Below are 115,226 nucleotides of genomic sequence, written 5' to 3' on the forward strand. Positions count from 1 at the left end.
TGTCCCATGGTGGGGGAAAGGTTTGGCCCCACGTTTATGTACGAGCACACACATGATGACCAGTCCTGCTTACACTTTTCCCCAGCGACACATTGGCCTACTTGAGCTGGGAAGTACAACATAACCCTCTGTTGTAAGACTCCCTAGGTGACATTGAGAGGTCGACATTCTCTTCTTCACCAAATTGGCCCCTCTGAATTTTTGGGAAGCCCATTCAGGAAGCCAGAAATGCTCTTCCCTGCCTCGGAAACTCCAGGCTCAGATGTCACTTCTTTGATGTTTCACAACTCCCTAGGTCATCTGCTGCTACCTTTGTATATTCCCTGGACCTGTGTTATGGCCTTTAGTACATTGTCTCTTATTTATTCCCCCTCCAGGCAAGAGTGGAGCCATGTTTGATTTATCTCCATGACAGCAGCACCCAATATGGGCCTGGCACAGTGTAGGTGTCATAAATATTCCATGAGTTGCAGATAATTGAATTTCCTCATGGCCTGGAACTGTCTGTGGTGCCATCTCCTTTTCCCTAGATTTGGGCAGGTCACTCCAGGCCAGGATTTTCCTTCTTCCTTCTTCTCTCAAGGATTATCGCAGTTTGTGGTCTTTTTAAGTAAAGCAGAATGTCCTCTTCTCATCTGTCCACCTGTTGCTTGTGTTCTCTTTCTCCCTCCATTCTAGTCTCTGCCGTCTTCCCATGCATGAAGAGCAAAGGAATGTGGAATCAGTCAGATCTGGGTTCAAGTCTGGGGTCCACCCTCCCTTTACTAGCTGTGTGATCTTAGGCAAGTGTCCTATGCTCTCTGAACCTCAGTTTCCACACCTGTAAAATGAGATCAATGGTAAAACTTCTGTTATAAGGCTCCTGCAAGAGCCCTCTGCAAACAGCACTCTTGGTTGCTTCTTCTGTTCACTGGTTTTCTCTCCTTGAGTTTCCTTTTCTGGGTAGGCCTCGCTGGCTCCTCTCTGCTCCAGCGTCTATCTTAGTTTCTTCTCTAAGGCTTCCCGTTGGTTTATTCTTGCTTCTGCCTCCCTCTCCCTGTTTAATTCTCTGTGTCTAATTCTTGTCTGCTCTGTGTCTTTTGGTCCCTTTCCCAACTCAGCGTGGAGCTCATCAGCGCTCACAAGAGAGGAGACTATGAGCCCAGGAACTCTAAGCTCAGCTCTACCTCCTCCAGCCCCAGGGCAGCTTCAAGGTGTTCCAGTCTCAGCATGAAGCCAGCTGGGAGTGGAGGCAGGGCACAGGGAGGGCCTACATACTCCTTGAACTCCTACGCTCTGTTCAGTGTCACTGCCCAGTGGTCAGACCCATCTGCCCACGGCTTTCCCTACTTCAGCAGTTTATTCTCTATGCAACTGGTTGGGGCTATTAAAAAAACCCCAGAGATCAAAACTTATTACTTCTTTTTTTTTTTTTGAGATGGAGTCTCACTCTGTTGCCCAGGCTAGAGCACAGTGGCACGATCTTGGCTCACTGCAATCTCTACCTCTGAGGTTCAAGAGATTCCCTTGCCTCAGCCTCCTGAGTAGCTGGGATTACAGGCACGTGCCACCATGCCCAGCTAATTTTTGTATTTTTAGTAGAGATGGGGTTTCACCATGTTGGTCAGGCTGGCCTCAAACTCCTGACTTTGTGATCCACCCGCCGTGGCCTCCCAAAGTGCTGGGATTACAGGCATGAGCCACCGCACCTGGCCCAGAACTTATGACTCCTTATTACTCCTTTGCTCAATGACTCTACTTCAGTGGGCTCACATTACTCTCAGAGTTGAATCTCAGGCCCCTTCCTTGCTCATAGTTTCTGGCCTGATCTACAGACCATGCCAACTTGTCCAGCTGTATCTGGCTCCCTTCTGCCCCTGACTCACTCCATGCCAGCTGCCCTGGCTTCCTTGCAGCTGCTTGTACCCACCAGCCCCTGCCTTTGCACAGGCTGTCCCCTCTGACTGCCCTGTTCCTCCCCACTGATTTGCATGAGGTTGGCTTCTTTTCATACTTCTGGTTTCAGTTCAGATGTCACCATGTCACTTCTTCAGCAAAGCCCTCTTGGACCACCTGATCTAAAGGAGATGCCCCTTCCCGAGCTTCTTTATCATTATGCTCCCTCGTTTCCTTTAGCGTGCATATCTTAGACAGTAATGGTATATTTATGTACATGTTTGCTGTTGAGCTTTCCCGCTAGAATGTAAGCTTCATGAAGGCTAGGAACATTTCCCTTTCATTCATTCATCCATTCAATATTTATTGAGCATGAATTACATGCTAGAGACTGGGTGGGGTGGCTCATGCCTGTAATCCCAGCACTTTGGGAGGCCAAGGCAGGTGGATCACCTGAGGTCAGGAGTTCGAGACTAGCCTGACCAACATGGTGAAACCCCATCTCTACTAAAAATACAAAGATTGGTCTGGCGTGGTGGTGTGTGCCTGTAGTCCCAGCTACTCAGGAGGCTGAGGCAGGAGAATTGCTTGAACCCAGAGGTGGAGGTAGTTAACCAAGATTGTGCCACTACACTCCAGCCTGGTGAAAGAGCAAGACTCAATATCAAAAAAAAAAAAAAAAAAAAGAAAAGAAAAAAGTAAGCTTCGTGAAGGCTAGGATCATTTATTTCTCTTTCATTCTTTTGTCCATTCAATATTTATTGAGCATCAGTTACTTACCAGCAGCTGGACGAGGTGGCTCACACCTATAATTCCAGCACTTTGGGAGGCCGAGGAGGGCAGATCACCCGAGGTCAGGAGTTTGAGACCAGTCTGGCCAACATGGTGAAAATACTAAAAAGACAAAAATTAGCCAGGCGTGGTGGAGGGTGCCTGTAATCCCAGCTACTTGGGAGGCTGAGGCAGGAGAATTGTTTGAATTTGGGAGGCAGAGTTTGCAGTCAGCCAACACCATGCCATGGCACTCCAGCCTGGGCAACAAGAGTGAGTTGTTGAATAAATGAATAGATCCCAATAAATATTTGTTGAAGGAATAGGTGTCCGGATGGGAGGCAGGTCTCAGCCCCTATTCAGTTCAAACCAAACAACCTTGTTTCAGATCTTGGTGCTGTTAAATACTGTTGCATAACAGTATTTATGCAATATAATTGTTGCAGATCTAATATGTGATGATTAAATAAGTTCATGTGGGTAAAACACACAGAAGGTACCTGGTCTTACATAGTAATGAGCAACGAGTTTGCAGATCATAGTAAAAGGGATTGTTCTGGGTAGAGACCCAAATATATTTAACCTGTGTAGCCAGAGGTTAGAGTAGGACCAGGGAGGGTTAGTGAGGGAGGTAGACTTGGACGTCATGAAAACAAAAAACTTTCTAAAAACAGGCGTTTCCAAAGCCCCAGTAACCGCTCTTGGCAGGTGATGAGCACCGTGTTCTTGGAGATGTGTAAAACACGCATTTGAAGGCACCAGGGTAGAACGCATTCAGGCATCGGTTGGGACAGAGCCTGGGTGTCCCTGGGTCACCGTCCCTGAGAGCGCTGTACGGGAGCTAGACGTGGGCCATTAGCGTGCTCGCCTGGCAGTGTTGGTGCCTGGTCGGTGGAGAGGTCCGTGGGCGTCCAGGCCCAGCCGCTGGGCCTCCTGGCGGGGAGGATGCGGGGAGCGGGGGAGGGGCGCGCCGGGGCCAGCGGGCGGCCGGCCGGACCCGCTGCAGCACCCGCCGCGGCCAGCAGGGAGCGCCGCGAGACCGCCGAACCCGCGACCGGGCCTGACGTCAGCGCCCCGCTTGCTCTGGCTCCCGCTCTGGACTCGGCTCCAGTCCCGCTCCGCGCCGCGCCGCTCCGCTCCGCTCCGGCTCCGGCTCCGGCTCGCCTCGGGCTCGGCTCGGGCTCCGGCGGCGGCGCCCCCCGCGCCGGGCCCCGGAACGGGCGGCGGCGCTCCAACCATGGCCCATGCCCAGGCGCTGGTGCTGGCGCTCACCTTCCAGCTCTGCGCGCCAGAGACCGAGACTCCGGCAGGTAAGCGCGCGGCGGCCGGACCGAGCCTGCCCCGCCGAGCCTCGGGGCCCGTGGCGTAGCTCGGAAGAAAGTGTGAATGTTGGGTGACCAGGCGTTAGGAGCGTGCTCCCTGTGTGCGTCCGAGCGTAGGATGGGCGGTTGTGTGCCCGGGGTGTTGGGTGACTGCGAATGTGTGTGTCTGTGAGTTCTGTGCGCAAGAAAAGGTGCGGTGTCTGCGAGTATGTTGGGGTGAATGTTGTGTGCATCGAGGCATTGGTGTGCGCTGAGTGTCTTGTGGGTCTGCCAGTGTGTAGTGTTTGTGCGGCCAAGTGGGTTGAGTGTGCATTTGAGTTTGGTTGTGTTGCGGGAGTTGTATCTGCTCATGTGTTGCATTTGTTTGCATTTTGCATGCCGTGGCTGGAGCGCTGTATGTGTCTGAGAATGCGTTATGTGTTTGTGTTATGCATGTGGCCGGGGGTGCTCTCTGGATCCCGCCCGAGTGTGGATCCGGGAACGCGTGTGTGGCGTGTGTGCTTGTGAGATCCGTGTACATGTGTGAAGGCGTGGGAACGGGTCCGGAACGTGTGTGTCCGTGCGCAGTGTACGTGTGGAGAGTGTCGGGTTTGGGCGTGTGCCGCCGGGGGCCGCGTGGGTCCGAGTGAATGCCAAGTGTGCCGGGAATGCGTGTGTGGGAGCGAGTCTGGAGAGGATGTGAGGGTGAGCGAGTGTGTCCGTGTGCTGGCTGCGCGTCCAGGAATGTTGCGAGTGTGGAGCGCGCCTGGGCCGCGGCTGCGAGTGTGCCCGGGGCCCGGGGCCGCCCGAGGGGGCGGTGGCAGGACGTGTGTGCGCGCGTGTGCGTGTGCGCGTGTGTGGCGCGCTGGGCCCGAACAAGTTGTCTCGGCGGCGCCCCCTGGGCTGCCCGGGTCGGGCCGGGCCCGAGGCTCGGGGGAGGACGGGGCCCCGCGGCCGCCGCCTCGGGCATGTCGGACTGTTAGTTGTTTCGCAAGTTCCGCGCGGCGCTGGCGGGCGGCTGATCCGAGGCGGCGCCGTGGCTGCGGGGCGCCGGGGCTGGCGGGGGCCCGGCGAGGGGCCGGCGGGCGGGGAGGGCCGGGCAGGCGGGCGCTCCTGCGGTGGTCCGGCCGCTGCTGCGCCCGGGGCTGCTGGGCGGGGGCTCTCAGCGGGCGGGGCTGCGACGTCGGGGCGCGGGCAGGGCCTGGGTCGCCGCGGAGGGACAGCGCCCCCTCCCGTGGCGTGCAGGACGCGCGGGAGACGCCGGGGCCTCCCGGGACACTCCCTCGGTGGAGCCCGCAACTTTGTGCGGCCACCCGGCCGGCCTGGACCGCCAGGTGTGTGCGTAAGCGTGAGTGTGGGTGTGAGCGTGTGGCTCCGCGTTTGTCTGCTGTGTGGTCGCGTTCTCCGGTGTGTTTCGGGGTCTGGTGTTTTCTGGTGTGCGTGCGCGTGTGTGTTCGCGCAGCTGCATGTGTGTATACGGAGCTTGTGTTTGTGTGTCCCTGTGTGTGTCGGAGTGTGGACGGTGTGTCGGTGTGTGTGCTCGTGTCCCACATCCCACCCTGACGCCTGGGATCCCAGACCGCGGCCCCTTCCCGCGGAGTTTCGGGGCCCTGCTCCCGGTGACCTCCCCGTCCCCGCCACCGGCGGGGCTGCTCTGCGGGCTCCGGGTATCCAGGAGACGCCCGGGGCGGGATCTGAGCCGAGCCACGTGCCAGAGCAGAGCCGCGTCTCTCGGTCGCCAGGCCCAGACAACTGACCTCCCCGGGATCGCGGTCTTGGCCCTGCCGCTGGCTCTGTAGTCTCAGGCTGGAACTCCCCTGGCTCCCGCGTTCGCGCCGGCCGCTGGGCAGCTCTTGGGCCTCACCCTGCACCTCCGGGGCCATGGGACACAGCTTCACCTTTGACCTCCCTGTGCCCAAAAGGATGCCTAAGGCGACCTCCCTCACCATCCTCCCCAACTTCTCTCCCAGGTCCTGCAGCAACTTTGCCTCCCCCTCCCTCCCTGAGATCAAACCCACCCGGTGCTCCCCACCCCGACACCTACCACCTTCACTTTGATTTCGAGAACACTCACATGTCTCAAGTCCTGCTAGCAGGAGGACTGTCAGGAACTGAGGTTTGGGAGTGAGGCCTAGAGCAGGTTACTCCTATTCTTGATGCCTCAGTTTCCTCTTCTGCCTCATAGCCATCATAATAATGGTGTATGGCACTGTTAGTGGATATCAAGTACCTTGTAAAGTAAGGCTCTGTCTGTGAGTGCCAGGAAACAAAAAGTGGATTTGAGAGTTGTTATAAAGCCCAGAGGCTGTGATTTAAAGCTGGGGGCCGGGCTCACACTGTAATCCCAGTACTTTGGGATGCCAAGGCGGGCGGATCACGGTGTCAGAAGTTCCAGACCAGCCTGACCAACATGGGAAAACCCTGTTTCTACTAAAAATACAAAAACTATCTGGGTGTGGTGGCGCATGACTGTAATCCCAGCTACTTAGGAGGCTGAGGCAGAATTACTTGAACCTGGGAGACGGAGGTTGCAGTGAGCCGAGATCATGTACTCCGGCCTGATTGATCCATCTCAATCAATCAATCAATCAATAAAGCTGGGGGAGCCAGGTTCAAGTTCTGCCTCTGCCACTTGCTGTCCATGTGACCTTGGGCAAATCACTTCTAAAGTTCCTGGCCCCCTTTGTTACTCTTAGAGATGAACTCAGAAGCCGGAGTAGAATAGTTGAGATAGCCCATTGTCCCCAGTCTGGATAGAGTCAGCTCGACTCCCTGAATGCCTCCTGAGCTTCTGGGTAGGGGTGGTGTGTGACGTCTTCTCAGCCTTGCAAACCTGGTATTTATTTATTCTGCTGTGTTCTTGCTCATTTTGTCCTTTTGGTCGCTGGAGTTGTGGATGGCAGGAATGAGGGAGCGGCTGCCCAGTGGTTTCAGGTTGGGCAATAAAGGCTTGTCTGGGCATCGCTCCCGTTTCCCTGGGGCTGGGGGAGGGGAGTCAGCAGGAAGTAGTGACAGTGGCTGGGGTGGGGATGCTGAGCTCCTGGACAGCCTGCTGCCCAGCTCTGGTGTCAGAAAAAACCCAGGGCATTTGCCAGGTGCAGTGGCTTATGCCTGTAATCCCAGGACTTTGGGAGCCTGAAGCAGGTGGATTACGTGGTCAGGAGTTCGAGACCAGTCTGGCCAAGATGGTGAAACCCTGTCTGTACTAAAAATACAAAATTAGGCGGGTGCGGTGGCGGGCGCCTGTAATCCCAGCTACTTGGGAGGCTGAGGCAGGAGAATCGCTTGAACCCTGGAGGCAGAGGTTTCAGTGAGCCATGATTGTGCCACCACACTCTAGCCTGAGCAACAGAGTGAGATTCTGTCTCTAAAAAACAAAACAAAACAAAACAAAAAATCCAGAGCAAGCGTTGTGCTTGATGGAGACAGGCAACCGTCTCATCAACTAAGCTGGGCATGCGGGGTGGCCTTTCCATGTAGGGCTGGGCTGGCCCTTCCCCATCCCCAGCAGCTGGCAGGGCCCACTCAATCCCTAGTCTCAGCCTTTTGTGATGGTCCGTGTCCAGAGTTGCAGGGGGTGCCTTGTGTCCCTTTCCTCCCTCTCCCTCCTTTTCTCTTCCTAGTCACCCTCCTGCATCCTGAAACATCCTGCCTGCTCTCTCAGAGGCTCTTGCCTCTGTCTTCTTCTGTCCCTCCTCAGCTATCTTTCACCTGCAGGCAGGCTCCAGCCTCTTCCCTCCTTCCCTCAAGGTGCTAGGGATCTTCTTAAAGCACATGTTTTAACTCAAAGTGTTTAAAATCCTTTGAAGGCTCCTTATTGTCTTCAGGGTAAGTCCTTATCCTGTCGCCCGGTTGATTGCTCTAGCTCCTGCCTGCTTGTCCAGCCGCATCTTGTTTTGCGTCACTTTCTCTTGCAGCCTATGATCCGGCCAGCCTGACCATCTCACCAAAGCCCTAAATGCCCATGGCCTGCCATCTCCTGTCTGGGCCTTTGGGCAAGCTATGCTTTCTCCACAGAACTTTCTAACTCCAGCTCTTTGCTGGTGAACTCCTGCAACCTGATCAGCTCTCAGCTCTAAGCATCACCCACTCCCTAAAGCCTTCCTTGGTGATTCCCTGTCCTAGCCTAGGAAGTAGGGAGTGGGGGCTGACCTGATTTTTACACAGCATTGTAATTATTGTAATTACAGTTTATTAGTGCTGTCTCCCTTACCAAACTGAAAGCTGAGGACGAAGACAGTTTTTAGTTCACCTCTGAATCCTTAGTGCCAGATACAAGGCCTGGCCCACTGGGTCTGAATAAATATATGAGGCATGAAAGAAGGAAGTTTAGGGGGTCAAGTTCAGAGGTGGAGATGCCAGATGGGGGCGCACTGATTCCACTGAAGGCAGAGATTGAAGAACTAGGTTTTCCCCCAGGAATCTGGAAAATTCTGCTGGGGGATGATGTTATGTTGTGAAAAGGCCATGTTGAGAGTGTCATCTGGGAGCTTTGAGCTGGGGAGGTTAAGTCCCTGGCAAGGGACGAAGGGAGCGGGCCTCCAGCCTGCCAGCCCCTCCCCCAGCCTCTGGCCCCACCTCTGGCAGCTGGCAGGGCCTATCCAGCCTCCAGTCTCAGCCTTTTGTGATGGGGCCTGGCAGTTGGTGAGGCATTGAGTCTCAACGATCTGTGTGAGTGGCTGGGGAGGAGGAGGGGGGAGGGAACCAGGAGGGCCCTGTATTAGGAGGGGGAGGGAAGCTTCTTGGCAGACCCTCCCTCAGTCCTCAGTCCTAGATATTGGGGTGGGCAGTTGGGGTCACAGCCTGTGTTTTGACCACTTGTGCGCCGGAGGGAAGGGAGGAGAACTGTGGCCCATGATGGCCCTTGCAGATGGCATTGGGGGAGGCTGGCTGAGGTATGTGCAGATGTGACCCCAGCATCTGGGCAGAATGGGTGGTGTGTAGGGATTGTAACTAGGGGCATGGACACATGTGTGACCTGTTAGGGTGTCTAGCCATCTGGGTATTGTGGTGGAGCAGGATCTAAGTTTGGAGTGGGGAGGTGACCAGCTGCTTTGACCCCGGGAGCCTGGTGCTAAGGGTGTCTGGCTGTCCAAGTATCACATTCCTGGGGTTGCGTGCAGAGCTGTTTGGATGGGTGGTGTCTTGGTATCTAGGTGTGGATGTCCCAGTACCAGCGTGTGGGAGGATCAGGGTGTGCAGACAGAGGCTGTCCCAGCATCTCTGGGTCTGGAGGTGGGCATATCCACATGTCTGGGAGTCCTCAGGTTAGTGGGTGTTCAAGTGGGGAGTGTCTCTATGTTGTGTCCAGGTATGGGGCTGGCCAGGTGCCTGGGTGTCTGGTGTATAGGGGTCCCCAAATGCCTGGGTAACTGAGGGTGGGGTATCTGTGTATGCAGCAACAGGGACCCAGTCATTGAATACACGTGTTAGTGAGTCTGGGTGTGAGGTGCCATCTTTTTTTTTCTTGCTTTCTTTTTGAGATGAAGTCTCCCTCTGTCACCCAGGCTGGAATGCAATGGCACGATCTCAGCTCACTGCAACCTCTGCATCCTGGGTGCAAGCAATTCTCCTGCCTCATTCTCCTGAGCAGCTGGGATTACAGGCATGTGCCACCATGCCTAGCTAACTTTTGTATTTTTAGTGGAGACAAGGTTTCACCATACTGTCCAGGCTGGTCTTGAACTCCTGACCTCAGGTGATCCACCTGCGTCCACCTCCCAAAGTGCTGAGATTACAGCCTGAGCCACTGTGCCCGGTCTCATGTGTCTATTTGTATGTTTAGATGGAGGTGCCCTTGTGTCCTATGGGGGTGTCCATATATCCAGGATGTGTCCACCAGGGGTGTGGACATGTTGGGTGGGAGTATTCCCAACTCAACCTCTGTTTGCCCCTTCCCTGGGACTTGCCTCCTGATTGCTCTTCCAACTCCAAAGCCAGAAGCCTTAGAGGGGCCCCTGATAGTTCTGTTTTTCCGTGGTCAGCCTAGAGCTGCATTATTTAATAGAACTTTCTGTGGTGATGGAGATTGTTCTCTACCTGCATTCTCCAATACAGTTCTCCAATACAGTGGCTACTGAGTCACGTATGGCTATTACATTTATTTTTTTATTTTTGAGAGACGGACTCTCTCTCTGTTGCCAGGCTGGAGTGCAGTGGTGCGATCTTGGCTCACTGCAACCTCCATCTGCTGGGTTCAAGTGATTCTTGTGCCTCAGCCTCCCATGTAGCTGGGATTACAGTCATACTCCACTACACCCAGCTAATTTTTGTACTTTTATTAGAAATGTGGTTTTACCCTGTTGGCCAGGATGGTCTCAATCTCCTGACCTTGTGATCTGCCCACCTCGGCCTCCCGAAGTGTTGGGATTACAGGAGTGAGCCACCGTGCCTGGCCAGATAGTACATTTAAATTAATTAAAACAAAAATTTCATCCGTCACTTGCACTAGTCAGATTTCAAGTCCTCAAGAGTCACATGTTGCTAGAGGCTACCATTGTACTGGTCATTGCAGGCTGAGAACATTTCCATCCTCTCAGAAAGTTCTATGGACAGTGCTGGTTCGGAGGCATGAGGAGGCTGGCAGCACCTTCCCTGAGGCCTGGGCATCTCTGGGAGGGGAACTGGTCTGGATGAACCATGACTCAGTGGCTATTGAAAAAGGTTTGCTCAATCCAGGCCCCTTCTCTGCAGCCTCATTAGTTCTTGCCTGGACTCTTGTGGTGGCCTTCTTGGCTTCTACTCTTCCTGCCATCGGGCTCTTGGTTTCTCATGCTGCGACTGCACCTCTGGCTGGAATAAGCTTCTAAGGCAGACATAGGATGCTGCCTCTCTTTTGTCCCAAGCTGAAGTCTCCCCAGAACTCAGGGGACAAAACCCAAACCCTAACATAGCAGATGAGGCCCTGCACGACCGCCCTTTCTTTCTGCAGGAGCTTCACATGATGCCTTTCTTCCCTGACCCACTCCTGCCTATCCACCGTCTGCTCCAGATCACCAGGCAAATGGCTGGTCCTGGAGCCTGCCCTACCTTTGCACATGCTGTGCACCTCCCTGCTTCTCACCTTGCAGTGGGGGTGGGGAGTCTACCTTCTTGTTCAGCCTTCACAGTTCAGCTCCTTTGTCACTGATGCTGCGAAGCCTTCCCAGCCCTCTCCTGGTGCATTTGGTCGAATTTCTCCCATAGTGCACGTCTCACAATGCACTGCTGTTTTCCGTCTCCTTTTTCCAGTAGGCTGGGAGCCCCTGGGGGCTGAGCTGTGTCTTTGTCATCTGTGGTCCCCAGGGCCTGTACATGGCAGATGCCCACTAAGTGGCTGAATCTTGATGCCTCTGGGTGCACAGGGAAGGCTTGGAGGGGTGAAGGCAGGAGCTCGGGCTCTGCAGCACAGTTCTGGTGGGCTGGTTATACCTCCTCATCTGACTCTGGGTGGGGGCTGCCATTGCCTGCGTAATGACTGTGAGAGGACCCCTGACGGGGACAGCTCAGAAGATGCTGCTTCCAGATGATGCAGAAGGTGTCGCAGATTCCCAGGGTACAACCCACAGGAACTTGTGACTACTCAGAAGGGACTAGGGGAAAGGGGGCTTGGAGGGCCGCTGAGGTTTGGAAGTTTGAGGGCAGAAGCTCGGGAGAAACATTGAGATGAGGCTGTTGGGCAGGGGTGGTGATGAGGATATTTGGCAGGGCACGATTAAAGCTGGGGCTGGGGGACATCTGGGTGATAGAAGATAACTGGTGGGAAATATATATCTGGGAAATGGGACAACTGACAGCTCAGGGACAGGTGGTACTGGGGCAACAGCTGAGGGTTGGGGGACAGGTGGGTGATGGAGAGAACAGGGAGATGTGGGACAGCTGGAGATAAGAGGTGACAAAGGGGAAGTATCAGAAACCTATCTGGATAGGTCAGGCGAGCCTCAGCTGAGAGACTGTGGAATGCATTGCTCAGAATGTGTATGTATGTGTGTTTACAGGAGTGTACACGTGGACTTGGGGGTGTGCATTGTGTCAATATATGTTTGTCTAGCGAGTGGTGGTTAAGAGCATGGGTTCAGGACCCAGACCATCTGGGTTCTAATCCTGGGCCCACCACTTCAAGCTGTGTGATACTTTGGCAAGTTACTGACCTCTCTGGGCCCTTAGTGTTCTCATTTGTGAAATGGGGATAATAAGAGAACACATGCGTGGGTTTGTCATGAGGGTGTGTTTTATGGTTATGGTTCGGTAGGTTAGAGCAGGTCCTGCACATCGTAAGCGCTGTGTAAGTGTTCACTCACTGTTATGATGTGTGTATGTGCATGTGTGCGGGCATCCTGTGTGCTCGGAAAGGTTTGTTCTTGGCTTCCGATGAAGTCCAGGCCTGGGAGGGAGTAATAGTGGTGGGGGTGGGGGAGATGGGTGGGGAGTCACTAGCTAGGTTGACTGAGTCTGGCTCTTCTCTGACTCCTAACCTCTTGTTCATTCTACTTCCTGCCCCCGCTGTCCCAGGGCCTAATCCAATAGGTCTTTCTCTCTCTCTCTCCTCTGTCCTGCCCTGGGCTAGGGGCCAGGGGCTGTACTTTAATTGTCTGAAAGCTTTACCAGCGGAATTTGAATTCATTGTTTGCCTGCCAGCATGCTGGGGCCCTGCTCAGTTATAAATACCTGGACAATGTGCTCAGTTCTAGATGGCCTGTCCTATCGGTGGCAGTGGCTTCATCCTGTGCCCTTGGAGAGTCACTGGGGTGGAAGATGTTGGAGGGAGGGGGAAAGCCAGATGGGGTGAGCCTGGCAGAGCTGTAGGCGGAGGGTTTTCCAGGAGCCTGAACTCCCCTCTCCTCCAGTGCGTCACAGGGCGGCATCGTGACACTCCCAGCAACACCGTTGCAGTGTGCCAGGCCCTAGACTATTCTGGATGTGTGCTATCTGGGGTTCCTGGGTCCAGCCTCCTGGCGCTGCACTGTGTCTCAGCCTTCTGCCTCACTGGGGTTGCTGCATTGCATTGAGGGTGTGGGTTCTGAGTTTCTGCATGCTCTGACTCTGCATTGTCCCATGGACCATGTCTCCATCCCGAAGTGGTCCTGCCACGTGTGTGTCTTTGCTGCTCTCGTATACTGTGTCACTCTGTTGGACGTCAGTGTTGCATTGAGAAGGTGGATTCATCTGGGTTTCTGGGTGGAGCCCCTCACACGGCAGCACTATCTGAGATTAACACATGGTTTTCTGTGGCCACATTGCATGTTTGTATCATAGAGCATTTATATTCTACACCTCTGCGCCTTACTGGGCAGTCTACATTGCGTTGGCCATGTGGACTTTTGTGGGGTTTGGGCATAGCTCCTCACATTGCAGCACTGCACTGTGCCAACAGATGGCATGCTACCACAACATTGCATCTTGGCATCACGCGGCATCTCTGTACTGCACTGCACTATTGCATGGACGTCAGTATTGCATCCAGACTGTGAACTTCCCTGAGTTTCTCGGTACGACCCCGTGCATTCCATGGTTGCATTGTGCTAACACAGTGCCCTTCGCCCCACATAGCACTTCTGTCCCACTGCTTCACTACACTGCATCTACGCCGTGTGGCCCAGCCCCTGCACTGCCCCACTGCTGCTGAAACACTGCCCCACTGCTGCTGAAACACTGCCCCCGTGGTGTCCTGGACTTTCATAGACCTACCACCGTGGTATCTGTAGCCTGGTGTCCTTTTCCAGTTTTTTGCTGGCAGCCCTAGGTGGACACCATCTTTGCATTGAGTGTCCTCACTGCCCCACATTGCATACGACTCAGGGAGTCTGTACCTACAGTACAGCTTTCTTGGGCTTCAGGACTGGCTTGGGTATGCAAAGGCAGCACCACTGCACAGTATCTGACATTGCATTTGTGCACTGCCCAAGGCCTCTACCCCGCATGAACCTGTTCACTGCTGGGTTGTGTGCACTCTACTGGATTGCAGGACCCAAAGCCCTTGCACAGCATCTTTTTTTTTTTTTTGAGATGGAGTCTCACTCTGTTGCCCAGGCTAGAGTGGAATGGCGCCATCTCGCCTCACTGCAACCTCCACCTCCCAGGTTCAAGTGGTTCTCCTGCCTCAGCCTCCTGAGTAGCTGGGATTACAGGCATGCGCCACCACACCTGGCTAATTTTTGTATTTTTATTAGCGATGGGGTTTCACCATGTAGGCCAGGCTGGTCTCAAATTCCTGACCTCATGATCTGCCTGCCTCGGCCTCTCAAACTGCTGGGATTATAGGTGTGTGCCACCACACCCGGCTCCACACAACATGTTAATTGCACTCCTTTTTTTTTTTTTTTTTTGAGACGGGGTTTCGCTGTTGTTACCCAGACTGGAGTGCAATGGCAAGATCTCGGCTCACCGCAACCTCCGCCTCCTGGGTTCAAGCAATTCTCCTGCCTCAGCCTTCCGAGTAGCTGGGACTACAGGCGCGCACCACCATGCCCAGCTAATTTTCGTATTTTTAGTGGAGATGGGGTTTCACCTTGTTGACCAGGTTGGTCTCAATCTCTTGACTTTGTGATCCACCCTCGGCCTCCCAAAGTGCTGGGATTATAGGCGTGAGCCACCACGCCCGGCCTAAATTGCACTCCCATTTTTGTACCACCACACCCGGCTCCACACAACATGTTAATTGCACTCCATTTTTGTGCCACTTCCTACCCCTGCCTTGAGTCTGCGCCTTCTCTGTTCCTCAGGACTGTTTATTGAGCTTGTATTCCAGACTGGGTGGCCACACCCAGAGTTTCTTCTGCACTCACCACATCCTTTTCATCTCTGTGTGTCTGTGTTGTTCTGTGTGTCTGTGCTGCATGCCTACACACAGCCCACACCCTTCCATGAGAATGCGTGAAGCTTGAACTCGTAAGCCTTCAACTTACCATGTTGGCATTCCTCCCTACCTATCATGTAGCACTGGATGCCAGCCCAGCGTACCACTAAATGCACTCCAGTGGCACGCTGTGACTTTTGTAGCTCTGGGTCATGCCCATGATGGATGTGGCACCTCCATGCTGCATCAAGGCCCTGGCCAGTTCTGCCATGCTGTACCAGAGTCTGTGGTGAGGACTGTGCACACTTGTATGCTCTGCTGCCTGCATTGTGTAAATGTATTCTGCCTCTACACCATGAAGCTGCCGCACTGCACCCTTGGCACACTGCACTGTGGCACAGCAGAGCCGTCTCTCTCCATGGGCCTTCATGAAGTATAGATCTTCGCACTGCCCGGGTTTGTGCACAGCCTGTGCCCCTCTACTCTGCACTACATCTTCATATGATGCAGGGCGTCTGCAGTGCAGATCTGTGAACTCTTTGCCCACTGCACCTGTGCACAGCATAGCCCTCCATTCGGCCCTTTGCCTCTGTCTGGCATCCAGCCCTGGCCTGTGCTTTCCACTCATACTGCCAGTATGGCAGCTCCACTGCTAACTCTGGGATTTGCAGCACATATTAATCAGGAGATGGGGAGTGGGCCTGGTGTAAGATGCCCTGCTGCACGTGGTTTCCTTCCATTCTCAGTGGAGATGGCAAGATGTTAGCATTGTCAGGGTGTGTGTTGGCTCCTGTGGGTGGTACTAGCTCAACTTTCCCTGTGGCGCAGCCCTGGGTGATCTTTCTGGTTGCAGCCATGGCGACTCTTGGGTGACTAGAAAATGGGCAGACTGCTCCCAGCCCTGACTACCATTAATTACTCATCAGTTCATCAGGGCTCTTTGGGCAGCTCTGGGAGCCTGGGCCTAGGTCTAAATGAGTTTACTTGGGCAAGGAGAGTAGCAAGGTGAGCTGGGCCAGGCCTCTGGGCTGGATTCATGGTCCTAGAGCTGAGTGTGGTTGGTCAGGGTCAGACTAGCTCGGATCACGAGGTCAGTAAGTCCAGGCACTTTTGGCCATACACAGGGCTTGGGATGGGATGGGGTTCAAATGCAGAGAGATGGTCCTTGACCTCAGGCAGGGAGGAGGTAGGGGTTAGACAGGCCTGAGATGGAGCTGTAGTTGGGGTAGAGAACCGAGGATGGGGCTGGGTTAGGCACGAATGTCAGGAGTGAGACCAGTGTTGGTTCCAGGCCTGGGATGGGCTGCTGAGAATAGGAGTGTAACCTTGGATGATGAAATAGTCCAGTGTTGTTGTTGGGATTATATTTGAGTTCCCCCACCCACAGCTGGGGCCTGTACCTGGGCTTGGGTGAGATCCCAGCCCCTAGATTTGCCATCTGTTAGGAGAAGTTTTGCTTCTCCTGGGACCACTCTTGGGAATTGGATGTTCTGTTGACAAACCAAAGGGCACAAAAGTCTCATTGCAAACAGGCTCTGTTGCTAGGGGTCTTCAGGAAATGCTGGTTGCAGCTGCATTGGGCATGGAGTGCTTTCCCTGTCTGGTGTGAGGAAAGTCTGGTGGGCAGTGCTTGTGGTGTTCACACTCACACACCCACATATATGCACGACTCCCATCTACCCAACTGCACACGCCCACCTCCCCCTTAGGTGCAAGCTTACCACTAAATATGCCCTTGTACCTTTGCTTGTCGACACATCTTTATACCCATGGCTTCACAGCACCTGCCTGGGAGACCTCCCCTTCCTGACCCTCATGCACCTCTGCCCTCAGATGGCTTTTGCTCACATACACACTCATGCAACCACAATCTTGCCATCTGACCCTAGAGCTCCCCATTCTCATTTTATAGGTGAGGAGGCAAGGGTTCAGAGAGGGCAAGTCACCTGCCCAAGGTCACAAAGGGACTTAGAGGCTCAGGGGGAATAAGATCCAGGTCTCCTGCCTCCCATTTGAATTATTGAAACTCAGTACTAGGCTGTCCTGTCATCTCCTAGCCATGAGTGCACGTGTGCACACACATGCACACACACGCACACATGCACACACACACCTGCATGTGGAAACACGTACATGGAGGCGTGGAGCCCCTCCCACACTCCTCCAGAGGCAGCTCTGCCCCTTAGACCACCCCATCCTGAGCCCAGCCGGATGTGGCTAAACCATCCCCCTGCCTTCCCAAATTGTGGCTGACGGTTGCTTAGGCAACCGCCCGCCAGATTGGGGAGATTAGCTGAGGAATGTAGCCGGGCCAGTTTGAGCTGAGGCTGGGGGAGCCCTTGGGGGTCTTGGGTTGAATTAGTTCACCCTCTCAGGGAGGCCTCTGTAGAGATGGGGTGCCCAAGGCCAGGCATTCTCCCTGTTCCCAGCCTAACTGAGGCCGTGTCCCCAGGCTCGGCCCAGGCTGCAGAAGGGAGTATGTGTGAACACTGAGCGTAGGGCTCTGGGCACGTGTGTGCTGTGTGCTGTGCACCTCTGAGTGTGATTGGAGGGTGTGCTGTTTGCATCTTGGAAGGAGACTTGAGGCCCCTGTTCTCACCAGTTTCTGACATCTGACTCTGGACCCCTTGGTGGCGTGGTCCCGAGCTCCCTCCGCATCCTGCAGTGCTCTCTGGAGACACCACCTGCCTATTCATGGCTTATAGGATATATCATGTATCTCATCTGAATTCAGGCACTTTCCTACTCAGACACCTACTATGGCTCCTCAATTCAAAATGAGGCCCAGCTCCTCACCCTGATGTTTAGGGCCCTCCATGATTTGGCCTCAATCTCCCCTCCCTCCCGTCATGTCTCCCATGGCTTCAGCCAATCTGGGCTCCTCCCTGTGTCCTGGACAAACTGTGTTTATTCACCGCCTTCTTTTGCTCCCCCGGGCCCTTTGCCACAAATACCTTCCACCCATCTCTACCCATTCTTCTGGGCTCTGCTTAGATGCCAGCTCTTCCAGGAAGCCTTTCCCCTCCACCTGGCCCCCTCCCCTGGGCCCCCTCTTGTGGCCCTGACCCTTCTTTGATTCCCTCATTCCCTCCCCCTCCCCCTCACTGGGACTAGGAGGTCCCTGAGGGCAGGGAGGAGTCTTCATCATCCTTGTACCTTTATCAGTGCCAGCCTGGAACCTGCTTTGTACTGGCAGGGAACAAATCCCCTGTGAATGAAGCTGAATTCACACTCGTGGCCAGCAGAAGAGCAGGCCTTGTTTTGTTTGTGCCCAGTCTCCTGGAATAAAGACAGGGGGTGTAAGTCTGAGCTTCTTCATGTTGTAGCTGTATGGCCTTGGGTAAGCAACTGTATGTCTCTGAGCCTGTTTTCATCTGTAAATTAGGAATAGTAATAGTACCTAATAAACTAACAAGACAAAAATAGTACTGCCTACCTTCTGAGTTGCTGCGAGGACTCACCGCAGCATGGTAGTCATGGTGGTCGTTCACAGTCTCTCGCAAAGGTATTGCTACGTATATGTGCGTGTCTGTGCCCATGTCTGTGTTAGTGGAGTCCAGAAGGATTTCTTGCTACCATTCTTGCTCTGAACTCAAAGTCAGATTTAGTGGCCTCCAGCAGGAGTTGGGTCTAGCAGGATCTGGGCCTCGGCTTTGGGGCTTCTGGCTCCTAGCCGACCGGTCCATCTCAGGGGACCAGGGGAAGAGGTGAGGGTGGGGTTCTCCCTGGGGAGCCTGGTCCCAGAGATGTTACCCACTACGGGCTAGAACTGGGCGGTCCAGACATAGGTCTGGAGGTGGACATGGGTCAGGGAGAGTGAGTCATTCTGGTTAAGGAATCACTCTGAGGCCGGATGTACTGGCTCACACCTGTAATCCCAACACTTTGGGAGGCCCAGGTGGGCAAATCACTTGAGGCCAGGAGTTTGAGACCAGCCTGGTCGATATGGTGACACCCCATCTCTACTAAAAATACAAAAATGAGCCGGGTATGGTGGTTTATGCTTATATTCCCAGCTACTTGGGAGGCTGAGGCACAGAAATAGCTTGAACCTGGGAGGTGGAGGTTGCAGCGAGCAGAGATCATGCCACTGCGCTCCAGCCTGGGTGACAGAACAAGACTCTATCCCCTCAGAAAAAGGAATCACTCTGGATGGGGTCAGTCAGCCCATCCAGAGTGACTCCTTGGAGTTCACCCTGGCTGGTCAGTTGTAGGGCTCATTTGGGAGGTCAGGGGTCATTCTGGCTGGGGTGGGCAGGTCTGGGGTCAGTCAGTCACTCTGGTTGTCATTCTGGCTGAAGTGAGATAGTCTGGGGGTCATCTGTATGAGGCTGGGGCCACTCTCAACAGGGACAGTCAGCTGGAAGCCAGGCTGGCTGAAGTCAGTCTATTTGGGGGTCATCAACTTGGGTCAGTCCGTCTTGGGATCATATGGCATCAGTCTATCTGGGGGCTCCTGTGACTGAGGTCAGGTGGTCTGGGTGTTATTCTGACCAGGTTAGTCAGTCTGGGAGTCGTGGCAGGTCATGTGGCTCAGAATGAACAAGAGGAAGCCAAGGAGCTGGCACTCCCAGGCTCTCCCCAGGGCCATGGGTGAGGCATCACGGGCAGCTGCCTTGTTACTTGTGAAGGAAAACCCCAGCCAGGGCCTTAGATCCTGGGCTTCCCTTTCTGGCAACCCCTCTACCTCAAGGAGGCCTTGGCTGAGATCCTCAGGGCAGGCACAGCTCATATTAAAGTCAGCTATCCTTCAGGAACTCCTCCCTGACCACCCCTACTTGCCATGTTCTCTCTCTGTGCGGCACTGTGGGTCTTTTCCTAGGGGGAAGCTGAGGTCCTCCCGGAACAGATGGGGTTAAAACCCACCTCCCTCAGGCCATAGGGCATGATGCTGACCAGGGCTTTTCAAACAAAGAGCCAAAGAGCTCAGCCACGGTTCTGCCGCAGCTCTGGAAAGAGTCTTCTGTTACTTCATCCCATCTGCTTGGTGCCATCCTCACGCCCGCGTCTCACCATTTCAGGAGAAGACAGGGAGCCCCCAGAAGTGAGGAGCCCCTTTGTGCCTGGCTCTTCTGGGTGTGTTTTCTTTTTTGAGACAGAGTTGAGCTCTGTCACTTAGGCTGGAGTGCAGTGGTGTCATCTCAGCTCACTGCAACCTCCACCTCCCAGGTTCAAGTGATTCTCCTGCCTCAGCCTCCCAAGTAGCTGGGACTACAGGCACGCACCACCACGCCCAGCTAGTTCTTGTATTTTTAGTAGAGATGGGGTTTCCCCATGTTGGCCAGGCTGGTCTCAAACTCCTGACCTCAGGCGATCCACCCACCTCGGCCTCCCAAAGTACTGAGATGACAGGCGTGAGCCACCTCGCCTGGCCTGGGTGTGTTTTTCATGTGCTGCTCACATCGTCCGCATCACAACCTAGAGGAGTTGCAGCTGCAGAGGACACAGCAGAGCCTCCTAAAAGTGAAGTCACTTGCTGCGTGTGAAGATGCCCAGCAGTGTGGCTGTCACGTGGCACTTGCTCCCCAGGTACTGCTGTTTGGGAAAAGCTCCCTCAAACGGTGTTTTTCCTCTGCCCTCACACCAAGACAACAGCAGTCATCAACACAGGGTGACCAAATGTGTGGAGGTTTCTCCCACCACCAAACAAGCAATTAATTCTGTAGCAGACACCAGCTGGGTGTGCTCCAATTCAGTTCCAGCACAAGGGTCAGATCCCACGGGTTGAGGGTTCCGTCCCCATGACTGCCTCCTCCTCCAGACACCAGTCGCAAGTCGGGGCTTCCAGAACTTCTGACCGACCAGCTGCAAGTTGGGGTTCCCATGACCCCCTCTTTGGGTTTGATTAATTTGCTGAAGCGGCTCACAGAACTCAGGGAAATACATTAACTGGTTTATTATAAAGGATATTGTTAGGATACAGATGAAGAGATGCATAGGGTGAGGTATGGGGAAGGGATGTGGAGCTTCCATGCCTTCCCTGGGCCCATCACCCTCCACGAAGCTCCATGTGTTCAGCTGTCTGGAAGCTCTCCGAACCCTGGCCTTTTGGGTATTTACCGAGGCTTCCTTACGTAAGCATGACTGACAACTGTGTAGAAGTGTGAGTGGACAAAAAGCACCTGATCTAAACCCAGCAAGGCCTGTCTGCCTAGACTTTTCTTGGCCTCTCTGTGGCATTCCTTCCTCCAGGGTATGGGGCAGGACCCTCTCTGGAATGACGCATGATCAGATTAGAGCTCTGCCTTGGACAGGTGAAAGGAGGACAGGAGTAGGTCAGAGAGAGAGAAATTGTGTTTCCTGAGGCCTGCTTCTGAGGCCTAAAGTGTCCCACATTATAAGAGAAGACTGTATAAAGGGTTTTACATACATAAACAAATATGTATTCATAGTGCAAGAGTAATTGCAGATTTTGCCATTCTTTAAAAAAAAACTGCAATTACTTTTGCACCAACCAATTATGTAAATATCACAACTATCTATACCTCTCCCACTTTTTTTTTTTTTTTGAGACAGAGTCTTGCTCTGTCACCCAGGCTGCAGTGCAATGGCCGTTATCAGCTTACTGCAACCTCCACCTCCTGGTTCAAGCAATTCTCCTGCCTCAGCCTCTCAAGTAGCTGGATTACAGGTGTGTGCCACCATGCCTGGCTAATTTTTTAATTTTTAAACAGAGACGGGGTTTCACCATGCTGGTCAGGCTGGTCTCAAACCCCTGACCTTGTGATCCACCCGCCTCAGCCTCCGAAAATGCTGGGATAACAGGCGTGAGCTTCTTCTTGAGATTGGGAAGCAGCTCAGGTCTGCTCCTTCTGATATCGAAACCTTTTTTGGTGGGAAGCCTGGACTTCATCATCTGACCCACATGGGTTCAAATCCCCTCCGTTCCTTACGTAGGCTTGCATGGTACGTGTAAGAGCTGCTGTTTCCTGAGTGCTTCCATATGCTAGGCATGCTAAGTGGGCCACTGCCTCAAATCCTCCACAAGCCTATGTGCAGATGGGGAAACAGAGGCCTAGAGAGAGAAGCCACCTGTCCCTGGTCACAAGGGTTGGCAAATTGTGGTCAAGATTCGATCCCAAGTCTGTGAGGCCAAAGCCCACTCATTGATCCACCACATGGTGCTGTGGACAAATCCTTTCACCCCTCAGAGCCGCAGCCACCTCATCTGTCAAATTGGGAGGAGTACCAGTGGCTGGCAGGCACCCAGGACAGGGTCTGGCGTGGTTTGCACTTTCTTGGGCATTTTCCTGGGTTTCTGATGCCTCAGGCTTCTGGTGGGGCTCCAGACACTACGGTTTGGGAGTGAGTGCCAGGGACCAGCTTGCAGTTCCTTTCAGAACTGATGGTGTTCTTGGGTTTATTAGGTAACCAGCTCAGGGCTCTGATGAGCTCACTAAGATGTATGGACCTCATTATCAACCAAAGGATTCACATCTATTTCAATCCTCACTTCCTCCCCGCTTTCTCATTTAAACTGTTGGGACTGGTTGCAAATCATGGGAATTTGCTTTGTCTAGTCATACATGAGCCTAGTCCACACATGACTGTGCTTTTGCATGTCACAGTCCTGCAGGCAGAGACCTAACTTGGCCGACTTTGGGCAATGACTGAATCCTGTCGACATCTGTCAAGTAGGAAAAATAGTGGTGCCTGACTCAGAATGTGTGGCCTCAACGAGGCTCTGTACTTACACCATTTAGCATCGTGCCCAGCTTGAGCTGATTGGTGGCAATTATTGTTATTTTTAAAGGAGATCTTGTTGGGCTGGATTATGGAACACGTGGTCCTGCCAGGCCCAGGGCCTACTGTCTGCCCTCCCTGGGAAGATAGAAGGGCGGGTGACAGAACACTGAGTAACAATCAGGAGATCTCATTTCAAACCCCACCTCCATCACCAGTGAGCTGTGTGACCCTAATGAACTCACTCAGCCTTTTGAGGCCTCAGTTTCCTTATTCACAAAATGGAGATAGGAGGGTCTCTGATGGATGGTTGAGCCAGTGGTAGGGGGAGTACTGGGAAGTACTGGGGGCGTAGGCAGTGTAGGGACATCTTGGTATTGGGAGGGGACAGTGAGGGAGAGGGTGGAGGAGGGAGAATTTTGCCAGAGGGAGGGAGCAGTGTGGGGGAGGGCCTGAAGAGAGGGAGGAGGGCAGGTGGGCCTGGGTAGAAGGAGGGAGAGTGGGGGCTACCCTCCAGGAGTCCTCCTGGCCAGCAGCCCTGCCTTAGCCTGGACTAACCACACCCTGCTCTCACAGCTGGCTGCACCTTCGAGGAGACAAGTGACCCAGCAGTGCCCTGCGAGTACAGCCAGGCCCAGTACGATGACTTCCAGTGGGAGCAAGTGCGAATCCACCCTGGCACCCGGGCCCCCGCAGACCTGCCCCACGGTAAGTCCACTTTCCATCGCCATGACCCCTTCTTCTCCTTCCAGAGACACTTCTACCAACCTGTTGTGTGACCTTGGGCACATTACTTAACCTCTCTGGGCCCCACCTGCATTTGCATCTGTAATGATGTATGTACATGACACCGAACCTGGCTTTCTCTGGACACTGTCTAATTGTGCATGTAGGTAGATTTGTGTGTAAAATGAGTGCAGATTCAAGCCATGAAACGCCCTCATCGTTGTGAGTTAAAACTCACTTCCAATTATTCCCCTTGCTGCCTAGCTCAGGATCCAGCCCACCCCCACTCTCAGTTCTTCCTAAATCCTCCATCTTTGGGAGGCTCTCTTCAGACTCTTTTCTCCCACAGAGCCCTTGAATCCTAGTCTCCCCAGGACTAGAAGATACTGAAAGAGCAGTAACATTGGGACTAGATGTATATAAAACCCTCCTTCCTCTGTCCTCTTCCTCCTGGAAGTCCCACATCCTTCTTGACTTCTACCTTGCTCTTGCTATTTCAAGATGGGACATGTTTGTCATCCTGAGCCCTGGCCCGGGAGGCAGGAGACTAATAATATGGATTCTAATATTGATTTCCTGCTTTCATCATGGCCCCTAGAGCATTCTTTTCAGAGTCATGAAGACCTGGGCTCAAACCCTGGCTCCATCACTTTACTAGCAGTGCGACCTTGGGCAAGTCACTTAATGTCTCTGAACCTCCATTGTCTTCACTGTAAAATGAGGCAAATAAGACTCCATTTCAGAGGGTCACGAGATGCTGCGTGTCAAGTACAGAGCACAGGGGGGCATGCAGGGGCTCAGTTATTTGGTTGCTATTTTTGAGGGTCTTTGAGGGGACCTGATCATTAGTACCCCTCTTTTTTTTTTGACAGAGTTTCGCTCTTGTTATCCAGGCTGGAGTGCAATGGCGCGATCTCGGCTCACCGCTACCTCCGCCTCCTGGGTTCAGGCAATTCTCCTGCCTCAGCCTCCTGAGTAGCTGGGACTACAGGCACGCGCCACCATGCCTAGCTAATTTTTTGTATTTTTAGTAGAGACGAGGTTTCACCATGTTGACCAGTATGGTCTCGATCTCTTGACCTCGTGATCCACCCGCCTCGGCCTCCCAAAGTGCTGGGATTACAGGCTTGAGCCACCGTGCCCGGCCTAGTACCCCTCTTTACTGGATACAGAATCAACTGTGAATTTAAAAAGAGTGAGACAAATAAAGGCCAAACTGTCAACTTTATTACTAATAAGGCCTGTGTCAGAGGACATAGATAGTATGGGAATCAAATGGGCTTTCTGAGTGAATCTCCAGATTCCACAGCTTGAAGCCCCTCCCTTTGCCCCATCATGCTACTGCCCAGGGTCTTTACTGCCCAGCTCACAGCATGGCTGAGATTGTATCTGTTGTCAGGGAGGGACAGGAAAGATTCTCAGTGGCAGGGCCAGGATTCGAAGCCACCAGGAGAGATGCCCTTCATGGCCTGGTACAGGTGCCCTCGCAGACTCCCACCACTTGCCCTGCCTCCCCTTCCGTGCATTCACTCACACTGTTCCCTTTCTGGGCACTTATCTCTGCCTCTGCAGGTATTAGTAGGTATCACAGTTTGACTTGTCTGAAAATGATCTGTAAAGGTACCCACCACGGTAGGGACCTCTTGCAGGCCTCTCTGTAGTCCCAGGGCCCAGCCTTAGTCTGATACATGGCACACAGGTACAAGACAGCTGATTGGAATTCCTCTTATCACCTCTTACAGTGCTGACCACCCTGAGTGCTCTCTGCCTCTCTTGTACTGTGCAAGCAGAGACATACCCAGTGAGAAAGGGGACAGGGGAATTTAGCAATTAGTGTGAGCCTTGGGCTAGGTTTCGAGGATGTGGTGGTGATCCAGATGGACACAGTCTTTGTCTTCCTGGTTCTCATGTTCTAGGGAAGGGAGCTGGGGGTGGAGGGAGAAGAAAGGAAGGAAATTCACACTCAGAGATGGGGAGCATGAGAGAAGAGAAGGCAGAGCGACAGGGACAAAGGGAGTAAATGAAAGAGAAGGGGAGGGATGCAGTGAGTGAAGGGAGAGGCAGAGGGAGCAGGAGGAGGAGGAAGGAACAAAGTGTCAGATTGGAAGGGGGAGAAAGATGTGCACAGCTGCTTGCAGGGAGAGGAGAGAGAAGTAGCATGAGTGGGCCAAGAAGGAATGTGTTGGGGGTTGGGAAGTGCCCCTTCCTGAGTGGGGATGGGGACTTGAGTTTAGCTTACTACTGCCCTTCGGGGACTGATCCAGGAGCCGCCTCCATAGGCTTCCAGCTTACAGAGATGAATGAGATCCCTTCCAGCAGAGTCCTTGGGGAGTCTTCTTGGAGCCAGGATCTGAACAAGCTTATGCTGGCTGGCAGCCAAGCCTGGGAGGAGGCAGGGCTGGGTGGTTTCAGGTGCCCTTTGGGAAGCCCAAACCCCCAGCCAGGTCGTGAGCCAGCCTAGTCCACTTTGATTCCCCCAGTACCCAGACTGGATCTCTGGGGAAGAGACAGGCTGCCTTTCTCTAGGTTGGAAGTCAAGGGGATTTGTATCCCAGGAATTTAGACTCAGGGATTGGGGCTGGAAAGGAAATTGGAATCCTTTCATTCAATCTCTGTTCTACATATTCATTCAGCTTGGGTCTTGAGAACTCACAGGGTGGTGGGAGATGGACAGCACTTTCGTAATGACCCAGGGGCCAGGAGAGAAGCCCATGGTGGGATGTGGAGCAAGGGCTTTGGAAGAGGTGGCCTTTGAGGGTTTGTCATGTGCCAGGCTCTTGACTCCAGAGATGAATGACCTAGTCCTGCCTCCAGGGATGACTCAGAACATGGGGAAAGCTGTGCTTACACCAGGCATGGGCTTTGTGACCAATAGATTGTAAGGAGCCATAAACTTTTTTTTTTTTTTTTTTTGAGACAATCTCACTCTGTCTCCCAGGCTAGAGTGTAGTGGTGTGATCTTGGCTCACTGCAACCTCTGCCTTCTGGGTTCAAGCTATTCTCCTGTCTCAGGCTCCCGAATAGCTGGGACTACAGGTGCATGCCACCACGCCCTGCTAATTTTTGTTTTTTAGTAGAGACGGGATTTCACCATATTGGTCAGGCTGGTCTCGAACTCTTGACCTCAGGTGATCCACCTGCCTTGGCCTCCCAAAGTGCTGGAATTACAGGCATGAGCCACTGTGCCTGGCCTTTAAATTGTTTTGACAAAGTCAGGTTTGTGTGGTTTTTACTGCTCCACATCTCCTGTGGGAAACAGATGCTAGGAAGTGAAGGGACTCACCCAGGGAGGTAGAGCTGGGGCCAGAACTCAGAACCCCTGACTCCTGGTGGGTCCTGATGCCTGGAGTCCTCCTCAGTGACCCCCTGGCCCTGGCTCTCCTCTACAGTCTCCTCACCTCCGGCCTCTTTCTCCTCTCTTTTCAGGCTCCTACTTGATGGTCAACACTTCCCAGCATGCCCCAGGCCAGCGAGCCCATGTCATCTTCCAGAGCCTGAGCGAGAATGACACCCACTGTGTGCAGTTCAGCTACTTCCTGTATAGCCGGGACGGGCACAGCCCGGGCACCCTGGGTGTCTATGTTCGCGTTAATGGGGGCCCCCTGGGCAGTGCCGTCTGGAATATGACTGGATCCCACGGCCGTCAGTGGCACCAGGCTGAACTGGCTGTCAGCACTTTCTGGCCCAATGAATATCAGGTGGGCTGGGTTCAGTCTGTGGTCAGCTGTGCCTAGCTGTGCCTGGGGATGGGGCAGATGGATGTCAGCTTGAGGTTGAAGTAGGTGAGTGGGTGAAGTTAGAATTCAGCATCAGAGGCAACCTGTGGTCAAGGCCAGGGGTCAGTTTGGGGCCAGTCTGGTTCAGCATCTGAGGTCATTGTTCATAGGAGTAGTCCCTAGCCCCAGTCAAGGGTAAGTTGGAACAGTGCTGACCTGGAAACCCTGTCTGGCTGCTTGCCCTTAACTGTCCAGGATTGGGATGGAAACTGGCTTCCACCTTGTTCACTGTGGACGTTGACACCCCACCCCCAACTAGCTGGCTTGGTAGGGAGGGTCAGTGTGAGCAGGGCTGACTTCTGCTGGTTGAGGAAGAGGAGGCTGGGGCCAAGCTGAAAGTGGGCACCTCCCCAGGCAGGACTGGAGGGATATCAGTGTGATAGGGGCCCTCCCGCCTCCCCCAGGTGCTGTTTGAGGCCCTCATCTCCCCAGACCGCAGGGGCTACATGGGCCTAGATGACATCCTGCTTCTCAGCTACCCCTGCGGTGAGTCCCAGACCACTGGGGGCGCAGGGGTGAGGGGTGCGGGCGGCCGCAGCTCCTGCCTGCAGGGAGCGCAGGGTCAGCTCACACCGCGGCTCTAACCCCGCAGCAAAGGCCCCGCACTTCTCCCGCCTGGGCGACGTGGAGGTAAACGCGGGCCAAAACGCGTCGTTCCAGTGCATGGCGGCGGGCAGAGCGGCCGAGGCCGAACGCTTCCTCCTGCAGGTGAGCAGGAGCGGGTACCTTGGCTGTGGGGGTGGTGATGGCTGTTTCTGGCCCTGACTCCCCGCAGGATGCTGAGTCCCTGCTTCGTACTCCAGCACCACGCACAGCGTCCCTGCCCTCCCCTAGCTCCGCTCTGCACTCTCTTGGGTCCTCCATTCCCCCAGGTCAGAGCACGGCCCCAGGAACCTATGTCTGCGCTGTGTAGTAAGGACGGCTAAATGGGGCCCGGGTCAGAGCGAGATCGGGACCCCTCGCTCCGAGGCACCCCTGACCTCTCACCCTCTTCCCCGCAGCGGCAGAGCGGGGCGCTGGTGCCTGCGACGGGCGTGCGGCACATCAGCCACCGGCGCTTCCTGGCCACTTTCCCGCTGGTCGCCGTGAGCCGCGCCGAGCAGGACCTGTACCGCTGTGTGTCCCAGGCGCCACGCGGCGCTGGCGTCTCCAACTTCGCGGAGCTCATCGTCAAGGGTCAGCGCGCCAACGCAGTGGAGCGCCCGGACCTCTACCCTCGAGGGGCGGGGCCGGCGGTGGGGGCGGGCTCTGCCCGGGGGCGTGGTCATGGGGCCTGCAGTGTGTCGTGGGGGCGCTATCTGAAGGTGGGCCTGCGGTGCGGGCAGTGGCCCAGCCGGGCTGAGGTCTGATCCAGGGGTCGGGGCTGGCGTCAAGGGGGATGGACAGGGTCAAGGTGAGAGCCTGGAGAGAGATTGGGGTCTAGCTGTGTGACCAGCCAGTCTGTGAGGATGGGGAGGGATTTGGGTGTGGTAGGACGCAGAGTTGGGTGCTGGGGTCTCACAGAAGCATCGGTCCGCCCCGCCTCTCCCCCATCTCGTAGAGCCCCCCACTCCCATCGCGCCCCCACAGCTGCTGCGTGCTGGCCCCACCTACCTCATTATCCAGCTCAACACCAACTCCATCATTGGCGATGGGCCGATCGTGCGCAAGGAGATTGAGTACCGCATGTCGCGTGGGCCCTGGGCCGAGGTGCACGCCGTCAACCTGCAGACCTACAAGCTGTGGCACCTTGACCCAGACACAGAGTATGAGATCAGCGTACTGCTCACCCGTCCGGGAGATGGCGGCACTGGCCGCCCCGGGCCACCCCTCATCAGCCGTACCAAATGCGCAGGTGGGTGCAGCTGCTACCCCTGGCCCCAGTCCCTGGTGTGGGACATCTGGGTATGGGCCCAGGGCTGTGGAGGGACATATTTGAGAGGTAGCGTGGCCTAGATTTGTGCTTGTAAACCTTTCTAAAACATTGCGATTTTTCCTCGACCCTTGTGATAGTAAAGATAATTATAGCAAATACTTTACTTTGTGTCAGGCGCTTAAACGTAAACACACAGCCCGTAATTATAGATTAAAGCTTACAACACTACCATGATGTAGGTGCTCTTGTTGTACCCATTTTACAGATGTGGTGACTGAGGTACAGAGATGTTGGGTGACACAGCTAGTAAGTGGCAGAGATGGGACTGGAATTCTTGACTGGCTGGCTCCAGAATCTGTGTTCTTAATTCTACGTCTAGATAAAATAAGCGACGAAACCCCATCACATTCAAGTTTTTTATACATTCTAGCTGGTTTCTCTTGTCTGGGCATTGAGCCTGGGGTCTGCTCTTCCTTGTTAAAGAGGGTAAAGCAGCTGCTGGAGGATGGTACACCTGTGCCAGAGGAGGGTCTTTTTTTTTTTTTTTTTTTTTAATCAGAGGAGAAATTGAGAACAGAACAGGTTTTTCTTCTTTTGACTTTAGTGTTTTTTTTTTTTGTTTTTCTTTGAGATGGAGTTTTGCTGTTACCCAGGCAGAGGTGCGATCTTGGCTGGCTGCAACCTACACCACCTGGGTTCAAGCGATTCTCCTGTCTCAGCCTCCCGAGTAGCTGGGATTACAGGCATACACCACCATACCCAGCTAATTTTTGTATTTTTAGTGGAGACAGGGTTTCACCATGTTGGCCAGGCTGCTCTCAAACTCTTGACCTCAAGTGATCCACCCACCTCAGCCTCCCAAAGTGCTAGGATTATAGGAGTGAGCCACCATGCCTGGCCTAGTGTGTTTTTTTAATGGACTTAAGATAACTGTCGATTCATATGCAGTTGTAAGAAAAATACAGAAAGATTCTCTGTACACTTTGCCCTATTTTCTGCAGTGGTAACATGTTGCAAAACTATAGTATAATATCACAATCAAGATATTCACACTGATACAATCCACAGATCTTATTCAGACTTTTCTGGTTTTGTTTGTCCTTGTTTGTGTGTGTGTATGTGTGTATGTAGTTCTGCAGTTTGTCACGTGTATAAGTGTATTCACCGCTACAGTCAAAATACTGAATAATTCAATCCCCTTAAGGACTCTTTTAAACCATATTCACCTCCCTTTCTTCGTCTACTTCCCACCTCTTGGTAGTCACTAATCTTTCCTTCATTTCTAAAATTTTGTTGTTTCAAAAATATTATATGAATGAAATCACAGTATATAACCTCTGGAATTGGCTTTTCTTGGGTAACAGCTTTATTGTGATATAATTCACATCTCATACAATTCAGTCATTAAAATGTACAATTCAGTGGTTTTTAGTATGCAGTAGTCCCCTTGTATCTGTGGTTTCTCCTGTGGTTTTAGTTACCTGTGGTTAACTTGAGGCTTGAAAAGATCTGTACAATAAGATATCTTGAGAGAGAGAGAGAGAGAGAACACATTAATAAAACTTTTATTATAGTGTATTGTTGTAATTGTTCTATTTTATTATTGTTATTAATCTCTTACTGTGCCTAATATATAAATTAAACTCTATCATAGGTATGTATGTATAGGAAAAACATAGTTTATCTAGGATTTGGTGCTATCTGTGGTTTAAGGCATCCTCTAGGGTCTTAGAACATGTCCCCTGCAGATACAGGGGGACCACTGTATTCACAGAGTTATGCAACCATTAACACAATCAATTTGGTAACATTTTCATCACCTTAGAAGGAAATTTTCTATTCTTTAGCAGCCATCCCCATTTTACCTGTACACCTCTAGCCCCAGGCAACCTCGAATTTCCTTTCTCTTCCTATAGATTTGCCTCTGTGTGGATATTTCACAAAAATGGAATCATACAATATATAGTCTTTTATGACTGGCTTCTTCCATTGACTTTTTATTCTTATTTTTACTTTTTTGAGATGGAGTCACACTCTGTCACCCAGGCTGGAGTACAACAGCGCCATCTTGGCTCACTGCAACCTCTGCCTCCTGGGTTTAAGTGATTCTCTGGCCTCAGCCTGCCGAATAGCTGGGATTACAGCATTCATTACCATACCTGGCTAATTTTTGTATTTTTAGTACAGATGGGATTTTGCCATGTTGGCCAGGCTGATGTCGAATTTCTGACCTCACATGATCTTCCCACCTCGGCCTCCCAAAGTGCTGGGATTACAGGCGTGAGCCACCGCATCCAGTCCTTCTTCCATTTAGCAGAATGTTTTCAAGATTTATCCTTGTTGTAGCATGTATCAATATGCCATTATTTTTTTATTGCTGAATAATATTCCATTATAGAAATATATCACATTTTATCATTCATCAGTTGATAGAAATTGGGGTTGCTTATACTTTTTGGCTATTATGAACAGTATTGCCATATTTGTGTACAGGTTTTTATATTGATATATGTTTTTATTTTTCTTGAGTATGTACCATGTATATCATAAGGTATCTCTGTGTTTATATATTGAGGAACTGCTGGACTGTTTTTCAAAGCAGTTATACTGCTTGACATTCCCACTACTAGTCTATGAGGGTTCTAGTTTCTCTACATCCTTGTCACCGCTTGTTATTATCTGTCTTCATATTATAAGCACTCTAGCGTATGTGAAATGGTATCTCATTGTGATTTTGATTTGCGTTACCCTGATGGCTAATGATATCGAACATTTTTTCATGTGCTTATTGACCATTTCTATAGCTTCTTTGTATAAATGTCTATTCAGATTGTTAAAAATAACCAATTTTTAAGTTGGGTTATCTGTCTTTTTATTATTGAGTTTTTAGAGTTATTTATATATTCTGAGTAGGCCAGGTGTAGCAGTGACTCACGCCTGTAATCCCAGCACTTTGGGAGGCTGAGGAGGGTGGACCACTTGAGGCCAAAACTTGGAGACCAGCCTAGCTAACATGGTGACACCCAGTCTCTACTAAAAATACACAAATTAGCCAGGTTGGTGGCAGGTGCCTGTTGTCCCAGCTACTTGGGAGGCTGAGGCATGAGAATTGCTTGAATCTGAGAGGTGGAGGTTGCAGTGAGCTGAGATGGTGCTACTGCACTCCAGCCTGGGTGACAGAGTGAGACTCTGTCTCAAAAAAAAAAGTTATTTATATATTCTGGACACTAGGTACTTATCAGATACTTATGTTTGCAAATACTTTCTCCCATTCTGTGGATTATATTTTCTTTTTTTTGAAGCACAAAAGTTTTCAATTTATCTATTTTTTTTCTTTCGTTGTTTGTGCTTTTGATGTTATACTTAAGAAACCATTGCCTATATACAGTCATAAAGATTTACTCCTGTATTTTTTTTCTAAGAGTTTTATAGTTTTAGCTGTTATATTCAGTTCTTTGATCCATTTTGAGTTGATTTTTCAAATGTGGTGTGAGGTAGGGATCCAACTTCATTCTTTTTTTTTTTCGAGACAGAGTTTCACTCTTGTCCCCTGGGCTGGAGTGCAATGGTGTGATCTTAGCTCACTGAAACCTCCATCTCCTGGGTTGAAGTGATTCTCCTGCGTTGAAGCGATTCTCCTGCCTCAGCCTCCTGAGTAGATGGGATTACAGGCACACGCCACCATGCCCAGCTAATTTTTGTATTTTTGGTAGAGACAGGGTTTCACCACGTTGGCCAGTCTGGTCTTGAACTCCTCACCTCAGGTGATCCACCCACCTCAGCCTCCCAAAGTGTTGGAGTTATAGACGTGAACCACAGCACCTGGCTAACTTAATTCTTTTGTATGTAGATCTTCATTACCATTTGTTGAAAAGTCTATTCTTTCCTTATTGAATTATCTCGGCACTGGGATTGGTTTCTTTCATTCAGCATAGTTTCCTTCATCCAAGTTGTATGTATCAGTAGTTTATTACTTTTTATTGCTGAGTAGTATTCCATGGTGCGGAAAGCCAGTTTGTAAACAGCATTCGCCTATAGAATGACATGTGAGCTGGTTCTACTTTTTCGTTATTATAATAAAGCTTCTGTGAACATTCATACATAGGTTTTTGCCTAAACATAGCTTTTCGTTTTTCTGGGATAAATGCTCAAGAGTGCAATTGATGAGTCATATGGTGATTGCATCTTTAGTTTCATCAGAAACTGCCAGAGTGGCTATATTGTTTATATTCTCACCAACAATGTATGAATGATCCAGTTTTCTGCATCCTTGCCAGCATTTAGTGTTGTCACTATTTTTAATTTTGGACTTCCGGAGAGGTGTGTAGTGATATCCCATCATGGTCTTAATTTGCATTTCTTCAGTATCTAGTGATGTTGAACATCTTTTCTTGTTTTTTGTTTTGTTTTGGAGATGGGGTCTCACTTGGTTGTCCAGGCTAGAGTACAGTAGCATGATCTCAGTTCACTGCAACTTCTGCCTCCCAGGTTCCAGTGATTCTTGTGCCTCAGCCTCTCGAGTAGCTGGAATTACAGGTGCACACCACCATGCTGGCTAAATTTTGTATTTTTAGTAAAGACAGGGTTTCACCATATTGGCCAGGCTGGTCTCAAACTCTTGACCTCAAGTGATCTGCCTGCCTGGGTCTCCCAAAGTACTGAGATTACAGGTGTGAGCCACCGCGCCCAGATGAATATCTTTTCATGTGCTCTTTGCCATCTGTATATCCTCTTTGGTGGATTCTCTGTTTGTGTCTTTGAACATTTTCTAATTGTTTCTAATTGAATTCTCCTTCTTTTTCTTTCTTTCTTTCTTTTTTTTTGCTGTTAAGTGTTGAGAGTTTTCGTACATTCCAGGTTTCATCCTTTGTTAGATGTGGAGTTTGTAAATATTTTCTCCCAGTGTCTAGCTTGTCCTTTCACCCTTTTTATATGGACTTTCACAGAACTATTTTCAATTTTGATGAGGTTCAATTTATAAAATTTCCCTTTTATGAATTGTGCTTTTGGTATGAAGTCTAAGAACTCCTTGCTTATCCCTGTCTCCCAAAGATTTTTTCCTTTTCTTTTTCAAAAAGGAATCTTGCTCTTGTTGCCCAGGCTGGAGTGTAATGGCACGATCTTGGCTCACCACAACCTCTGCCTCCTGGGTTCAAGTGATTCTCCTGTCTCAGCCTCTCAAGTAGCTGGGATTACAGGCGTGTGCTACCATGCCTGGCTAATTTTTGTATTTTTAGTAGATACAGGGTTTCTCCATGTTGGTCAGGTTGGTCTAGAACTCCTGACCTCAGGTGATCTACCTGCCTTGTCCTCCCAAAGTGCTGAGATTACAGGCGTGAGCCGCTATGCCCAGCCTCCTGTTTTTTTCTAAAAGTGTTACAGTTTTACATTTTACATTTATATTCATGTCCTAACAACTACAATAGCACCTTGAGCTTAAAGGCACTCAATAAGTATTTGTTGAATAACTCTTCAAACTAACCCTATATATTTCATTATCTATTTTGAGTAAGGTGTGAGGTTTAGGTTGTTATTTGTTGCTAATCAATATTCGTGGTTTTTATTTTTATTTTTTTTTGAGATGGAGTATCACTCTATCACCCATGCTGGAGTGTGATGGTGTGATCTTAGCCCACTACAACATCTGCCTCCCGGTTCAAGCAATTCTCCTGCCTCAGCTGCGTGAGTAGTTGGGACTACAGGTGCCCACCATCACGCCTGGCTAATTTTTGTATTTTTAGTAGAGACAGGGTTTCACCATATTGGCCAGGCTGGTCTTGAACTCCTGACCTCGTGATCCGCCTGCCTCGGTCTCCCAAAGTGCTGGGATTACAGGTGTTAGCCACAGTGACTGGCCCAATATTTGTGTTTTTAAAAGCTGATCTGCGAATTATCTAAAATTCAGTTTAAAGCCACGCTTTGCTTTGGGAAATCCTTGAATGGTGGGTCTAAAATCTGGTTTTATGCCACACTTTGGGAGTTGCTTGAGTGGTGGGTCAGGGTGTTCCGGTGGGAATTGCTTTCTAGTGAGGGGTCTGGGTCAGGTTACTTAACCTTTCTGAGCTTCAGTCCCCTTGTTTTACAAAATGGGAATAATAACATTTAGTAGTTAGGGTTAGTTTGAATAGTTATTCAAGAAATACTTATTGAGTGCCTATTATGTGCGAGGTGCTCTTATAGTTGTTAGGGATATATGACTGTAACCAGGACAGACAGAGGCCACCAACATGTGAGTTCTTCGTGGAAGTCACATTTTGGCAGGAGGAGATAGATAATAGTTGAGTAAACAAGTGAAGTGTACAGCTGACCCTTGAACATCACAGGTTTGAATTGGGCAGGTCTACTTATATAGATTTTTTTCATTCACACATGCATCAAAAATACAGTATTTGTTATACCTGTTATCCCAGTGCTTTGGGAGGCTGAGGCGGGAGGAGTGCTTGAGGCCAGGAGTTTGAGACCAGACTGGGCAATGTAGCAAGATCCCATCTCTGCAAAACAACAACAACAGCAACAGCAACAATTGGCTGGATGTGGTGGCATGCACCTGCAGTCACAGCTAGTCAGGAGGCTGAGGCATGAGGATTGCTGGAGCCCAGGAGATCAGTGCTGTAGTGAGCTAAGATTTCACACTGCACTCCAGCCTGCATGACAGGGCAAGATCGTGATGAGAGGCAAACAAACCAATAATACAAAGGACTCCAGTGTTTCCAGAGTCTGCATATATGAAGGGCCAACTATGGGACTTGAATACCTGTGAATTCGGTTATATGTAGGGGTCCTAGAACCATCCCCGGCATATATACTGAGGGAGAACTATATAGTCTGTCAGATGGTAATAGGTGCTGTGAAGAAGAAAAGCAGGGAGTGGGGCCTGGAGGGTTGTTATTTTTAAAAGGCTCAAGGGAAGGCGACAGTTGAGCAGAGATCTGAAGGAGGTGAGGGACTGAGCCATGCAGAGAGCTGGGGGCTTGCTGGGGAAAGCAAGCACCAGGCCGACTGAGCAGCCAGCGCAAAGGCCTGGAGGCTGGAGTGTGCTTGGCATGTGCGAGGAGCATCCAGTATACCAGTGTTACTGGGTTAGTGACTCAGTCGAGATGGCAGGAGAAGAGGCTGCAGTTGAGCTACGGATGTGGGACTTAGAGCCATTGTGTGCAGAGAGAGCTGGGGAGCCATTGAAGGGTTTAGAGAGCAGGAGTGAGCATCATCTACTTTTGTTTAAAAGTATCACTCTGGCCCTTTTGTGGAGAACATTCTCCAGGAGGGCAAAGGTGCCGCAGGAGACCAGGGAGGAAGCCACTGCAACCATATGCCTGAGAGTTGGTGACGGCTGGGAGCTGAGTGGAAGCGGTGGTGGAGGGGAGAAGTGGTCAGATTCTGGGTGTATTTTGAAGGCAGAGTGAATTGTGTTTGCTGATGGATTGAATATGGGATGAGAGAAAGGGAAATAGAAGTCAAGGATGGCTCTAAGGTGTTTTACTAGAGCAGCAGGAACGACCGAGCTGTCATTTCCTGTGAAGGAGCAGACTGTGGTGGGAGCTGGTTTGACGCAGGTGTCATAGGTCAAGAGTTCTGTATTGGAAACGTTGACTTTGAGATACCTGTTAGACATTCAAGTGGCGATATCCATCAGTAGCGGGATACATGAGTGTGGAGTTCAGGGAAGAGGTTCAGGCTGCAGATAGAAATTTGAAAGTCGTCAGTGTGGAGATAGTATAGATGGTATCTAAAGTCCTGAGGTTGGGTGAGATCATTTACACTAGTAGTTCTCAACTAGGGGCAATTTTGTCTCCCAGGAGACATTTGGCAATGACTGAGGACATACTGGTTGTCAAAACTGGGTGGTGGCAATGAGGTGTTACTGGCATCTAAGGGGATAGAGGCCAGGGAAACTGCTAATGCATAAACAGCCCTCGACAACAAAGAATAATCTAGTCTAAAGTGTTCATAGTGCTGAGGGTTGAGAATCCCCAATTTAGTCCTTAGATTTTTAGGGAATGAATGCAGATAGAAGAAAGAGGAGTTATAAAGCCTGAACCTTGGGGCCTCCGTTGTTTTGGGTTAAACGCAGACGATTGCATGAATATGCATTAAATGCACCTGAATATACAGCTTCACACAGTAATGTGTGAAGTGTAGTAACAGATGAAGTATAGTAACACACAGTAAGCACCCAGGACACGATGGTGTTTTTAACCTTTCAAAGGCAGTTCTAGTTTGCCGCTCAGGGGTCCATAGAGAATCTCTGTTGTACTCTCTTAGTGTATAGATGGGGAAGCTGAAATCCAGAGAGGGGAAGAGACTTGACTGTGATCAGACAATGGGTCAGGAACCCAGGTTTCATGATAACAGCTATTGATTATTCCCATTTTACAGATGAATAAACTTAGATTTAGAGATTTAGCCACTTGTCCAAATCTACACAGTGATCCCATGGCAGAGCTAGAATCAAAATTTGAATCTCTTGATTTCTAATCCAGTGTTTTATTTTAGTTTTTTTTTGTTTGTTTGTTTTTAGAGACAGGGTCTCACCCTGTCAGCTGGGCTGGAGTGCAGTGGCATGATCATAGCTCACTGCATGAAGCCTTGAATTCCTGGGCTCAAGTGATGCTCCTGCCTCAGCCTCCTAAGTAGCTGGGGCTACAGGCCTATACTACCATGTCCAGCTAATTAAAACATATGTATGTGTGTGTGTGTATGTGTGTGTATATATATTAAATATACATTATTAAATTGTGTATATATATATATACACACATACATATGTTTTAATTATGTATTATATATACACAATTAATATATATACACACAATATATACACAATTTAATATATATACACACACATAATATATATATATACACAATTTATATATATATATACACAATTTAATATATATATATATACATACATACACACACACACATATACATATGTAGAGACAGGGTCTCACTATGTTGCCAAGGCTGATCTTAAACTCGTGGCTTCAAGGGATCCTCCTGTTTCAGCCTCCCAAAGTGCTGGGATCACAGACATGAGCCACTGCGTCCAGCCTAATCCAGTGATTTTAACAACAGCAGTAGCAGCAGCTGCCACAGCTGCTGCCATCGTGGGCTGAATGCCCATTTTGTGCCGGACACTGCAAAACACTTTTCATAGGCTGGCCAGGGTGGAAGCTGGGGCAGGGTCCTGGCAGACCGGGTGCTAACTCCTCCCCCTGCCCCTCTGAATTACACGCTTCTCTTTGTTGACATCATGGCCCCTCCCCGCTTAGGCGCGTTGGCTGGCCGTTGTTTTGCTGTTGGCCAGCTGTGTTGTCATCTCCTCCATCCCCATGAAACTCCCCTCGTGCTGTATTATTTACCGTAAAAGCAATAATATAGCATCAGGAGAAGGCATTTTAAAAAATAAGCACTCTGAAGCTCATCATCCTCGCCCAACAGCTGTTTTAATTTTTCTGACTTCTTCACATCTCTGCCCATATGCCTGCCGTAGCCATTTTTACACTCTTGTCATTGGGATGTAGAAAGCATTCCGTATGCTGCTTCATTCGCTTGGTGTGGTTACATGTGTCATGTTGTTCATCATTATGTTTATTGACTGCAGAAGTCCAGTGAATGTGCCCGTTTGGCTGGACTGTTTCTTTCCGGACCTCTATAATGATAAATAATACTACACTGAGAAACCTAGTGCTTACAGTTCTTCCCTCCTCCCCTGACCCCGGGTTGTTGCTTTAGGATAAAGAGTTAGGAGTGGTTGAAGAAAGGGCTTTGAAATACATTGCTTTAGAAAACGGTTGTGCTAATTTACAATGCTTTGGGGCATCTCATGTTAATACACACATGTTTATTAATTACTCTAGGCTGGGCAGTTTGACTCATATCATCTAACTCTCACACTTGCTCTTCAAAAGAGACATAATCTCCATTTTTTTGTTTTTGTTTTGACAGAGTGTTACTCTGTCACCCAGGCTGGAGTACAGTGGCACGATCTTGGCTCACTGATTCTTCTGCCTCCCAGGCTTAAGCCACCTTAGCCTCCTGATTAGCTGGGATTACAGGTGCGCACCACCATGCCTGGCTAATTTTCATATTTTTGTAGAGATGAGGTCTCACTACTGTGTTTCACATGCTGGTCTTGAACTCCTGAGCTCAAGGGATCTTTCTGCCTCAGCCTCCCAAAGTGCTGAGATTACAGGCGTGAGCTACTGCACCTGGCCATAATCTCCATTTTTTTTTTAGTACAGGAACCTGACCTCAACATTCAAAGGTGGTTAAGTAACTTCCCTGAAGCCACAGAACTATAGCCAGGTGTGGTGTAATCCCAGCACTTTGGGAGGCCAAGGCAGGTGGATCACTTGAGTTCAGGAGTTTAAGACCAGCCTGGGCAACATGGTGAAACCCCGTCTCTACAAAAAATGCAAAAAAAGTAGCCAGGCATGGGGACACTTGCATGTAGTCCCAGCTACTCAGGAGGCTGAGGTGGGAGGATTGTTCGATCCTGGGAGGTCAAGGCTGCAGTGAAACAATAGTAGCGCCACTGCATTCCAGCCTGAGTGACAGTGAGACTCTTTCTCAAAAAACAAAAACAAAAACAAAAACAAAGAAAAAAATAACATTATAATGAGGGGTGGAGACAGGATGTAAACTTGGGTATACCAAGTCCCAGTCCAAAGCTCCTCCCATGAGAAAAAATTGAACATTTCAGGGTTCTGGCATCTTGTTTAGCCTTATTAAAATCTACACATGGTAGCTTAATTCAATGGCTGTTAAATGTTATGCTTACTGTTTTAATGTGCATTTTGACCTCTGATTTCTGAGTGACCTGTAGCCCTGTGGAATTTAGCAGGATGGGGCTTTGAGGTCCTCAAGTTCTGTTTTGCCAGGGTGTGTTGACAGTTGAAGAGAGTGTGTCTGGGTGCCAGATGGTTTTGGAAACATGGAGAAACTCATGGATTCACACCCCTCAATCAACATATCAGTTGGTAGCAACAAACTATTTGAGTTCTCTGAATCTGTCTAGATATGATCAGGTTGGCAGGAGGAAAAAAGAGAAGTGGGACCTTCTTTTCAAAGAGCCCTCAATCTACCTGGGGAGGTGGGAGGTGGCACAGTTGTCAAAGAATGAGATGCCTAAGTCTGAAGTTGGGAGTTTCATCCTCCAAAGTTGCTATCTTGGACCCTGTAGGGTGATTTAAGATGCTTGAGTAGGTTGCCAGTATTTAAAAATCTGGAGATTTCACATAAAAGTCGGAATTTCTGGCTCCTCTTGAACAATGGGAGAATCTGGCAACCCCTTACTTGTAGTCCTGCATGGCGGCAGTCCATGAGTCCCTTTTGGTTGGGACACTACTGTGCTGTTTGCCACGGCCTTCACCCAGCATGTGTCCCCCGTGTACCTGGAACTTCTCCTACCCTTCTGTAAATGCTGCAGGAGGGCTAGGAAGCAGCGTGCTTCTGCCAAGCCTGAGGCTGGAAAGGAATGCAGGGCTGCATTCCAGGGGGTGGGGATGGTGTGAGCAGAGCTGCAGAGAAACCACTCCCAGTAGTGCAAATGCAGTAGTACCTCGGCTCTTGTAGACTGCGGAGACAGTGCGTGCAGGGCAGCCAGGACCACAGCCACAGAGTTGGAGAGTAACTCGAGGACCCCTGGGAAACATGGCGAGTGAGCACACCCCAGATCTGCTCCTTCTGGCACAAACATAGAAGAATGGTAGCTTAAAACAAACCTATATTAAAAAAATTTAGGAAAATCTCTATGGGCCAGGAATGGGAGAGAAAACCTAAGTGTGGTGAATGGGCTTGCAGCCTGCAGTACCCAGAATGCAGGGAGCAGTGGCAGCCAGCCCCGCAGTGTCCATATGGGATGGGATTTGGGTGGGCCCTGCTTGTGGGGAAAAGGGAGCCAGTCAGGAGGCGGGCTTTGTTCCTAGTGAGTGCTGAAATCTCTCTTTGATGGCGCCATATATAACTGGAGACATGCTGCTTATGTGCAGTTCCGGGAAGAAAGGAAAACTCCTGGGTGCAAACAGAAACTTGTATTGTGCTGTGCTTGGGGCCAGTGTTGAAAACTGTGTTACCAGTGTACTCCCAAGGTAGGAGCAGCCTGAGCTAATGCTTCCCTTTGTATCTGCTTTATAAGAGGAATTCTGAACAAGTTAATCACAGAAAAAATGCTATTAGGGGCTGGCACAGTGGCTCAAGCCTGTAATCCCAGTACTTTGAGAGGAAGAGGCAGGAGGATTAGTTAAGCCCAGGAGTTTGAGATAAGCCTGGGCAACATAGCAAAACCGCATCTCTATAAAAAATACAAAAATTAGCTGGGCACAGTGACATGTGTCTGTCTGTAGTACCAGCTACTTGGGGGACTGAGGCAGGAGGATCACTTCAGCCGGGGAGATCAAGGCTGCAGTGTGCCGTGATCCTGCCACTGCACTCCAGCTTTGGTGACAGAGCAAGAAGACCCTGTCTCAAAAAAAAAAACAAAAACCAAAAAAACGGTGCTCCTAGGGGTTGTACTTAATTTTCTTAAGAGGTTGCATAGTGGTGCTTTGTCACCTGTTCATTAAGGGATGCTGAGGTCCCTCTAGCTGGGGACACTTTGCTCAAAGAGCTTGAGAGTAATGAAACTATACTTCACCAAATCAGGGTGCAAGAGAGAAAAGGATCATTTGAAGCAATCTTGGTGCCTTCCCTCATTTTACTGATCCAGAAATTGAGACCCAGAGTTTTGCCCAAGATCACACAGCTGGTCAGTGCAGATGCAGGACTGAGGGCTGAGTCCTGAGCTCCATCTTGGCTTTGCCTCTTCCCTTCTCCTCTCCTCCCTTCCCCTCTCCTCCCTTCCCCTCTCCTCCCTTCCCTTCCCCTCCCCTTCCCTCCCCCCTCTCCGTTCCTCCCCCCTCCCCTCCGTTCCTCCCCCCTACCCTCCCCTCTTTTTTCTTTCTTCTTGTTTTTTGAGACAGGGTCTCACTGTGTCACCCAGGCTGGAGTGTAGTGGTGCCATCATGGCTCACTGCAGCCTCAACTTCCCAGGCTGAAGCGATACTCCTGCCCCAGCCTCCCGAGTAGCTAGGACCACAGGCCTGTACCACCATTCCTGGCTAACTTTTGTATTTTTAGTAGCGATGGGGTTTCTCCATGTTGGCCAGGCCAGTCTCAAACTCCTGACCTCAGGTGATCTGCCTGCCTCGGCCTCCCAAAGTGCTAGTATTACTGGCGTGAGACACCATGCCTGGCCAACTTTTTATTCTTTGCAGAGATAGGGTCTTGTGTTACCCAGGCTGGTGGTCTCAAACTCCTGGGCTCCAGCGAGCCTCCTGCCTTGGCCTCCCAAAGTGTTGGGATTTCAGGCATGAGCCACTGCGCCCGGCCCAGTTTCTTTATTTGTAAAATGGGGATAATATTCTGGTCCATAGAGTTACCAAGAAACCGTAAAACATAACATGCACCTCCCTTCTGTTGGAGTAGCTGTCTCTTTCCTGAGGCGTCGGTGAATTCCTATTCGGGAGGTGGATAGTGGGGGTTAAGAGCATGGATTTCAGAGCCAGCCCGTCCAGGTTTGGATCCCAGCTTCACCACTTACCATCTCTGTGACTGTGGGCAAGTTACTGAATTTCTCTGTGCCATTGTTTCCATATCTGTAAGTAGGGCTAATAATAGCACTTGTCTCACTGGATTACAAGGATTAAATGAGAGAAAGCATTTTAAAGACTCTAGCACAATGCCTGGTATATCCAAAGCCCCCAGGATGTGTTAACTGCCTTTATTATCATTGTACTATCATAGATTGTGTTCCCCTTTTTGCTTTGACAGTCAGGAAACCCAACGCTGAGTTTGAACCTTATCTTTAGACTTCCACATAGGACCTAATGGCATGTATTTCTGTTTCTGTTTCCCTGTCAATCTCTGACTTTATTTAACGATTTGGCTCTCATTTCCCTCATTATCCTGATTTCTGTATGTTATTATATTATATGTATTGCTGTATGTTGTTTCAGAACAAGTTTGGAATTAATACCTTGAGAAAAATATAGCAACAGTTTGATTCAGACTGGCTTGTTGGAGGCCAGGGTGATCTTGAATTAGGAGGTGAACTGTGCTGTTAAAAATAAACATTGGCCAGGTGGGGCGGTTCACGCCTGGAATCCCAGCACTTTGGGAGGCTGAGGCAGGTGGATCACCTGAGGTGAGGCGTTCAAGACCAGCCTGGCCAATATAGTGAAACCCTGTCTCTACTGAAAATACAAAAACTATCCAGGCATGGTGGTATACACCTGTAATCCCAGCTACTTGGGAGGCTGAGGCGGAAGGATTGCTTGAACCTAGGAGGCGGAGGTTGCAGTGAGCTCAGATCATGCGGTTGCTCTCCAGCCTGGGTGACACAGTGAGCCTCTGTCTTAATAAAACAAAACAAAAACCATGTAGCTATTATTTTTGAGGGCTTATTGTATATTAGCCATTGTCATGCATCCTTTGTGTGTATTTCCTTAAACCTTACAATGATCCTATGAGGCCAGGCCTGTTATCTTTTCATTTCATAGTTGAGGAATCTAAGAATCGGGGGAGAAGTGATTCAGCAGTGGTTTCTGGCTGCAAGTGGCAGTCAGGATTCAAATGTAACCTGTCTGACTCCTAAGCACACACTTTTACTCCCTGTTTGATGTTCTAGGGTCCACTGAGTTTTTGGGGGCAATGGAGGGATGATGTCAGGCAACTGACTGATTGATGCTTTATCTCCCTGTTTTTCTTCCTCTTCTCTTTCCATTTCTTCCACCCTCTTCTCTCTGCTTCCTGGGTTCTCCAGAGCCCATGAGGGCCCCCAAAGGCCTGGCTTTTGCTGATATCCAGGCCCGCCAGCTGACCCTGCAGTGGGAACCACTGGGTTACAACGTGACGCGTTGCCACACCTATACTGTGTCGCTGTGCTATCACTACACCCCAGGCAGCAGCCACAACCAGACTATCCGGGAGTGTGTGAAGACGGAGCAAGGTGTCAGCCGCTACACTATCAAGAACCTGCTGCCCTATCGGAATGTTCATGTGCGGCTTGTCCTCACTAACCCTGAAGGTCGCAAAGAGGGCAAGGAGGTCACCTTCCAGACAGATGAGGATGGTAAGAGTCTCAGTCTGGGTGCGGTGGCTCATGCCAGTAATCCTAGTACTTTGGGAGGCTAAGGTGGGCAAATCATGAGGTAAGGATATTGAGACCATCCTGGCTGACACAGTGAAACCTCATCTCTTTTTTTTTTGAGACAGAGTTTTGCTCGTTACCCAGGCTGGAGTGCAATGGCACAATCTCAGCTCACCGTAACCTCCGCCTCCTAGGTTCAGGCAATTCCTCTGCCTCAGCCTCCTGAGTAGCTGGGATTACAGGCACGCACCACCGTGCCCAGCTAATTTTTTGTATTTTTAGTAGAGACGGGGTTTTACCATGTTGACCAGGATGGTCTCGATCTCTTGACCTTGTGATCCACCCGCCTCGGCCTCCCAAAGTGCTGGGATTATAGGCATGAGCCACTGCGCCCAGCCGAAACCTCATCTCTACTAAAAATACAAAAAATTAGCCGGGCATGGTGGCACATGCCTGTAGTCGCAGCTACTTGGGAGGCTGAGGCAGGAGAATCACTTGAACTCGGGAGGTGGAGGTTGCAGTGAGCTGAGATTGCACCCCTGATTCTAGCCTGGATGACAGAGCAAGACTCCGTTTCAAAAAAAAAAAAAGAGTCTCAGCCACACCCAGGGCCCTGTGTGCCTCCCATGGACATATCATGTTTGAGACTGAAATTTGCTGAGAGAATTTTTCTGTTTAGGATTAAACCAGCTATATAACAATTAACTAATGATAGCTCCTGTTTGTTCTTTGGAAGACTTTGGGTTAGATTGGTCTAATTTCTCTTCTTAAGTGTTTGAAAGAATTCAGCAGTGAAATGATTTGAGCATAGAATTTTCTTTCTGGCAAGGTTATTAATACATTTTAATTTTTAAAATAGATATTAGGACAGTCAGATTTTTTTGTGCTTATATTGGTTTAGATGGACTGCATTTTTTCTTTTTCTTTTGTTTTTGAGATAGAGTCTTGCTCTGTTGCCCAGGCTGGAGTGCCGTGGCATGATTTCGGCTCACGGCAACCTCCGCCTCCCAGGTTCAAGCAATTCCCTGCCTCAGCCTCTTGAATAGCTGAAATTATAGGCACGTGCCACCATGCCTTGCTAATTTTTTGTATTTTTAGTAGAGATGGAGTTTCACCATCTTGGCCAGGCTGGTCTTGAGCTCCTGACCTCATGATCCACCCTCCTTGGCTTCCCAAAGTGCTGGGATTATAGGCATGAGTCACTGTGCCCTGCCTGTGTCTTTTAAGGAATTTGATCATTACATCTAAATTTTTAAATTTCTCTAGATAAAGTTGTTTATAATATTTATTTATTTAGAGACAGGGTCTTGCTCTGTTGCCCAGGCTGAAGTACAGTGGCACCATCTTTGCTCACTGCAGCCTCCTCCTCCCAGGCTCAAGTGATCCTCCCCGCTCAGCCTCCTGAGTAGCTGGGACTACAGGCATGCACCACTGCAATCAGCTAGTTTATTTATTTTTGAGACAGGGACTCACTCTGTTGCCCTGGGAGGTGGAGGTTGCAACCTGGGAGATGGAGGTACAGGTGGAGTGCAGTGTCACAATCATGGCTCACTGCAGCCTTGACCTCCCAGGCCAAGTGATCCCCCCACCTCAGCCTCCCAAGTAGTTGGGACTACAGACATGCACTACCATGCCTGGCTAATTTTTTTGTATTTTTTGTAGAGATGGGGTTTTGCCATGTTGCCCAGGCTGATTTCTAACTCCTGGGCTCAAGTGATCCACCCACCTTGGCCTCCCAAAGTGCTGGAATTATAGGCATGAGCCACCTCACCTGGTCAATATTCTTTTATTATGTTTATTTAATGTCCATAGGATCTATATGATGTCCCTAGAATCATCCTTTTTTATTTCTGATATTGATAATTTGTGTTTTCTTTTTTCTTGTTCACTCTTGTGAGGAATGTATAAATTATGTTAATCTTTCCAAAGAACCAACTGTTGGCTTACTTGATTTTCTTTTTCCTTTGCTATATTTTCTTTTTTTTTTGGAGATGGAGCTTCGCTCTTGTTACCCAGGCTGGAGTGCAATGGCGCGATCTTGGCTCACCGCAACCTCCGCCTCCTGGGTTCAGGCAGTTCTCCTGCCTCAGCCTCCCGAGTACCTGGGATTACAGGCACGCGCCACCATGCCCAGCTAATTTTTTGTATTTTTAGTAGAGACGGGGTTTCACCAAGTTGACCAAGATAGTCTCGATCTCTTGACCTCATGATCCGCCTGTCTTGGCTTCCCAAAGTGCTGAGATTACAGGCATGAGCCACCTCACCCGGCTATGTTGCTCAATTTCTAAGCAATTGGGACTTTTTGTTTGTTTTTGAGACACAGATTCACTCTGTTGCCCAGGCCGGAGTGCAGTGGCATGATCTTCGCTCACTGTAAACTCCCACTCTGGGTTTAAGTGATTTTGTGCCTCAGCTTCCTGAGTAGCTAGAATTACAGATATCTGCCACCAAACTTGGCTAATTTTTGTATTTTTACAAAATACAAAACCCTGGTGAGATGGGGTTTTGCCATGTTGGCCAGGCTGGTCTTGTACTCCTGACCTCAGGTGATCAGCCCACCTTGGCCTTCGAAAGTGCTGGGATTACAGGCGTGAGCCACTGTGCCTGGCCAGCAATTGGGACTTTTCTAATTATCTTTTTATTTTTGATTTCTAGGTTAATTCCACTGTGGTCAGAGTATATACTCTAAATTTAATCTTCTGAAATTTGATCCTTACTTTATGGCCTGACATATGGTTAAATTTTGGTAAACGTTCCATGTGTACATGAAAAAAACATGTTTCTGTTGCTGTTGAACGCAGTATATTCTACATATGTCAAACTAATGCTTATTAAGCCTTAGTACACGCCAAGCACCATTCTGAATGGTTTTAATACCCATGACAACCCTACGTGGTAGGTTACTATTTCTATTCCCATTTTACAGATGAGGTCACATGGCCAGTAGAGAGGTAGCAGAGCTGGCTTTCTAACGGGCCCATCTGGCTTCACAGTTGTCATTCTTTTCTTTTTTTTGAGATGGAGTCTCGCTCTGTTGCCCAGGCTGGAGTGCAGTGGTATAATCTCAGCTTACTGCAACCTCTGCCTCCCCAGTTCCAGCGATTCTTCCACCTCAGCCTCCCAGGTAGTTGGGATTACAGGCACCCACCACTATGCCCAGCTTAGTTTTTGTATTTTTGGTAGAGATGGGGTTTCACCACGTTGGCCAGGCTGTTCTCGAACTCCTGTCCTCAAGTGATTTGCCCTTCTTGGCTTCCCAAAGTTCTGGGATTACAGGTATGAGCCACTGTGCCTGGCCAGTTGTCATTTTTTTTTTTTTTTGAGACAGAGTCTTGCTCTGTCACCAGGCTGGAGTGCAGTGGCACCATCTTGGCTCACTATAGCCTTGGCTTCCTCAGTTCACGTGATTCTCATGCCTCAGCTTCCCAAGTAGCTGGGATTACAGGCATGTGCCACCACACCCAGTTAATTTTTTGTATTTTTAGTAGAGACAGGGTTTTACCATGTTGACCAGGATGATCTCGATTTCCTGACCTCATGATTCGCCTGCCTCAGCCTCCCAAAGTGCTGGGATTACAGGCATGAGCCACCATGCCTGGCCAGTTGTCATTCTTAAGAGCTACACTCGAATGCTAGCACAGGTCCGGAGCCTTCCCCTGGATTCCTACAGACCCCAGGTACCCCTGAGCTCCCTGGTTTATAGCTTTGTCTTACTGCCACATATACAGTTTCCTGTTCTGCACAGCATTGGCCTGGACACAAAATTCAGCTCCTTCTTTAGTTCCTGCTTTTCTCTGCCTTAGGACTTCAGCTTCCCCATAGTAGTTTATCAAGGTGTTTTCCCAAACAAAGACCATTCTCTTCCTAAATGAAATTCCTGTGCCTGCCATTAACAGTATATATGTAAACAGAAGCAAAACAAAAGAAAGCCATGCCTGAAACTGTGAATGCTAAAATGTTAACAGTGTCTCTGGGTGATACAATTGTAGATGCCCATTAATTTTCTTTAAGCCCATTTTGATTTTCTACATTGAACATGTCATTTATGTAATTTGAAATTTTCAGACAAGAAAATATCTCCACCCATAATCCCAATACCCCAATGCAATTGCTGTTTTCATTTCTCTGGAACATGTGCATATTTTCTGAAAACTACCCAACTGGAACAAAATCGAGCCTTCAAACATATTTCTCTCCTGAATACAGGCCACACGGTAATGAAAATGCCAGCTATCCTTTTCGAGTCCTTGTAATAGGTGAACCATATACACTTGCTGATGCTTGCCTTGGGCTTTATGTACATCACACCATTTGTCCTGGCTTGAGAGGGGTTATTTCATCCCTACTTCACAGATGAGTTAATTAAGGTGCAGAGAGGCTAAGCAGTCCATGAGAACCAGGTGGGAAGTGGCAAGGCTGGAATTTGAACCCAGGTGTCTGGCACCAAAGCCTACTTTCTCCTGTCCCCTGCCGCCTTTCCCTCACAGTGCCCGGTGGGATTGCAGCTGAGTCCCTGACCTTTACTCCACTGGAAGACATGATCTTCCTCAAGTGGGAGGAGCCCCAGGAGCCCAATGGTCTCATCACTCAGTATGAGGTAGGTGTGGGACCCTATTACAGTGGGGAACCCTGGTAGAAGGTGAGAGATGACCTTCTTTCTCTCTGCTGCTACAGTAGGAGGTGCATGGGGAGGACAGATGTGATTGTCATCATTCCTTCAACTATGGTCAGGGTCTATATCCTGTGAATTTTAGAGCAGGGCCCTGAAGGCAGGAGGGAGAGGCAAAGATGACTAGAAGCCTGGCTTGATGGCATCCACAGTCTCCTTTGCTTAGCCTCATCCCTTACTTCCCTGGAACATGGTGGGTGGAGGCTCTGGTCAGGGGTGCTCTGCCCATACTGTGCCCAGCTGTCTGCCAATCCTGCCCCCAGATCAGCTACCAGAGCATCGAGTCATCAGACCCGGCAGTGAATGTGCCAGGCCCACGGCGTACCATCTCCAAGCTCCGCAATGAGACCTACCACGTCTTCTCCAACCTGCACCCAGGCACCACCTACCTGTTCTCTGTGCGGGCCCGCACGGGCAAAGGCTTCGGTCAGGCTGCACTCACTGAGATAACCACCAACATCTCTGGTGAGCCCCACCTGACCTGGCCCAGCCCCTTTGGAGGTGGCCCAGAATCCCAGCGTTTCATGGGCAGGGGGGATGTGGGGGGCATCCTGAGGGTGGTTGCAGAGGTCCCCTGCTGAGATAAATATGCCATTTAGGAGTTAAAGTCAGGGCTCAGGGAGGATGAAGTCACAGGAGTCAGGAGACTGCGGTCAGTGGAATCAGAATGCTGAGGTCAGGGGCCAGGGTAGCTCAGGTCATGTCAGCAGGAACAAGGAGGCTTAAGGCTGAAGCAGGGGAGATCTGGGGACCGTGGTGATGGAGGCTGGAGGCCTGGCCTTCCTGGTCCAGTGGCCAAGCTCCATGCTTATGACCCTGTCCTCTTTCCCAGCTCCCAGCTTTGATTATGCCGACATGCCGTCACCCCTGGGCGAGTCTGAGAACACCATCACCGTGCTGCTGAGGCCCGCACAGGGCCGCGGTGCACCCATCAGGTGGGAAAGCGGGATGGAGGGGTGGGAGGCCAGGGCTGTAGGGAAGAGTCCCCTCTTCTGAACAGAGCCCCAGCCCAGGCCATCTCACCCTTGTCCTCCCTCAGTTTCCCACACAGGGCTTGGAGTATCTGGAGGAGGATGTTCTGTGATGCTGGGCCGGTGAGATGCCTGCAGTCCCTCCCCTTTGAGGCCCTGGGTCTCAGATGGTGACTGTCACAAGGACCCTCGATAGGTCCAGCCTGGAGGGGACTTTCCATGCCTATCCAGGGGGCCTTTCCTCAGACACCTTGGAGAAGTGAAACTCTGGGGGCCTTATATCACCCCAGCCTTTTCCTGGAAGCACAGAGATGGGCTTTCTAGAAGGCTGGGGCAGCCAGCCAGACAGGCCATCTCTCTGGAGTGGCTAGGGGCTTAGCTTCTCCACCTCCTCTCCCCGGAGGAAGCTGGGCCTGCTGGGGCCATGGTGGCTGCCTCTGCTGGGGAGAGGGTGCTGGAGATACGACTGTGCGTGTGTGTGTGTTTGTGTGTACACATGGTATGTGAACCTGGGTGTGTCTTTGTGAGAAAGACATGGGATATGTGGTGTGAGCATGTGTGAGAGGTGTGTGTGGGAGACATAAGTGTGCATGTGAGAGTGTGAGGGTTTGTGTAAGTGTGTGCACGTACTGTTAACCAGACCCCATGCTAGGGGCTTGATCTGCAGAAAGCCATTTATCCTCATGGCAGCCTGTGGAATGGGTATTATTACTTTCGTTTTACATATCAGGAAACTGACTCGGAGAGCCTAAATCACTTTCCCTGAGGGCCACACGGCCAGTAAGTGGTGGAGCTGGGTATTGGAACCCAGAACTGCCTGCTAAGCCTGTACCTTTTCTAGAAGTTATCGAGCCTCCCTGCCCTTCTAGTCCACCCTTTCCTTCCACAAAGCTACATGCACTGGGAGAGGGTGACAGCCTTTAGGTGGGGTATGAGGGTCCTAGTCAGTTTCCCAGGAAGATAGTGGGCTGCCCAGGTGACCATGGCAGTCCCTCACCTCCTCGCCCCCCACTGTATCCTCTCCTCTTCTGCTTTGTAGAAAGAAAGCAGAAAGAAATCTCGCTGGATTTGCCACTGCAAATCCTGTCCTGGGCCAATTCCTAGACCCTCAGGGAAGACCCAGGAAAAAGTTAATGGGGTCTGCAGGGCCTTTGCCTTTTGCTGGTGCCTCAAGGCCTTTGTGCTGCTGAGTCTGGGAGGGGTTCTTTGTCCTCTTGAGGAATCCTATGAGCAGGTCTGGGATTGCAAGGCCGGGTGGGGGCAGAGGGTGGGACATGGTGGGAGGGGAGCAGCAGGATGGCTGTGTGACCCCAGGCATCTCTCTTTACCTTCCTGAGCCTCCATTTCTTTATCTGCACAATGGGGATTGTTCTAGATTAAGATGCACTTTGTTCATGGCTAATGTTAATGATTACCTCCTGGTGGGACTTAGGGCTGGGAGAGGTCTCAGCCTGGGGTAATGGAGGCTGAGAGGGGCTAGAACTGGTGTTTATAATGGGCTAGTGACAAGGAGTGGGCTGGTGTCCAACACCCTGGGATGATTCCCCACAACTTAGATGCTCGAAAGAAACATCTGGTGAGCAAGGAAAAGGCATTTCTGCTTCCCCGAGCAGAGGCTGTCAGTATGGGATGTCACACACCAAGACGTGACTGAGACTGTAACTGGAAATATTTAAATGTGTTAGGATTCACGTATTTACTCTCCACTTTGTTCTGCAGAGCATTCGGAGGAGCTCATAGCAGAAACCTACTTGGTAAAGAGATAAAACAATCAGAAACACAGCTGGGACAGGGAGCACGAAGCAGAGTGGGCAGTCAGGACCCTGAGACAGCAGGGCTCCGATTTGCTGATCAGAGGCTGCCTCAGCGTTGAGAGGGTGTTAGAGACAAAGTGTTAGGTGTCCTTGTTTGCTAAGTGACTGTCTCTCTCACTAGAGGTCAGTTGTAGGAAGCCCAGATGCCTAGTGTCTAGCACAGGGCTCATGATCTGAGCTCAGTCAGTTCTTTCTGAATTAATCTGGCTAATCCTGTAATTTACTTCCCAGAAGGGAGCTGTCAGTAGCTTTGGTTTCCCAGGTCTTGTGTCACACACACAGGAGAACTCGTGGAGGAGGCAGGATGGGGCCTTATGGCTTGGTTCTATTGAGCAGGGCCCACGATCCTCTTAGCCCGGGTTAGTAACAGAAATAACTGCTGACATGTGCTGGCCGCCTGCTTAACTTGCCTGTTCTTCCCATCTACCTCCTGGAACAACCTCGCAATCACTTCTATTTTATGGAGGAGGAAACCAAGGCCCAGGGAGGTTAGGGGACTTGCCCAGCTAGTAAGGGACTTGCCCAGCCAGTAAGCCCCGAGGAGGGCTTGACCACAAAGCCCATGCCTTTAACTGCCAGCTGGCTCTCCAGGTCCTCTGGCCGCCTGTGATCCCCTGTACTCTCTCCTCCCTGTCCAGTGTGTACCAGGTGATTGTGGAGGAGGAGCGGCCACGGAGGCTGCGGCGGGAGCCAGGTGGACAGGACTGCTTCCCAGTGCCACTGACCTTCGAAGTGGCACTGGCCCGAGGCCTGGTGCACTACTTCGGGGCTGAACTGGCAGCCAGCAGTCTACCTGAAGCCATGCCCTTTACCGTGGGTGACAACCAGACCTACCGAGGCTTCTGGAACCCACCGCTTGAGCCTAGGAAGGCTTATCTCATCTACTTCCAGGCAGCAAGCCACCTGAAGGGGGTGAGGGACCCACTAGGGTCATGGTGGGGGTGGTTGGGGGTGTGGGATGGCAGGCAAGGGATACCTAGCAGCAGGTCCAGCACAGACTCCGGGCCCCACCCTTCCCATGGCCCTGTCTCCTAAAGCTCCTCCTCCCATAGTCCACCCCCCCCAGCCCTACTTTCCATAGCCCCACCTCCCATAGCCCCGCCCCTACGACACCTCCCCCACAGCCCCTCAGCCCTGCCTCCTGTAGCCCCACCTTCCATAGCCCCACCTCCAATAGCCTTACCTCCCATAGAGCCACCCCCACAGCCCCACCTCCCACAGTCCCGCCTCCCACAGTCCTTCCTCTCATAGCCCCTCCTCCTATAGCCCCCCAGCCCCACCCCCTCCCATGGCCAGCCTTCCTGAACCCAGGCTCATTGTTACAGAGCACTACCTGCTTCCTGAGCCTTCTTTCCCAGGCTCCTCCTTTCTATTCAGGTCCCCAGTCTAGTTTGCCCCTTCCTGAGGCTCTGCCTCCTGTCTTAGATGCTTCTCTTTACAGAGAAGCCCATATCAGGTTCCTGCGTTCCCGCTTTGAGGCCTAGGACCCGCCTCCTCCCCGAAGCCCCGCTCTATCCTTCAGGCTCTTCCCTCCTCTGCTTGCTTGGTTTCTCACTTCATAGCTAGGTCTCTGGCCCTAAGCCCCGCCCTGATTTTCGAGGCCCCGCCCATTTCCCCATGATGTTTGTTTCTCTCTTGCCTCCGATCTCATCCCCTTTTCCTAAGGCACTGCAGGTGCCTCCCCTCTAGGCCCCACTCTCAAGGGTCTTCCCAGGCTTTCCTTTGGGTGGAGTGTCCTTAGATGCCATCAGCACCAGTCAAAGCCCTGAACAGGCTCAAGAAAGGCTGCCTGAGGTTCCCACCCTGGGGAGGGAGAGGTCAGGACTTCAGCAGTGCTGAGACCCCCATCTATGCCTCCAGGAGACCCGGCTGAATTGCATCCGCATTGCCAGGAAAGGTAAGTCCACTGGGTTACTGCAGCCCTTCAGCAGCAGGTTTCTCACCTGCCCAGCGCTCCGGAGGTGGATCCGGAGGACCTAGGGCTATGGGAGTAGAGAAGGGCCGTTGGGCAGGCCTGGGACCCGGAGGGGTTTCTCTGCTGGGTTTCCATGTACCCTACCTCAAGGGCTCCTTCTCCCAGGCTGACAGTAGGGGCCTGTGGAGAGGAGCCATTATAATTGGGCCCTGGAGGTGATGGGTACTGGGTACTGGTTCTGGGTTATGTATCTGTCCCGCTTTCTTATGGTGGGGGAGAAGGTGGGGTCAGCATGGGCTCTGTGCTGTAGGGATCGTTCCTGCTTCAAGACAGGGAATGTGGTTGGCTTCCCATCCTGAGATGCACTAACCATGCCCTAGGTACACAATTGCTAATTCTTATTACCCTCCCAGGAGGGCGAGAGGGTGGAGCTGAAGGCCCAGATGTCTGCTCTCCCCTATCTGCTGAGAGTTGGGAGGATCTGAGAAAGTGGGGAGCGGAGGATCTGAGAAAGTGGGGAGCGAGGGAAGCTATTCCTGATAAGGGAGCCATGTCAATGAGGACTGCAACTCATAAGTGCAGAAAGTATCAGGGATGGTGAGGAGGTAGATTTGCTCGAAAGGCAGGACACGTGTTGAAGATGTGGGGCGGTTTGTGCATGCATGTTTGTGCAGCCCAGTTTGTTCCCTGGGCACAGACCCCTGCAAGAGGGACTCAGTGGTCCCTGTCTCTCATCTGATCCCTTGTTCTGCTTTGTTCTCTCCCCAGCTGCCTGCAAGGAAAGCAAGCAGCCCCTGGAGGTGTCCCAGAGATCGGAGGAGATGGGGCTTATCCTGGGCATCTGTGCAGGGGGGCTTGCTGTCCTCATCCTTCTCCTGGGTGCCATCATTGTCATCATCCGCAAAGGGTGAGTGAGGCCGGTGCCCTGTCCCACCAGTGGCTTCTACCCCTTAGAGGCCTGGTGGCACAGAGGAGTAGTGGCTTAGAGCTGGTAGGGCAGGTGCCCTGCAGGTGTGTGGAGGGCTGCCAGCCTGGGCATCTGCTCTGCCGATGGATCTGAGCTGTGCGGAGGGCTGCCCTGGAGTATATACCTGTACCTGGAGTACAGGTCTGGCTGGTGCCAAGTGCTACTGTTCAGGGAGGGGCCCGCAGTGCCTGGTGCCAAGGAGCTGTGCTTGCTGGGGCTGTTTCAATAAGGAGGGCATGGAGGTGACCTGGCTTTGAACGCCTACCCCCTGCAGACCTTCAGCTCATTGGATTGTGCAGTTGACCTTAAGCAGGGGGCTTGTGTTCACACCTCTTCCAACCAAGAGCCTTGATTTGTCCAAGGTTATTCCTGGGCTCCACCTTGGGCTCAGCTTTCCCTGAACCCTGTTACTGTGGATCCCTGACGAGCCCTCCTGGCCCTGTGACTGAGAAACCCCTCCCCCTGCTGCCCCAGCCATCCCCCAGCTCTCAAAGGTCCAGCCTCATGTTTGCACGAAATGTTTCTTAGTGGATTTGCAGAGGGCAGCACAAATCCCGGTACATTGTAGAATTCAGAACCTAGGATCTTATAGTTTCAGGCATGTAGGATTCAGGACTCTAGGAATCTTAGGCTTTAAATTGTAGAGGCTCAGAGCCCCAGATTGTAAGAGCTGCTGGATAGTTCAAGGCCATCTAGTCTAATGTTTTTCAAATCTTTTTAAAGAAACAGAACCTGCCTTCAAAACACCGGAAAACCTTTCCCTGGGAGCAGATGAAGCATAGTACATGGAGCAGATGAAGGCTGAGCAGCAGTTCTGGTTGGAGGTTGGGTGGGGGCTTCTGAGACCTTTCTGCTTGCGAGCTCTGCCCCACCATGCTCCCCACCGGGCAGCCGTGGGACACCGTGGTCTAAGCATCTTAAATAAGCGATGGAGATGCTGAGGCTTAGAGGGGGCGCAGGCCTGCCCAAGGCCACTCAGAGAGCCAGAGGCAGAGCCAGCTCTACCCTTCCCCACCTGGGTTCTGGCTTCTATAGCCCCTGCTGCTGCCAGGCTGGGCACATGTGGTTGAGTTGGCTGTATTTCTGGGCTGCCAGGAGCAGATAAGTAGGATCCAGGAAGATGAGAGAGAGCTGGCTGGGGCCACCTTGCCTGAGGCCAGATACCAGCAAGAGAGAGAGTCTAGGGGTGGAGTGTGCAGCAGGGTGGAAGTGATGTAGGGGATGGCCCAGCCAGGGCGATATGCTCTGATTTTTCCCCTCATTGTCCCTGCACAGCTTTAAGAGAGACTTATTTTAGGTATCATTTAATGAGGGATTACTATGTGCCAGGAGCTTCACACACATCATCCATGAGTACATTAGTTATTGGGCACCTACTGTGTGCCAGGCACTGTTCTGGCACTCAGGATGTGTTACAGAACATTTCCTTCTTGGATCTTGACTGACTTCCTTTTTTTCCGGATGAAGAAACTGTAATGAAAGAACCTCGCCCAGGCCGCTGGGCTGATGAGCGGTAGGCCTGACTTCAGCTCAGGCTCGCCTACAAATGTGAAGGCCTCACCGAATCTGGTGCACAGGAGGTGACTCCAAAGTGGCAAGCCCCTGACTTCTCTCCAGCAGGGGCCTGATGAGTGACTCTAAGTAGGGCTGTGGCTGGAGAGGGCTATAATGGAAGAGGCAGATTTCAGTTTCAGGTGGTATTTGAGGTCCTAGAAATCTATGCTCAAGGAGAGAGGATAGGCAGAGTGGGGGGTGTTACCCACCCCGGCAGAGAGAGCTCTGGTCGACACCTGGGGGTGTCTACCCACCCCAGGACAGGATAGATCAGAAATGTTGTCAGGGCCTTAGTAGGAAACTTTCCATTATATATTGCTACTCCATAAACCCAGGCTATCCCAGATGCCTCCAGGAACCCCTTGTACCCTGTCACCCTGCACCTCCTTCCCCTAAAAGCCATCAGTCTCCCTGTGTAGCACCTACTGCATTCCCCTGGATCTGAGCCTGGCCTTCAGGGCCCTCTGTGCTCCCCAGGGCTCTTGTAGTCTGCATTGTGGGTTGGGACACAGAGGCTCTGGCAGGGATGGAGGTGTTCAGGTCATCTTGGGGTGCCAACATAACCAGCAAGAGTAGGAGGTTGCCGAGTAGGGCAGTTGCCACGCCCCTGTGGAGCCTTATTGGAGGCAGGAGGGAATCCCAGGGGGATATGGGAAACAGGCCAGCTGGGAGGAGATTTCAGATTCTGTGTCCTGCCCTGTATCTGTGGATGATCAGACTGGATGCATCTGCTGTAGGGGAATTCCAGGGCCCGGAAGGGAGGCTGGTGACCCCAGGCCAGGTCAGATCCCCTGGCTCTGCTTCCAGAAGCCCCCACACTCCAACTTTCTCCATGGCAGCCCTTTCTTCTCCCTGCACGTTGTCATTTACTTACTTGTAGTGTTTTGCTCAATGCTTGTCTTGCCTGCTGGGTTAAGAGTTTCATGAGGGCAGAGAAAGCCCTGTCTGGTTGTCTGTGTATCTCCATGATCTAGCCCAGGGGAGTTGGGTTTCCCCACTCTGAGATGCAGGGAGACAGGGAGGAGTAGATTGTGGGCACTGCTGGGTGCAAACTTCCCAGTGCTGGGACCTCACAGCAGTCCCTGTGGGGGATTATTATTAACCTCACTATGTATGTAAGTATGTATATATGTATGTATGTATGTATTTTTTGAGACAGTTTTGCTCTTATTGCCCAGGTTGGAGTGCAGTGGTGCAATCTTGGCTCATTGCAGTCTCCGACTCCTGGGATTACAGGTGCCCACCACCACGCCTGGCTAATTTTTTGTATTTTTAGTAGAGATGGGGTTTCATCATGTTTGCCAGGCTGGTCTCAAACTCCTGACCTCAGGTGATCCACCTGCCTTGGCCTCCCAAAGTGCAGGGATTACAGGTGTGAGCCACTGCACCCAGCCTTAACCTCACTTTTTAAAGAGGAAAGTGGAAGTGCAAGGAGGTGAAGTTCTTTTATTTATTTTTGGTCATTTATTGATTACTTCATTCAACAAAATATTTTTGGGGGATTACAGTGTGTGGGGCCCTGGGAGAACCAGGGGGAGACAAAAAGACAAGGATTCTGTCCTCCTGTACTTTGTAGCCAGTGGAGAGGCTGGCATGAAATTAGAAAAAACACAAACGGATGAGATAATTACAAATTGTGAAGGGAGCAAGGTGCTGGGTGTTGGGGGCAAAGAGAATTTAGGAGACCTCATGTAGCTGGCACTTGTGGGAGAGTGGTCTAGGGAGACCCTTTTGAAGGCACAATGTGTCATCTGAGGCCAGAAGAATATCATTTCTTTTTTTTTTTCTCATACAGAGTCTCACTCTGTCACCAGGCCAGAGTGCAGTGGCACAGTCTTGGCTCACTGCAATCTCCACCTCCTGGGTTCAAATGATCCCCCTGCCTCAGCCTCCCAAACAGCTGGGACTACATGCACACACCACCACATCTGGCTAATTTTTTGTGTTTTAGTAGATGGGGTTTCACCATGTTGGCCAGGATGGTGTCGATCTCCTGACCTCGTGATCTGCCCATCTCAGCCTCCCAAAGTGCTGTGATTACAGGCATGAGCCACTGTGCCTAGTCAGAAGAATGCCATTTCTTCAGCTGTGTCCTCTCTTGTAGGGCCTCTGTGACAGCCCCAGTGCCTTGGACCCTCCCCTCTCTCCTTGGGATGGAGGAGATGTGCTCTGTGACCTGGGACCAAGCTCCTGCCTTTGCTGGTCCATCTTCCATCTCCTCCCCTTCATTTGCAGGTTTCCTGTGGAAGGCCATTCGCTGGGGTCCCTGCTGACGGGGTGATGTGGGGAAGAGTGAATGGAGGACTCTGGAGAGCCTGGGTGGGGCCTTGAAAGGGAGCACAGAGGAGGTTCCAGGGCTAGGGTCCTGGGGCAGGCGTCCGGAGGCCTAGGATCTGCTTTGGACTCTGCCACTGGCACCCAGAGAGAGGCCTAGGCAGCCTATGCTCTCTGACTCAGCTTTGCTGACTGTCAAGTGGGAATCCGACCTGCTTTACACTGTGGGTGCTTTGTGGTAAGGTGGGACTCTTGACTGAAGCTGTACCCCAGGTGCTCCCAGAGGGGATGACCTGGCTACTTTAGTGGATCCCACACCCAGGGCAGGGTGGGTGAAGGCGGGCCCTGGGTGTGTCCTGGGCATCCATCTGGAATCCTCTCCACCCTGTCCCCTCTGTCCCACCCAGGTGGAGGTGCAAGCAAAGGGCTGACCCTTTAGGGAAAGAGGGCCCTGCAGGGAGGGAGGGCAGGGTGCTGTCTAAAACAGCCCTGGTAAATGCAGTTACCCTCGAGAGTATGAGAGTGTGTGTCAGGGGATGTCTAATGTGTGTGAGTGTTTGTGAATATATGTCTGTGTAAGTGAGTGTGTCAGTGTGTTTGAATACATGTGTATGCGTATGTTTTCACCTGTGTGTCTGCATTTGTGAGTGTGCATGAGTGTGTGATGTGTGTTTCTCAGTGTATGAGTGCATGTGAGCATGTATCTATATGTATGTCTGTTTGTGTGAGTGTGCATATGTGTATGACTGTGTGAAAGCTCTGTGGCCTCCGGGCCCTTTTCCCACCTCCTCCTCACTTCTGCAGTAGGCTTGGGGAAGGTTCCACAGGGGCCTTGGGTCCTGGTCCTTACTGTCTCAGCCTGACCAGCATTTGGAACCAGGAAGCTTTTTCTGACCAGTCCTTGGCCAGCCCCTCCCCAGCCCGGGAAGCACGCAGGCCCTGCTCTGCTGCCTGGGTATTGCTTCAGCCCGGCCTTGGTGGGTGGACCTGGGACACGACTGTGCTGTTCTCTCTTTGCACGCTGCCAGGAGAGACCACTATGCCTACTCCTACTACCCGTAAGTAGCTCCACCTGGCCTGGGAGTCCCCGGCCCCGCCTAAGGGAGACCTCCCGCCCCTGCCCTCTCCGGCTGGGCTTGGGCTCACTGCACCCGACCTGGCCTGGTGTCTGTCCCATTCTCCAAGGCCACTGAGGCTTCTGACTTCCCTCTTTTGCTCTGTCCCTCCCCTCTGCATCTTCCTCCTCAAGTTGTGGTTGTAAGTGCTGGCTCTGCTCCTCAGAGGCATGGGTTCAGAGCTCGCCTTGCTGAGTCACCCTGGCAAGTCCCTGAGCCTCAGTGTCCCCTCCACCACCAGAGCAGCCCCTTACGTCCTTGAACTGTTCCTGGTGGTTAGAAGGAAGCCTGACCTCTGACCAAATCCACGTTCAGGACACAGGTCCCGCTCTGGAGTCCACGTCCATGTGCATGTGTGTGCTTGTGTGCATGTGGGTGGGGCCTACCTCTTCTGACATCAGAAGCTCCTTCCACAGCACAGGCAACTCTCAGGCCCCCACAAGTCCCTTCTCCAGCTGGGCAGCCCCAGCTCTGCAGACCCACCACTTCCTGGGAGCCTCCTCTGGGCCAAGCCCTGGGCTCCCTTCTGGACACAGAGTCCTCACAACAGCTCTGAGAAATAGCTATTATCGCTTCCACTTTACTGATGAGGAAACTGAGGCTCAGAGAGACCCAAGGACTTGTGGGAGGTCACAGAATGTGTCGGATCTGGGACACAACCCAGGCTCCTGCTGACTCCACAGCCTGCTGATGCTACTCCGTCTTCTGTCTCTGTCTTCTCCTCTGCAAACCTTCCAGAACATTCCTCCTGCACATGTGCTGGTTTTCCCTCCCTCACAGAGCAGGCCCAGATGGCACTAGGCCAGCCCTGAGGACGGCGGGTCTCTTATCTCCTCCTCCCTGGGCGGCTCCTTACCTTGCTGATTCCCACATGAGTTTTTCCAGCAACTCAACACCCAGTGACTCGCACTGAGCCCCCAGCTCGGCTCCTGCAGGGGCTGCGGACAGGCAGCTCTCCCTCCCCACTGCTTGCGCAGTTAGTTTTCAAAGCCAGATGCAGAACTTTCCAAAGTGTCTGTATTAAGTTCCATCTGCTTAATCTTGCACTGAGCTCAGCTGGATGCCAGCAGTGTTAGTGTCTCTCCCGGGTTCCGGCGTCTGTGGATCGGGTTGGTTTGTTTCTGCAGCTCTTCTTCCAGGCAGGCTGAGAGTCCTGGGCTGGGAACAGAGCTGTGGCATGACCGGAGACCGCTCTCTAGGCCAGCATCCGCTCACTGACGGGGCCTCTCTGAGCTCCATGCGCAGCCACCCTGGTTGGCTGTCCTCTATCTGTGGCCCTGTCTGTCTTTCCTGTGGCTTGCTGGTTTGGCCTGTCCCTCCCTCTCTCTCTGTCCCCTTCCCCATCTTTCTCTCTCCTTTTTTTTTTTTTTTTTAAAATAAAGACAGGGTTTCACCATGTTGCCCAGGGTGCTCTTGAACTCCTGAGCTCAGGTAATCCGCCTACCTCTGCCCCCCAAAGTGCTGGGATTACAGGAGTGAGCCACCACACCCGGCTTCCCCTTGTTATTGTCTCTTTCTTTCCTCCTCCCCTCCTTCTGTCTGCCCCAATCCCTTCCCCACTCAAGGTGTTCACGGTCACAGCCACAGAGGCTGCTCCTCACCTGCCCCCAAAGGGGGCTTCGGCTCCAATCTGGGCCACAGTGAGGGCGATGCCCAGAGCCTGGCAGGGGCTGGGGGTAGGAGGCCTGGGCCTGCTGCGCCATCTCCCATCCAGGCTGGGAAGGCTGTGCCTGACAGCAGTGGTCCCGGTAGGGACACACAGCTGTCTTCTTGGCACGGGAAGGACATCCTGGACCTGGCAGGACGGGCATCCAGAGGTCATTCTGTCCTTCCCTTTCCCCAGGACAGGCTGGCTGGAGTTTGCCTGTCTGGGACGATCCTTTCATTGGCCTCCCTGCCCCATAGCTGGTCGGTGTCCCTGAGCCCACGTAACCTGGAAGTCCTTTCTCAGATCTACCCTGCATCCTGCATGCTGTAGGGCCGAGCAGGTGAACAGCTCTTTCCTCTTGAGCTTTCCCTGTGATTGGGCCTATCTCCTCCAGCCTCAAGTCGTTTCTTCTTTGCCTGTTTTTTTTTCTCTGTATGCCTCGATCATGGAGCTGTCCCCTGCCTCCTCACCTCCTTTTCTCCCTCCCATTTTCCTCCAAGTTCCTTTGAAGTCACCAACTGCCATCCTCATCCATGTAGCTGGCCCTTGAGGGAGAGGAGGCCTCTCACTCTCTTCCCTGCTGGCTCTGAGCAGCAGGATGGACTGCTGGGGAGTGGGGGAGATGTGGACCTTCTGTGGGTCTCTTTACAAGGCTGTGGTGGTCCATGCTGGGACCATCCTAGGGGCTTCTGGGAGTAGGGAGAAGCCAAGAGTGGAGTTCATTCTGTGCATGGGGGAATCCCCTGAACCCTGGCTCAGCATGAGCCAGACCCTCTGTGGGGAAGAAGGTGTAGCTCCTTCCCGCAGGAGAAAGAGTCCGGAGAGTGGTTTATCTTTAACACGGGGAGAAGAGAGAGAGGTGGGGACATGCCTGGCCTTGAGCTGGGCCAGCCATGTAATTAGTTTGGGGTGCAGTGGGGTGAGGGGAGCTGTCTGCTGTGACCCCAAATTAGCCCTGGAGTGACTTTCTTTGCTATTTCCTAAGCCCAGGGGACTGGTGAAATTTAGGAGTGGGATCCCAGCCTCAGGCCACTGCTGCTCCACCCCTTTCCCTTAGCAAAGGTCCCTGGGTTGGGCTCTGCCAACCCCTTTCTGGGGAGGCAGCAGCTCTCTGGGTCTGGTGAGTGAAGGATGGAGGCAAAGCCCTCAGCATCCAAAGATGCTTCCAGGACAGCTGCTGGCTCCTGGCCTTGAGGCCCCCTTACTCCAGGGCCTCCCCTCCCACCTCTGTGTGCTGTCCAGCCCCACACAGTGCCTGTGTCTACCCTTAACACCCCCTCTAGGAAGCCGGTGAACATGACCAAGGCCACTGTCAACTACCGCCAGGAGAAGACGCACATGATGAGTGCGGTGGACCGCAGCTTCACAGACCAGAGTACCCTGCAGGAAGACGAGCGGCTGGGACTGTCCTTCATGGACACTCATGGCTACAGTTCCCGGGGTGAGTGCCCAGCTCTCCTACCCCTTCCTCATGGCTCTGGGGCTCCTGATCTGAGACAGTAGGATCCTCCAACCCAAAGTAAAGCATCTGTTGTCCTCCTGCTGGATACCTGCTGGATACAGAGCCAGCACAGGCGGGGTTTTTGTATTGTGTTCTGGAGGAGCTTGTAGGGAATTCTCCTAGCATAAGAGGAATGCAAGGTCCATTGTGACAACTGTCAACGAGGAGGTGCTGCTGCAGGAACAGGGATCAGAGCGGCCTCACCCCTTGTTGAGCACCTGTTATGTGAGAGGTGGGGATACAGTGACTGAGAGAGATGGAGATAGAGTCAGACCTGGGCTTGCCTCTCCCTTCCTTAGCTGTGTGACCTGGGGCAAGTCGCTTAAGATCTCTGGATATCTGTTTCCTCGTGTATAAAATGGGAATGAAGATTGCCTCTGCTGGTAGGGCGGATGTGAAGACTAAATGAGATAATGTGTGCAAAATCACTCAGGGCTGTGCTTGCATTCACAGAATATGGTGAGTCAGCCGTTATATACTAGGTTTGTGTCATAACTGGCTTCATTCTGCATCTTTTCTGTTTAGTGTTGATTCGTACAGAAGAGAATATGTAATGTTTCTGAAAGTCGTAAAATCATAAAAATACAACAAACACCAGTGAACCTCATTGGTTAATTAGAACATTATCTTGGCACACTTCCCTAGCTATATCCCCTACCTCTTTCTTAGCTGTAAATATTCTCTTGAAAAAAAAATTTTTTTTTGAGACAGCTCACTGTAACCTTCACCTCCCAGGTTCAAACGATTTTCTTGCCTCAACCTCCCAAGTAGCTGGGATTACAGACACCTGCCACCACACCCAGCTAGTTTTTGTATTTTCAGTAGAGACGGGTTTTACCATGTTGGCCAGGCTGGTCTCGAACTCCTGACCTCAAGTAATCTGCCTCCCTCTGCCTCCCAAAGTGCTGGGATTACTGGCATGATCCACTCTGCCCAGCCTCCCTTGAAATTTGTGATTTTAATTTTCTTACCTTTTTAGGGGGTAGTTTTACTAGGTGTGCATATGTCCCCAAATAATGCATTGTATAGTTTTGCTCATCTTCAGCCTTTATAGAAATGAAATCACACTATACTTTTTAACTCCATATCATATTTCTAAAATTGACCCATGTGGATGTTTTGCTGCAGTTCATTTGCTTTGGTGTGTGGTTTCCCATTGTATGGCTAAACCACAATTTACTTCTCCATTCTGCCATCCGTGGGCATTTGATTGGTTTTCAGTTTTCTTGTTATCACAAATGAGACTGCCGTGAATATTCTGATGTGGATCTCTAGATGCACCTGCATACAAGGTTCTAGAAATAGAATCGCTGGATTATGGAGTGCGTGCATCTTCAGCTTAATAAGAGTGCCAAGTTGCTTTCCAAAGCGGCCCTGCAGTGTGTAACACTCTTCTGTTGCTCTGCATCAAGATCAAATTTGCCAGCCTTCTTCACTTCTGCCACATTCGTTTCTATAAAATGGTAATTCTCTATAGTCTTAATTTGCATTTCACTGATTACTAATGAGGTTGAACATATTTTCAAGTCATCACTGGCCATTCAGGTCTTTTTTTCCTTGAAATGCCTGTTCATGTCGTTCACCTAATTTTCTATTGGGTTTTCTGCTGCTTTCTTAGTGGTTTTTAGGAGTTCTTTATATATTTAGGATAATAATCATTTGTCACTTATGAATTGCAAATATCTTCTCCCAATTTGTGGCTTATCTTCCGAGATTATTTATAGCGTCTTTGGGTGAACAGATTTTAATTTTCATGTACTTAAATTCATCAGTCTTTCTTTGTGATTTCTACTTTTTGTTTTTTAAAAGAATTTTTCCCTATCCAAAGTCATAAAGTATTTTTTTTTGCTTTTTTTTTCTAGAACTTACAACATTTTACATTTTATATTTAAATCTTTATCCATCTGGAATTGATTTTTGTGTGTGGTGGTATAAATTAAGGGTTTTATTTTTTCCATGGCAATAAGCCACTGTCCCAGGATCCTTTATTACAGTTCACGCTTTCCCTGCTGATTTGTAGCGCCACCCTCGTACACCACATTTCTACAGATAGGTGGATCATTTTTAAATTCCCTGTTTCTGTCAGTGGTCACTTTGGTTGATTTCCATGCTAGCACCATGCAGTCTAATTATTGATACTATCTAGGTCTTGCTATCTGAAACAGGAAACTCTCCCAACTTTGTGCATCATCAAGGATGTCTTGGCTATTTTTGTTTTCATTCTCTCTCTCTCTCTCTCTCTCTCTCTTTTTTTCCTCAGGAAGAATGTCCGCTAGGGCAAGGACTCTCTCTCTTTCTTTCTTTTTTTTTTTTTTTTTTTTTAAAGATGGGGTTTCATCATGATGGCCAGGCTGGTTTTGAACTCCTGACCTCAGGTGATCCACTCACCTCTGCCTTCCAAAGTGCTAGGATTACAGGCGTGAGCCACCATGCCTGGCCTCTCTCTCTCTTTCTTAATGAGATGGGGCTTAGCTCTGTCACCCAGGCTGGAGTGCAGGGCACAATCTGGGCTCACTGCAACCTTCGCTTTCCAGGCCCAAGCGATCCTCCCACCTCAGCCTCCCAAGGAATGGGGACCACAGGGGTGTACCACCATGCCCAGCTAATCTTTGTATTATTATTATTATTATTATATTTTTTTGGTAGAGACAGGATTTCTCTATGCTGCTCCAGGCTGGTCTCAAACTCCTGGGCTCCAGTGATCTGCCTGCCTCAGCCTCCCAAAGAGTTGTTAGGATTACAGGCATGAGCCATCACACCCGCCTAATTTTCTTTCTTATAAATATTAAGTCATCTCTTTAAGTTTCTTGAAAAACTTTTTTGGACAGATTTATATTGAATTTATAGATCAATTTGGGAAGAACAGACATCTTATGAAATTGTCTTTCTACCCATGAAAGTGATGTATATTACCCCATTTATTTAGATCTTGAATTCTTTCCATAATTTTCTCTATAAAATCTTGTTTTTTTTTAGATATATGGCCCTAGGTCCCTATTTTTGACTTCTATTGTAAATAATAAACTTTTCAAATATTACTCTATTTAGAGAAATGCAGTTTATTTTTGATCGTATATTGATTTTATATTCATACTTTTTTTTTTTTGAGACAGAGTCTTGCCCTGTCGCCCAGGCTAGAGTGCAGTGGTGCAATCACGGCTCACTCCAACCTCTGCTTCCCAGGTTCAAGTGATTCTCCTGCCTCAGCCTCCTGAGTAGCTGGGATTCCAGATGTGCACCACTATGCCCAGCTAATTTTTGTATTTTTTTAGTAGAGATGGGGTTTCACCATGCTGATCAGGCTAGTCTTGCACTCCCGACCTCAAGTGATCCACCCAGAGTGCTGGGATTACAGGTGTGAGCCACCGTGTCTGGCCTTATATTTATACTTCTTGATACACTTTCTTATTCTCATTTGTGTGTAGAATGTTTCAGACTTTCTGAGCAGTTAAAGGATGGGCGAATATCCTTTGCAGAAGAAATAGTTGTGTTTTTTTTTTTGCATTTCTTATTCTTTTTTCCTGTGTGTCTCGGCACAGGACTGGCTGGGACCTCCAGTACTGTGTTGAACAGAGTGGTTGTAGCTGGAATCCTTGTCTTCTTTTTTTGACTTTAAAAGGAATGTTTCTAACATTTAAACATGGAATAAAGATTGCTTTGGGTTTTTGGTAGAAATGTTATTGGGCTAACCAAGTTCCCCTTAGGTTTTAGTTTGCTGAGAAATTTTATTTTAAGCCGGCATTAAACTTACCAAATATGTTTTTCTTTAATTATTGTGATAATTATTTTTTCCCCTTTTGTCTGCTAATGAAATGAGTGACATTTTTAGATTTTTTTAAAACAAATTACCTTAAATTCCTGGCATAAAGTCAACTTGATCCTGATGATTATGATGTTTCTTTTCTTTCTTTCTTTCTTTTTTTTTTCCTTTTGAGATAGGGTCTCACTCTGTTGCCCAGGCTGGAATGCCTGGTACGATCCTGGTTCACTGCAACCTCAACCTCCTGAACTCAAGTGATCCTCCCACTTCAGCCTCCTGAATATCTGGGACTACAGGCGCCCACTGTCATGCCTCACTATTTTTCTTTTTTTTTTGTATTTTCTGTAGAGACAGGGTTTTGTCATGTTGTCCAGGTTGGTCTCAAACTCCTGGGCCCAAGCAATTTACCTGTCTTGGCCTCTCAAAGTGCTGGGATAACAGGTGTGAGCCACTGTGTCTGGCCAGATTTTAAACTTCTAATTTGATATATTTAAAGGACTAAACAACTATTGAGGCTTTTTATGTTTTTTTAAAATAGAAAGTTATATTTTTGATAAGTTATATTTGTCTATGTATTTGGCCATTTTATGTTTTTAAACTCAGTGTTATGCACCTATTAATCATATTCTCTTTGTAGTCTCTCTCATTAAATTTTCACCATTTTATACCATTTTACCCTGCTTAATAGCTGGTTTTTTTTTTTTTTGAGATGGAGTCTCACTTTGTCACCCAGGCTGGAGTGCAGTGGTGCAACCCTGGCTCACTGCAGCCCTCCGCCTCCCTGGTTCAAGTGATTCTCCTGCCTCAGCCTCCAGAGTAGCTGGGATTACAGGTGCCCGCTATCACACCTGGGTAATTTTTATGTTTTTTGTAGAGATGGGGTTTCAGCATGTTGGCCAGGATGGTCTCAAACTCCTGACCTCAAGTGATCTGCCCATCTCAGCCTCCCAAAGTGCTGGGATTACAGGTGTGAGCCACCACACCAGGCCCGCTTAGTAGCTGTTATTTTATTTTATTTTTTTTGAGATGGAGTCTTGCACTGTTGCCAGGTTGGAGTATAATGACGTGATCTCGGCTCACTGCAACCTCCACCTCCCAGGTTCAAGCAATTCTCCTGCCTCAGCCTCCTGAGTAGCTGGGACTACAGGCATGTGCCACCACACCCAGCTAATTTTTAGTAGAGACAGGGTTTCACCATGTTGTCCAGGATGGTCTTGGTCTCTTGATCTTCTGATCCACCTGCCTCGGCCTCCCAAAGTGCTGGGATTACAGGCATGAGCTACCAGTAGCTGTTATTAACCCTTCAGCTTACAAATGAGGAAACAGAGGCTTGGAGAGGGGAAGTCACTTGTCCAGGTTAAACAGCCAGAAAGTGGCAGAGTCAGGACTTAAATGCAAGTCTTTCTGAATTGCAAACTGTTGTTTCTCCTGCATTACTCTGGGCCTTAAGGGATGGGTAGGATTTCGACCGCAGGGATGGGAAGGAAAGGGCACGCGCAGAGGAGGTACAGTATGTGCAAATGCGTGGTGATGGACATTGGAGCAGACAGGGAGAGGTGTGACTGCACCGAATCCTCCAGCAAGTGCTGGAGAGGGCAGATCAGGGTAGTGTGGGTTCATGCCTAGCTGCTGAGTCCTGTTGAGAGAGAGAGGAGCTCTGCTCCCGGGATTCACTGATGAGTTGGGGAGTCAGGACTGACCCAGGGAAGTCAGGACCAGGCTAATTGCCATGTGGATAGTGGGGATGATCAGTGCTGTCAGTTTTGAGAAAATATGCCCTTGGGCAGGAGTGGTCAGCATTTTGGAGAGATGGGTACGGTTGACCGATGATGAGGAGGAAGGGGCACTGAGGTTGGTCAGAGATGATAGCTGGAAACTCCAAATGTGTTCAGGTGCTGGATGTAGTGGCCGATGCCTGTAATCCCAGCACTTCAGGAGGCAGAGGCAGGCAGATCACTTGCAGTTAGGAGTTCAAGCCCAGCCTGGCTAACATGGTGAAACCCTGTCTCTACTAAAAATAATTAGTCAGGCATGGTGGTGGGTGCCTGTAGTCCCAGCTACTTGGGAAGCTGAGGCATGAGAATTGCTTGAACTTAGGTGGTGGAAGTTGCAGTGAGCTGAGATCACATCACTGCACTAAAGCCTGGGAGACAGAGCAAGACTCTCTCTCAAAAAAAAAAAAAAAAATATGTGTGCAGGGAGATGAGCTGAGCCTCAGCACCTTCTCTCTCTTTCTCCTTCTCTGCCTCCACTTGCTGGTCTGGCTTCCACTGCCTTCTTTTCTTTTCCAAACGGAGGCTAGGTTTTTGTGGTTTAGAATGGAAAGCCATGTTGATGTTGGTGCATTCTTCATATGCGAATTTTAAATGAAGGACTTATCACCATGAGTAACTGGTGGGGCTGGTGCGAAGAAGCCAGCTGTGACCTTCCCAAGGTGTTGGAATGAGCCCTGTGGTCTCTGAAGTCCTCCGGTGAAAACCCTTAGATCCTCCTGGGCCTTGTCCGTCTGGAACTGTTGACTCCTGTGGGTGCCAGGAGGTTTTGGCCAAATTTTTTGTCAAATAAGTGCCAGGCTTTTTCATGCTCATAAATGCCCCTTAATCAGGGAAGCAGAGGCAACAGTGGGGACAGCAGGGTCTCAGAGTCAGGTGGATTCAAGCCTGGGTTTGAATCCTAGTGCTGACATTTAATGAGCAAGTAGCTTCAATCTTCTGGGCCTCAGTTTTCTCGTTTGCACAAGAGGAACAATAATAGTGCCCCCACTATATAGGGATATTCTAGGGAATAAATGACTTAAGAATTGTGCCAGGCACTCAGTATGTTAGATGTGGCTAGCTGTTATTACAGGCTGTGCTGCTTTAGGAAAGAAACTTACTTGTTAATTGCAAACAGTGGAAGAAAAGTTTGGGGTGCTACCAAATGCTATACCTAGTGGCCTATCTTCATCTGAGGGTGGTAGGAATCAGGGAAGTGCCCATGGGTGAGGAAGGGTTGAGGATTTTCATTTCCAGGTGAGGAAGCAGACCCAGAGAGCTCAAGGAACTTGAGCCAGGATTTGAATTCAGGTCCCTCTGATTCCAAACCCAGTGTTCTTTTCTCTGGGCCTCAGCCCTCCCCACAAAACATCAGCTGTGCAGTGGTTACTAACAGATGTTGTTGCACAGTCACGATGAAGCTAGGAAGAGCCTGGGAGAGCCCTGGGATGGAGACTTTGAAGGTGGGCCTATGGGCAAACTGGTCCTCATGGGTAAGAGATGGGGTAGGGTAGGAAGTATGTCTCAAGTCCCACAGGGGAGCTCACAGGCATGGAGAGTAGGGACCTGTCTTCTCTCAGCCCAGGAATTGGAGGGTCCTCTTTGAAACATCATCATCCTGTCCTTTCCCGGTGGTCTTTTTTTTTTTTTTTTTTGCGATGGAGTTTCGCTCTTGTTGCCCAGGCTGGAGTGCAGTGGTGCGATCTCAGTTCACCACAACCTCCGCCTTCCAAGTTCAAGCGATTCTCCTGTCTCAGCCTCCCGAGTAGCTGGGATTACTGGCACATGCCACCATGCCAGGCTAATTTTTTATTTTGAGTAGAGACAGGGTTTCTCCATGTTGGTCAGACTGGTCTCGAACTCCTGACCTCAGGTGATCTGCCCACCTCAGCCACCTGAAGTGCTGGGATTACAGGTGTGAGACACCATGCCCAGCCTACCTGGTGGTCTTATTTGTGGAACATCTTGTGTTGTTCTTAGGCTCAGCTGTCAGCTGCCCAGATGTGGCTCTGGCTTTTCAGGTGGCACTTTTTGCTTGTCCTCAGCCACTGCTGATTGCAGGCTCCTTGTATGGCTGTGCCAGCCTTTAGGGATCTCTGGGATAAAGTCTTTGATTCTCTGCCACCCTCATTTGCTCCTTTCTCTGCCTGGAGAGCTCTCTGTGGAGCTGTTGGCCCACTTTCCACAAAGAGCATGAGGGCCTCTCCATCTCACGAGTTTCTTCTCTGCGTTCTTTGAGCCAACAGAAGTCCCTTTTCCTGAACTTTTGCACTCGTGGGAATCATCTTTTACGCTCCTGGGAATCATCTTTTCAAGCTGCCTTTCCGGTCCTGGACCCAAGATCTTATAGCAGAGAAGGACCAAGACTCTCGTCAACCAGCTGCCCTGGCTTTCTGGCACTCTCCCTTTCCTGGAAATGGCGAGTAATGTCGACAGCTGCCCTTGTGGGTGTTCGCTGTGTGCCAGGTGCTGGGCTGGCTACTTTATATACATTATTATATTTAATATTCACATAATCAGATTGGACAGTAACCATTTTTTCCTTCACTTGACATGTGAAAATGGAAGTTTGGAGACAGTAAGTAACATCCCCACAGTCACATACAGAGCTGGGAATTGATCTGGAGTCTGACTCTGGAGCCCATCTCTCAATCTCTACATTACACTTTGTTCCCCTGAGGATGTTTCATGAAACAAGCAAGAAGAGCCCTCCGTGGCGAAAGGTGTTTATGAAACATTGCTGTTTCCACTCACCTCTTGAAGATTCAAAATGCACACAAACATACTGAAGGCCCTGAGAGGTCTTGCAGGGAAGAAACCTATTTATTTTTGTTTAAACCAGAATTTTGCAGACTCCTTTAAAACACAGAATTCCTCTTCCTCTTCTTTTTTTTTGTTTTTGAGACAGAGTCTTGCTCTGTCACCTAGGCTGGAGTGCAGTGGTGCAACCCTGGCTCACTACAACCCTCCGCCTCCCGGGTTCAAGCGATTCTCCTGCCTCAGCCTCCTGAGAAGTTGGGATTACAGGTGCATGCCACCACACTTGGCTAATTTTTGTACTTTTAATAGAGATGGGGTTTTGCCATGTTGATCAGGCTGGTCTTGAACTCCTGACCTTGTAATCCGCCCATCTCGGCCTCCCAAAGTGCTGGGATTATAGGCGTGAGCCACCATGTCCTGTCTCTTTCTCTTCTTTTTAATGGAATACCACTTAATCATCTTGCATACCTACTGTTTTCTGAAACACTTTGGCAACCATTATATTAGGCCAATCTATTTTCTTTGGACCTCAGTTTCCCCATTTGTTGAAATTAAGGGTTTGGGCATCCCACCACAATGGCATAACTGGTACTTGACTTGCCTTCTAGCTGTAAGCAACCAGAAATCCAGCTAAAGTATAGGAATCAGTTGCTTTCAGACATTGAACTATAGGGAGCTCAGGACTGTGGTTCTCGAGAGCAGAGAAACAAATGAGATGAGTCCATCTTCAAACCATGGCACAGGAAGGTGGAACGCAAGTACAGTGGGGCAGCCTCCCTGACCTGGTTGGAGTTTGGGGAAGTTGAGCTCATCAGGGGGTCTCCTGATGATCCTGCATTCATTCTGCCAGTTAGTCATTGAGTAGGAATTGGAGAGGGTTCTCGCGGGGAGGGTCATTTCAGCTGAGAGTTGAAGGATGAGTATTATTAGTTCATCAGGCAAGAAAAGTAGAGTAGGAGGGATTTTTGAGGGAGAAAGAGGGAGAAGGCACGGGGAGGAGGGGCAGGTATTTAGGCCCCACTAACAGTCCCCCACTGGTCCCTGCCAGCTTAGTCTTGGGCAGAGATTGGCTTGAAAATATGGGGAGGGCTGGACTTGAATAAGCCCCTTGCAGCCTCACCCAGGACTGGAGGAGGGACGTGAGTACACTCATGCCCCACACAATGAAGTTTTGGTCAACAATGGGCCACATACACCATGTGGTCCCATAAGATTATAACAGAGCTGAAAAACTCTTATCGCCTAGTGACACTGTAGCTGTCATAATGTCATCGTGCAATGCATTACTCACTTGTTTGTGGTGGTGCTGGAATAAATCTGTACTGCCAGTTGTAAAAAAGTCTAGCACATACAAATATGTGCAGTACACAATAATAATGACTGTGTTACTGGTTTATGTATTTAATATACTATACTTTTAATTACTATTTTAGTGTGTACATATTAAAAAAAAGTTAACTGTAAAACAGCCTCTGGCAGGTTCTTCAAGAAGTGTTCCAAAGGAAGGCACTGTTTTCATAGGGGATGACAGCTACGTGTGTGCTGTTGCCCCTAAGGACCTTCCAGGGGGACAAGATGTGGAGCTGGAAGACAGTGATGCCGGTGATCCTGACCCTGGGCAGGCCTAGGCTGATGTGTGTGTTTGTGTCTTCATTTTTAACAAAAAAAATTTTAAAACAGAAAAAAGTGCATAGAATAAAGATAGAAAACATTTTTGTATAGCTGTACTATGTGCATATATATTAAGCTGTGTTATTACGAAAGTCAAAAAATTCAAATGAACAAATTTCAGTAAGCTAAGGTTAATGTATTTTTGAAGAAAGAAAAATATTTTTAAGTAAATGTATTGTAGCCTAAGCATACGGTGTTTATAAAGTCCACAATAGTGTACAGTAATGCCCTAGGCCTTCGGATTCACTCACCAGTCAGTCGCTGACTCTCCCAGAGCAGTTTCCAGTCCTGCCAGCTCCATTCATGGTAAATGCCTTATACACGTGTACCATTTATTATGTTTGGCACGATCTCGGCTCACTGCGAACTCTGCCTCCTGGGTTCAAGTGATTCTCCTGCCTCAGCCTCCCAAGTAGCTGGGGTTACAGGCGCCCGCCACCACACCCAGCTAATTTTTTGTATTTTTAGTAAAGATGGGGTTTCACCATGTTGGCCAGGCTGATTTCAAACTCCTGACCTTGTTATTCACCCGCCTTGGCCTCCCAAAGTGTGGGGATTACAGGCTGAGCCACCAAGCCCAGTCCATTTATTATGTTCTATAGTGTATTTTTACTGTGCATTTTCTCTGTTTAGGTACAGAAATACTTACCATTGTGTTATAATTGCCTACAGTATTCGGTACAGGTTTGCAGCCTCAGAGCGATGGGCTATGCCGTATAGCCCAGGTCCCTGGAGTAGGCATCGGGGTTTGTAAATACACTATGGTGTTTGCACAAAGACCAAATCACCTAATGATGCATTTTTCAGAACACATCCCTGTTGTTAAGCGATGCATAGCTATTAAGCAAGTGAGTGGGAACGCGTGTCCCAAGGCAGGTGTGGCTGTTTCTCAGTCCTAGGACCTGATCTCCAGGACCAGAGTGGGACATCCTTGGGAATGCTGAGCAGAACAGCTGGGGACAGTGTGGTCCCGGGGATTGGGGGGAGGAAGGTTTCCCCAGGTGTGGTGGCCACTGTGTACCTCTCCACCCGCTCCCCTGTGGCTGCGGCCCCGCACGGGCTGACAGTGGAGCTGCCTGTGCAGGAGAAAGGCTCTTATTCAGGTGCCTGGGGTTAATCTGCAGAGGGATTGGCAGCAGCTGCTAATTTCCAATTTGCTTGTCTTTAAATGGGGGTAATTGCTGGGAGTTGCCAGTGTTTCAGATTGTTCTCTGGAGGGGAGGAAGAAGGGGCTGTCATGGGCTCTGTGGAGTGCTGCCTTCTGCAGGCAGTGCCGTGAAGCCTCACGGGGTGGAGTGAGGGAATAATGGAATCATAGCCTGGCAGGGCTGCATGGGCCCTTGGAGGCCACCTGATCTGACCTACATTCTACAGGTGGAACCGAGATTCAGAGGGAGGGGACGTGCTTGGGGCCACGCAGGTGCTTGGCTCCAGTCAACAAACCAGCCGTCCTTGGCATTGGCTGTGCCTCCCTGCCCCACTAGTCCTTCAGTCTCTCTGGGGCTCCCCAGGCTGGGGCATGTGTGTCAGGAACCCCTTTGTCTTTCCCTTACTGCAGGAGACCAGCGCAGCGGTGGGGTCACTGAGGCCAGCAGCCTCCTGGGGGGCTCCCCGAGGCGTCCCTGTGGCCGGAAGGGCTCCCCATACCATACGGGGCAGCTGCACCCCGCGGTGCGTGTGGCGGACCTTCTGCAGCACATCAACCAGATGAAGACGGCTGAGGGCTACGGCTTCAAGCAGGAGTATGAGGTGCACACCGGCCCCGGCCAGCAGGACCCATGCGGAGGCCTAACCTGGCTCCCACTGTGGACTCTGTGGACTCTGACCCTGGCCACCCTCAGCCTAGCCCTGGTTGGACCTTTGCTCTGACAGTTCTCAACTCAACCTTTTTGACCTTGCCTCTGACTCATCCTGATTTCAGACTGATACAGTTTTTCATTCTCACGCTAACCCTGGTTTGAAATCTGACCTTGAATCTCATCTCCCTCTGTGTGGATCGTGATCAGGATCCTTATTCTGTCCCTAATCTGAACCTGCCCACTGACAGTGACCTTGACCTAACCCCAGGCCGGCATTGATGTCATGCTAAGCTCCATTTGAACTCTGTGTATCATCCCACCTCTGTCTGGACTCTGACACTGCCCGTATCCTAATCTAAATCTGACCCCCACCTTTACCTTCTTTCTAACCCTTATTCTAAGCCTGATCCTTATTCTAAAATGTCTTTGAACCCTGACCCTCTTTTCCCCCTTTTCTCATTTCCCTTCCCCCGACATGCCTTGGTTTTAACCCTGGTCCCTGGACACACAGTGACACAATGACTTTATCTCAGGCCCAAGTTCAGCTTGAACCTGGTCCTTATGGTCCCACCCCCATCCTGCCTACATCATCCCCATTGAGGGGAAAAGGCCCTATGAGTGTGGGCCCCTCTTCCCCACTGACTACCACTTTCCCTTCTGGTAGAGCTTCTTTGAAGGCTGGGACGCCACAAAGAAGAAAGACAAGCTCAAGGGCAGCCGCCAGGAGCCAATGCCTGCCTGTGAGTCCTAGGGAAGGGCCTGGGGTCCAGGGCAGTGGGTGGAAGGGCATCAGGAGGGGGAGGCACAGCCAGGGTGAGCCAGGGCAGCCGCAGAGGCGATAGCAGCATTGGCCACCTTTTACTGAGGGCACACACCACTCCCTGTGCTTTTTTTCATTTGTTCCCCTTAATTCCCCTGTGAAGTGGGAAATACTATAAACCCCATTTTACAGATAAGGAAACTGAGGCTTGGGAGGTTAAGATTCCTGCTCAAGGTCTCAGAGCTAGTAATTGCCTGAGTAGCATACACTCTTGGGCCTGCTTGACTCCAGAGCCCAGACTCTACCCCTGGCACGTCCCATCTCCCGTAGTGCCCAGAGCCTACTGATAAGCCCTGAGACTGTAGGTTCCCTGGCTGCCCTGCCTGTGCCCCATCCCCGGCCTCTAGGAATCCCTCCCTGACTGCCCAGCTCTGGGCTCCCCCGTTCAGCCCCTGCGTACTTGCTCTGTGTTTACAGATGATCGACACCGAGTGAAACTGCACCCGATGCTGGGAGACCCCAATGCTGACTACATTAATGCCAACTACATAGATGTGAGTGCCTTGCCCTGTCATTTCTGCAGACCTGGCCCTGCCCACTCCAGGCTTACTATCCAGGCAGGGCAGAAACTATTGGAATAAATGGGGATTCAAATGGCTGAGTTCAGAGTACCCCCATCTCTGCAGTCAGTGCCAGGGAGCTCAGAGGAGGGAGGACAGTGGGCTGCAGCTTCTGGAAGGCTTCCTGTAGGCTGGAGTTGGCCTGAGAGATGAGGTGCTTTAGGGAAGCAGAGTGAAGGGAAGAGGCAGGCAGCCAGGCCGAGAGGTGAGGAAGGCGGGAGGCATGGAGGGCGGGATTCTCACCGTGCACCGTGAGGCTGAAGAGGTAGGCAAGGGCTGGATTGTGAAGGCTGCAAATGGCAGGCTCAGGAGTGGGGAATTTTTCCTAGGGGCACCGGGGAGTCATTAAAGTGTTTTGACCATGATCAGAGTGGTCCGATAAGAATAACAACGCACATTTATCCAGCACGTACTGGGTGCCAAGCACTGTGCTAAGCACTTTATACCCAAGATGTCCTTTTCTGTACTCCCTCCACCCACCCTCCGAGGCAGTTAGCACCATGACTTCACTTTACAGGTGAGGAAACCGGGGCTCAGAGACTCGAAGCTACTTGTCCCAGGTTGCACAGCTAGTGAGTGGTAAAGAAAGGACTCAAATCTCAGCCTGTCCGTGTCTCGAAAGCCTTTGCTACTAACTGTGAGGCTGTCCTGCCGCCTGCAGCAGCAGCAGGACTTGGATGGTGGGCGGGGGGTACGGGCAGAGATAGCGCAGGCAGCCAGGAGGCCTAGGCTTGGGCGTCAAGGAGAGGTGATGAGTCTACTCCCTGGGTGTGGAGGAGGGGTGAGACAGGACAGGGTCTCCAGTCCCTACAGCAACCCAAGTTTGGGAGAGCATCATTTAATCATGTACGAAATATATTTTGAGCACTTTCTTTGTGCCACACATTGCGCTGGGCACCAGGGGTAGAGATGTGAACAAGACAGTCATGGCCTCTGCTTTCCTTGAATGTATCCATTCAAGTGGGTGAGACAGACACATCTACAAATCAAAATGACTTCAGTTAGCTGGCTGGGTATAGTGGCTCACGCCTGTAACCCCAGTGCTTTGGGAGGCCGAGGCGGGTAGATTATGATGTCTGGAGTTTAAGAACAGCCTGGCCAACATGGTGAAACCGTGTCTCTACTAAAAATACAAAAATTAACTAGGTGTGATGGCACGTGCCTGTAATCCCAGCTACTCGGGAGGCTGAGGTGGAAGAATCGCTTGAACCCGGGAGGCGGAGGTTGCAGTGAGCAGTGATTGGGCCACTGCACTCCAGCCTGGGCGACAGAGTGAGACTTCGTCTAAAAAAAAAAAATAATAACAACAACTTCAGATTAGATGAGGAAGCGCAGGCCAGAAGAGAGGTCACACAGCTTGAGTGTTACACAGCAGGCTAGTGGCAGAGCCAGGGCTGCTATAAAGGGCTTCGTGGAGGAAGCAGGGCTGGAGCTGGCTCTAGGTGGCTGGAGAGGAGAGGGAAGGGTGTCCTGGGTGGGGAGCTGCCTAAGCAAAGGTCTGGGGGTCAGGTGGAGCAAGGTGCAGGTCTGGAACTGAGGTAGTCAGGGCCTCTGGAGTTGGCCTCTATTCTCCCTCTTTTTCTCCTCCTCCTGGGGCCAGATGTGCCACGCCATGTTTCCCAGAATCCCTTGCTGCCTCCCCCACCCATCCTGTCCCTTGGCTGGAGTCAGGGCCAGGCCTAGCCTTACAGACATGGGCAGCTTTGGTGACAATGGGCCTCTCCTTAGTCTTGTCAAGGTCCCAGTTGACTTCTCTTGGGCCCTGGCAGGGATACGCCACTCCCCACTCTGTGGCTCAGCCCGGCTTGGCCTGCCCGTCTCTGCTCTGCCTGCCCTGCTCACATCACCCATTCTGGCCACTCCTGGGCTCCGTCCACTTCCATCTGCCTCTGGCCTAATATCTGTCTCTTTTGCTTTGTACTGTTCCCTCACTGGAATCATTAAGATTCGGATAAACCGAGAAGTAAGTATCTCTCTCCCCTCCTCCTCCTCCTCCTCCTCCTCCTCCTCCTCCTCCTCCTCCTCCTCCTCCTCCTCCTCCTCCTCCTCCTCCTCCACTACCTCCTTCTCCTCCTCCTCCTCCTTCTCTTCCTCTTCCTCCTGTCTGTCTGACTGGCTGTATCTCAGACTGTCTTATAGTCTCTGGCTGTCTTTCTCTCTCTGTCTCTGTCCTTCCTTTCTACTTGTGTGCCCAGCACCAACCGTCCATTTCAGAGCCTGGCCAGGGGCCTCCCAGGGCTGAAGATTCAAGAGTGTTCCTATTGTAAGCAGTTCCCTCCCGTCCTGTTGGGGGTGCTTCTCCTGCCCCATTCTTCACTGGTCACCACTGTCTGTCATCCTCCTTCCCTGGCTCCACCATTTCCAATGAGTCCTCCATAGCTGCACCTTCTATAGGACCCTTCGGGGGGTACAGGGGAAGTTGCCTTGGAGGGCCCTATTTCTGCTGCTTAAGGGTCAAGATCTTGGACAGCCCTAGGTCAGCCCCCTAAAACTACTTTCCCTGGGGTTCAAATACCTTCAAGATCAGTTTGACTGAAACTCAGCCCCAACTGTTTTACCCTCAATTTAGCATTAATTTGAATGTTTTTTGGTGGGAGCAGTTTGGATGTTCTGTTTTTTAAAATTATGCCATCTTTTAGCCTTTTTTGTTTTCCTTTGAGACTGAGTTTTCCTCTTGTTGCCCAGGCTAGAGCACAGTGGCATGATCTCGGCTCACTGCAGCCTCCGCCTCCTGGGTTCAAGTGGTTGTCCTGCCTCAGCCTCCCGAGTAGCTGGGATTACCGGCATGTGCTACCATGCCTGGCTAATTTTTGTATTTTGTAGAGACGGGGTTCACCATGTTAGGCCATTCTCAAACTTCTGACCTCAGGTGATCCACCCGCCTTGGCCTCCCAAAGTGCTGGGATTACAGGCATGAGCCACTGATCCTGACCATCTTTTAGTTTTTTAAAATTAAAAAAACGACCCCAATTCATTGAGCTATTCTCTGGATTGATTTCTTTTTTCTTTTTCTTTTTTTTTTTTGAGACAGGGTCTTGCTCTGTTACCCAGGCTGGAGTGCAGGGGTGCGATCATGGCTCACTCCAGCCATGAACTCCTACACACAAGCGATCCTCCCTCCTCAGCCTCCTGAGTAGCTGGGACTACAGGCATGTGCTGCCATACCCAGCTAATTTTTCCCCCCGCTTTTTTTTTAAAGAGATGGGGGTCTTTCCAGCACTTTGGAGGCCAAGGCAGGCAGATTGCTTTAGTCCAGGAGTTTGAGACCAGTGTGGGCAGCATAGTGAGACTGTCTCTACAAAAAAATGTAAAACTTAACTGGGCATGGTGGCTCATGCCTGTAGTCTCAGCTACTGGGGAGGCTGAAGTGGGAGGATCACTTAAGCCCAGGAGGTGGAAGTTGCAGTGAGCTGAGGTCATGCCACTGCACTCCAGACTGAGCAACAGAGCCAGTCCCTGTATCAAAAAAAAAAAAAAAAAGAGAGAGAGAGATTGAGAGAGAGAGAGAGAGAGAGAGAGAGAGAAACAGAGATGGGGGGGGTCTCACTATGTTGCCTAGGCTGGGATTTCTATTTATTTTTATTTTTAATTTTAATTTTTACTATTTGAGATGGAGTCCCACTCTGTCACTGGAGTTTTGACTATGTTTTGGTCATTTTCGTGGGAACAGTGAGCAGGCTGGAGTGCAGTGGTGCAATCTCGGCTCACCGCAACCTTTGCCTCTGGGTTCAAGCAATTTTCCTGCCTCAGCCTCCTGAGTAGCTGGGTCTATAGATGTGTGCCACCACGCCTGGCTAATTTTTGTATTTTTATTAGAGACGGGGTTTCACCATGTTGACCAGGATTGTCTTGATCTCTTGACTTTGTGATCCGTCTGCCTCGGCGTCCCAAAGTGCTGGGATTATAGGCGTGAGCTATTGCGCCCGCCTGGGATTTTTAATTTGTATATACTATTTTCATAATATGTAATGACTGATGTGATTATTTGCTATTTTGCGGGTGCTTTTCCATTTTGTCTCCTTTTTCCTTTAAAAAATATGTTTGTTGGCAGCCGCTCATGCCTGTAATTCAGTACTTTGGGAGGCTGAGGCAGGAGGATTGCTTGAGCCCAGGAGTTAGACCAGCCTGGGTAACATAGTGAGACCCTCATTTCTACAAAAGAGAAAAAAATATTAGTTGGGTGTGGTGGCCTGTGCGTATAGTCCCAGCTACTTGCAAGGCTGAGATGGGAGGACTGCTTGAGCTCTGGAGGTCCAGGCTGCAGTGGAGACAGTGACTTGGAGCGACAGCAGGAGGGAATTGGGCTAGACCTGGAGAAGTTCCAGTGGAGAGGCCTTAGAGTCGCTGGAGGGCTTTTCACCATGAGTCACTTTGGTTTTCATGGGAACAGTGAGCAGGTATCCAGCAGAATCTCTGAGTGTTTGTCTTGCTCTCATCCTCATATTGCAGAGGAGAACAAGGCTTAGAAAGACTGAGAGGGGGCCAGCAAGATGGACACCACGTGGGAGCTGGTGATTCATAAGTGCAGCCCCCACCTCAGACCTTTGAATCTGAATCTGCCTTTTTAGAAGATCCCCAGAGATGTATGTGCTCAAGAAAGACTGAGAAGCCCCTCTCAGCGCTCAGTTGCACAGCGACCGCTCGGCAGAGACCCAGGGCCATTCAACTCCGAGACTCAGATCTTCAGAGTCAGTCTCGGCCCCAGCAGTTCTTGACTTCCATTTGGTCCACTTGATCCATTTGTATCTTCAAGGAGACTGTTTCAGCTTTAAAACAGTCGTAGTAGTAGTAGTAATAATAGTGGCTCTTACTGATTAAGCACTCATTTTGTGCTGGACACAGCGGCAGACATTTAGCATATTACTTTATTTGCTCCTCACAACAGCCCTCAGAGGTAAATGCTGTAATGGCTCCATTTTATAGACATGAAAATGGAGGCATAGAGAAATGAAGGGGCTTTTGCTCAAAGGCACACAACTAGTGAGAGGTAGAGCTGAGATTTGAACCTTGGCAGTCTGACCCCTGGGCTCCTCGGGTCTGGGAAGTTCATGGGACTGGCAGAGTTGCTGGGAGCCGTGTGGAGAGTGTCAGCTTGAGGTAGCGGGCTGGGCTAGTTTTCTGGACGCCAGCCCTGTAGTACTGATTCCCCTTTCTGCAATGCCTGTGTTGGTGCCCTGGGTATCTGGTCAATTCTTGTTCTCAGAAAGATGAGGCCTTGTGGCAGGACCTCCTGGGTGCTGTGGCCCTGGGGTGGCTTATGGGGGCAGTGGGTTTCTCTCCTCAGCTTGGGAGCTCTGGGGATGGAGGGTGAAGTAGCTCTTGGCCTCTCTCGTGGGAGATGATACAGGGAAAGTGCTTAGCACAGTATGTGACCATAGCAGGGCCATTATTACTGATGTTAAAGATTTAAAATGTTATCTAAGGGCTGTGAGCAATGCCTGTGCCCATACACTTCCATCCTGAAGCCCTCATCTGGGCCCTCCACACCCTGAGTGACTGAGTAGTTGGGGGGCAGGTACTGTCCTTTCTGGTTATCCCAAGTGGGGCTAGGATAACTGACAGGCTCTGGTTACCCCACATTTGGGAGCTGGGTTCATTAGAGCTTCTGGAACCCTGGGAACAGGGTAGGGCCATCTCGGACTCTCTCCTAGCAGCAGCCTGGCTGAAAGCAGATGCCTCTCTCCACTTCAGGGGCGGGGGTCCCTCTAGGCCCACAAAGGAATCATGTCCTCCTTGGGGTTGCAGCCAGGTTGGATTCAGCCCATGACTCTGCTGCCCCAGCTGCACTTCTCCACCTTCTTGGAGACTAGGGGGGCAAGGCCACCCTGGTTAGGATGTCCTAGGGATGTGAGGGGATCAGTTCCCTGGTGGGGTGGGGGGTCTGCTGCTGGGAGCAGGGGATAGAGGAGTGTGAGGGAGTGAGGGCTGCTCCCTGGGGTCTAACCTCATCCTCTCCTCCTGTTCTAGGGTTACCACAGGTCAAACCACTTCATAGCCACTCAAGGTATCTGGCACGTCTGCCCACATGCACCTTCCTGTGTGCCGCCTGGCGTACTGGAATGCCCTCAGCCTGCCTTTCTGCCTCCCCTGCTGATCCGCTTGGCTTCCTGAATGTCCCCCGCCACGTTCTGGCTCCCTGTTTGTCTGCTTCCTATTCTGCTGGGTGTCTTGGAATCTGGCCGACTGTCTTTATGCCCTCTTTGTGTCTGTGAGTCTCTGATATGCTCAGTCCACCTGCAGTTCCTGGTCCACCTGCCTGACTCCAAAGTGGTGCATGCAGAAGAGCCAGCTGGGCTCAGACCTCATGGTGTGGGTTGGGCCTCTCGGTCTGGTGGCGGCCTGGGTTCTTTTGGTTGCATTTCTTTCTGTGACTGTCCATCTGTCCATTCGTCCTGGACACTTATGCCATTGCCCAAGCGTCTGGCCCTCCTCCTGGATCCCATTCAGGATGACCGGGCTCTTTAGCCAGGCCCTCTCCTGATGGGACATCACCTCAGGGCCCTACAGTTGTGTGTCAGCTGCAAGCTGGGCGTTGTGGGTGGCATGAAGTCCCCGTTGGCGCTCAGGAGGCCTCCTGGCCTGGGCCATGGTGTTGGACGGTGCTAGATGTGCTGGCCCGGGGTGGAGACCTTGTCTCAGGGACAGGCACCCTCTGCACCCCCAGGGCCGAAGCCCGAGATGGTCTATGACTTCTGGCGCATGGTGTGGCAGGAGCACTGTTCCAGCATCGTCATGATCACCAAGCTGGTCGAGGTGGGCAGGGTAAGCTGGGCTGTGGGGCAAGCTGGGGCACACAGCAGGCCAAGGTGGGCAGTGAAGAGCCCACTGAGTCCCATCTGGTGGGGCCTCCAGGTGAAGTGCTCACGGTATTGGCCAGAGGACTCAGACACCTATGGGGACATCAAGATCACGCTGGTGAAGACGGAGACCCTGGCTGAGTATGTCGTGCGCACTTTTGCCCTGGAGCGGGTGAGTCTCCCTGCCGCCCGGCAAAGGGTGCCTGGGCGGGGATTAGAGCCCACTCCCACTTCCCCCAGCCCTGGGAACAGGAGGGTGAGGAGCGCGCCACTGCCCATCCCAGCAAGGAAGCTACTTGGTCACTGTTTGCTGGGAGCACTGTGGAAGGGCTGGAAGGTAACTGCCTTCTCTGGTCCCCATAAGAGGAAGCCGAAACAATGATGGGGATGATAGTATCTGCGGGTGCTGGCTCCCACTCTGTGCTGAGCCTGTTACACGTATTGTTTCAGTCCTGGAAAGCTCTGTGGAATTAGGTATTTACCACTAGCCCTGAGAAGAAAAGTGAGGTTCAGAGGGTTTATGCCAGGCAGGAGAGGCCGCATAGTCAGTGGCTGGCCCGTGAGTCCTGTCCCCGATCCCATCTGATCTGCTCTGTAAAGTCCTCAGAGGAAAGATAGTTTTTACACAACAGCCTGGTGGCAGAGGTGAGTATTTCGTAGCCCAGGTTTAGGCATCAGGCAGACCATTGTCTGTTTCTTTAACCTTGGGAAAGTGGTTTCTCCTCTTTGAACCTTAGTTTTCTCGTTTGTACCATAGGACATTAATACCTACTTCATCAATACGTCGATCATTAGGATGAGCTGTGCCTGGCACACAGCAAGTGTCTAATAGATGCTGCCAGTGACTCTGACTGTTACTCCCATTGTCTCCCCAGAGAGGCTATTCTGCCCGGCATGAGGTCCGCCAGTTCCATTTCACAGCGTGGCCAGAACATGGCGTCCCCTACCACGCCACAGGGCTGCTGGCTTTTATCCGGCGTGTGAAGGCCTCCACCCCACCTGATGCTGGGCCTGTTGTCATCCACTGCAGGTGGGAGCACTGGGGATCCCAAGGAAAGAGGGGCCCTTCTCCCTGGGAGGTTGGTTCAGGATCTGTAGTGGGGAGCAGGCCTGGGCTCTCCTGCTTAGAGAGGGATCATCCCCCAAAGGCCCTATCCCCTTTGAGCTTTGGCTCTGAGGCTTGCACCTCATGTACCCCCCAAGACCTGTAAAGCCCCTTGATCCAGGTGCTGAGGAGGCACTGGAGATAGGAAGGGGGCCTGGGGTCTGGTGAGGCACCAGGCGTGATTGAGTTCTGCCTGCTTTCATGAAGCAAGCTTTCATTGCACGCCTACTGCGTGCTAGGCCTGGCCTGGGGCTGGGAAGGACTTCGCTTCCCTCCACCAAACCCAGTGGGCCTCGCTCATCCCCTAGTCTTCACATCTTCTGCAGATCCTCACTGGCTCCTGTGACCCCAGCTGCCCTTCCTCTCTCTGCCTCCTCCCTGGCTCCACATCTTTCTCTTGCTTCTTTTTTTTGAGATGGAGTTTCACTCTTTTCACCCAGGCTGGAGTGCAATGGCGTGATCTCGGCTCACTGCAACCTCCGCCTCCTGGGTTCAGGCAATTCTCCTGCCTCAGCCTCCTGAGTAGCTGGGATTACAGGCACACGCCACCGTGCCCAGCTAATTTTTTGTATTTTTAGTAGAGACGGGGTTTTACTATGTTGACCAGAATGGCCTTGATCTGTTGACCTCGTGATCCACCCGCCTCGGCCTCCCAAAGTGCTGGGATTATAGGCTTGAGCCACTGCGCCCAGCCCTCTTGCTTCTTAAGTGGGGACCCAGCACCTGTCCTGGCCTGCCCTCTGTCTCCTCCTGGAGAGCCGAAACTCCAACCTTGGTGGTTTTATCCATGGCCTCTGTGTCTCATCGTGGTTCCTCTACTGTGTTCTTACCAGCTCCCCAAATGCTGCATGGCAGAGTCGTTCTCCCTGCTCTGCCACCTAAACCAGCTTCTCTTTGATTTCTTTAGGCCTCTTTAAGATGCCATCTTTTAAAATCAAAACTTTATTGATCTATTGATCTATAATACACTTAAAGCAAAGTGCAGAAATATGTTTATGAATTTTCATAAACTGAGCTCAGATTAAGAAACAGAACATTGGCTGGGCATAGTGGCTCACGCCTGTAATCTCAGCATTTTGGGAAGCCAAGGTGGGAGGATCATTTGAGGCCAGCAGTTCGAGACCAGCCTGGACAACAGAGTGAGACCTCATCTCTACAAAAATAAAAAATATTAGTGGGGCATGGTGGCACAAGCCTGTAGGCCCAGCTACCTGTGAGGCTGAGGCAGGAGGTTTGTTTGAGGGTGAGAGTTCCAGGTTACAGTAAACTGGATCATAACACTGTACTTCAGTGTGGGCAACAGAGCGAGACTCTGCCTCTAAAAAAATTTTTTTTTGAGAGCTAGTTTGCTCTGTTGCCAGGTTGGAGTGCAGTGGCACGATCTTGCCTCCCGGGTTCAAGCGATTCTTCTGCCTCAGCCTCCTGAGTAGCTGGGACTACAGGCACGCACCACCACCAGCTAATATTTGTATTTTTTTTTTAGTAGATACCGGGTTTTACCATGTTGGTCAGCATGTATTAAAACATTTAAGGAAAGAAGTAAACAGAACTTGAATGGTTCCCAGAAGTCCCCTGGAGGCCATTTCTGGTTTGAATTCCCCCATCCCCACTCTTAGAGAAATCGCTCCTGACTTCTAAACCGCAGTTAGTTTCCCATGTTTTTGGACTTGGTATAAATAGAATTGGACAGCATGTGCTCTTTGCTGTCTGTCTTGTTTCCCTCAGCCTTAGGCTTGTAAGGCTCATCCGCAGCGGATCATATTGCATCGAGTGAATAAATGACAGTGTATTTGTCCATTCTGCCTTGATAGGCATTTGGGTTGTTTCCAGTCTTGAGCTATTATGAGTAATGCTGCTAAGGATATTCGATCGTATGTCTTTTGGCCAAGAAATATATTTATTTCTGTGTGGTATGTACGTAGGAGTAGAACTGCTATCTGTGTGAACGTTCAGCTTTAGGAGATATTGCTGAACAGTTTTCCAAGGGGGTTGTGCTAAGTTAAGTCCCACCAGTGGTATATATGGGCTATTCAGTTGCTCTATGTCCTTGCCAGCACGTGGATGCCACCATTGTCAAACCTCAAATCTTGGTGTTATCTTTGTCTGCTCTCCTTCCCCCTCAGCTCTGCACAACCTTGTGTGAGGACAAGGATTTTGATGTGCCCCCAGTCAAGTTGGGGAGACAGCCACATAAACAATGACCATGTAGCAGAAGGAGTGTTTAATTAATTAATTTTTTTTTTTTGAGACAGGATCTTGTTCTGTCACTCAGGCTGGAGTGCAGCGGTGTGATCTTGGCTCACTGCAGCCTCCCCCTCCTGGGTTCAAGTGATTATCCTGCCTCAGCCTCCTGAGTAGCTGGGACTACAGGCATGCGCCACCACACCTAGCTAATTTTTGTATTTTTTGGTAGAGACAAGGTTTTACCATGTTGACCAGCTTGGTTTCGAACTCCTGACCTCAAGTGATCTACCTACTTTGGCCTCCCAGAGTGCTGGGATTACAGGTGTGAGCCGCTGTGCCTGGCGGGGAGGAGTGTTTTAGTAAAATCCTGCCCACATTGCTTTGGGAACCCAAAATGATGACATCATCCTAAAAGGGTTAGGGATTCTTCAGTGGGTCTGCGAATGGGTGTGTGTGTGTGTGTGTGTGTGGGCCTTTGGAAGATGTGTAGGAGATTCGATGGTTTCCAGGTGGAAAGAACATTCCTGGATAAGCTCGGTGCCTCATCATTCCTGTTCTCCCCTAATCTAAGTTGCTAGGTTGAGCCAGCATCACCTCTGCATTCTCCTGACCATTTCTCCTCCTCTGCTTCTCCGAGGCCCATCCCATCTCTGTCCTCTAGCACATTTCACCAGCAGCCTGTGCCCTGGCTCCTTGCTGGGGGAGGGGCGGTCATCTCTGTGTCTCTGTCCCCTGTATGGTGTAGACATGGCTAGTGCCCTTCTCTCTTCTTCTCCTTAGTCCTGGGCTTCCTCCCCAAGGCTCTGACGTGGCCCGGGGCTGCTCTCTCTCCAGCGCGGGCACCGGCCGCACAGGTTGCTACATTGTCCTGGATGTAATGCTGGACATGGCAGAGTGTGAGGGCGTCGTGGACATTTACAACTGTGTGAAGACCCTCTGCTCCCGGCGCGTCAACATGATCCAGACTGAGGTGCGGGGATTTGGCCCTGTCCCCACCATTACTTCATGGAGTTTCTCATGAAGGAGCCCTGAGCTGGCGGGGCCTGTCCAAAGGGTGTCCTGAGGCTCTTCCCTTCCATCAGATCATTCCTGACCTTCAGCTGCCATCCGCTTAGGGTCATCCTGGACAGCTCCCCTGTGTTCGGTTAGGTGGGGTCAGACCACGGGTCCTGTAGCTGACGTCCCTGGGATTGCATATTGCATGCTTACTGGATGTGTGACCGTGGCTGCCCCTGCCTCTCAGAGCACCTCACAGGTTTGTAATAGGGGCTAGGGATGCAATAGGAGATAAAGGCACATGTCCATGGAGGTGGTTTCATGTAGGTTTGGTCCAGCCTGTAGTAACACACGGTTGGCCTCCACCTCGGAGCACCCTGCCTCAGCCTTGAGCTTGCTTTAGCCCCATCACCATAGATTTGCAGCTTCTATGCCCCTCCTTGGCCTCATATTCTCGCCTCCTGTTCCAGGAGCAGTACATCTTCATTCACGATGCAATCCTGGAGGCCTGCCTGTGTGGGGAGACCACCATCCCTGTCAGTGAGTTCAAGGCCACTTACAAGGAGATGATCCGCATTGATCCTCAGAGCAATTCCTCCCAACTGCGGGAGGAGTTCCAGGTGGGGGATAAGTGTGTGTGTATAGGGGGTGTGTGTGTGTATTTGTTGGGGGGGAGGTCTTGAATACTACAGGAGTCATTGAGGGTCAAGAAGCAGGCCCAGCCTGAGACCACAGCTGGAGAGACAGAGCTGAGCTACTAGGAGGACTTTGGGATAGTGGGAGAGGGGGTGCGTCAAAGCAGTAAAGAGCCCAGGCTTTGAAGTCAGATAAACCCAGGTTCAAATCCTGGCTGACCTAGTTAAGACGGTATTATCCTTGAACAAGCCCCTGTACTCTCTGAGCGTCAGTTTGTTACTCAGAGAAGAAAAGGAGCTGATGTGTCCCTTGGAGTGTTCATATTCATTTGGATTCTTTGGGTCATGGTGATAAAAACCCAGCTCTTGTAATTGAAAAGTCTGAGGATGGTGCAGCTTCAATTGTGGCTGGATCCGAGGCTCAGATGATGATGCCAACATGGTTTCTCTCTGCCTGGGTTCTGCTTTCCTGTTTTTGGCTTCATTTTCAGGCCTGAGCCTGGCCCCCGGCAGTGCTGGGCTCCCATCATCTCTATTGTCTGGTGACTTTGGAGAAAGGAAATTGCTGTTCCCAGCATCCCCCGAAAAGTCCTAGATCAGACTCTCAGGTTCCTATCCCTGGACCAGTCACAGGCCAGAGAGATGGAGCTCGCTGATTGCCCCTGGCTCTGGGGCAGGAGCAGCCTCACCATATTACACAGCTGAGATGGGAAAAGACTGGTTCTCCAGAGAAGACTGAGAGTGGTCATTGGGTGGGCAGAGAGCTCAGAAATCCTCTCCACTCCAGGGTTCCTGCAACGGCTCAGCAGGATGGCACATGCTGGGGACCCAGCATTTCTGAGCCAGCAGAGGGTGATCTCACAGGAGGTGCAGCCTGTGATTCCCGGAGGAGGGTGTTAGGCTTTGGGGATCATGAGAGACTGCAGTTCCCTGTGAGTTTTCTCCAAGAACAAGAGAAAGAAATAGAGCCCCTGGGTCTGGATGCGTGAGGTGTGAAGGCACTGGGCGGAGGAGATGCTCCAGAGATACGGGCGTGATTCAGTGCCCGCTGCTTATGACTTCATTCTGTTCAGTCAGGACCATGACCAAGGAAGGTGACCCCCATCTCCAGGTGTCTGGAGTCTGCTTTGTTGAGGGCGTGGGGTTTCAGGGTTACCTCAGTGAAGGCGCTGATCAGCTAGTGAAGATCCTCACTCTGCCCGTGTGTGCCCAGCTCAGCCCAGTGCTTGTCATGATCTCACTTCGGCCAGCAGCCTTGTGAAGTAGGCATATTACTTCCCTATCTTGCAGTTGAGGAAACTGAGGCTGAGAGATGCAGTAGCTTGTCGGAGGTTATGTGGGTGGCAAGGAGGTAGACTCTGGTCTCTGTCCAGGCCCTCCATAGCCTAGAGATGGGGAGTCTGGGTCCCTGCCCTGTCTCCTTCCCTCTGGACTTCAATTTCTTCATAAAATGGGGTTAGTATCTCAACCCAGCCTCCTTCACAGGGAGGTGAGGAGGCCCAGCAAGCCCTGGATGTAACTTTGTCCTCACTCTCACTCCCTATAGACGCTGAACTCGGTCACCCCGCCGCTGGACGTGGAGGAGTGCAGCATCGCCCTGCTGCCCCGGAACCGTGACAAGAACCGCAGCATGGACGTCCTGCCGCCCGACCGCTGCCTGCCCTTCCTCATCTCCACTGACGGGGACCCTAACAATTACATTAATGCGGCCCTGACTGATGTGAGAGCTTGGGCTGGGGTGGGCTCTAGGGCTCTCCCTCCCGGCAGCATCACGGAAGGTCCAGGGGCCAAGGGAACAGAGCTGAGGGCTCTGGTTGGGGGACCCTCTGCCCTTTCTGGGGAACAGGCCCATGTGTGACCCTTCTACCCCTAGGGATCTTCCATTCAGGGCATTCAAGTCAGTGCCCCCCCCACTCTGCCTGAGTGGGGTCTGGCTTGTGGAGTTCAGGCAGGGCTGTCTCCAGGATCAGACCCAGCAGAGCCTGGGATAGGATGAGTGATTCAGGGGTTTGGCTGGGGAGATCTTGAGGCTTTGAGGATGGAACTTGAGACCTGATGTCTGGAGCCAGGGGAGCTTGTCCTGGGGAGAATGAGCTGCAGTCTCCTCCAGGACCAGGCCCAGGACTGTGATCTCTGGCCCCATTCTTCCCTGGGTGGGCGTGGGCCCTCTGAGGGCTCAGGAGCTATTTAGAAGTCTCCTTCCCTGCTCCCAGCTCAGAGACTCTGCCTCCTTTACTGAGTGTTGCAAGCAGTGCAGGGGATGGGTGCTGGTATTTTAGGCCCCTGATAAATGGCGAGTTGCTGCTGTCTGAGGGAAGGGTCATGGATTATTATCCCTATTCCTTTCCCACACTGGAACCAGTTCAGATGTAGACGCAGGAGACCCATGGGTGGAGATCAGATGTTACAGATAAAACTGCAGATGGAGTTGGAGATATGTGGCCAATGGGTGGGCTGCTGCTTTGCCCCTCCCCGATATAGCTGTACAACCGCGGGCCTTCCCTCCCCATCAGGGACTGGCCTTTACTGGCAGGGAGGAGGAGCCGCTGAGTGCATGCTTTCTGAGGGTAGGCTGGCCTGGAAAAAGAGGAAGGAGTGGAGCCAAGCAGCCTCGCTCCTGGGAGGGGTGAGTGAAGGGTAGGCCAGGACCAGCTGTGTTACTGCTGCACATCTCTTCATGCAGAAATGAGGGATGCCGATGGGGAAGTTTCTCCCACAGTGGGCAAGAGGGAGATGGGCCTTTTATGGCCTGATGCCTGGCCAGGAACCCCTTGGCAGGACAGTGCAGGAGACAGTGGGGTTTCTGTAAAGAGGGTGACCTCCTGGGGGCTTCCTGGTATCAGCTGAAGAGGAGAGGAGGAGCAGCCCTAGCCACTAATGAGAGAGATGCGAGGATGCCTGTCAGTCATGGTCCCTCAGCTTGGTGGCTGGAATGTGAGTGTCCACATGCTCACCTGGGGATTTCTGCCCTGCTTGGGGGTCAGGGGTCCTGGAGGGGTGGCATGCAGTACCGGGAAGATCTTTGAACTAAGGAAGCTGTGCCCTCCCTCCCAGCCTCCTCCTTGGCCTTAGCGTGCCCGTCTGTAACTGGGGGCCTCGAAGGGAAACTGTCTGAGGGTCCTGAGCTGGGGCTTCCTGACCCTGATGGGTGGGCTGTCACGTGGGGAAGTTCTGGGACGGCCCTGCCCCCTCCTGAGGTCCTTGATGCCTCTGAGGCCTGACCCCAGTCATGTGGGTCCTTTTGGCTCAGGAGCCAGGAGGCCCCATTTCTCAGGCAGGCCCTGAACTCGTGGCACCCAGGCCTGAGTTTTGGAGTCTGGCTGGGCCTGGCCTTGAGCTGTCAATCATGAGCATTCAGAGAGTCCCTGAGAGGGACTGCTGGGGGACTAGGGGGCGCTCCTTGTTTCTCTGCACTGCACCTTACAGGATTACAAAGGGCAGATCAAGATTTGGTCAGGGCCCAAGCCAGGGTCAAGGCCAGAAGAAGCCAGACAAAGACCTAGCCTGTGCCAGCCCTAGGTCAGGAGGAGGGTGGGGATCAGGAGAAGAGCTCAGGAAAGGGAGGGGGCACAGCACAGGGTGGAGCAGGGCAGGCCGCCAGGGGAGCCTCTGGGCCAGAGCGCTGATGGGAGGAGGCCTGGTAGGCCTCCCTGGCAGGACGAGGGAGCAGGGAGCAGCGTCGGGGCCTGTCACTGCCTGGGGAGCCTGGGTTGGGGCCCCAGATTCTTAATTTATGGAGTTGGAAGGGATCTAGAGATTTATTCAGATTATGTATTGAGCCCCTCCAGGGTTCTGGGCAGAGACCATATCCTGGAAGCTCTGCTCTCCTGAACTTTGCTTTTAGGAGGTGGAGTGGGATAGTCAGGAAATAAATATACAATGAAATGTCATCACTGGGAACAATTTCTACAAAAACAGCCAGGCAGAAGTGTTTAATGTGGATTTACCTGTGTGGGAACAATTTTTTATGAGGTGGTAGGTGGTAGAGGAGGGCTTCTTTGAGGAGGTGACAAGCAAAGGCCAGAAAGAAGTGAGGGAGAGAGCCATATAGACATTGGGAAATTTGGCCTAGGCAGCCAAAATAGCAGATGCTGAGGTGCGGAGGCGGGGAGAAAGCTTGGCCAGTGTCTGCCTTGAGCTCAGCCTCGTGCCCAAGCTCCCCTCGCCACACCTTTGGAAGCTTTTGCTGTTCAGTTCTGGGGGGTCATGGGCTTGGTCCCCAGAGGCCTGGGCCCAGCCTGTCAACCCAGGCCTCCATGTGCCTGCCAACATCAGAAGTGGGCCACTGGAGGCAGCCTGGTCCTATGGGGCACAACTGTCCAATTCAGGGTGGGCAGGGTGGGAAGTCTGCCTGGAGCAGAGGCTCAGCTCATGCCAGGGGTCGGGGACAGGGCCCCGCTGAGTCCCGGTTTTTCTGCAGAGCTATACGCGAAGCGCGGCCTTCATCGTGACCCTGCACCCACTGCAGAGCACCACGCCCGACTTCTGGCGGCTGGTCTACGACTACGGCTGCACCTCCATCGTCATGCTCAACCAGCTGAACCAGTCCAACTCCGCCTGGGTGAGGGCTCCGCTGGCCGGGCTGAGGGGCTGCCTGCTGCCTGGATCCTCTGTGTTCAAGGGCATGGTCCCTAAAGTCAAGAGTTAGGTCCTAGCTCTGCCATCTGTTTGCTGTGTGATGAGTCCTACACCTTCCTAGAGCCTCAGTTTCCTCATCTGTCCAACAAGGGCATCAGATGGGAGACCACTAGTTGCTCTTTTTCTTTTTTTGAGACAAGGTCTTGCTCTTTTGCCCAGGCTGGAGTGCAGTGGCACGCTCACAGCTCACAGGTGTGCAGCCTCGACCTCCTGGGCTCAAGCCATCCTACTTCAGCCTCTGGAGTAGCTGGGGCTACAGGCTGCATCACCACGCCTGGCTAACTTTTTAATTTTTATTTTAGTAGAGGTTTACCATGTTGCCCGGGCTGGTCTCGAACACTTGGCCTCAAGTCATTCTCCCACCTCGGCCTCCCGAAATACTGGGATTATAGGCATGAGCCATCTGGCCACAGTCGCTCTTTACTGGCCCCCTGCTAAGCCAGGGACTATTCTGCACTCATGGTCTTATTTTAGAATCGATGATGACCTTGGAGTGAAGGCTTCAGTCAGAAAATTCAGACCCAAAGAGGTGCAGGGTCTTCTCCAGGGCCACATAGCTGGGGAGGGGCAGAGCTGCGCTCCAGCCTCGGCTGCCTCTTTCCAGAGCTCCTGCTCTTTTAGTCACTCCACTGAAGTGCCCATCACCGGGGCCTCCAAGGTAGAGTACAATTCCCACCTCCTACTCTCTGACTGTTTAATCTAGGGTAAGTTGACCTCTCTGAGTTTCACTTTCCTTCTCTGTAAAATGGGGGTCATCACAGGACCCGTTCTTTTGGGGTTACTGTGAGGACCAGGTGAGGTGTGCATAGGATGCGTGGCACTGCTCTGTCTGGTGTGCAGTAGGCATGTGTTACATGGCAGGGACAAAGATGATGAGGGTGACAGCTGCGTCTGAGGTTGGCTCAGACACCGGTTCAGTGACCTCAGCCTGGTGTCAGCCCCTCTGTCTCCCCCATTTCCCTTTGGAGCTCTCAAGAAGTGCAGACACCCAGTCTTGCAGCCCTGCTTGACCACGTGGACCCCTTCCCACCCCAGCTTTCTGCTGGGCCCAGGGGACCAGGAAGGTTTGCTGTAAAATGAGTACAACAGCTTCTTAATGGCCTCCTGAGAAGATTTCGGTAACTGAGCTCTTTATGAGTCAGGCACTCCGTGAAAATGACCCAGGACTGCAGGGTAACCGGCCTCAGCCCCTGGGTGCAGCAGGAATATAGAGGGGAGAGGCCCAGAGGGAGGCTCACACAGACATCATTCACTGGACACCGATTCGCTCATCTGCTCAACCAACTTTGCCCGTGAACTTCTCCCTGCAGTGGGCAGGGAGGACACAGAGGGAGAAGAGACACGGCGCCTCCCAGATCTCATGGTCCAGGAGGAAGCAGGTAGAAAAACTGACAGTGACAGCACAGACGAAAAAGGGCTATCATAGAGCTGGCACAGGGACAGAGAAGCCCAGGGGATCATGTATCAGGGATGGCTTCCTGGAGGAGGTAGTATCAGAGCTGAGATGTGTGGGAAGGGCAGAGTTAACTAAGTGAGGAGGTGGAGGAAGAGAGCCATGGAGAGGGAGCAGCATGTGTAGAGTTCTGAATGCACGGGGTTGCCAGGACATGAGGCAAAATGAGGAAGGTGCTGTCTGCCCATCGTGGGCTGTGGTTAGAGGGGATTGATGAGCATGGTGTCTTTTTGGAATAGGTTGGGGGTCATTTTACAGATGGGGAAACTGGGGCCAAGAGAAAAGAAGAGTCTTTCCTGGGCTCCAGGCAGAGCTGAGACTAGAAACTGAGGCTCAGGCTACTTAGCCTGGAGGACGTGTGTGTGTGTGTGTGTGTGTGTGTGTGTGTGTGTGTGTGTGTGTGGTCGGGGGGCTGCATCTCCTCTGTCCCTCCACTGTCCAGAGTCTGGGAGGTGGTTGTATTTAGGACCCTGACTCCAGGGAGGGGTCCTGGGGCAGAAGTGGGAATACTGAGCTGTGTTGAGCACCAAGGACACTGCACCTCTGTGAGCTGGTGCTGAAGGGCAGAGGCAGTGAGAGAGAAGGCTGTGGGGAGGTTCTGGGGTGGGTGGGAGTGTTCCAGGCCTAATACTGGAAGCAGGCAGCCTCACGCAGGGGTGTGTGAACCGGTTAAGATGTAGCTTTCTAGCTGCATAGCAGTAGGCATCAGTGCACTGTTTGTGAAGGGCTCACCTTGGCTGATCTGAACATGTCAGTACAGAATACATTGGAGCAGGTGGGCCTGGCAGTCTGTGGGTGATTGGTGGGGATTGGGGGGCTGCTGAAGGTGAGTCTGGAGTGGAGTCTGGGTGGGCCAGGGTATGTGGGAGCCACAGGGCAAGTGTGGAGCCCTGGGGGTGGGCATGGCTGTGGGCTGAGCCCCGGCCAGGCTCTACTCAGCTCTCACATCTCTGTGCGCATGCCCAGCCGTGCCTGCAGTACTGGCCGGAGCCAGGCCGGCAGCAGTATGGCCTCATGGAGGTGGAGTTTATGTCGGGCACAGCAGATGAAGACTTGGTGGCCCGAGTCTTCCGGGTGCAGAACATCTCTCGGGTGAGTGGTCTGAGGAGCCCCAGGGGAAGACCCTGGGTGGTGTCTGGGGCAGCTTTTAATGACCCTCCAGGTCATCAGGGGCCCCTGTGACCCTGGTGCTCATGTCCCCCTGGCTGGCTGCCCCTGTCCCCAGCTGCAGGAGGGGCACCTGCTGGTGCGGCACTTCCAGTTCCTCCGCTGGTCTGCATACCGGGACACGCCTGACTCCAAGAAGGCCTTCCTGCACTTGCTGGCCGAGGTGGACAAGTGGCAGGCAGAGAGTGGGGATGGGCGCACCATTGTGCACTGCCTGTAAGTACCTGCCCTGTGGGAGGGTAGGTGGAGGGGTCAGGGAGCCAGAGGCAGAGGCCCAGTCTAAAAGGGTGCCAGCTTTGGCTAGACTGCAAAGCTGACACTGACACCCATGGGCTCTCAGATGGCTGTGGCCTGGATGCTGCCCAACCAGCTAAGGCTGGCCCTGGAGGAATCCAGTCAGTTTCCAGAGTATGGACTCAGCCCTGAACAACTCCCAGTATCCTCTGTGTGATGTCTGACTTTGCCAATTTAATTCAAGAGAGTCCTTTGTCAGAATTTTTTACCCCATGAGATTGAGGCACACTTTTTATGCCAACAGACTTCCAGTCTTTATTCATGCATGCACACATGTGACTTTTTCCATCCATCCATCCATCCATCCACCCATCCATCCATTCATATGTATACCCCATTCATAAATTCATGTATTCACTCATGTCCTGGTACAGTCACTCCTTTGCTCTTCACTTTTTCATCCTTTCAACCCTTAGCCTCTCGAGTGGTAGGCTGGGCCTACTGGAAGCTGCTGGGAGCTGAGTCAGTCTGGGTCTGGCCCCAGGGATTTTGGTTCTGGTGGGAAAGACCTCTGAGTAGGGGGCGAGGGCCTTATCAGTCTGCCATCCCCCAGGAGGCATCCCACACGTCTTTAGTGAAGGAGGGAAAGGCACGGAGGGATGGGGCTCTGTGGGAGGCTGTGGGCTTGACTTGGGGTGGGGGTGCATTTGTGCCTGTGTGCCCGCGTTGCGAGGTGTTGACTGGTCTTCTCAGCGTTCCTGTTCCACCTTGCTCTCTGGGTACACACTTGCTGCTCCCCCGCCCTTCTTTGTCCCACTGCCTTTGTCTCTCCATGTGTTTATCTTGGATTGTGTCTGGCCTCCTTTCAGAATCTGTAGTGTTTCGCCTTGAGAACATGTCTTCTGATATATCCTAGCCTCTGATCCTGCTTAACCTACTGGCCCTGCCGCTCACCTCCGGGCCCTCCGCCTTCCTCTGGGTCCCCTAGCTCCACCTCCACCTCTGGGTCCTTTGCCCTGCTTTTCTGAGTTCCCTAGCTCTGCCGGACTCATCTAGGGCTCTTTGGCCCTCTCTGTTTCCTAGCCCCGCCCCTCGCCTCTGGACTCACTCATTGGCCCCTCCTTTCTGAGTTTTCTAGCCCCACCCCTCCCCCTTAGGGTCTGTGGCTCCTCCTTTCTGTGGTCTCTAACTCCGCCCCTCACCTCTGGGCTCTCTGCCCCACCCTTCTTGATTCTCTAGCTCCGCCCCTCTCCTCTAGGCTATTTGCCCCTCCCTCTTGGTTCCCTGGCCCTTTCCTTACCTTCAGGTTCCAAGGCCCCGCCGCTCACCTTTGGCTACTGAGCCGCCCCAACATGCATTGTTCTTGCATGCACACATGTGACTTTTTCTATCCATCCATCCATTCATATGTATGCCCCTTTTTTGCAACTCTTAGAAACGGGGGAGGACGCAGCGGCACCTTCTGCGCCTGCGCCACGGTCCTGGAGATGATCCGCTGCCACAACCTGGTGGATGTTTTCTTTGCTGCCAAAACGCTCCGGAACTACAAACCCAATATGGTGGAGACTATGGTGAGAGGCTTTGTCCCGTGCTCAGCCGCTTTCACCTTCCTGGTCCATGCCATGCACCTTGGCACCCACACTTCCATATCTGGGCCCCACCATTGGGCCTTGGTTCTAGTCCTGTTGTCCTCAAACAGACCCCCATTTCCCCTTCCCCCCAAGGGTGGGCCTGGGCTCATGCTTGCCCTTTCGCTCCTCGTTCTCCTCCCCTGACAATACTGGAGTTGGGGTCAGGCTCATGACTCCCTCCCTCTCTTCCTCTCCTCAGGATCAGTACCACTTTTGCTACGATGTGGCCCTGGAATACCTGGAGGGACTGGAGTCAAGATAGCGGGGCCCTAGCCTGGGACACCCACTGCACACTCAGGGCCAGACCCACCATCCTGGACTGGCAAGAAAGACCAGTGCCTCCTGCCCTGCCCAACTGCACCCCCATGGGGCAAGCACTGGAGTGGATGCGGGGCCATCTTGCTGCCCTTTCCACTGTGGGCAGGGCCTTTCTCTTTGTTCCATGGGCAGGTTGTGGGCCAAGGAGGAGCTTAGCAAGTCTGCAGCCCAGCCCCATCTCCACAGGGTCCTGCAGGCCTGTGCTGAGAGGCCTGGTGCTGCCTGGCAGAATGACAAGGGCTCAGGACGGCTGGCTCTGGGGGACTCAGGCCGTGCCCCTTGGCTCCATCCTGGCCTTTGGCAGGGATGAGTGAGGCCCAGCAGATAGCATCCCAGGCCAGGGTCCCCACTTAGCCTGCCCCCTCTGCATGTGGGTAGAGGGTGTGCTTGGGCTTGGCATCTAGGATTCCATCTGGCTCAGCCCCTGAAGGTCCTGGGGAAGGTCCTGTTCTGAATAGCCAGCAGGGCACACTGACTGTCTTCTCTGGGGAACTGCTGTGCCCTCCTCCCCACTGCCCCCTGCAGCCCCTGGGGTACTTTGCTCACCATCCCTCCGCACTTCTGCTTCCCTGACATGCTCTGAGCTTCCCTGAACCAGGATCTGCCCATTCCTACTGTGCCCCACAGGGGCTTCTTCCCTGCCTGACCCAGTGTTGCAGAATGAAGTCACCTCACCCCCCTCTTCCTTTCATCTTCAGGTCTCACTGGCCTGTCCTGCTCAGCTTGGGCCAGTGACAATCTTCAAGGCTCAACAACCCCTGGGGTTGACGTCCCTGTGGCTCCTGGTCAGGCTGCCATTGTGGGGAGGGGCAGTGTCAGAGCGGGGCTGGTCAGACCACCTGGAGTTGAGAGGATGAAGGAGGATCAGTGCTTTTTTGTTTCTTTTGTTATTTTTGGATGGGTGGGTGGGAAGGTCTCTTTAAAATGGGGCAGGCCACACCCCCATTCCGTGCCTCAATTTCCCCATCTGTAAACTGTAGATATGACTACTGACCTACCTCGCAGGGGGCTGTGGGGAGGCATATGCTCATGTTTGTAAAGCGCTTTGTAAATAAACCTGCTCTCTGAATGCCTCTGAGTGGCCCAGTGTGTGTCTCACCAGCCTGAAGGGGCCTGCTCGCCTGACCCCAGCCTTCAGGGAGGGCCCTGGAGAAGCCCGGGTTCTGATCTGGTCCTGGTTTTTCCATTCGTAAAATGCTGGGAGTGTAGACTAGCACATCACTCAGGGTCCTTCCACTTTCAGAGTCAGTTCCCAGGGACCCTAGCCATTGCTGCCTCCACCCAGGCCTCTGAAGCAGTTCCTCAGGTAGGGGGCATCATCTCAAGAACCCCGAGGACCACAGAGCTGCTTCTCACCCCACTGGGGGCCCCGGATAAGGTTCAGCTCTTTCTGGGGCAGCAAGGGAGGCTCAGGCTTTGGTGTCAGGCAGATGGGCCACAGCAGCTGCGAGCCCCTGGGTGAGTTAGTGCCGTCTCTGGGGCCCACTTTGTCATCTGTAAAGTAGGGACAGTCCTGTTAGGATCAGATGAAGTCATGATTAAGTGCCTTATGCAGTGCCAGGTGTGCTGAAAGGGCTCTTTACAAACATGGCAGAGATGGGGGCAGAGGAGACACAGCCCTGTTGGGGATGACCGTCCCACTGCCCCAGCCCAGCCCATTCCCAGCCCTGGCCTCCTTGTGGGGTGGGAGGGAGGAGGCGCTGGCTGGCTGGTAGGGACCTGGGTCACTCCTGGCTCTGTCACAGACTTGCCGCCTGACCTTGGACAAGACAATTCCTGTTTCTGGGCCTCAGTTTCTTCATATGAAGGCTGACTCCATGATGTACTCATTCTGTTTGTACACTGGCTGACCCGTGCTTCAGTTTCTCCATTGGTCAGAGGATACAACCCATTCTAATGACCTTACAATTCAGCATACTTGAATCTGAGTTAAAAATTAATTGGCCAGTTAGGGTTGCACTTGGCTAGGGCATGGAGTGACCCCCTCACCCTCATTCTGAGCTGACCTCTGAGCCTTATGCAATGGATCACAACTGTGTGTCACGGTACCGGCCAAGCAGCAAAATATGACTTGCTTTGCCCAATAACACGGGGCAGAAGCAACAGCATGTGAGTTCTGGATCCCAGGCCTCATGAGGACTTGCAGTTTTTGCTTTGCTCTTCTGGAACTCTGCTATGCAAGGGAACCTGTCTCGCCTACTGGAGGATTTGAGGGCACACGGAGGAGGACCAGCGTGTGCCATGAACAGTTCATATAAACTCTCAGGCTGTGAGCGAGGCTGTCTTGGACCTTCCAGTCTAGCTGACCTGTCAGGTAAGTGTAGCCACATGGCTAAGCTTAGAAGACACTGCCCAACCAACCCCTAGAACTGGGAAAGATGGTAAATGTTCTTTTTCCATGAAGACAGTCTGTTGGGATCACTTGTTACATACACAGCTTTTGCTAACTGATACATGTGTGTGCAGAGCAGTCTGGTTGTGGCTCTGCTTTTTGCTCTGTTGAATGCTGAGCTCCTCAAGGGCAGGGAGTGTTTCTGTGCCATCTTGTATCCATTGTCCAGTAAGGGGCTTGTCTTGGAGCTGGTGCCCCGGAAATGTTGGCACGAGGGAGGGAAGGAAGGAGAGGTTGGACTTGCCTGCCTGATTGACCAGGGTCCTTGCGTGACCTCTCAGAGGAGCTGGGGAGGTGGGCTGTGTATTAGGAGGAGCACTAGGTCCAGAACCTACAGGCCAAGGTCCCGCCCCAAGCTCCACACACCACAGTCCCCTGACAACCCTGCGGTAAATGTAGCAGGACCTATCTGCAGGATTGGCCATGAACTCACATGCCTCCAGTGCCTCCTACTGCTCCTACGAAATACTTAAAAAGAGCCAGCATAGTCCCTGGGGACATAATTGGCTCTCAATAAAGGGAGTCTCACACCATACTACTGAAGCTCCTGGATAATGAAAATGGTGACGCCACCTTTTGTTTAGTGCCTATTCCTGTGTTACGAGCCCTCCACCCTTCATCTCTTCCTTAATCCGCACAGCAGCTCTTTACAGTGGGAATTCCTACCCCTTCATTTCAGAGATAAGACATGGAGGCTCAGGGCAGTGAGTTTACTCACCCAAGGTCACCTGGCCAATATATGGCAGAGCGGGGACTTGAACCCATCTTCAGGCTGACTCCACACCTGGGCCTTTAACTGCTCTGCTCTGTGGCCTCCCTGAGGTCAGTAGCCTGAGGAACCCCTCGGTGCAACACCAGATGGGTAATTTGTGGCCTAAGCACTGCTTCCCAAGTGCTGTGAGATGTGTCAGAGGTGGTGGCCTCTAGGACAAGGTGGCCTGGGGCACAGGAAGATGAATGGTCCAGCCGGGTTCTGTCCAGGGCCTCAGGCTGAGCAGGTGTGGGTAGAAACCTCCACCCACCCAGGCCCCAGCAAACAGGATTTCTACAAGTGCGGATGGGCTGGCTGCCTGTTACCAGCAGGGGCTAGGTTGTTTCTTTATGCCCTAATAAATCTGGCTGTAGGAGCCAGTGAAAGCAATGATTACTTCTACAATCTCTCTGCTGGCCCCCAATTGGGATGCATTATATATCCCAGGCACCCAGGAGATGGAGCCGTGACACTGATGGATGCCAAGGCCACTTGCAAGGCCCTCAGTGGGAGCGGGGCCTGGCCATTCTCTCTCCCTGGGCTCTATGGACCTCCTTCCGCTGACCTCTGATGGACAGGAGCATAATGAGCTTTGGTCTCAACATCCCCATGGCTAAGGGCAGTGCAGAAATAATGGAGTCATTGCCTAGGCAGGAGCAACAGGTTCAAGTCAGGCGGTGGAGGGCGAGGACTTCGGACGCAGGGATGTGAGTCAGCAAAGCTTGATTTGGCACTGAAATGCACATTGCTTAGTGCTCTCTGTAGACTATCATATGTCAGTCTCCAGTTCCACCTGTGAGGTGGGTCCTGTGATCATTGCCATTTTACAGACCAGGAGACTGAGGCTTAGAGAGCTTAAGCAACTTGTCCTAGGTCAGGGAGCCATCAAGGTCACACAAACAGCAGCAACCAGCATGATCCTTTGAAAAAACAGTCCAGACCCTGTCACTCACCTGCTCAAACCCTCCAGTGCTGCCTCTTTGCATGAGCACTGCGACCCTGACCGTGACCTCTGAGGCCCCCTGCCCTGGCCCCGCCCTCTCTGGCCCCGCCCCTCCTGCGTGCTTCTGCAAACTCCAGCCTCTTTTCTGCCCCCATCATTTCCAGCTCTTTGCATGGATGCCCTTCTCCAGTCCTGCATACCTGGCTCCTGCCTGGTGTTCAGTTCCCAGGTCAGATATCCCCTCCCTGAGAGGCCCTCCCTGAATGCCCTGAGTGGCCCTCCAGGCCTAAACATCTGCCTTCTTTGTGCCTCAGTCTCCTGCCCTGTCTGTCCCTCACTGCTTTCTCGCAGTGGGTGATGAGCTTGTCCATTCACTGGGTGTTTGTTCCCGCCAGACTGTGAGCAGCGAGAGGCCAGGGCCATGTAGGTCTTTTCCTCCTGTGTCCCTTGCACTGGGCATGTGCCTGGCATGAGACAGGAACTCAATGGGTATTTGTTGATGAATGAAAGTTGCAGAGCTGGGACTGGAGCTCAGGTTGGCCCAGCTCCAAAGCCTATACGCTTGAGCACATCATTTTTAGTCCTCGGATGACCACATGGCTTGATGTCCTGAGGCTGGGTTCCAATGCTGGCTTGGCTGTCTCCATGCTGTGTGGCACTGAGCAAACATCTGGGGCTCAGTCTCCTGATCTGTCCATGAGAAGGTGGGACTAGGTGCTTTCTCTGAGTGTATTCTAAGTAGGAAAGAATCGGGGTCAACATCCCGCAGACAATGGGGCTGACGTTGCTCAGGGGCCTCTGGGCTGACTGTGGTCTGTCGGGCCTGTACCCCCACCCTGGCTGGTCCTGGTGATCACAATAGTGACTGCTATGCATGGTCCCTAGTACACTGTTCCTAATCTTTTCAGCATCCTGAGAGGTGGGTATCACCAAGCCCATTTGACAGATGAGAAAGCCAAGGCCCAGGGAACTGAGGATAGAGCTCTTCATGTCAGAGAAAGAAGAGAATCAGCCTCTGGACTAGAACTTGAGACTGACTCCAAAGCCAGTGCTCATGCAAACTCAGCAACAACAGTTGAAGCCTGCACCACAGCAGCTGCTTGAGGCTGCTCTGACCCTGAGCCAGGCTGCCCTCCCACCCCTGCTCTAGCTGGGCTCACCTCTACCAGGTCCCGCCATCAACAGCCTCTCCAGGCTCAGGGCTGGCAGGCAGCGGGCTGGTGTGAAACACTGCCCAATCATCCTAGTGTACTGAATTCTCACCATGAGGGTGGCCTGAGTCAGCGGGAGCGCAGGAGCTGAGAGCGCCTTTCAAGAAAAAGGAAACTCGACTAAGCTCACCTCCTACTCTCTCCCTGGGGTGGGAAGAGGGAGCCTGACAAGAAATGTCATTTTCTGCTCATTTCAAAGTGAATACTGTGGCTCTCTTGGGCCATGTTTATTCTCTTGATGCACCCCTGTTTGAAGAGCACTGGGCTCAACATCCCCCGGAGACAATGGGGCTGGCATTGCTCATTAGTGTCCAGGCCACTGGCCAACGCATCTGCTTCTGAGCCTGACGAAATCTTGGGTGTAGCCTGAGCTTTGGTGTGATGGGCCTCTGTGCTTACGTTGGCAGGTCCTTGCTTTATACCTAATGCAGACGTTGTCTCTAATCTTCCCAGAATCCTGAGAGATAGATGTTACCAAAACCATTTGCTATATGAGGAAACAGGTTCAGAGAGGCGAGGTGAATTGCTTAAGGCCATACAGATGGAAAAGAGCCAAGACAGGATTAGAGGCCATGTCGTTTGACTCCAAAGCCATTGCTCTTACAATCATTAGAGAAATACTGGCAGATTAGAACCCGAACCACATCACCTGCTAGAAGTTTCTCTTGTCCATGAACCAGTCTGCCCACTCAACACCCACTCAAGCTAGGCTCAACCACAGCCACAAACAGGCTTAGCTGAGCCCACAGTCAAACAGGGCTCAGGGCTGGGCATTTGGTAGGTCTGCAGCAAAAGCCAGTGACTGGACAATTAAATGTCTTGAATCTGCAGAGGGTGGAGGTTGCCTGAGTCAGCAGGAGCTGAGAAAGCCTTTTCAAGAAAAATGAAATGTATCTCAACCCACTCCCTACTTACTCCCAGGAGTGGGAAGAGGAAACCTGTCCAGGAATTTTATTTTCTATTCATTTGAAAGTGGAACAATGTGGCTTTCTTGAGCTGTGTTTATTCTATGGCTGCATTCTCTCTTTGAAGAGGGCTGGGATTGCTCCCAGCCCATGCTCCAAGCCCTTGCTTGCTCCTTTCCCTACAAAAGGCATAGAAACTCTTGCTCTTCTAGCCTCTTCCCCAATCAATCCTTTGCTCCCTTCCATGTCTGCCTCTCTCCCCCATGACAGTTATTAATGTATTGTCTCTGAGCTCCAAATATACCCTTCGTTGCCCTGCTTTGTAATACTGGAGCTGGACCCTGTGAACAGTTCTCTTGTGCCAGCAGGAGCAATGTTAGGCTTTGTCAAGAGAGGGTGCTAGAGGGACATTGTAAGGTTATAGCAGCGGGAAGGCACTTCCCTTCCAGGTTCTCGTCCTCCTTCCATCTTTTTATTTGCTCAGCACAGGAGCCAAGGCCCAATGCTATCACCTCAGTGGCCTGTGTGGACCAGCTCCAGATGTCTTTTCTGTATAACAGAAAAGCACCATCAGGCTTCACTCTCTCCACATGGACACCGATTCTATAGACCAGCCCTATTCACACTTCACACCAGCCTGAACCTGTGTGGGATCAGGTTCCCACAAAGACAGCCATGTCCACAGACCGAGCCCATGTACTTTCCCTGGCAGGTTTCTTAGCCACTGGAGGCTGCATATTCTCGTGGTCATCACTCCTTCCTAGAAGAGGTCTGAGTCAGGGGAGGACCTTCTCCTGAGGTCTTCATTCCTTTATTGTTCACTTTCCCTCAGCCCAGACACAGTAGCTACTTTTTTTGCACTTGCTGCTTCTAGGTCTCATAGAGCTTTCTTTTACCCTTTTTAGTATTTAACTATCTTTTGCTAGGTAACAATTTTTTATATTAAAATTTCCATGTTCAGATTATGGGTGTGAGTGCTGTCTCCTGACTGGATCCTAACTGACATGGAGTTGAGAGCAGCAATGGCCCCAGGTGACAGACCTGCAGAGATGAGATTTTGGTAGGTTTCCTGTGCCTTTCGGCTTTAGCACAATGCTGAGTTCCTTGCTGGTGGGAGCATAATGGCATCATAATGATGCCATCCCCTGTGATGGATTTTGGTGCAATGCTGACTGGAGCAAGTATCTTGGGAACTCAAGTGACTCCTGCACGTGACCGCGATTACACCAGTAATGACGCCTGCAAGGACTGTGGTGTGGGATGAATCTTGCATGCACTGGAGCACTTACTAGGAAAAAAAAAGACAAGTTGAGGTTATTTAATTCTCAGCTCAAATCATAGTTTGAGGACCACAGAGCTTCCATGTCATCTGTAAAAGAATCTTATATTTCATGTAGCCACAGGGCTGATATTGCTGAAAACCAAACATGAAATTTAATTGTGTGGGTGGCGGAATTTAAATGTCAGTTAAATTTATAGCATCACAAGTTTTTCATGTGCAAGTTTGGGTATAAATTAGGGAAGGATGTGATCTTGAAACTTGGAATAGGGACATCTGGTTGGACTCAGATGAAATGGAGAATCCTGATTTCCTGAGGCCCTCTGAGCCTCCCTTGCCAATGGGAATATATTCCCCTCTTATATCTGAGGAGGTTAGCTTTCCTTTGTTTGAAAACCCTGAGATAACCTTACTGGGGCAGATGCCTTGAGACAGCATGACCATCATTCTCAGGATATGCCATAAGCACCCTTGGTTACCATTAATAACAAGGGTCAAATCTCAGCATGCTCCAAGGGAACAGGTACTCACTGTCATGCAGAAGGAGACAGCTAATGCAACAGAAGAAAGGCAAGATTTTATTAATGGCAAGATTTTACATAATTTGGGGAATATATATGGGAGCTGATTCTAAGAGTGGAAGATAATAATCATTCTGAATTCATGGATGTGGATTTGGTATTTAATGTGTTAAGTTGTGCAGCTGAAGTTGGCTCTAACAGTTTACTCAGCTGGTTGACTGAAACTTGGACTTGAAGGTGGCTTACATTTAGTGAAATTGAAATGCCACAGTTTCCATGGCATAATGTGAGAGAGGGAATCCGAAGGCTTAAGCAGATAGAATGTTGGAGTGAATTTATCATGTGTGACCTGCACAGCCACCCTGCCAAACTATGTCCCATGAAAATTCTCAGAAGACACGTTCTTAACTAAGGCACTGAGAAATATATTATTGAGAGGAGAACCTTCATCCCTAAGAAACTCTGTGGATGTTCGCCTTCATAGTCCAGTTATTCCCATAGATTATGCTGTCATTCATATGAACTTCTTGATTTCATGGGGATGATTGCATCCTGGAGCAGCAGAGCCTAAGTGAGGTTGCTTAACAGCCAAAGACAATATGGGTGATTTACCATAAATGGCAGCAGGGATGTGCCTGTAATTAGAATGCCTTGGCCCATAGGGATCTTTGGTGGTGACTAATTGATCACTTTGTCCCTAGGAAGGAAATAATCTAACTAAGGCACTGCTTGATCTGTATAACAGAAAACAAACAAACAAACAAAACTCTAGCACTGGTGCCCAAAACCTGACTTGAATGACCATGTTGGAGAGTTATGGCTTCTCATATATGCTTTAGTTTCTAGATCTAAAGCAATTCACAGATCAGAGCATCTTGATTTAAGAGGATGCCAGACCCTTTGAAGAAGATTCTTGTACTAGTGGTCTAAGTATATACCATAAACCTTCCTCCAAGCCTCCCTTATTCTAAGTGAAGTAACTCGGGAATAGAAAACTGAATATTGTATGTTCTCGCTTATAAGTGGGAGGTAAGCTATGAGGATGCAAAGGCATAAGAAAGATAGAATGGACTTTGGGGACTCAGTGGGGAAGGTGTGGGGGGTGCGAGGGATCAAAGACTACATATTGGTTATAGTGTACACTACTTGGGCGATGGCTGCACTAAAATCTCAGAAATAACCACTAAGGAACTTACCCATGTAACCAAAACTACTTGTACCCCCAAAACATTTGAACTTAAAAAAATTAAAAAAGCTTTCTCCTAACCTTCTCCAAGGGGACCTGTGGCCACTTACTAGAATGACTGCATTTGGGGAAAGAAAGTGCCCAGACCTTTGGGGGATTACCAGACACTGACTCTGAATTTATGATATTCCTGGGGATGCAAAATGCCACTGTGGCCCACCATTCAAAGTCTTGACTTAGGTTATCAGGTGATAGATATTTAGCCCAAATGTGTTAAGTTGTTTATTCCCCCAGTTTCTGAATGTGTAAGTAAAACAGGCATACTCTTACAGGGCAAGACCCCATTTTGGGTCTCTGACTTATGGGATGAAGTCCATCATGGAAGAAAGGGCTAAATGGAAGTTTCTAAAACCTACTCTCTTTACCATGATGAGCAAACTGCAAGCGCTTCCATAACGCTGGAGAAATTTCAGGGATTAATGAAGCCTTGAAATATGCAGGGGCGGTGATCCCTATCCCATCCCCATTTAAGTTGCCTTTTTGACCTATGTGGAGATCGGAAGGGTTTTGGAGAATGATGGTATTATTACCTATTTCGTTAGGTCATAACTCCTAATGAAGTATATAGTAATTGCAGCTGCTGCCCCAGATAGAGCCTTTTTACTGAAGCAACTCAGTATACCACTTGGTATGTGGCTGTTGACCCATCTACTGCATTTTTCTCTGTACCAATTAGTGAGGACCATCAAAAACAGTTTGCTTTTACCTGGAACGGCCAACAGTACACATTCACAGTCTTGCCTCAGAGCCAAGTTAGTTCTCTTGCTTTCTCCTATTATACAGTCTTCAGATAATATGATCATTTTGGCATTCTACAAAGCATCGCACTGTTGTACTACATTGATGAGGAGCTGATTGCACCTGATGAACAGGAAGTAGCAAGTACAACACAGGTGAGTGTCAGGTGGGAAATAAATCCCACAAAATTTTAGAGGTCTGCCTTCTTGGTAGTTGCTGAGGTTCAATGGTCTGGAACATGTTGAGATGTCTCTCCAAGGTGAGAGTCAAGTTGCTGCACGTTACCGCTAAAAAAGAGGCACGGCACTTGGTAGGCATTTTAGATTTTAGAGGCAACATATGTCACACTTGTATGTGTAAGTTTGACTCATAAGCAGAAATCTCCATCAGGCTTCCAGTCTTGAGTTAAGGAGGCTCTGCAGCAAATTAGACTCCAGGAAAAGTTTTTCTACCACTTGGATGATCCAGTAGATCTAGTGATTCTTAAATTGTCCATAGCGGGTAGGGATGCTGTATGGACTCACAGTGAAGCCCCCAAAGGAGAATCCCAACGCAAACTTTTAGAATTCTTAAGTAAATCAATTCCTGTTTATTCAGATGCCACTTTTCTTTTCCCCCTGAGAAACAGCTGCTACCTTGCTACTGGTAGAGACTGGATGCCTAACTGGGACATCAAGTGACTGTGCAGCCTAAGATTCCCATTAAGATTTGATTGACACAAGTGGCTGTAAGGTTAGCTTTGCGTGGCAGCAATCTATCATCAAATGAGAATGATATTAAAGAGACCTCACTTGGGCAAGTCTGGAAGGTATGAGTAAGTTGTATGAATTAGTAGTTCAAATACCTTTAACATCAACTTCTGCTTCCTTGCTTTGTCCCCCTCAAATCATGCCTATGGCCTCTCGGGAGCTCCTTATAATCAGTTGCTGAACAATGAAAATTCAAGCCTGGTTTCCAGATGGTGCTTTCCGATATACCACCCAAAACAGAAGACGAGGTATCACAGCTCCATTAGGGTGACCTTGAAATACAGTGGTGAAGGAAAATCTTTTAGGCAGTATATTTGGTTGTCCATTCTGGAATAAGGGATGACCAGAAGTATGCCTCTACACTGATTTATGAGCAGTCGTTAAGGGTATGGTTTGGCTGGATGGTCAGAGACTTGGAGGAAAGAGGACTGAAAGATTGATGAGAGGGAGTTCTGCAGAAGGGGCATGTGGATGGGCTTCTCAGGATGGGCGTAGACTGAAGATTTGTGTCCCAGGTGAATGTTTGCTGAAGGGCACCCACTGCAGTGGAGGCTTTCGATAAGTAGGTGAGCAATATGACATGCTTTGTGGTTATCAGTCCACCTCTTCATTCCTCTGTCCCTATGCTTGTCCAATGGGTCCGTGAGTAAAGTGGCTGCAGTAGCAGGGATGAAAGATATGCCTTTGCTTAAAAACATGAACATCCCCTTCCTAAGGGCTTCTTTGGTGGGTGCTCAATCTTCCAACAGAAGAGACCAACATGAGCTCACAATATGACACCATTCCTGGATAGACTGGTCAGCTACCAGGTTTCAGCTTGATTTCATTGTACCTCTCTCATCATGTGGGGGGCAGAGATTCTTCTTTATTGAAATAGAGTCATTTTCTGGAGATGGATTTTATGTCCCTGCCTGTAATTCTCTTGTCCCTACCACCATCTATATACTCACAGAATGTCTCACTCACCATCATGGTTTAGTACACAGAATTGCCTCTTCCCAAGGAACTCATTTTATAACAAAGGAAATGCAGAAGTGGGTTAATTCCCACAGAATTAACTGGTCTTACCACATCACTCATCACCTGGAAGTGAATGGTCTAATTAAAAGATGGAATGGCTTACTGAAGGCTCAGGTATGGCACCACTTGGGAGACATTCCCTGAAAGTGTGCAATATATGCTTTCAATCAGACACCATTATATAGTGCTACCTCCTTCATCTTTAGAATGCATGAGTCCATTAATCAGGGGTGGAAGTGGGAGTGGTTCTATGTCAGTCAAGTTTCAAACAGGATACAGAAAACATACGAGATTATGCTGAATCCACAGCTGGGATTCAGATCCTTGAGGAGGGTGTAGCTGCAGTTTACTGGATGGCAGAAAATTTCATTGGATTGTCAAGCCGGGGATGGTCTCATGGTGGGCCAAGGGTAGTGGGCATGCCTGCTGAGATGCTGATGAAATGCGGAAGCTGCCTGTGAGGGTTTCTGTTGAACTTGCTGGGAAGCCAGCTGGAGCACTGGCTGCCAGGAAGTTTCTCAGAGTATTTGGGGTGGGAGGATAAGAAGCCATTTTTCAGAAGATGAATGGAAGTGAGCTGGGCTCCTACAGATCCTGCCTTTGGGAAGCCAGATATGGGAGGGCTGCTGCTGTCACCAGCGGTGTGCTCTACTGAGTGTCCTGCACACCACCGAGTGCTGCAGGAGCAAGAAGAAGCCAGGTGCTCTGGAATCAGAGGGTCCAGCATCCCGCCAGTGCCATCTATTGACAAAATCAACACTGTGCCAGCTTGCAAGAGAAAAACACTCAAGTTTCATAAGCAGGCCATAAGGGGTGGATTTGAAGCTCAGAAGCAGTACATGACAGCGGGTCCAGGCTCCTCTCATTATTATTCTTAATCACCCACTTGCAGAACGTTTGTTTCTTGTCTTTGCAAATTTGAGCTCTGCTGGCTTGGATATCTTTGTTCCTAAGGGGAGGATGGGTGGAATCCCAGAGGACACAACGTTGGTTCCAATGAATGGAAGGATGAGACTGCCTCTAGCCATTTGGGGTCCTTATGTTACCTATCAAACAGGCAGATAAAAGGGTTACTCTATTGAATGGAATAATTGATCCTGATTTCTAGGGAAAAATTGGATTGCTTCTACACCAGGGTACAGGAGGGCTGTGTCTGGAACTAAGGGGATTCTTCGGGGGTGCTAGTACTTCCATGCCCAATTGTAAAGGTTAATGGAAAACTTCAGCAATCCAAAAAAGGCAGGATAATTCAGGGCTCATATCATTCAGGAATGAAGTTTTGACTCACTCTTCCTGGTAAAAAAAACCCCAACTAGCTGAGGTTCTGGCTGAAGGTAGGGGAAATGTGGAATGGGTAGTGGAAGAAGGCAATCGTAGATATAAATGATGGCCTGTGGTCAGTTACAGAAATGAGGACTAGAGTGGGTTTGCATGTTTTCTCATTGCTTGTTTTGTGCACGCATTTATGTCTATGTCAGTTGTTCTCGCCTTCTTCCTGTTGTTATTATTAATTTTCTTTCCAACTATTATTTCAGGTTCAGGGGATGCATGGGCAGGTTTGTTACGTGGGTAAATTGCGTGTCACGGGATTTGGTGGACAGATTATTTTATTGCCCAGGTAATAAGCATGGTACCCAATAGTAGTTTTTTTGATCCTCACCCTCCTCCCTGCCTGCATCCTCACGGTCTGGGTGTCTGTTCCCGTCTTCGTGTCCATGTGTTCTTCCAATTGTTATTTATATACCAGCTATTGGAGGGTAACTTTACCACATGGCCTTTAGGAAACAGAATTTTCAGTGTGACTGTGCTGATTTTGAGGAGTAGTTCATATAGCCAGCAATGGATACAATGATATTGGAACTACGGATCTCCTTATTTTGCAGCAAAGGTGAGAACTTCCTTATGTGTACAAGGGATAACTGCATCTCGTTAGGTGGAAACACAGAGTTGCCTTGCTGTGCATGGAAGTTTAAAAGTGTGTAGAAGATATATATGGGAGCTGATTAGCAGAAGGCAAGGACAGTGATGGCTCCACCAATTGCTTCTCAAGTCCACCCTTCTTTGTCTGGCTTTGTGTTGCTGGAGCTGGACCCTATAAACGTGTGTGCAGGCTGGTGCAATGTTAATCTCTGTCAATAGAGGGCAGTGGAGGGGTATTGCAAGGCGATAGAAACAGATGGCATTTCTTTTTCTTTTTTTTTTTTGAGTTGGAGTCTCGCTCTGTCTCCTAGGCTGGAGTGTAGTGGTATGATCTCGGCTTACTGTAACCTCTGCCTCCCAGATTCAAGAAATTCTCCTGTCTCAGCCTCCCCAGTAGCAGGGACTACAGGCACACCCCACCACACCTGGCTAATTTGTGTATTTTTAGTAGAGATGGGGTTTCACCATATTGGTCAGGTTGGTCTGGAACTCCTGACCTCAGGTGATCCACATGCCTTAGCCTCCCAAAGTGTTGGGATTACAGGCATGAACCACTACGTCCGGCTGGATGGCACTTCTTTTCCAGTTTTGGACCTCCCTGTTTTGTTCAGAGCGGCAACTGCCCAGTGGCACTCCCCTCAGCATCTATCAGGGACCAGCTCCCCTGCACCCCCAAGCTAGGCCCTCCTCAACTGGCAGCCACTGTTACAGACCACAGCCATACCCGCAGTCATTGCCAGAGGTAGTAAAATTCGCCTGCACTTGTCATTCCTGTGTTCTTGAGAGTCCTTTTTAAAACCTCTGATAGTAGTTAACCCTCTTTGACTATGAACCTTTTTTTTTTTGACACGGAGTCTCACTTTGTCGCCCAGGCTGGAGTGCAGTGATGCGATCTTAGCTCACTGGCTCACTGCAACCTCTGCCTCTCAAGTTCAAGTGATTCTCCTGCCTCCTGAGCAGCTGGGACTATTGGTGAGCACCACTATGCCCAGTTAATTTTGTATTTTTTGGTAGAGATGGGGTTTCACCATGTTGGCCAGGCTGGTCTCATACTCCTGACCTCAGGTGATCCGCCTGCCTTGGCCTCCCAAACCTCGGCCTCTGCTGAGATTACAGACATGAGCCACCATGCCCGGCCTCAGGAACATTTCTTTACCTTACATCTCCCACGCTCAGGTTACTGGTGTGGTCTCTATTTCCTGAACAGTCCTTATTCACACACTCTCCACCCTGGCATCTGGCCCCTGTTCTGCCTCCATCTCAGTCAGATTTGAGATGAAGATTTGGCCTCCCTGTTGTTCTCCTCTGGCCTTTCTCTTCACCTTTGCCTCTTTGAGATCCATCTTGAGAAAATCTCAGTTTCTGTGCAAAGATGGGGATGTGGCATCCTCCCCGTGGGCCTTGCGGAAAGGCCAAAGCCTGGAGCTGGGAATCAGGATGCTTGGGTTCTAGGCCCAGCTCAACTTCTAACCTATGTCTTTTACAGGCTGGGAGACTGAGGAGAAGCTGTGGCAGATGGCTGCTCACATTCAAGCTGCTTGAATGAGCTACAAAGGCTTACTTCCCATCTCAGTTTCCTTTATGTTCTGAGATCCTCACAAAAACCCTTCTTCTCATGGGTTGGCTGGATAGATCTTATCACTATTATTCCACATACATTATTAGTCCAATTACGTTATTGTTACTCTGATTAATACAGTGCTTCTTAACGGGGGGCAATTTTGCTTCTCAGGGTCATTAGGTTATCACAACATGGTTATGCTGCTGGCATCTGGTGGGTAGAGGCCAGTGGTACTGCTAAATATCCTATAATGTACGGGAAAGCTCCCCCACCCCCAATAAGAAATTGACTGGCCTGCAATGTCAGTAGTGCTGAGGATGAGAAGTCCTAAATTAATAGGTATAGAAACAGTGGTCCCACGAGGGGAGGGGGCTTGCCCAGGGTCACACAGAAAGTGAGCAGCAGAGCTTGGATGAGACCCCAGGTACTGAAACCCCCAGCCCTGGTCTTTGCAACCCTTTCCCATTCTTCTCCCGGGTCCAAGGGTAGGAAGGCAGTGGGAAGCCAGTGAAGCCTCCCCTGGGAATTCTGTGCCTGCAGGTGGCTGACATTCTCTTCTTGCCACCCTGCCTTACCAACCCCTAGCCATTTGCCAGAGCAACCATATGCTTTCTCAACTCCTGTTCTGAGCTGCCGGGAAGCTGCAGAGGAAATGCACTCAGTGAGTACTGGCAACATCGTCAAGGGGTGAGTGCCAACGTAAGCAGGTTCCAGCATCGCCCATTGCTTCTGCCACCTCCCTGTCATCTGCTCTGACTTCCCTTCCCTTCAAGGACTGTTCAGCTCCTCCACCTTCCTCAAGCTCTCCCCTAGTCCCACCATCACCTCCTTCACTCCCAGTAGTAACCTGACTTCCTCAATTGCGCCCTTCTCTCCTGAACCTGTTCTCAGCCGGCTCAGGACAAGGACTCTTAACCATCTCAGACAGACTCTCTCCTTCTCTGGTTGAGGGCCAATCTGTTTCTACCTTCTGGACTGATTCCTTTCTGCCTTTGCCAGACACTGTCCCTATGGAGTTCTCTCTCTCTCTGTCTCCCCTTCCCCTGGCATTTGTCAGCACCCCTAATTTCACCACCTAAGACTTCGCTGCATAAAGCTTGCTCAGTCTCCCCCATACTTAATGTTAAATTCCTTTCTTGAAATCTTCTGGCCCCTTCGAGCCACTTTCATTTCTTCCCCTCCCATCCACGTACTGCTTGTAGTGCCCAGATTAGCCACAAATCCTGCTTGCTCCAGCTGCAAAACTCCCACTCACCTTCAAACCCAGCTGAAATGTCAGCTTTCCTAAGATGCTGTAACAGATGTGGTTGGTGTCCCCCTCCCCTTGGCTCTCTGAGTTCTGCAGCTACAGACAGTTCTGAGCATGCTGACAGCTTCCTGCCTCAAATGCCTGTATCTCTTTCTCTCTTTCCCTGGTACCTGGAGAACTTGCTTATCTGTGTGGCAGGTGTCAGCTAGGAGTACAGGGGACAGGAGGAGTTAATGCCTCAAGAGGCAGTGACCAGTGCCCACTGCCCCTTGAGTCATGAGAATGGATTCTGGGGCAGCTTCCATACAGGCCTCAGAGGCTCCCCAGCAGGATTGAACCCCCAAGCTGCCGTCGCTGTAACCCACTACTTCATACACGCTTCACTGACTTTTCTATTTTCCCTGCTCAGTCGCTCAGTTTCCTCACTTGTGCTCCTGGGGTCCCCAATCAGATAAACTAACAGCATCAGGGCCCTTGACTCAGGGTGAGCTGTTGAAATTACCACTTCCTGGCGTCGCTCACGTCTGAAGCAGCAGGTGGTTCTTCCATGTGCTTTAGAAAGAGCACCCTTTGGGCAGCCACCCTGAGACACACACCTGGCTCCCTAACCCTGGAGGGAGTTAGCTTCTCCCTCCTCCTGTTCCCTGATGTCTGTTATTGTTTCTTGACACACAGTTTCTGTCTCTTGTTCCAGATTGTGAGTCCCCGAGAAAAAGGCAAGCTCTTCTCCACCTCTGTGTCCCCTTAACTGGGCATGTCACCCCAGCACATCAGTGGCCAGGAAATGTTTGCTGAGAAAGGGAATGGGTGAAGGGGACAGGAGTCTCCAGGGCCACCCACGCTGAGTGACTGGCCTTCAAAGCAAAGTGTCCCATGGGTGTGGTCCTCTTAACCCCACCTTCTCCTCTCTTTCAAGGGGGCCTATCCCTGCTCGCCCCCACCAGGCCAGAGCCCCTCACCCTGCTGTTGATGCTTGTCCTATCCCCTATGATGCAGCCTGCCTGGTGCAGTCCAGAAAAAGTCCCCAGACAGGGAGAGGAGCCCCTCAGCAGGAGATTCTGGCTCTGGGTAAATAAAGGTCACAGGAACTGAGTGAAATGCTGTTATAATGCGACATAATTCAGTGCCGCCTTCCAGCAGATGTCGCTTTGGAAGGATGGATTTGTCCCAGCTGGACTCTGGGGCTCTTTCTGAAGCACATGGAAGAACCACCTGCTGCTTCCAATGTGAGCAGCCTCAGGAAATGGTAATTTCGACAAATCAACTTATTCAGGCCAACTGCATGGACCCAGTTTCCAGCAGGAGGGATTAAAATCCTTTCTGGGGAAGTGAAGCGGCTGCAGCGGAGCCATGTGGCCACGTCCAGCCCTGAAGCCTCTGGGGATGCTCTGAGCACACATTACCCGGGAGTTAAACTCAGCACCCTGGTACCATGAAAGACTGTTTTACAGATGAGAAAACTGAGGCCTGTCGAGGCAAAGGAGCACTCACCCAAGGTCACACACACTCCTGAGCCAGTGGTAGACCTTGGGCCCTAGGTGGAATCCAGACAACTCTGCCCCGCCCTCCCCCACGGCTCTGAAGAGCAGGCAGGTGAGACTCAGGATGAAAGAAAAATGAAAACAACCGACCTCCTGACCGACCCACAGGTTGGGCCTGCCTTTTTGTTACAGATACTGGCCTGGAAATGAGAGAGTCTGGGATCTGATGCTGATTCTGCCCCTTCCTGTGTGACTTGAGTTTCCCCATTCAAGGGCACAATGCTCTGCTTCCCAGGATGCTGTGAGATCACATGAGGCCCAGGAGAAACTCCTTGGCACATTGTGTGAAAGTAAACCTGGGAACAGTGTTATCATCACTCATACCTGCAGTGATGGGATGCTGAGGACAGGGATGGTCTCTTGGGTGAACTGCTAGAAGTGAAGGAGAAACCAATGCATCTTTTTCCAGGAACGTGGCTCCGAGCCAGGGGAGGGGCCTCAGGGTGGGTTGTAAGTCCAGAGGCCTTGGCCTTCCTTCCTTCCATAATGTAGGGGTGTCTCTGAGGTCATATTCCCTTTGCTGACCCAGCAGATGACATAGAATCTCAGCTCTTAGGCAGCCTTGCTATAAAGTTTGGCAGTGCTGGGCTGGGGGCAAA

The 115,226-nt window shown here is 50.9% G+C and overlaps 1 protein-coding gene across 14 annotated transcripts; it reads left to right on the top strand.

The window, feature by feature from the left end:
- Window positions 1-3,755: 3,755 nt before the first annotated feature.
- On the top strand, window positions 3,756-97,674 carry PTPRU (protein tyrosine phosphatase receptor type U). Of its 14 annotated transcripts, none has more exons than XM_035308455.3 (32): window positions 3,756-3,956; window positions 22,981-23,112; window positions 26,557-26,828; window positions 27,311-27,392; window positions 27,499-27,614; window positions 27,908-28,082; window positions 28,447-28,740; window positions 43,565-43,873; window positions 48,379-48,488; window positions 48,824-49,025; window positions 49,393-49,495; window positions 51,984-52,257; window positions 53,206-53,242; window positions 54,029-54,167; window positions 59,084-59,113; window positions 62,102-62,259; window positions 73,823-74,013; window positions 74,728-74,803; window positions 75,301-75,377; window positions 77,389-77,406; window positions 81,411-81,447; window positions 82,108-82,205; window positions 82,296-82,412; window positions 83,116-83,270; window positions 86,310-86,499; window positions 86,996-87,145; window positions 88,707-88,880; window positions 91,581-91,721; window positions 94,218-94,343; window positions 94,477-94,634; window positions 96,088-96,223; window positions 96,483-97,674. In XM_035308455.3, the coding sequence occupies exons 1-32, from the start codon at window positions 3,884-3,886 to the stop codon at window positions 96,543-96,545; spliced, it is 4,413 nt and encodes a 1,470-aa protein (XP_035164346.2). In that variant the 5' UTR covers window positions 3,756-3,883; the 3' UTR covers window positions 96,546-97,674. The 14 variants fall into 14 exon arrangements, with proteins under 14 accessions (XP_035164346.2, XP_035164338.2, XP_035164333.2 ...); XM_035308447.3 differs by having other exon boundaries at window positions 86,364-86,499; XM_035308442.3 differs by having other exon boundaries at window positions 82,108-82,196.
- Window positions 97,675-115,226: the final 17,552 nt, after the last annotated feature.

The sequence above is a fragment of the Callithrix jacchus genome, chromosome 7, assembly GCF_049354715.1.
Source record: "Callithrix jacchus isolate 240 chromosome 7, calJac240_pri, whole genome shotgun sequence".
Lineage (NCBI taxonomy): Eukaryota > Metazoa > Chordata > Mammalia > Primates > Cebidae > Callithrix > Callithrix jacchus.

Coding starts and splice junctions, on each gene's coding strand:
- PTPRU (XM_035308455.3), top strand. CDS start 3,884: ATGGCCCATGCCCAGGCGCTGGTGCTGGCGCTCACCTTCCAGCTCTGC. Junction 26,829..27,310: donor TCTGGCCCAATGAATATCAG/GTGGGCTGGGTT, acceptor CGCCTCCCCCAG/GTGCTGTTTGAGGCCCTCAT. Junction 52,258..53,205: donor CAGCAAGCCACCTGAAGGGG/GTGAGGGACCCA, acceptor CTATGCCTCCAG/GAGACCCGGCTGAATTGCAT.